At 34.7% G+C, this 144,179-nt stretch overlaps 6 protein-coding genes and 4 pseudogenes across 8 annotated transcripts; 2 read left to right on the top strand and 8 right to left on the bottom strand.

The window, feature by feature from the left end:
• Window positions 1-8,701: 8,701 nt before the first annotated feature.
• LOC143534580 (uncharacterized) lies at window positions 8,702-13,517 on the bottom strand. Its single transcript, XM_077029038.1, has 10 exons — window positions 13,402-13,517; window positions 12,124-12,253; window positions 10,892-11,030; window positions 10,556-10,768; window positions 10,332-10,470; window positions 10,102-10,252; window positions 9,232-9,341; window positions 9,046-9,143; window positions 8,897-8,966; window positions 8,702-8,806 (listed from the first exon to the last, which is right to left on the bottom strand). Exons 1-10 carry the CDS (start codon window positions 13,492-13,494, stop codon window positions 8,717-8,719), a joined length of 1,233 nt encoding a protein of 410 aa, XP_076885153.1. The 5' UTR covers window positions 13,495-13,517; the 3' UTR covers window positions 8,702-8,716.
• Window positions 13,518-18,029: 4,512 nt separating this feature from the next.
• Window positions 18,030-20,711, top strand: LOC143534579 (uncharacterized). Its single transcript, XM_077029037.1, has 6 exons — window positions 18,030-18,542; window positions 18,618-18,699; window positions 19,230-19,296; window positions 19,391-19,573; window positions 20,190-20,250; window positions 20,320-20,711. The coding sequence occupies exons 1-6, from the start codon at window positions 18,101-18,103 to the stop codon at window positions 20,478-20,480; spliced, it is 996 nt and encodes a 331-aa protein (XP_076885152.1). The 5' UTR covers window positions 18,030-18,100; the 3' UTR covers window positions 20,481-20,711.
• A 19,907-nt stretch (window positions 20,712-40,618) lies between these two features.
• On the top strand, window positions 40,619-44,351 carry LOC143534578 (protein LONGIFOLIA 1-like). Its single transcript, XM_077029036.1, has 5 exons — window positions 40,619-40,904; window positions 41,889-41,938; window positions 42,039-43,358; window positions 43,459-43,588; window positions 43,667-44,351. Exons 1-5 carry the CDS (start codon window positions 40,754-40,756, stop codon window positions 44,347-44,349), a joined length of 2,334 nt encoding a protein of 777 aa, XP_076885151.1. The 5' UTR covers window positions 40,619-40,753; the 3' UTR covers window positions 44,350-44,351.
• A 5,910-nt stretch (window positions 44,352-50,261) lies between these two features.
• Window positions 50,262-54,167, bottom strand: LOC143534606 (LRR receptor-like serine/threonine-protein kinase RPK2 pseudogene; annotated as a pseudogene).
• Window positions 54,168-57,888: 3,721 nt separating this feature from the next.
• LOC143534605 (exocyst complex component EXO70E2-like) lies at window positions 57,889-60,032 on the bottom strand. The gene has a single exon (XM_077029057.1). It carries the CDS (start codon window positions 60,008-60,010, stop codon window positions 58,034-58,036), a length of 1,977 nt encoding a protein of 658 aa, XP_076885172.1. The 5' UTR covers window positions 60,011-60,032; the 3' UTR covers window positions 57,889-58,033.
• A 3,826-nt stretch (window positions 60,033-63,858) lies between these two features.
• LOC143534577 (protein RIK-like) lies at window positions 63,859-69,989 on the bottom strand. The gene is made up of 12 exons (XM_077029035.1): window positions 69,917-69,989; window positions 69,547-69,718; window positions 68,812-68,910; window positions 68,690-68,724; window positions 68,543-68,618; window positions 68,058-68,153; window positions 67,874-67,960; window positions 67,584-67,674; window positions 67,365-67,479; window positions 65,869-66,253; window positions 64,885-65,128; window positions 63,859-63,989 (listed from the first exon to the last, which is right to left on the bottom strand). The coding sequence occupies exons 1-12, from the start codon at window positions 69,985-69,987 to the stop codon at window positions 63,859-63,861; spliced, it is 1,602 nt and encodes a 533-aa protein (XP_076885150.1). The 5' UTR covers window positions 69,988-69,989.
• A 1,473-nt stretch (window positions 69,990-71,462) lies between these two features.
• Window positions 71,463-74,679, bottom strand: LOC143534625 (UDP-glycosyltransferase 83A1 pseudogene; annotated as a pseudogene).
• Window positions 74,680-76,278: 1,599 nt separating this feature from the next.
• LOC143534624 (UDP-glycosyltransferase 83A1 pseudogene) lies at window positions 76,279-78,339 on the bottom strand (annotated as a pseudogene). The gene is made up of 2 exons (XR_013135579.1): window positions 77,859-78,339; window positions 76,279-77,165 (listed from the first exon to the last, which is right to left on the bottom strand). The product of XR_013135579.1 is annotated as a UDP-glycosyltransferase 83A1 pseudogene (transcript).
• A 9,241-nt stretch (window positions 78,340-87,580) lies between these two features.
• Window positions 87,581-90,283, bottom strand: LOC143534623 (UDP-glycosyltransferase 83A1 pseudogene; annotated as a pseudogene). Its single transcript, XR_013135578.1, has 3 exons — window positions 89,796-90,283; window positions 88,249-88,689; window positions 87,581-88,038 (listed from the first exon to the last, which is right to left on the bottom strand). The product of XR_013135578.1 is annotated as a UDP-glycosyltransferase 83A1 pseudogene (transcript).
• A 25,064-nt stretch (window positions 90,284-115,347) lies between these two features.
• Window positions 115,348-130,194, bottom strand: LOC143534604 (sister chromatid cohesion protein SCC2-like). The gene is made up of 27 exons (XM_077029056.1): window positions 129,909-130,194; window positions 127,744-127,853; window positions 125,704-125,840; window positions 125,531-125,636; window positions 125,171-125,454; window positions 124,278-124,385; window positions 124,093-124,204; window positions 123,832-123,934; window positions 122,596-122,782; window positions 122,073-122,513; window positions 121,472-121,998; window positions 121,191-121,401; window positions 121,062-121,112; window positions 120,810-120,968; window positions 120,554-120,721; window positions 120,179-120,478; window positions 119,941-120,090; window positions 118,956-119,125; window positions 118,570-118,678; window positions 118,140-118,409; window positions 117,818-118,048; window positions 117,569-117,702; window positions 117,196-117,489; window positions 116,738-117,125; window positions 116,568-116,660; window positions 116,338-116,463; window positions 115,348-115,778 (listed from the first exon to the last, which is right to left on the bottom strand). The coding sequence occupies exons 1-27, from the start codon at window positions 130,157-130,159 to the stop codon at window positions 115,530-115,532; spliced, it is 5,469 nt and encodes a 1,822-aa protein (XP_076885171.1). The 5' UTR covers window positions 130,160-130,194; the 3' UTR covers window positions 115,348-115,529.
• Window positions 130,195-144,179: the final 13,985 nt, after the last annotated feature.

Genomic DNA, 144,179 nt, shown 5'->3' with positions numbered 1-144,179 from the left:
TTAGCCCAATTAAACATAAACAGACTAATTGCTAGACTACTAAAACTTTTTGTAGATTTTATAGGCCTAGTTTGAATTGTTAATGTTTATAAAAATGCTATGTAGATAAAAAAAACTTTTATCTACATGTGTAGTGGTAGGAAACTTGAGTTTCTCAATGAAGACTCAAGTTCAATTCCCACTTACAACACTTTGGAGGGATATTAGTGGCTCAATGAAGGAAGATTGAGATCTTTGTGATTTTCATTTCGATCCTGAAGGCACCCGGGTTTTACCACCAGTGGGCCTTCGGGCTGTGGGTTTTCCCCGGAACTGGAGAAAAGTTGTAGACGCTTAAGGGCTCCATACGGTTGGGTTGGGCCAGCTGGCCGCGGTGACCTTTTGTCAATGGGTCACCCCATACGGAGTACCTAGGCATTCTATGTTTGTTGGCCGTTCAAAAAAAAAGATAAAAAAAACTTTTAAAATTTTTGTCACCCACCTAAATCATGCCCTAAACGCCCGCCAAGACTAGGATGGGGTATGGGTTAGCCTGCATGGATGGTTCCACAAGCATCAAAGTTGCACAAAATGAACCAAGGCTACTTGCGTAATTTGGATAATATGGTATAACCAGGTATCCGAGTTCCATCAATTAAAGCTCTGATTTTATCAATAAAGATTAACCTCTGACTCCGTGTTTTTCATTAATTTCATTTTCAGCGCAACACATGTAAATCACCTATTGGCGAAAAAGTTTATTTCCATAAATAATATCTTACATTTAACATATGCGCATGCCCATCACAACAGCCTAACCTATTAGCTAGTGACAAGCATGAACTACAAGAAATATAATCTAGAACAAGAAATTCACACACTTAATATTATAGGAAACATACACACAACATTCATCAAAAACTTTCATTCCATCATTGCATCCAAACCAAACTAGTGACAATATTCCGTATGGAGGCATGGCCTGTCCTTCCTAACATTATAAGATCCTGTGCAATCCCTACCGGGGGGACAACCTTGACTATTTTTCTTTAGAGCATCCCCGGAAATATAACGTTTCTGGTCCATAATTATCCGCCTGTGTTCTTCAGTGTCCATTAAAATCTCTTCATTGTCTTCCACTAATGACCGACACTCCCCGATAGTGCCATTGCATGGGCTAGCATAATGATTTGATGATGGTAAAGATCCATGACAAGTGTGGATCATCGTCATGATGATTGATAGTGTAAAGATGACACAAGTGAAGTTTGTGTTTCTTGATATATGAGTTGCCATGTCTTGTTGTTTTGTAAGAAATGTGTTGATTTGTTGATGCTTATATAGGAATATTAGAAGATAATGTTTAAAAAATGAATGTGTGGTTTTAGTTTTTTTTTTTAGTAGACCTTCGGTCAGTTATTATCTATATAGAGTAAAAGAGACTTTTGGTGTCACAACATTGAAATAGGCTCCAGAAGTTTCATATATGTTAGATATTTGTGAAAGTAAAACAACTAAGTGTCTCTGGTCTCTTGGCTTTGATTATGATGAGAAATCTGGTTTCCTTGACGACGGCTTGGGTTCGATTCTTCTTTAAAAGGGCAAATATTTTCTTTAGTTTCCTTTTTCATTATTACATATAAATCTGTTTCTTTAAAAATTGCTCTTTTTTCACTTTTTTTTGTCTAATATTGCAATGAATTTTATTTCTCTTTTGTTGCTTTTAATACGTAACTTTTTTTTAGTTATGGTACTGTAACGAATGTAACAAAAACCGATTGAATTCGCGATGCCCAAGTTTTACCTACCGAACAAACGTAGTTTGAAATGTGTTGCAATTGAGACCGATCGAATTGAATTCGTGTTTAGCTACCACCGCGCTACAACGCTCAGGTTTTGCCGACCGAATAAACTTCGTTTTAAACGTGTGATAACCAAGACTAACCGAATTCATGTCGAGTCGTCACCGCAACTTCTGGGTTTTACCGACCGTATAAAGTCATTTTAAACATTATATTTTTTGTATCATAAGCTATACGAGTTTTTTTAGTTCCGGCACTGTGATGAACGTATCTGAAACCAACCGAATTCACAATGGATACATAACCAAATCCTGGTTGGTTATTTTAGAAAGAACTAGTTATGTTTAAAAGTCATGTCGGCTGTTGTTCATAAAGACATACAGTTGTACATTTAAAAGTTATATGCCCTAGTGGATAGGCCTTAAATGTAGTTTCATTATGAATGAAAATATCTAATAATTTATTCTTTAATAGTTTGAGACCCGTATATTACACGATTAACAAAATGATCATTTATTGTTAATACAATATAATTTATATTAAGATTATACAAAATTACATAACTAAGATTATAGAAATATGTTACAAATAAGTAAAAACTTTCTTGTACACTGCATTTGTGATTATATTGGTCGGTATACATTGTTAATCAAAAAACCAAAAACTTTAGTTCATGTCTTCTTGTAACTCTTGATAAAGTAACATACTGGTATGCTTGTAACTCTTAGTATAGCGATGTATAGTGTCTGTGTGACAAATAAGGTTCTTCAAGTATATAGTAACCCTAGATAAATGATAATATATTCATGAAACTAACAAAATAAAAATATTCATACAAATAAAATATCATACATTTTAATCAATTAATATGATGGCATTTAACATCATCCGCTCATGTTTATAAAGAAAAACATGATGTTGACTTTTGTCCATAAAGACACAGTTATACATTTAAAAGTTATATGCCCTGGTGGATTGGCGTTATATGTAGTTTGATTTTGAATGAAAATATCTAATAATTTATTCCTAACTAGGTTTTATCCTTCGTATTAAGGGGATTGTTAATTTTTTTTTTGTTTTTTAATATTTATATTTTCGATTTTAATTTATTTATTGTAAGAATGTTAATAATATGCATAGCATTTGATGTTGAAAGGGTTTCACAAATAAATGAGATGTTATAACCCGTTTAAAAGTTATCTGGGCTCGGTGAGCCATGACCTGCTTATTTTTTTTTACAATAAAATGATTTCCTAATTATAAACAATATCTTTTATTTTTAAATGGGATATTAATTTTTCAGTATATAACTATTTTATAGGATTTTTATATCAAATATTTGGTAAGATTAATTTTTAATTTAGTGAGATGTTATACCCCGTTTAAGAGCTATCTGAGTTTGGTAAGACCCATACCCGTGAATTCGGGTCAAAGGCATAAGAAGCCTTCATTTATAAATAAAACAATCCGGTGGCTTGAGAGAATTTAGGGAGCAACCAGAGAGCTTTTAAAGCTTTTGTTTATATATATTATAGATACTAAGGTGATCACGGGTTGAATTAATTTATATTTATATGTATTAAATGAAGGAACTTAAAAGTTTTAAAATCCCTCCCATTATAGCTTTCTCTTTGTAGGATATAAATGGTGCGATCCGTAGTGATAATCGCTTGTTGGTGTTTATGGAAGGCGCATGATGAACGAATATTTTTAAACTAGACGGTGGGAATCGAGAACATTCTTGAAGATATCAAAGATTCAAAGTGCTTAGTTTTCTCTAGATTAAAAGCATCTCGAGTAGGATAGGTGGAAAATGCTGTCGGTGTAATCTTTGGTTGTTTGTTGCCTCCCTTGCTAGCTTCTTGTTAGTTTAAGGCATTTGGTTTTTGTTGAATGGAAAATTGCAATTCAAAAAAAAGTTTTACTTAATTCTGAATACACTTAATATTATGTAATTTAAACACGACTAACGCTAAAAACAAAAGAGTATCTTCGATGGCAAGATCCGTCAGTGGAAGAGGTTACAACCGAAAATTTGTCGATAAAAGGTTACCGGAAATATTGTTGTGGTAATCTCATTTGCAACGGATAAAACCTGATGTTACTGTCCCATCATGTTTTATATAACCGGTTTTCAGTTCAAGCCCACACCGGCCTTTACTACGACACCCGAAATCAGGTTAAGCCCGCACCGGCCTTCCTACAACACCCGAAAAGTTGTCGATAAAAGGTTGCCGGAAATATTGTTGTGGTAATCTCATTTGCAACGGATAAAACCTTATGTTAATGTCCCATCATGTTTTATATAACCAGTTTTCAGTTCAAGCCCACACCGGCCTTTACTACAAACGGGAAGCAGATTGTGTCATACTCGAAAACTAGAGACCAATATGTTGGATATTAATAATCCTAACTAAATATTATTGTCCGTTAATAATCCCAACTTAATTTATTCTAGTGGTCCCAAATTTAAAAATGTTGGTTCTCAATGGTCCCTTAGTAAGAAAAACCTAACGGCGTTAAGTTTTTCCGGAATTTCGAACTCATTTTTTAGGGCTTTTGATCGGAAGGAGAAGACGAGTCGATTGATGTAAAACTTAGCTCAAAAATGATGCTCCAAATTGCTTAATTTTTGTTAATTTGAAGTTCAAACACCCGATTTGAAGCATTAATCAAGCCATTTGGAGTATCGTTTCGAGCTAAGTTTTACATCAATCAACTTGTTTCCTCCTTTCGATCAAAAGTCCTAAAAAATGAGTTTGAAATAAGGGAAAAACTTAACGCCGTTAGGTTTTTTTAACGGTGGACCGTTGAGAGCCATTTTTTTTATTTGGGACCACCAGTGGAAATAAACTAAGTTGGTATTATTATCGGGCAATAGCATTTAGTTGGGATCATTGAAATCCAATTTGCCTTATAAATTAGATTATTACTGAAATAAGATTTACTATTAACAACCTTACTTAATAGTGTAAAAGTTAACAGCCAATAATCAACCATAGCTTTGTCTAAAGGTTTTATCATCAAATTTATTTATAAATTCCTGTATAGGTAAAAGTTAACATCAACAAAGAATCCAACAATGCATCAGAAAAACCTCGGGTTTTCTAAACTTTCAGACCTCACTCAACAAAAGGAAATACTTGTGTACCTTACCCAACTTTTTTTTGCCCATTGTTTTACCCTTTGTAAAAACAATACAAAGAATAAATAGCACCTTACTTAATAGTATCGGGACGAACTCTCTTCTCGTACACTCCAGGAAACGTCGGTTCTCTCCAAAGAAATGTGGGAAACACATCAGACTTGACTGGAATTAGAAAACAATGCACTTGGCACACCATCTTTTCACCCATTGTGCCTACACCAAATGCAAACAAGTGTCGGTCAGCCATTTTCAGCCCGCCTAGCTACACCATACATGCAACCTCGGCTATCGTTGGTATGTCTCACTGTTCATGCTTCCCACCCTCCTGCACAACAAAATGAATTACAAAACACTCTCACCATCTTCCTCATTCCTAGAGTTTATAAAGTCCTTCAACCGCTCTTGATATTCCCTACAAATAACACAAAATTCTTTTAAGATTCGTGTAAAAATAATATGAAGAATTAATAGCGCCTTACTTGATAGTGTCAAGGTGGTTCCTCTTCCTGTACACTCTGGGGAGTGTCGGTTCCAACCAAACAAACGTGGGAACGATATTAGGCTTCAGATTGGAATAAGAAAACAATGTACTTGGTTTATATTATGAGAGCATCCTTTCATCTTTTCAAATTCACTATTTCTTTCACCAACAACCTTTGATCCCGCATGTTCATTAGAACTAGAAACGGCATGTAAATGGAAAACGTCCCCACTCCGGTTAGCAATTCCTAATGCTAGTTCATGCTTGGGGTCACCTACTCACCCGATATAAAAACCGGGTGATCTACAAACTTATAGAGGTGGTTGGCATTTACCTTCCTGGAAACAGCCTCTAGGATATCAGCATTCTTCTTAGACTTATCGTCATAAGTGGTAGCTTCTAACGAGCTATTGGAAACGGCATTCAGGGCATCAGCATTCTTCGCATGTTTTAGCGAAGTGTTGCATAAATTCCCTAGTTTCTCAGGAAGAACATGCTAGTTTCGCAAGAACTTTAAAATTTAAAAAAAAAATCCCGATTTCATCCCAAAATTCAAACTTTGTATGTCCTAAACTTGTATACAGCACCCAAAAGGGTAGAACTAAGATTTAAACCCATAAAACCATGTAAAGGTTGTGGTTTTAGATGAAAACCCTAACTGTTAAAAAACTCGTAACTTCCAAACCTTATACATAGTGGTTAGAGATCGATTCTAACCATGATCTTACCACAAAATGATCCCGAAACATTCTTCTTTCATTCCTTCACTTGATCTGATCCGAGATTTCAACAACGGAAATGATTCTTGCACTTTCTCTCTCTACGGTTTCTCTCACTAGAGGGAGAAGATGGTGAAACAATATTTAGATATTTCCATGGAGTTATTATATAGGGGGTGTTTGGTATTGCTTGTTTTAGGCTACTTATACATTATTAACTTTTGAAAAGGTTAAAAAGTTGTTTGGTATCGTGACTTATTGTGAGGGATAAGTTAATAAGTTATAATATTATAACTTATTAACTTTTGAGAAATTATAACTCAAAAGTTAATAAGTCAAAAGTTTTCACGTTAGCAATTATAACTCAAAAGTTACATAGAGTTAAAATAAGGAATCCCAAACACCCCATAGTCATTCAACTTTGATTAACATCATAGTTGACTAATTGGTAAATTAGTAGGCTATTATTTAGAATTTTTTTGTCTCAGTTAAACATTAACAGACTAATTGCTAACGTGAAAACTTTGAAACACACTTTATAGCCATTGATTTTGAAATTCAATTGTTAAGATTGGTCTCACCATCTTAGATATATTTTTCAATTAAAAAGTACATAAATGTATAATGGTATTTTAACTTTGAGATGATTTAACATGGTCTCTCTCTTGTATTTGTCTCAAAACAAGACAAAACTGCAGATTTGGTATAAAACAAATGGCATGGGATGCATGTGTCGTTTCTTTCTCCACCTTTATACTAAAAATAAAAGTTAAGTTTTAAATCATGGAAATTAAAATTTTAAAATATATTGTATAGAATTTTAGTTATAACTCAGGGGAAGGGTCTATAGCGGTAGTCCATTCGGATTGTTATTTCGATATTCTTGGGTTCCTATAGACTACCATTTACTCTATTGTACAACTATTGTTGGAGCATTGCATTATTTACTCTATTGTACAACTATTGTTGGAGCATTGCATTATGTGGTAATGATGACAAAATTGCTTATGTTAGTAAGGTTCTTCTGTTTCTTTAGAAACCTGTTGGTAGACTTTACGTTTATGTTGTCTAGATGAATGTTGTTTTAACTATCATTTATTGTGTTATTCTAAACCTCAACCTTAACGGTCAAGGTTTCAAGAAGCAACACAATGTTGTCCAGTCTACTATTGATGTCGAATATATGTTACTCATGCTACTGCTAAGATTCATAATTAACTCACTTATGTATGAGTTTCAGTTATCACCGAGCTGTGCAACGATCTACTCAATGGTGTGACAACTTAGTCTAGCCGGTAATCTCGTCTTTAGAAAAGGTACCAAACATCTCAACATCGATCCACATTTTATTCAGGAAATTATAATATTTCAACTATGAAAGTGATTTTACATAGTCTCTCTCTTGTATTTTCAAAAATTTGCAAATTAAACATAAAACAAATCATTTCAAGACGCATGTTTCTTTTCTCTCTCCACCTTTATACTAAAAGTAAACGTTAAGTTTTTTTTTTCATGGAAATTAAAAATTTTAAAATATATTTGTATAGAATTTTAGTTATAATAAAGGTTGATACAAAATCCTTTAATACAATTTTTATAAGAAAAAATCTAGCTAAGTTGTGGAAGGGTCCAGACTCCAGAGGTGTGGTCCAACCGCATTGTTGTTTCAATATTCTTTGGTTCCTATGGATGATCATTTTCTCTACTTTAGCGTTGTTGGAGAATGGCATTGCGTGGTAATGACGTGACCCAAAATTGCCTATGTTGTTAGTAAGGTTCTTATGTTTCTTTAGAAACCTATTGGCAGACTTTACGTTTATGTTGTCTAGATGAATGTTGTTTAACGATCGTTTATTGTGTTATTCTAAACCTAAACCTTACAAGTCAGTGTTTCAAGAAGCAGCACAATGTTGTCCTGTCTAGTATTGTTGTCATATATTGCTCAAGCTGCTGCTAAGATTCAATGGATTAACTCACTGATATATGAGTTTTGGTTATACCAAGTTGCACATAAGCGCATTGATCTACTCTTTGGTGTTACATATCTAGCGGTTAATCTCGCTACATACATATTTAGTTATGGGTTGGCGTCGTATATTTGTTGTATATAATCTGTGGGCTGATAGTAAACATGTGGTGAAACGGGTTGGAAGCTTGATCTTAAAGAATATACATTTCGTTTTTTTGTTCCTAATTTCAAGCAGGTTATGATCAAAATGTTTATTCAAACAGAATCTACGCAATATGCCGCACACACACGAGCCTTCTGACAACCACAATGATTCTCTAAGAACCAACGCGGGTCCACAAGGCTCACCTTGGCTAACCCAAGTTCGTTGGATGTCTCAGCATGTAAAAATAACAGTTTGCTTGAGAGCTAAATTCCTCATAATGTAGTACAAATTCAAATAGAGAAGTAAAAGCTACAGCCTAATAAAACATCTGCGGGATACAAAACTTTCAAAATGTGTGAATTAACACTTCGAATTAAAGCAATAACAGTAGTACTTGTATGCGTGCACCTCCGTTCCTCGATATCACAATCCCTGATTAACGATCGTAGTTGGTTGCTAACACGAGCCAAAATCTAACGGATCGCCAAACCTTGCAGTGCCTGAGTTCCTTCTTCGGTGACCTTGTTTGCTTGAATGGTGGTTATTACATTTGCTATGTTACCCTAAAAATACAAAAGTTTTAAAATATATTTTATAAAAAAAATGCTTATTATGAGTATCATGTGATGTGACAGAAACTGATATATATTTACCCTCCATGTTGCCAGTTTCTCGCGCAGAGCTTGCCATTCACGAGGACCGAAAACACGCTCAGTGAAGCGACTGCACAAAACACGTAACTTTAAGTTTCCTATATTGTAATGAATAAAAGATATAGAAACTATAAGAGGTTTATACATACCTCACTCTGATGACTTGATTCATTTGGTCCATTCTGCAATCGACCAGTTTAGCAGAAATTGCTTTTACCACCCAGGGTTCCACTTCATCATCATCTATCTGCAAGTTATCCAATCATGATATGTTTTAACAAAAAATGTGTGTGCGTGTGTGTACGTGTGGAAGAGGAAGATCAAACGATGTTTACTTTCAGCGTGTCCTTGATCAGAGAATACGGGATTTGACCAGAATCATTAGAGGCAAGATCAACAATCGACATCAGCCTCATTTTTGCTATGCATTCCTCATGCACGAGACCTGCACCACATATAACCATTAACAGGAAGTTGGTTTAGTTAAATGAACAAACATTAACATGTGTCTCAATCGTTTATTTATGTTTGTTCATTTACATTCATTTATGTTCGTTCGTTCAGTAATATACTCATTCAAAATTCCCATTACAATTTGTAGTCTGGTTTTAATTACTTTTTAAGCCCAACACATTGTTCATACCGGTTTTAGCTCAGTTATGTCTGTTCATCTATGTTCAGTTATGTTCGTTCGTAAACCATTCGTTTATAATGTTAACAAATGTAGACGTACACTAACATGCTCATTATCTTAACGAACACAAACATGCACCCCATTCGTTTAATTGTTCATGTAAGATCGTTTGTTAGGTTAAAGTTAACAAACAAACACGAACATATCCAAAACTCCATAAGCGGCAAGACGTGCAAGTTGGGTTGACATGTCAAAACGGGTTTCAGTTGAAAAGGGTCATTTAACTACAAGTCAAAACAAACCAAGCGGTATGGGTTGACCCGTGAAAAACCTAAATGTCCATTTTGAATACATAAAACATTATTAATTATGATTATCAAGAAACAACTTAAAGTTCAATTCATAAAGAATCTAAACCTTTAAATAAAAACGGTTTAGGATAACCTATGCTTTAAATTTAAAAAATTACTAGTGATGACTTTCAACATGTTTGACTCATATCGACCTATTAATAAGCAAACGAGTCGAAATTGACGCATCTATTAAATTCAAATGTGATGATGGTAATTACCATAGCTTTTCAGTAATGCAGAATTTGTGTTGTAGAAATCCAAGTAGGCATCTAGCCTCTGAGTCTGAAAGATCTTCAGAAGCTGATATACTAAAGCATGCTTGCTGTCATTCTCCAACTGTGCGACAGCCGGCATCTCAAGCAAATCCAGCTGCCATGTTTAAACAAAAATAATCAACTCTAGAAACTGATTTAACTATTAAAGAAAAACAAGTAAACAAACATGATACCTGAAATATATCAGCCGCCTTAACAAACTCAATAATAGTATAAGCAGCTTCTTCCTTAGCCTCCTCCAAAACATGTGAATCCTCACCCGAAAACGCTGCCAAATACTTCGTTAAAAACTTGAGGGTTTCCTTTGGGGAGCTGAAATCACATCAAGACAGCAAATGAATTGGAATGTTAATAAAACAAAAAAACAAAAAAAAAAGTGGAAAAAAACTGATGATACCTTTTGTGTTCCTTCAATATGTTAGAAATGGCCAGAAAAACATCTCTTTGATTCTGCACTCTGAGATCCCATTCTTTTAACAAATTTTCTATCATTTTAAAAGATGGAATAATGTGTTCAATAACTTTTCCATCCTTTGCCAGCTTAAGAGCGTTCATGTAAACAATGAACCGACTGTAAGGATGCTCCAACAGGTTGTACAAATTAAACAGGCTGAAAAGATTAAAATAGACATAATGAATTGTTTTCAGATGTTGTTGATAATAATAATAATAATAATAATAATAATAATACTAATGATAATAATGATGACAATGATCAAAGACCAAAGCATACATCTTTAGGCGCAGTGCAGGCTTATCATTTGGTTGCTGTGCAATTTTTGTAGATAAAAGCTTTGCCATCTCTAACAACTCATCAAGGCTATCAGGTTTCTTCACAAGATTGCAGATAATAGTGAAGATGGCTTCAAGATCTAAAATAAGACATACAAATACCAGATTAATATCTTGTTAGTGAATGTAAAAGTAATGGTCTACATTTTTAACCGAATCTTGTGTTATTAGTTATTACAGTGAAGGGTGAACCCTCAATATATAAAAAACAGACACTAGAGAAGCCTTGCTTGGGCCTGTAGACTAAGCATAATTAAACCCTAATACTGATAATCTAATATACATTTACAGTATATAAGCATGAGAAAAGTGAGAACATGAAAGTAAATCAATCTCTAGCAGAAGTATGTTATTAAACATGAGAAAATCAACAATGTATATCTTTGCAAAAAAATCAGCAATTATGTTATCCTTAATAACTTGCCAACAAGGAGATGCATATAATAGCACAGGGGTGACAATAGCCCCAACTGACATGTCTCACAATGAATGTATTAAGCACTAGGAAGGTGGAAAACATGAGCAACCAACACGCATGCGGCACACCAGAAAATCTAAACCAAAAAGGATACACAATGTGTGATAAAAGAACCACGGAAACCTTAGATATTGTCATATGAGTTACACTTGAATAGCTACTATAGTGTATCTTGAATTACCACAATATTCATGCATTCTCATTTTAAATTAATTATTAAAAAAAAGAAATGCCAGAAAACCTAATTCAGCTGATGTATTATACAATCTGTAAAGCTTCTTAACACAGTCTATTTACTATGTTCTCTTCGTTCGGCTTTCATCTTAAGTGCAAGTGTGCACTGCTAGTCTGGTATGCGATTTGCAGCAGGATACAAATCGAAATAAAACAACTAAAAAGAAATTCAGATTTTATCCAAGCATCATAGGCATAGTAAAACAAATATGTCTGGCCTTTTAGATGCCGTATTTCCCTTTGCAAAAATAAATCTAATTACTTAAATTAAGACCCTAAACATTAAATCAAGGTGTCACACCATCTAGATGATAAAATGATAGCTTGTTGCATAAAAAGTGTCATTGTTTTCTAGCATTCTTTGATGCAAATTCAAAAAAAATCAATAAACTCAAGGATATCAAGTCACAAAGGTTCAACCACATAAAATTAAAAACAAACAAAACATGGTTGAAATTAACCTTTATCCGCTGCTTTCGAAAACACCAAATCAGCAGAAGTAATCATCAGTGAAGCCAAATCCAACCACCTGCCAGCAACCATGCATTCCTGAGCCTCCAAGCATAAACTAGTCACTTGTTGTTCAGCTACCTGAACCAAATTTCACAAATTAATGCCATAACTCCAAAAAATGAACATATCGGCAACAGTAAACAACAAATCAATGTGAATTCAACTAAATTTGATCCACAGTTGCTAAAATTAGGTTATTTTGGCACGTCTTTTAGGTATTAATTCACAAATTAACCTAAAATAGTCACCATAAACTTCAAAAACGAACATATCGGCAACATCAAATAACAAATCAATGTGAATACAACTCAATTTGATTCACAACTGCTAAAACTAGGTTATTATACAAATTCAATACCGATTCAAATTAGCATGTCGGCAACAGTTAATAACAAATCGATGTGAATACTGAATACAACTCAATTTGATTAATAACTGCTAAAATTAGGTTGCTTCGGTACGTGTTTGAGATACTAATTCAAGCATTAACCTAAATTCTCACCATAATTCATAAACTTCAACAGCAAATAACAAATAGATGCGAATAGCCGAATACAACTCAATTTACTTCACAATTGCTAAAATACTGACCATAAACTTCAAAACATGAACATATCGGCAACAGCAAATAAGAAATCAATGTGAATTCAAATCAATTCGATTAACAAATGCTAAAATTAGCTTATTCCAGTACACGTATAAAATACAATACAAATTAACCTAAATTCTCACCATAAACTTCAATAAACGAGCATATAAGCGACAACAAATACAACTCAGTTCAATTCACAAATTAAACCTAAAACACCGTCCATAAACTTCAAAAAACGAACATATCGGCAACAGCAAGTAACAAATCGATGTAAATACAACTCAATATGAGTCACAGTTGCTAAAATTAGATTATTCCGGTACGTGATTCACAAATTAACCTAATATACTGTCCATAAACTTGAAAACATGAACATATCGGCAACAACAAACAACAAATCGATGTGATTATAACTCAATTTGATTCACAGTTGCTAAATTAGATTCAACTAGCATATCGGCAACAGTTAATAAGAAATCAATGTAATTATAACTCAATTTGATTCACAGTTGTTAAATTAGATTCAAATTAACATATCGGCAACAGAGAATAACAAATCGATGTGAATACAACTCAATTTGATTAATAACTGCTAAAATTAGGTTAAACTGGTACGTATAGAAGCTAGGGTTACCTCAGGACCGGCTTCAGCCCAGGACAACTCGGCGGTGAAACTAACGACGTAGAGGACCGGATCCTCCTCCGATGTAGGCACGACGGTCGTCATGGTGGCGGTGGCGACGGCGACGGCGACGGCGGCGGCGGTATGTAACAGAAACTGACTCGTAGCAGAAACCCTAGATGGAACACTAATGGGAAATAATATTAGTATATATTTTTGTAATTTTGGAGGAAGATACAGTTTTAGTCCTTTGAGTTTGTTTCAATTTGTATGAATGGCACTGGAGGTATGAAAGTTGTGGATATTGTACTTTATGTTGTTGTGCGTTTAACGGATGTTGTTAGTTTGTGGTTTAGACGAAAAGTCGATGCATGATGGTGTTGGTGGTGGCATCAGGGTTTTCATCATCGGAGCAGTGGACCAAGAAGAAGGTAGTGAAAGCCAATTGTACAACAATAATAACTGACATTCACTAAAATATATTATTTCTTATGAACAGTGATATTACGTTAGTTAACTAAAATTTGACAATTAATATATATATAATGTAGGATTTTTTATTTTTATTTGTATGATTTTATGAATTATATGAATCATGGAATGATTTATAAAATGTTGAGTTTTATAATAATGAAAAACTTTTAGTTTAGCAGTATCAATATGTGTAAAATAGTGTTTTTATTATGAGGTTGATGGTTTAAGTCATATAGTGAAAAATGGTACGGATTTAGAGTTATGACTAGACGATATAAGTTAGCAATTTTAAAAGACAGAATTACAAATTTTGTCCTTTAAAATAAGACGAATTACGGTTCGTGTCCTTTTCTAAGTTTCCTTGCAGGCGGTGTACTTTAAACTTTTTTTTCCTACAAGTTATGTCCTTTACGCTAACTGGGTTAGAAAAATTCTGTTAAATCCCATCACGTGAGAAGCATGTGAGGGTAGTTTTGTCTTTTTGCCTACCCTTCTTCTTCTTCTTCTTCTTCTTCTTCTTCTTCTTCTATTAACACACACACACATTTCATCACCATACCTCCCACTCTTCTTCTCCATCACCTTAATCGATGCCTCCACCATCGCCGGTTCTACTATCGCATGGTTTTAACATACAAACCCTAATCGATTTCGATTCTACTGATGCCGGGTTACAACTGTATTTGTCCCCCGTACCGTCATCTTGCACCTCTAGCCACCACTGTTATCTTGCCTGGCTATCATCGCCTATTTTCCATCTGATCTACTGTTGCCGGGTATCTTTGGGAAACCCTAGGCGGCGGTGTGACGGTGGCAGTAGTCCGATTGTGGTTCTGATTTCGATTGTTGCGGTTACAAGACGGTTGTCATTGATAATTTTGATACATCTTCTCAAATTGCTATCAATCGAGTTCAGAAACTCGACGACATTCATCAGGCGGTTAACCTAATTTTTCATAAGGTTTGTTTTCTTCTTTGATACTGTTCAATTAATTCCTGTTTTTGAGAAATCAGGGTTAGCTTTTGCGAAATTGGGGGTTTTTGTTAGTTGAAGTTGTTAAATTTTTCTTAAAGCTTCGGCTAATGTCTCAATTATATTTTCAAAAAGTATTTAACCCTAACATTTTTGGATGATAAAGGCTATGATCTGAGCCTATTTGTCATTCTATTTCTTAAAATGCTTTGACAAGTGATTGGTTGCTTATGTTTGAAATTGATACTTAATGCCTGTTTCATCTTTTGTTTTTACAGGCTGAAGTGTTTGGAGACGTCGATTAAGGTGATGGAGCGGTGGCTGGTGGCGGAGCTATGGTGGCTGGTGGTGATGGTTTTTGGGGAGTGGTTATGGTGATGGTGTGGTAGAACATAGAGAGAGAAGTGAGATGAGGCAGCTGGCGGTGATTGGGCGGAGGGTGGTGGTCCAGTGGCGGAAGAGGAGGAAGTGGGCGGAGGAGTAGATGGTTAAGAAGATGGAGAAGAAGAGTGGGAGGTATGGTGATGAAATGTGTGTGTGTGTTAATAGATACAGAAACAGAAGAAGAAGAAGAAGAAGAAGAAGAAGAAGGGTAGGCAAAAAGACAAAACTACCCTCACATGCTTCTCACGTGACGGGATTTAACAGAGTTTTTCTAACCCAGTTAGCGTAAAGGACATAACTTGTAGGAAAAAAAAGTTTAAAGTACACCGCCTGCAAGGAAACTTAGAAAAGGACACGAACCGTAATTCGTCTTATTTTAAAGGACAAAGTTTGTAATTCTGTCATTTTAAAAGGATAAAGAAATCTATTTTATTGTTAGAAAAAAACACTAAAAAGTTACAATTTCTTCTTATTTCAATCATTTTAGACTTCAATTTATTTGACATACAAGTTATTTGAAGAATTCGAATCTATCAAAATAATCGAAATTAAGGAACCAAAGTCACTTATAATATTTCTAACAATTATAATTTCTTCAATCAAATTAATTATGAATTTCTATAGAAATCTATCAAATAAACTAGAACATATAACACGTTTAATATACAAAATAACAATATTTTTGCCTGTAAACTTATTAAAGAAACCAAAAGTTTACGTCCAAGGTGGTAGTGGTGATAGCAACAAGAATTGTGATCTCTCTTAAGTTAAATTTATAAATAAAAAATTGACCAAAATGCTCTCTTGAACTCTGGCCAGTCGGTCAAAGTTACCATTTTGTCTATCAAATTATCCTCTTAAAATGTCGATCATAGATCCTAAGAACTTGACTAGATACCAACAGTGGTGAAACTTGGACGATTTTGTCGGAGAGGCTGGACTCAAAATGTATTAAAAAATTCATAAGCACGGGGGCCACCTCAAATTTTCTGACGAAAACGGGTAAATTTGTGCTACGTAACAAAATTTTCTGACGAAAACAGATAAATTTATATCACTGCGCAAAAAAGCAAGAGGGCCCGGACTAACATTCGCCCCTAGATACCAATATATGACGACCCGACTACATTGCACAACAACTTTGTTATCAAGCTCCTCGCATTCCAAGTAAGCCAAAATAAAACCCTTATAATTTATAACCGGATTTTCTAGAGACACCGGAGGTTTTACTAAAAAAAACCTTATACACTCTATAACCCTATAACTAGGCGTATATAGGGACATTTGACGTCCCTAGATGATAGCTATTTTGGTCAAAACTTTTACCAGTCAAATGGGTATTTCAGTCACTTTTCAAACCAAACCAAACCAAAGTACCAAACCTGTCTTCAGGTTCAAGACATTACGTTTTTACCAAAACAGGCTTCACTTTTAACCCCTTAGTTAAGTTGGTGTCAGTTGGTGGGCCGGGTGTTCGGGTCCTCCCGAACCGACCATTCGAATTTTATATTAAAACTTGTAGCAAGTTAAGTATCATATCACAAATATATAAATATAAATATACTTACACTAGCTTTGCGTGGACTTGAAGGTTGACGAACACGATGAACAAACTCTAATCCTGGTATCAATTACGATTCAATAATATTCTTCCGTTAATAAATAGCTGTTAATTTCACTCCATGCATAACTTTTAATTTTCAGATTTTATTTGATTTGATATGATGATTTGATTTGTTGAATTGTTAATATTATGCGGTTAGGGTTCTTAGTTAGGGATGTAAACTAACTGAAAGTTCGGTGGGAAGTTCGTTTATAGAATTTATTGATTGTAGGAAACCGAAACAAAAATTGACGGTTTGGTTTTATGATTTTGTAAAAAAAAACCAAACTTATGGTTCAGTTTTGGTTATGCGTGTAGTTAAAAAAGAAAAAGGGAACTGAACTGAATTTATTGAATTTTTTAAGTGTTTGTTTTTTATTTTAAGTGATTTATAAGAATTTAATAAATATTCGTTATTTTGGGTCGAATATTTTCTTTCGGCCCAAAAACTTCAAGCTCAAATGGCAAAACCGAAACGAACCGAAACACAAACTGGCGGTTTGGTTTTATGATTTTGTGAAAAACCAAACTTATGGTTCAATTTTGGTTATGCGTGTAATTAAAAACGAAAAAGGGAACTGAACCGAATTTATAGAGTTTTTTTAAGTATTTAGTTTTTCTTTTAAGTGATTTAAAAGAATTTAATAAATATTCGTTATCTTGGGTCAAATATTTTCTTTCGGCCCAAAAATTTCAAGCTCAGATGGCAAAACCGAAACGAACGGTTTTCAAATAATCAAAAATCGAATTGTCATTTTTCGCCTAAAACCAACCTAAACCGAACTGTGCAGTCGTGAACGCCCCTAGTTAATGTTCATTCTTTTGTATAATAAACGAATAAACATGAACAAGGAATTTCGTTTGATTAACTAAATGAACGAGCATGTACAAAAGCCATGTTAAATTGTGTTCGTGAACCATTCACGGGCAAGTTCATATTTTATTGAACGAACACGGTTACACGAACAAGATATTTCGTTCGGTTAGCTGTTTGTGAAGCGTTCGCTTGTTCGATAAAAGCTTAATGAACTAACGAAAAGGCCCTGTTCGTAGTTATTAAACAGATTTATGTGTAGTGTGTGTGCAGGGGCATTTTTGTCTTTTATTGTATATATTGTTATGAGTTTGTTAAGAGTTAGTTTGTATCTATTCTTTGAGGCTGCATTACATATTGTGTTGATTATATGTGTTGTTAAACTACAGCGATTCCAATTAAGCTAAATACAAGTTGAGTAAGAAGTCAAATTTAGTCAACGGGTCAAATATCCAACACGAAAATGGGTAATGTCAAGAGTATATGGTCGAAAAGAGAAGAGTGTCCAAAACCAACCGATGATGAAACAAGTTCAACCGCAAATTCAACTTTTGATACAAAAAGTTTGATGCCAGAAGAACCTGTTAATAACGAGATTACTGATATGAAGACGGTTTCAGAAGAAGTTGAAAATACAGAAAAAGTCAATGGTGAAACATCAAGAAAGAAAAAGAGGAAGAGAAGAAAGAATACGGGAAACGATGGTCAACGGGCCGACGCGAATGCAGTCGGGTCAGTTTCGGAAAAGTTGACTATTAGAGATGTGGAAATTCTCAAAAATAAAGATACCGTCAACAGATCAAAGAAAATGCTTCTAATTCTTGACGTAAATGGCTTGCTTGTGGATGTTGTTCAACCGCCACCAAAAAATTGCAAACCGGATATAAGGATTTTAAAACGTGCAAGTAAGACGTGCTCCAGTCTTGCTATTTGATTATTATGAACATCAAACTTATTTATTATCTTTTTTTTTAATGCAGTATTCAAGAGACCGTTCCTGGATGAGTTTTTAGAATTTTGCTTTGAGAGATTTGATGTCGCCATTTGGTCTTCGAGAACCAGGTAAACCGTTTAGCGGGAAGCTTGTTTTATGTTCGTTTCGTTTAATAAACAAACAAACATGAACGAAAGTTTATGTTCATTTATGTTCGTGAACGTTTATTCATATTCGTGGACATTCGTTTACATTGGTTCTGTTATGTCCATTTATTTGAGTTTAGGTTTATTTAAGAGTGTTCGTTTACCTTCGTCTATATATTCATTTAAAGTATAGTATTATTCGTTACAATTTAGTCTAGTTTTATGAAATTAAAATATCCATTAAAATTTAGTCTAGTTTTATTAATTTTTAGGCCTAACAAATTGATGTTCACGTTTACTTTTAATTGGTATTCACGCAATTATATCTGTTTGCCTTCGTGAACCGTTCGTTTATACTATTAACGAATGACAAACACAAACGTATTCACTTTCTTAATGAACGAACATGAACAAGAAGACTACATTCGTTCATGTATGATTAAAGTTAAACGAATGAACGCGATCATATTATATGTTGCGACCACTACTTGTAACTCGTAAATTATGGACAGGAAAGTTTTAGACCCCGTGGTTGATTATTTATTAGGAGATTTGAAGAAGAAGCTCGTGTTTCTTTGGGTAAGTATCGTTTAGTGTCGTTATTATTTCAAATATAAATCCAGCTACCGCGCCTTTTATTTTATTAATTATTAACCTTTATGGTTGGTTTCAGGACTTATCCCACTGCACAAATTCAAGTGCCAGAAGCCTTGAAAACCATCATAAGTTCATAGTTTTCAAGAACTTGGGAAAATTATGGACCGAAAACAGTTGCATTGCTTCTGAAAACGGATATTATGATGAACTAAACACATTATTATTAGATGATTCTCCGTATAAGGCATTGCTAAATCCCGTAAGACTTATATCATCCTCTTGTTAATAATAGGGGTGGCAAATGTGACCCATTGGGTTGAATGGGCTGTAATAAAATGTATATAATGGGTCAGAATGGGTCAAACTAAAACAAGGAAATGATTGAACGAGTCAAAATGGGTTGACATTTCTCGAGTTTTTTTTTTTTAATGGAACGAGAAAAACGAAGGAATTTTTTTTATTTTTTTACTTTTTTAGTTTTTGGTTTATATTTCGGGTTATGATTTTTTAATTATTTTTTTTTGAATTTTTTAATGAAGGGTTTTTGAAATGAGTCAAAATGAGTTGAGATTTCATAAACCCCTCATTAAAAAATTCAAAAAAAAAAAAAAAAAATCATAACCCGAAATATAAACCAAAAACTAAAAAAGTAAAAAAAACTAAAAAGTTTCCGCCATTTCATTACATAAAAAAAACTCAAGGAATGTCAACTCATTTTGACCCGTTTCAATCATTTTTTTTTTGACCCATTATATACATTTTATTATAACCCATTCAACCCAATGGGTCACATTTGCCACCCCTAGTTAATAACTTTCATATAAACTTATGTCACGTGTCACGTTTTAATTTTGATTACATTCGTTATTTTGTAGAAGCACACTGGAATCTTTCCTTTATCTTACCAACACAATGATATTAATGACAACTCTTTAGGTTAGTTCTTTTATAAAAAACGACCCGTTTTGATCTGTTATCCAACCAACCCGTTATCACTTATTGCAGGTCCTGGTGGTGATCTTCGAGTCTATCTAGAAGGTGTTTCCACCAGTGAAAATGTCAAAACGTATGTAGAGCAACACCCGTTTGGTCAACGGGCCATAGATGAAACGAGCCCGGATTGGGCATTTTACACAAAGGTTCTTAAGAAATGTGTTTTGGTGTAACCCGTTACCTGAAGATGTTTTAGAGTGGTTTCGGAACAAGATTTTGTTCGGCTTTTTATCGTTTTTGTTTTTATTTTTTACGTGTTTTATGCAACAAGTTGGCATACAAAAGGTTATATTACACATGACCCGAAAGGAAGCATGTGAAACGGGTCAAAACGGATTGAAAGTTCCTGTTTTTGTTATCATGATAACATTATTATTCAAAATGAATGTTTAAATTGGACAAGTTGCTGGCTCTGAAAAATATAATAAAAAATAACCTAAATGTTAAATAAGTCTAGAATTAGATGTCCAAAAAGCTATATAACATATTAACATGCACTTATATTGAAAGCTATAAGCTCCAGTTTACACTTTACAGAATACTTGTCTGGCCAGATAAGTGGGTTGGTTTAAGCTTAATGGGCCTAACACAACAATTTGATGGGCCTATATACTAAGCCCATTTCCGGACTTAAGTCATCTGTGGTTGTTTTACATTTTATCTCCATATGACAAGTCAACAAGAGAATCAACTGGGCACTTAAGACATGATAAGATCTGTTAATAAAAAAAAGCCTTGTTTGTGATTTTTTTATTTTTTTTAAATAATTTAAATTAGTGGGTGGGCCTAACACACAATTTGATGGGCCTACATACTAAGCCCATTTCCGGACTTAAGTCATCTGTGGTTATTTTACATTTTACCTCTATATGACAAGTCAACAAGAGACTCTCTTTGGCCGGCAACTAGGTACCTGTTTAAGACATGATAAGACTGCTAATAAAAAGAGTGCGGTTTGTGATTTTTTTATATTTCTTTTAAATAATTTAAATTAGTATACTAGACTCCATTATTTTCTCTTATTGGTGCATGAAACTTAAAACTGTCTTATAGTCATGACATATAAAGTAGTTAAATAAGTCGCATTTATGTTTAACACTTGCGTTAAACGCGTCATTTCTAACCTGTTAAACCTATTAAAACACAATTGCCAGCCCATGAAGAGATGGATGGAGAAGTCTGCGGATATTATTTGTAATGATTGGAACTCATTTCAACTCATTATATGGTCTATTATTACAAGTCATTTTAACTCATTAAATGGCCTATCACTATTAGTCATTTTAACTCATTAAACGGCATATCATTACTACTCTAAATGACAAAGCTAAGTTTAGTATGAACTAGTTTTTACCTGAATCAAAATTATATTTTGACCCGAAAGTAGTGTGATCAAGACTCGTTTTGAGTTTTGACCGATACCAACCATACCCTAGCCGTTTTACCAGGCTTAGGTGAGACTAAACCCACTATAAAACTTTGTGGCTTCAAATATTAGGGTCACAAACAATAATCTTTTAAGTATTGGGGTTAAAGTTGCGTTTGATTCGTTACTTGACCGTGTATTTTTAATGCAGAGTCAAATTGATTTGGAAATTTGAAAATATAAACCATGTTTGATGCATACACCTTGACAATAGCCATTAGCACCATGTTCGATTGAACAATCTCGGGTTTCCAACTCAATAATATACACATCAGTTGTTTTTTTAACTCTTATATATTCGTACATAAATGTCATAAAGTTTGAACTCAAATTACTTTGATAAATATTTAACTCGTTGCTGTTACTTTCGATGCAAAGTCATTGTCAGTGCAACATCTTATCCTCGCATGTCGCGGGATCTTAATCAAACTTGTTAGGACCAAATGAAACCAATACATAAGCTACATGCCAAACTAGACCGATAATATGTACTCGATACTCATGTCCTTTCTTTATCTCATGAAGCCTACTCGTGCGTTCATTCACATCTCATGTACCTTAATAAGACATAACGATGAAAGTGAAATCGATCTATGTTTTAGTTTTTACAAAATGATCACTCAAATTATGAAAGATATCATATTCAACTATACATTCATACTTCTCTCAAAACATATGATGTTTGTCATATGTTTGTTTGCTTATGAATGTTGAGGAATCATGTAGAATCTAACTCTCAAAGGGTATGCTTAAGAAACAAAAAATCCCATTAGCGAGAATTACATGTGACTTTACCTAAACGATCAAGTCAAACTTGATACAGTGAAACATACATGCCATGAGAGCAGTTTAGGGCGTAGACAGCATACACACAATTTGTAGTATTCTTTTATATTCTAACAATAACGATGTTCTTTTGACCCTTTACTATTTACTACTCATATAAGACGTTTTATTACTCATATAATATGTTTCTAAATGTTTTTTTTTTCAAAGTCAAGTTTAACTCCGAGTTTACAAAGAGTTCCACTAGTCTTGTACTGAGCTTTTTTCGCACCACTTGACATTTCATATAAATCAAAATCGCACCAAATATTTGGGTGCCCCGTTGTAGGTGAAACTTGGTACGACACCTAGATGCTCCAAACTGATCCCAACATGTAGGTTTGGCAGGATCCACACCGGTTCCTACCAAACTGGTTCAGCGTTGGGTTATAAACTGGTTTTAATTCCTGAATCGGCTTTTTGTACACCTATAGTTAGGAGTGAGGTGAGTAAATGCTGTGTTTAGTTAGGAGTGAGGTGAGTAAATGCGTGTTTGGTTTCGTTATTGCCTAAACCCAAACATATAACTAATATTTTGTTTTTAGATTGTCACAGCCAGGGCGGAGCAAGCTTGTAAGGTGTGGGTTCACGAGAACCCACTAAGCTTCGGATTTTTAATAGAACGCCTATATAAATTACGAGAGTGAACCCACACATAAAATGTTAAGTGAACCTGTACACAAATTGAACCTTGGTCTAATGGTAAGGAATCCTTCTCCCTACAGTAGCAACCCCGGTTTGAATCCCCTCTTATGCATGAACTTTATATTTTTTTAAAGTTCAAACACACACACAACCATGACTTGGCACGAAATCCGGGATTTCAATTTTTATTTGCTTGAATGTATTCATTCTCTATGCTCCAGCTGCAACTTATTGCTAGAAGCTAATTAAATACAATATATATTCATTGGCATGCTTTTAATTAGACACAAGTATGTTGCTTGAAAATTGCTACAAAGGTTACAGTTACAGATTACCTGGATGGGATGTTGATGTAAGAACCACTAACCCTTAGCTTAATCTTCCTTTAGTGATGTTTCTTTACTTGTTCTTTTCTAGTAAAAGGTTTTTAGAATTCTAGTCTTAATATTATATATGGAACTAAACTGAATGCTCTTCAGTCATAAATTTAAAGTTTTATAAAGACGTAGAATAACGGAAGGTTTAAACTAATGAAGTTTGGATAAAGGCCCCAAATTTTGCTACAAGCCTCCAAAACGATTGAGCCAGCCATGACTAGAATATATGAATGATTATGTTGTAATTTGTTGAATTGAATTAGACAATTAGCTAATGACGACGTTTGTTTTTTTGTTATTATATCATATTTTTATTATGTAATGAACCTTATCTGACCCGAACCGTCGGACCAACCGAAAATTTTTTGTCTCCGAAAGTATAAAATTAGAGCATCTAAAAATAGTAAATCCACTGATAAAAATTCCTGAATCCACCACTGGTCATAGCAAATATAAAATATCGTTTCAAAGACATGCGCCCCGCCCGACAACTATTTTTTATACATATAATGATAACCTAACCATTGATTTTTTTCAATGGTTTCAATTATATTTAAGTTCAATTATTTGATTTTCTTGTATATATCACTGTAACGCGTTTACGTTATCTCCATGCAACATCCCATAATTATTATTATTATGTAGCGGTCCCCATAATTGAGTACTTCACTTTGGTGCAACTAAAGTTACTTTCAAGGCCCAATGATATTGACCTTAAACACGCAATGCATTCACAAGACTACACAATTGGTTTTTACTTTTCACATTTGTCAAATAAACTTAACCATGTGAATGTCTGATACAACATGAACACGTTTAATTAATCAGGTTATTATTGGGTTAACCTGTTAAACCTGTTTAATTTATATGATTTTCTAAAGGGGTGTTTGGGATTGTTTATTTTAAGCAACTTATGACATATTAATTTTTAAAAAAAGTTAAAAGGTGTTTAACATTGTATGTTATTGTGAGGGGATAAATTAATAAGTTACAAAATTGTAACTTATTAACTTGAGAAAAACGTTATAAGGAGGTAAATTAAGAAACTCCAAACACCCCTAAAATGAGTTCTTTGTGATAACAAAAAATTGGTTGGGTATTTTCTATTAAAACTTGAAATATAAAAAAGAAATGCACATCAAATATTGTTGCTAAAACGTAATTTACTTTATACACATTTGCTAATTGGTGTAAGTAGTAATTTTACTGACTGGTTTCACCGTCAACCTTTGAACATGAATCATTTTCTTACGTTTAAACAAGTGAAATGGGTAATCAAATCCAAGACCCAGGGCACGATCGATGCTGCTCAAATGTATGAGCGACTCTTTCTTTAATAAATGAAAATGAAAAGAAGAGATACCATAATAATAAAGCAACAATCCCTTTATATAGACAATACGAATTTAAGAAATATAAGCAACACTAAAAAGAAACTTATTTTAGGATACATAACTTAACCCACAACTCCATCCATCCTTGAGACCGGACCGGACCACACTACCGAGTCAAGTGTTGCTCGTTTAATAATTTTCACCGAATGAATTATTTAAAACCTAAATTACCAATTGAAAAAAAAAAAATACATAACCATTACCACACTATATTGGCCTTTGTATTTGTTCACAATTGCGATACTATAACACAATGTCAAATAACCTAAGAAAAAAACATGAGAGACATCTGACGAAGTAGAGGGAAGAATGATGAAGACGAACCAAAATGATTCAAAGAGGACTACAGCTACAGAAACCCGCGTTTTATGAGATATGGAGGTCAGATTGTGGGCTAAATGGAATGAGGGACAAGAGACACGTAGCGGGAAGCAAACTTGGCAAAAGAAAATGAGAAAACTAACGTACAAACACTACCAGCTTAGGGTATAATAGTTACTTCACAATGTTAGACGTAAATGTAATATTATAAATAAAACAAATCACAAGTAACGAATTAAAAACATAATCTTTAAATATGAACATGTGTAAGTTAACATTAGCCACTTATTTCCACAATTTAGCTTTACATGTTAGAGTTGTACACAACATAATTATTTAATTCGACATGTATGATCTAAATTTATAGTCGTGTCGTTTTATTGTTTGTACCTTGTTACACATAAGTTGTTTTTTGTTGGGCTAATTTGTACCTTTACGCGGGAAGTAAATATTAATTTGTTGGGGACATATGGGATTGAGACTTCACAATTTCGCATGATAAAATTTTATATAATAAATTGTACAACGCATCATGACACATTTTATGATTTGTCCATCATAAATTGTATTTGTTAGTGGTGCATAAATTATGTTTATTTTCTTTAAATGCAATTACTTGAAAAATGTTATTTTTCTTATGATGTTTTTATCATCTATTGATCCATTGCTTTAGATTTTATGTGTTTTTCTTACCATTTCATTTTGTTGCACTTAACATATCATATATTTTACGTGCAGTTGACTTTAATATGAAAAAACAAGTGAATCAAGACGAGTAGCTGGTGTGAGCAAAATGAGTTTGAGTTGTTATGTAAAAGTTGTCATTTTGCTTTTATATCAAAACAAATATATTTGGACTAAAATGGACGTAGGTAAATGAGTCATTTTAGAAGAAAAAAAAATCTCTAAATGAGCTCAACTTATATAATTTTCTATGAGAGCTAGTGGCTACTAGTGAAAGTGGTAACAGAGACGAAAGTGGCAGAGGTTGCGGCAATTGGTGGTGACGACAAAGGGTGGTGTTGGTGGTATAGCCGCGACATGGGAGTGGTGACATGATGGTTGTGGAAGCTACGGCAACGACACTTGCAATTGGGATGCCTAGTTGGTTTAGTTGTGATCATGACAAGTGGTGGACCAATTGGCCAATTGTATAATTTGCGTGGACCCAAGAACCTAAGTACAATTTCTTTTTATCCGAATCAACTTTACTCGTAAAATGATTCAGGATGGACCACTCTAATTTCACATAAAAAAAAACTATAAAACTGTATTTCAAACTAACATCTAATATACTTAACCCTCACAAGTCATTTAAAATGTATTAAAGGAAATTTTAACTTGCATTAACCGCATTAAAAATGCAATTTAAACTGTCTAATATATATCTATAGTCTAGCTTAAAGACAACTAGAGCAAAATATTTTGTGCAACTAGATAATTGGTTCAACTCTTAACGACATTTGATTGAAGTTTAGCACGCACACAATGAGTATATCAATCTATTTCATTTGTTATTTATAAACTCGTTCAAGGTTTATATTCACACCCACTAACGTTAGATAACTTTTACTCAATTTTCAAATCAATTTCATTTTAAATAGTCACTTTGAGTATCAATATCTAATTTTATCATGAGAATATGCCATTTTAAGGTCTCTCATGTCACTAAGTGCTAGCTATGCGATAGACGACTTCACACACCACCATTAAAAGAAAACATATCTAAAAAGGTTATTTTTGTTAAAACTAGGTGAGGATTTTATTTGTAAAGTCTTTTTTTTTATTTCACATTATTATATTAGAATGTTGTATTTAAAGCACGATATTATAAAAGCTTAAATGGAGAGAGAGATGAAAGATATTAGATTCTACTAACTCTATAAAACATGTCTAAAATTTATGAAAAAGAAAATCACAATGATACAAAAGAAAATAAATAATTGCAAGTTGTATTGCAGAAGGATGGTCCAGTTGGTCCTATAGCTCCTTTACCACTATCATTTTCTTCTTCCTTTGGACCATACTACATTCTAGACATACAGAAGCTGTCTACACAATTGCCAATGTACAGACTACAGTCTTGAAACAGACTATAATTCATACACATATATGATATATCTTTCATTTTTTTATACTTTATTAACTTTGCAAATAAAAAACATAAAATATATAAATACAACTAACAAGTTATATATATATATATATATATATATATATATATATATATATTTCGGGGAAAATTAACGTACAGATGAAATTAACATACTAATTGTGAAAACCAAGTATAGTAATTATATATACAGGTAGAGTAATTATGTAATTACATCGTAGAGTTACTCTACGATGTAATCTACGATGTAATTACATAATTACTCTACCTGTATATATAATTACTCTACTTGATTTTCACAATTAATACGCTAATTTCATTTGTATTTGATCTTAACCATATATATTTCTTGAGATAAATATTTTTAAAATTTGTTTTTTACCAATACCAACCTTAAAGCTTAAAAAACATGAAGAAAAATACTTGATTATTTTGTAATAGTTTTCTCCTAATTTTGTGGTTGTCTCATTAACCTTTCCTTGTATATAGTGTTAGGATCAAATACAAATGGTTTTTAACGTGCAACTTTTCGTAATAATGTTTAAGAAATTAAATGAAAAAATGCCAAAACAAAAAAAGAACAAAACAATCTTATACATGTGTATTAGATGGTTTTCGCAATGCTTAACTTATTCTTAGTTTTAAAATATGAAATGTGATTGTAGGTGAGGATGCGAGGTGGAAATAAATAATTTATTAAAAATTTATTTAATAATTAGACAAAAACAAATATAATAATAAAAAACATAAACCTTTGCCTTCGCACCCGTGACTAGTTTCATGCTCAAATGAGCAACGCCATTTCAAGTGTTTGGTGTTATGGTGGTGGCGCCATAACTTGCTTACGTGGATGGTTTGCACGCCCAAATTGGAAAAAATAACGCATAACATTAGAAAGAGAGTAGAACAAGCAATTAGTTAAAGCAAAATGTATAAATGTTAATGCAGTTTTAGTAGTTTTTTACTAAAAATCAATTATTTATTAAAAACGTTCCTCTTATATTAAATCTACACATCTATTGTTCTGGGTTGAGTTGGACAAAAAGGACAATTTGCCTAACAAAACATAAAAACAAAATTTTAAACATAATGTTTTAAATTCTTTAGACATGATATTATCCAGGAAAGGACAATAGGACACCATGCTTAGAAATATATAATCCTATATTCCTTAATTTTAATTTTAGGACATATCTTGAAACATAAACATGCCATAATATTAGTATCTAGAATCACATCAATTGGTGTCCTCTGTTAGAAAAAGATACAAGCCTAATGTTTTTGGAAAATAACTCATTTTACCCTCACATACATATAGACTTAAGAAATAAACAATAAAAACTTAATCCTTTGTTTTTAATTCAATGTGAATTGGGATCTGGGCAGCAAGGCATGTGCAATTAGATGACTTTTGATAACTACTCTATCTGTCTAATTTTGGATTTTGACAAATTGGGATTGACTTTTTTTTTTTAATTTTTATTTTTTTACAATGAAATTTCCAAGGAAGATATGCACAAAGTATGAAAGCCCCAATAGGGATGTTTCTTGGTTGAAGGGTTATTTCATACCATGTTCATGGGACTTGAATCTATAATTAACCCCATATTTCTTTAATTATTGGCTTCTAACTTAATGCCCAAGTCTAGATCTATGCTACTTTTATGCTCATTTCATGTGATGCTAAGGCAGTATGTGGAGGAATCTTGACCTACAAATTACACTAATTTAATAATTGTAGCATGGTTTCCAACCCCTTTTTTTTATTCTTCACACAATCTTATAAAGTGAAAACCCCTTTTTTATAACTCTTAAAGATTGTGCAACAAGTACCATCAAATTCACATTTTTTATTACCTCGTTTTGGAAGATATGTGCTTATTGATTGTTGGTAATCAATATCTTGGATAAAACTTAGATTTTATTTATATACAGTTTTGGAAAGTAATATCTTGACACAGTACTTGTCATGAGTGAATAATCCAATTAAGATACTTTTGTTTTAGGAAAAAATGAAAAGAAATTGTAAGTGAATATGTTATATGTAATTTCTTAGTTCTATTGAATATCTCAAAACTAAACTTGAATTATGTAACTATGTATAACATTCAAGTGTTTTTTCATGATATTGGCACATTTTTTAATTGTTGGCAGAAAAAATAGTTGGGACATAGATACGGGGCCTGACGGCCACACACATCGTGTAAAACGGGTCATGAAAATAATTTAATTGAAAGATTTTGATTATTCAACTTTATACATTTATTCTTTTATCAATTGATGATTTACTTCACTTAGTGCGGTACGCTTAAAATGACTATCATATGTTAAACTATTACAAAAGTTTAGCATTTCACTAAATGTTTATACTGACCAACTCCATAAGTTGGTTCAATGGAAAAGTATAAACCATCCCACACATGCCTAACAACAAAAACTAAGTTAGTAAAACACCCTAGTTAATCAACATAAAGTCAGCTTTTGCAAACTTCATCATGAGTGTTCAGTCAACATCTCCTAAGACATGTTAGAACTTAACCTAAAATATCTTTAGTCTCCTTTGAATCTCAATTAGACATTAAACTTACCAGCACATCTTTTTCCTAACAAAGAAAGGATAAGTATATATCATGGTAAAGTTGATGGCTTATGTGTTTTCTTGATTAACTCATTGAACTTACTAAAGTCTTTGATTTCTATAACTAGACCTAGGATACTTACAATCCTATTAGACTGATTCTGACGAATTTCAGGCCAAACCAGTAACTACAGTTATTGGAGAAACTAAATCAGACTGGTCAGACTGTTGATCGGAAGGACCAACCAAATATGTTTGGTTAGTTTTTATAGCACGAGATTGCACCAATAGTTTTACAAATAGTATGCTTAAAAGGATTGAACGTTTTACCTGTTATATGGTTTACGAAAAAAAGTGAAATAAAAAAAAACTTAAAGAGTAGAATTGGTTTAATTAACAATCTACACATATTATAATAATAAAAATAAATACTTATACATATTATAGTTGCTAGACTTCAATACATGAATTTTTTTTATTCTTTTATTAAATTATATAAATTAAAAATAAGAGTATTTTTTTCAATATCTCGGCCGATTTTGTTTACTCGCTAATTGAGACGGTTCAATCGGTTCCAACGTTCAAGATATACAAAAGACTCAACATGGCATAACCATATTGCTAGAAAAAATTTATCCATCAATTCACATATATTCACACCTAGAATAAAATTCAAATATGTTATACTTATTCATATTCAAATATCAAATATAGATAGGTACCAATCTATTAATTCAAGGGTACTCATCATACGCATAACCTATTGGCAATAGGGCTTAACCCCTCATAAACATTAAACTAGATAAACACATGAATCTACTCAATCTAGTATTAAGAATGTGATGATGCACATGATGATTTAGTAGGGGTTAAGTATCAAGTTGGAGATCATCATGTGCCAACGGCCCTATAATAATTTCTTGGAACATAGTATATGAGTATGCAATGATGCATGATTGATGTTGACGGATACTGATAATTGGTCACTGCTAAATGAAACTAAGTAAAAAAAGGCAGCCCTCATGTGACATATCCCCATAGATCACGTGATCATGCACCCATGACCCAACCATCATAATCAACCAATACCCTACCTTCATAAAAGTCTTCAAGTTTGAAGTTTATTTCTATGACAAACTGAAAATTTTTCTTACTTTTTCAGACACTCATAACGACTTGACTCAAATTTTCGGGACGAAAATTCTTTAACATGTGAATGATGTGACAATCGTCAATTTCAGGTTAACTCCGTTAACTCAACTCCGTCAATTCAAACTTAAGATCACTGAATCTATAACACACACTTCATTACATTTAAACTAGGGTTTAAATGACGCTTAACACTTACTACATGTGTAGTCTTTCGGGATTTGCACCGAAACGCAAACGAGTTGACGCAAACAATTGATGAATAAACGAAAAACGTCAACATAATAATTATGTGTTAACATATGTGTTACTTGATTATATTGTGTGTAATGCTAGACAGGAAACAAGAACTAAGTTAGTTAAGTTAGAAAAAAACAACAATTGAAAGTGGAGGGACTTGAGTGTAACTTGTTGTGTTTATAAATATATCCTTAACAACTAAACCCTAACTCTTATTTCTTTCTCCCTACTTCCGATCGCAAACCCCCTCCCCTTGCTCCTTGGCTGAGGGGTGTGGGGGGCTCTAACGGGGGCGCGAGTGGGGGCTCCAGCCAATAATATTGTGACGTGTGGCAGAGAGAGAAACTGGATAAGATGGGTGATGGAGCCCCCGCTGGAGCCCCTGGCCCTGGTGTGGAAGGGCTCCAGCAGGGGCTCCAGCGGATTTTTTTTTTATTTTTTTATAAATATATTCAAAAAACGTATTATTAAAAAAACTCATAAATTATTAAAAAAAACACACATTAAAAAAAAAACACATTAATATCTAAAAATAAAAAAAAAATTAAAGTACTAAAAAAACATTATTCTTATTCTTCGGCTTGGTCTTCTTCGATCAACCTCTTTCGGATACGTTCCTTTTTCTTTTCCATCAGCATTTGATCGACCGGATTTAGGTTACTGAAGTCTCTTGTAAGGAAGTCCAAATCTCTCATTCGACTTTTTTCCTTTTTGTCATTAGAGACCACCTCCATGGTTTTGTTGAATTTATTGAGGGATTCAACAAGATCGACGATGTTTACGGCTCCCCCCTCAGCCGGTTTTTTCCCCTTGGCGTCCCGTCCCAATGGCCGCCTCCTCGGCGGTGAAGACGTTTCCTCCCCCGCAATGTTTAGGTCGAATCCAACGCGGCAATCCGACCCGGCAGTAGTGCTATACGCTCCAGACGAACTAGTTTTAGACCGTTTCGGCCCTACTTCCGCATCATGGTCCGGCGCCACCAGCTCAACCCACTTGGAACACCTTTTCAACCTCTCCCACAACTTTACATCGTCCCACGTCTTCACCGTCCCATACCTCCGCAAACACTCATGCTTCCACTCTTCGACAGTGAAATTGTAAACCGCCAAATCATCACTGCCACTTGGTCTCATACGACCGGCGTTCCTGTTGAAAAGATTAGTAAACAAGCCGACAAATTTTCTGATTTCGGACCACCGACCCGAAATCATATCGGCGTTTCGCTCTGTACTCCCAACGAGCGTATAGAACGTCTCCCTAACCTTTGTCCAAAAAACCTTGCTTTTTTGGTAGTCGGCTGCAAAATGAATAATTAAATTAGATTTCCAGTTAACTTTTTTAATTAACTTTTTTTTTTAAAATCATTATTAAAAACGTTAAAACAATTACCGCAACGCCGGTAATTGTTTTAGGTGATATTGGGTTTATATATAGGAAGAATAATTTTTTTTTTATTAAATTAAAGAGCCCAACGGCTCATTTGTGTACACTCCAACGGCTATGTCACGCACCCCAATGCTCCTTTACGCCACCTTTCTCCCGCGACCCACCTTGCGCCTGCTTTGAATTCCGCGCTCGCGCCCTTTTCGCGCCCCTCTCGCGCCCCGGTGGTGTGGTGCTCGCGCCTGGGGGCGCGAGCGGAGGGGCTCTCGCGCCCCCGCTGAAGCCCCACACCCCTCAGCCTAAATGAAACTAAGTAAAAAAAGGCAGCCCTCATGTGACATATCCCCATAGATCACGTGATCATGCACCCATGACCCAACCATCATAATCAACCAATACCCTACCTTCATAAAAGTCTTCAAGTTTGAAGTTTATTTCTATGACAAACTGAAAATTTTTCTTACTTTTTCAGACACTCATAACGACTTGACTCAAATTTTCGGGACGAAAATTCTTTAACATGTGAATGATGTGACAATCGTCAATTTCAGGTTAACTCCGTTAACTCAACTCCGTCAATTCAAACTTAAGATCACTGAATCTATAACACACACTTCATTACATTTAAACTAGGGTTTAAATGACGCTTAACACTTACTACATGTGTAGTCTTTCGGGATTTGCACCGAAACGCAAACGAGTTGACGCAAACGATTGATGAATAAACGAAAAACGTCAACATAATAATTATGTGTTAACATATGTGTTACTTGATTATATTGTGTGTAATGCTAGACAGGAAACAAGAACTAAGTTAGTTAAGTTAGAAAAAAACAACAATTGAAAGTGGAGGGACTTGAGTGTAACTTGTTGTGTTTATAAATATATCCTTAACAACTAAACCCTAACTCTTATTTCTTTCTCCCTACTTCCGATCGCAAACCCCCTCCCCTTGCTCCTTGGCTGCCGTCCACTTTCACACACATATACACCATCAATTCAAGCTTTTGATTGAAGAACTAGGTGCTAGGAATGTATAATTGATTATCCTATACATCCTTATTACTTGATTTTGATGTTTGTTGGGTTAATAACAAACCCTAAGCTGCCGATTTCTTGTATGGTGTGTGTTAACATGATTGTTGTTGAATTAATGATGATTGATAACTAGTATTGATGTTGTTACATGTTGATTGTTGTGTCTATGATTTGAGTTCAAACAAAAACCCTAATCATGTATGTAATGGGTAATTGATGTGCATGGATGGTGTTTATGGAGTCTAGAGTGTTATATGAATGCATGATAGTTCATAGGTTGTTAATATATTGAGTTTGGATGCAAACAGTTTCTGGACAGAATGTGTATTTGATGTTTAAGTGACTGTAACGAAGTGTAAATGTGAAAATTGGTTGAGATTATTGGTACTACAGTAAACTAGGTTGAGTCTAGTTTCTAGAGTATAAATTTGTAATTTTTGGACAAGTGGAAGTTAACTTTTATGATTTTACAAAAACGTTGTGCAAAGCTGAGCTGTTAGACCTGCTGTTAGGTTGTTTTGTAAATGTTATATCTCATGAACTACGAGACCAATTGGATTGGTTCCACTTCTGGAAGTTGACTCATTGAGTTAGGAACCTAAACCAAGTGGTCTTGCATTTATTAGATTTTTCGTTTAACGGGAATTGCAAATAACATTCTGTTGCGCATGAATTTGACTATTATGAGTTTGCTGTAATGATTTGATGATTGTGAGAAAACTATGTGGAATAAAAATATAATAAAATATGTTCTGGAAACCTAAGACATATATGCTTCTGTGATGATTTTTGGTAAATTAATTGAGATGCTATGATCGGTGGAATAGTACAATCTTTTAAGTAGAATTTCTGTCTCGGTGAAACTAGCTGCTGAGTTTTGTGAAAATGCATGAAATATGATACTTGCTAATTTATTATCGTGTTTTGACCAAATTGCCCTTGAGGGGAATGATTGCAAGATAATTGTCGTGTTTTGACTAAAATGCCCTTGCGGGGAATAACTGCTAATTGATTGTCATAATTTGACCAAATTGCCCTTATGGGGAATAATGGCTAGTTAATTGTCATGATTTGACCAAAATGCCCTTACGGGGAATAATTGCTAGTAATGTACTTTATGAATACATGACAGGTATATGATTGCTTACACATGTAACGTATCACAAATACATTGTTAAAGTCACACACGATTCACAAACGAAACACGAAACATGTTATGTGCATAGGTATTATGTGCCGGGTCTAGAGACTCGATAATATTCCGACACTTAGAAAAATCTCTTTGTTGTTTTAGAACGCTAGAGAGAGTTTTTCTGTGACGCGCATCTTGGTGATTTAGTTTGGGAATTTCTTCGCAAACAGTGAGTTTCACTTTCCCCTCTTTAAACTGTTTTCAAACGCTTTTCACTTGGGGGAGATAACATACTCCACAACGCATTAAGATTTTGTTATAAATTATATATCACTTGTAAAGGCTAAGTGGCAAACGAAACATTTGAAGTCCTACACATCGAACCGGTTAATATTTAGAATAGCGAGTCACTGTTGAGTAGTACTACTGGGTTTGACAAACCCCACCCAACGCTAAACTCGACTGGAGGTCGAGCGGGTGTAATTTTGGCTAACACGTACCATGGTCTGGATGACCTGGTGACAAGGCACTTAATAAACGAGTCAGCTTCGGTGTCGAACACTTAGTAATACTTGCTTTATAGGCTAGCTACCTATAGATATATAATTGACATAACACTATCTGGTAACGCTGTAACGCAAAACGCTGTAACGCAAAACCCTGAACGCAAACGCTAAATGTTTTATTTTATATACTTGTGAACTCACCAACCTTGTGTTGACACTTTTAGTATGTTATTCTCATGTAGCCGAGGCGGGCGCGCGGTTTAGGAACATGCATTGATTGAAAACGCTTTTGTTATGCAAACTTATTTTTAACGGTTATCATTGGTTTTAAGTCGTCCTGCGTGACGCAACTTTTGATTAAAGGTTTTTACGCTTCCGCATTTATTTACTCGTAAACGTTTTCATGGATTTGAAACTTTATTTTATGGTTTGATTATAACTGATGATTCCGATCCTGTTAGTTCACTGTAACATCCCGAAATTTCCAAAATGATATTAATTATATTACTTAATAATAGAGGGAAAGTTTACTCGGGTTATCGGGAAATAAATAAATAGAGTAGGAGTTGGTATGGGTCGGGCTAGTGTTGGGTAATGGATATGGGTTATGGACTTGGGTTATGAAAGAAGGAAGGAGAGTCCATGGGCTTAAGCCCATGATCCCTAATATAAATACCCTTAACCACCATTTCTCACATATTCCATACACACACCCAAAACACACACGACCCGAACCAAGATCCGAAGGCGAAAACCCGAGCTTGTTGGTGCTGGAACGTCGTGACGGACCAAAACAACATCAAGGCTTAACCGTGTTCGTAGTTCGACTCGTTCAAGGTACGTTTATAGCTAGAAATCGTTCGTATAGGTTCGGTTTGATTTGAGAAATGATAGATCTGAGTTTGTATGGTAAAAACGAATCCAACAAAGCTAAACTTACTGAAAATGGTTATGATTTGATGGGTTAATCGATTGATAAAAAGAACCCGTAACCTATATGCCTAAATCGCACCCTTTAAACATCGATGTTAGGTCGATTTGATGGTTGGGGTTTGTAGGCGCTGGTCAGACGATCCCGTTGGTACCTAAATCGAGTTATTTGGTTAAGAAACGAAGGTGATTAAGGGATTTAAGAACGAACAGTAGCTGCAGACGACAACTTCGCCTGCAAGCTAAGTTCGCCTGATGAACTTCGCCTGCAAGCTAAGTTCGCCTGATGACAACTTCGCCTAAAGCCAAGTTCGCCTGATGGCAACTTCGCTGTAAAGCTAAGTTCGCCTAGCTGGTAACTTCGCCTAAAGCTAAGTCCGTCTAGCTGGTAACTTCGCCTAAAGCTAAGTTCGCCTAAGGTTTAACTTCGCCTAAAGCTAAGTTCGCCTAAGGTTTAACTTCGCCTAAAGTTAAGTTCGCCTAAGGTTTAACTTCGCCTAAAGTCAAGTTCGATTAGAAAATAAGTTAAAAACGATAAGTAAAAGTATGCTAATACTAGGCCACCAGATTAGATCAGGCGAGTATTGATACGTGTAACTTATACAGTCAGCCGAGCTCAGTTAAAGAAGGGATTTACAGCTATCGGAGGAAGAAGCAGAGTTCAGGTGAGTTTCTAGCCCCATTTATGTGTTATGTTTTCGGGGCTGTGTGCATACTCGATGTGTTGTTAATACATTTATCCTAAGTGATAAGTGTATGCCATATGTGATATATGTGATAGGTATGAATGATTGCTTGCCGGTACGCGAACGATCTTCGGATATTGCGCGTACTGTCAGGTTAAAAATAAAGGTACGAATATTATATATCGACGATGTATGAACATTACAAATGAATACTTGTCGGGGCGTGAACGATCTTCGGATATTGCACGTATCGACAAGGGGTATGGTTGTTAAATGAATGATGTAAAGAACGCCTAGAGTGTTCTTATGCTATAATGTAATTATTTGTATATGTGAAGTATGTGTATACAGGTACACGAATGGTATGTGAGTTCTACGTTCGACATTGTAAGTTAGGATGGCAAATCCCTCTAGCTTCTGTCGGACATAGACTCGGCAGGTAATGGCGTAGTTAAGGACTGCGAGCCTTATACGTGATGTAGATGATAGATGTAAACGTAGATAGGGACGGTGGGCCTTATACGTGTTATAGGAGATAGACGCCAACGTAGATAAGGACTGCGGACCTTATACGTAACGTAGATAATGACTGCAGACCTTATACGTAATGTAGATAGGCGTCAGCATAGGAAAGGACTGTGGACCTTATACGTGCTGTGATGTGGTAGCATAGGTGAGGACTGTGGACCTCGTACGTGCTATGAATTAGGTTGCAACATAGGGAAAGACTGTGGACCTTGTACGTGTTGTGGATGTATGATGGTATAGGGAAGGACCGCGGACCTTGTACGTACCATGAATGGTGAACATAGGTAAGGACTGCGGACCTTTTACGTGTTCACGATCGTGAGTACAGGTATAGACGGCGGACTATGAACGTACTCTCAGTAGACTGAGGTTAGTGATTGTAGATATGTATGTATGTATGGTAGCAAGTATGTACGTAGAACAGAAGGGTAACTAGTGATGTATGGATATGTATCTTCGGATATGTATGTATGTGTATGTATTGTATGGCGTACGATTAACTAGAACTCACTCAGCGTAGCTGACTTTTAGTATGCACGCAGGTGAGTAGAATGAGACAGCTAGCTTGAGCGGGCACATGGTGGGCGAATAGGAAACTGGCATCTGAAGACTCAAGACGTTTAAGTTTAATGTTTCGTTAATTTTGAAAGACAAAATGATGTTTTAAGACAAGACGTGTTTTGTTATGAAATGTTTTATGAAAGTTTTTATATTCCGCGAAAGTTTTAATGAACTCTGATTTGTAAGAACTGTGTTTATGAGTAAATCCAACGCGAAAGTAGGGCTACCGGTAACGGGGCCTTACATTCACACCCTCTGACGGTAAAACTCCGTTTGTGGATTTTGAGGGTGTGACAATTTCCCACAAACTTAGAATAAAACACAATTAAAAAACTTACACTTGAGTCATTACAACATCAAATCCAAAGCTTATGCTAAAACATTTAGAGACAACCTTAAATTATTGTCTTGAAGTTGAATATTTGTGGCTTGATTGTAACATTAGCATTTTTATTTGCTAATCTTTTTGTTTAATATTATAAATATGAAAAAGAAAAAATTTTTGTGGACCGTCTCAAGAAAATCCCTATTCCTCGTTTTTTTGGTTGTAAAGGTACTTTATGTTGATTATCGACATAATAGAGTTATTTACGATGCTCTGTCTATAGAATTTAATATTACGTAGTCATATTGACAACTTTTTTCCTATGATACAAACAAACGTATCTAGTAAAATCACATAAAATCATAATTAAGATAATAATGATCTAAGCAGTTAATGCGGAAAAATATCGGTAATTTTAATATCATGCGGAATTTATATATATAGCACTTTAACACTAACAATTCAGTATATTCTCCTACTGTTAATAAATTAACCTTTTGCAACACTAATAATTGTAGCAAGTAGGAACCGATTAAGACTCGAAACACCAACATTAAACACTAAAAGTTGAAAATTAAGACTTAAAACATTGATATCGGGAATATCGATCAAATATCGGTCAATATCGCCGATATTATCGATACTGATATTCTGATCGATATTTTGACCGATATTTCATATGAGCACTACTAATCGAGATACCATCGAGATTGACAACATAGATAATGATAGTAGACCTCCTACACTAAGATAACTAATATTAAGCAATCTTATAAATAAGTAAATAACTTTTCATCAAATTGTGTGCCAATAGAAGACAATTTACATGAAAATGAAAGAAATAGAAGGATAAGCAAAAGGACATAGCAATAAAAGCAAAAGATGACCTAAAAGATAAGCAAGAGACATGTAAAGGGGGTGGGGAACCAGTCATTTGGTGTCATATGATGATATTAACATAACTTAAAAGACACTAATTCCTTTTTCCAGATAAACTGCCAAGAATTCTAGGTGATAATGTTACAAATCTTATCCATCTTCATTAAAAAAGGTATATTTTTATTTAAATTTATCATCAATAAGACAATAATGCTGGTATATTTTTAGTTATATGAAACAATAGTAAATTACTTCATCAAACCCACATGCAGAAGGAAAACCTTTAATAGAATGAAGTAAAAGGGGTAGTTTTGTCAAATCAGGATCTTTAAGAATGACTAGCAAGAAAGCCTACAAGTTAAGACCCTCTTAAATTACCATAAAACTAAGTCTGTAAATAAACTGAACGAATACGAATACGGGTATATTCGTATCCGTTTATTTAACTTTAAACGAATATGAGTAATTGAGCACGAACATGAACACTTAATCAAACACATATTTTGTGTTTGTGTTTGTCTATTTAAAAAATGAACATGCCTGTGTTCATTTATGTTTGTTTGTTTAAAATCTAAACGAAAATTTCACGAACATAAATAATCATAACTGAACAAATGTAGATGAGCACAAACATAAATAAACATATATGAACACACTTAACATAAATAAACACACTTAAATGAACACAAATAAACAAATATAAAACTATTAAGCAGATGACTTTCCCAGATAATATTTAATTATTTTCTATTAAAATGTAAACGAACATAATTGAATGGAAATAAGCGAACGTTCACGAAGATAATAAACGAACGAAATACATGTTCATGCTCGTTCGATTATTAAATAAACTAACTTTTCACCGAACAATTCACAAACAGTTCATTGAACATTTGATTGTTTACATGTTTACACAAAACTAAGTAAAAATCTATTTTTGGGAGAATACAGCTATACCAAAAAGTACACACTTTTGTATTAACTTGCATCACCTGACAATCTCCACATGAAAATACCAGACTCTAGACCCCACTTACATTATTTTGTCCACATGGAAGTGGAAAGCCAGTAGAGATCTAACCCACCCCCTACCCCACCCACCCCCCATACTTATGATATATATACGTAATGCCAATTCTTCTTTCTTGAATCCTAAATTTTGTCACCCATTTAGATCCCACATGAAATCATTTCATCTAATCCCTATATTATTATTTCCAAACCTCTAGCATTCATTTCTTGAAAATAAAAAGAGAGAGAAAAATAAATAATAATAATATTAATAATAATAAATAGTTGATTGGTTCTGCATATTCTCTGTACTCGTAAATTCTTGCTCTTGGAGATTATATAACCAAGAAAAAAGATTCTTACTTTCTGTTTCTTTAGTTTCCAAAAGTGGAAAAACAAATGTCTACTGAGGTTGTGCATACCTTAAAGGAAGATAACCAAGAGTTACATAAGCAACTAGGATGCATGAATGGGTTGTTTCAGCTCTTTGATAGGAAGTATTTGCTCGGTCAAGGCCGCCATGGTCACCGCCACAAGAAGCTGCATCAAGGTGTGTAATTTAACTAGTTTATATTGGTTTTAGATTCATTTGATAAAAAAAAAAAAGTTGACTAGCTACTTATATTATGTAGTAGATAGTAACAAGAAAAAATGTTACTATACTTAAAAGCAGGATATAAGTCGATTATCGGGTCATTTTTTCTTTTTATTGTCATAACTTATGAAACAAAAAGATTGTACATCATTTTTGATTAATTGTATGATGGCTAAATCATGTTTACTTTTTTTTATGTCTAACAGGCCAAACGAGTTAAATAAAAAATAGCTAAAGAGGAAACATGTTTAAGAATGGTCCCGTTATATTTTTAATGCCAATATATTAAAAAATTTGATTATTACTGGAATAATATAAATTTTGTACTTAACATTTTGCTAACTCTGGTTAACGGTTTAACCATAGTTTTAACCATAAACTGCCTTAAGACAACTAGGAATAGAGGTGATTAAATAAAATGGTTAACAGGACCAACCCGAAAATCGAATCGAAACCGGACCGGTTTGAAACCTATTTGGTAGAAATTGATTTGGAATTGGTTGGAACTGTAGGTTCAGAACCGGTTTGTAATTTTTATCACCAAAACCAGTTCCAAACTGGTTAACCGAACTGAAACCAGCCAAAACCAAAAACCGGTTTGTAATTTTTATCACCAAAACCAGTTCCAAACTGGTTAACCGAACTGAAACCGGCCAAAACCAAAAACAGGTCAAAACCGAACCGAAACCGATCATAAACCGGTTTTGACTTTTGTTGACCATACCGAACCGGTTTCAACCCAAACCTCTTTTGAGTTTAAAACCGGTTTGTGCACCTCTAACTAGGAAGAAACCATTCCAAAATTGAACATTTTAGACAAAAAGTGTTCCGGGCGACCCGTGACCCAACCCGCCAGACCCGCCCATTTTGTAGACTAAGTACATAAATAATTTATTTTAAGTTTCATTATCTAACTTATTCATAAATATTTTTGTTTAGGCCAAAGTAACAACATAAAGGAGTCCAACAATGCATCAAAGAAACCAAAGGTAAGACAAATATTTGAATACATGTTACATAGATACATTTTAACAAAAATATTGTAGTTTGTAGATATAATCATATAACTTAAACTTTGATATGTTACAGGAGAAACACCCGAATACCGTTACAAAAGAAAAGCATCGAGTATCGGTTGAGTCATCAAGAAACTCGTTTTCGTCATCTTGTTCCTCGTTAGATTGTAGTAAACGAGTACAAACCGAGTCATCCTCATTTTGTCCAAGTAACTTTTCAGAACCTTCATCTCCAACCTTAAATAGAAAACCCGACTTGTCGGTCCCACTAGCTGATATTAGAGATGTTGTTAAGGACTCGATGACTAGAAAGCCTCGAGTAGTGTCGGTTAAAACAGTTGCAAAAGACGGACGAAAGGGTCCCACAATGACACATGTCGATTCGCCTAGGCCGTTGCTACAACACACGAAAAGCATTCCATATGAAAGAAAAGACCAAAACCTTACTAAGGTTCAAGAAACTTCAACTTTGACTTTGAAAAAAGTCAAAGAGTTAAAAGATACATCAAGATATTCGTATGACGAACGCGAATCAGTTTATAAGTTAAAATCAGTTTCAAATGTTAAGGAGCGCCCGAGGCTTTCTTTAGATAGCAAACAAAGTTCTTTGAGGAATCGAACAAATGCAGTTGACCAAAGTCAAAGTCAAACCAATGAGCCCGGAAGCAACAAACGGCTACCGACAAGTGTTGTGGCAAGGTTAATGGGCTTAGAAGCTTTCAAGAGTGATTCTTTGAAGATTAAACCATGCATTGACCAAAGTCAAACCCACGAATCAATTTCGGTTTCAAGATTATCAAGAAAACCTGCATTGACAAGAATTCCACTAGAACCGGCTCCGTGGAAGCAGGAAGTCAAACAACCGGTCAACAAGAAGGCTCGTGACGGCTGCCAATCGGTTTATGGTCAAATTGAGAAAAAGTTGACTGAAGTCGAGTTCAAAACATCGGGTAAAGATCTCAGAGCTCTTAAACAGATACTCGAAGCAATACAAAGGACAAAGATGCGGTTAGAGAGTACAGAATCCGAAAAAACTGTCGTTAAACCCGGCAATGTAGCTTCAGAATCCATGGTGATCACAAATATGCAAAAAGTCAAGAAAGTCAACCCAGACAGAGGACATGCAAGAAATGTTAAAGTTAAACCCACAGAAGCGAAAGCAGCCGGTTCAAGAAGCCCGAGACTTCAGAAGTCAAAGGTCAAGAAGCAGTCAAACGCAAAACCAACTGTACCAAACTCAAAAACTAGAGACCAACCGCGCAATAACAACTTTAAAGTCAGAAACTTAAATGAACTAGGTGACACTGTTTCGTTCCCATCAGAAAGAGATGCTAGTGTCGGTTCACATAACGAGCCAGAAGTCACGAGCAAGGATTGGACTCAAGAGAACAAGGTTAGTGACAACTTACAATAGTTTCATTACATCTTTACTTGCTTAACGGTTAATTTTTGTGTATAACATAAGTTTTTAATATGCATAGTTTATTTTCCAGAACAAATATGCAGAAAGATTGATGGGATATAAACAAATGGCTGAACAACCGAGTCCTGTGTCGGTTCTTGATGCATTTTTCACGGAAGATACACCGTCTCCAGTTAAAAATAAATTGTACGCTTTTAAAGGTACATTTAGTTATTCACTTGCATAATATTATCACATGAATGATTCTTGCTAACAAGCTTTAACTTTTTTCGTCTTAGATAACGAGGACTTATGCTTCGATGAACAAGAATGGAGTCAAGTGGGACTCTACAACTCGATGAGCGGCTGCAGCACCGAGTTAACTCAGTTGAGTTATGGATTTAGCAACATACAATATGATAACATACAATTTGAAGACAAAAACGAAGACCACGCATACATCAAAGAAATATTATCAGCCTCGGGTTTTTTGAAAAATCTTGACTTTCAAACCACAATAGTTAACCTTCATCCAACGGGCACGTTGATCAACCCTGAGTTGTTCAACATTTTGGAGAAAACGAAAGAATGCGCCTCAAAAACCGAGAAAATCAAACGAAAAATGATATTTGATACCGTTAACAATATTCTTGCCAAGAAGTTTAGCCAAGTCAGCAAAAGGAAAGGCGGGATTCCAAGGGGTGACACGCTTCTACACGAATTATGCGTAGAGATCAATAACCTCCAAACTAATAACATAAGTGATCCATATGAATCATATGATGAAATAATAAGCATCATAACCGAAGATGTGAATAAAAGAACCGAAGAATGGGATCACAAATGTAACGAGGTTCCAGCGTTGGTGTTAGATATTGAACGTCTTATATTCAAGGATTTGATCGGCGAAATTGTGAATGGTGAGGTGCATGGTTCACAGGTAATACACGAGAGGTACCGCAGGCAATTATTCGTCGTGTAGAAGTTGAGTATTGTTCTTCTATGATCAACATTCACAGTCTAGTTTCTTTTTGTTAATTCCTATTATTGATGAGTTCATAAATGAAGTAACTTATTAGTGAAATAATGTATTTGTTTGTAACTTCAACTGCATATATAGATTATATACAGAATCAACTAGCTTTGTGTATGGTTTAGAATCCTTTTTTTGATTATTTTGCTTGTTATGAAGATTAATATAAATGTGTAGTGGGGCCCACAAATTGGTAGGCGGTCAAAATCGTTCATGTCTTATGCAACAAAAGATGATCAAACGAAGATTTGATGTACATATATAAGTTTGAAACTCAACTAGCTTTGTGTATAGATTAGAATCCTTTATTATTATTATTATTATTATTATTATTATTATTATTATTATTATTATTATTATTATTATTATTATTATTATTATTATTATTATTATTATTATTATGTGTAATGGGACCCACAAATCGGTAGGCGGTCAAAACCGGTCCTTTGGTTTTAACCCGAGTTTTTTAAACATCGACCCATTCATGTCTTAAGCAACAAAAGATGATCAAACGAAGGTTCGATATACATATATAAGTTTGAAAACTTACATATAAAATGTGTCATGTGTGTGTGTTCATGTGTGTTAGTGTGTATATACACATACATATATAAGTTTGAAATTTTACATATATGCGTATGTACATATATAAGTTTGAAAAATTACATATAAAATTTGCGAGCGCGTGTGTATATATGCACGTAGATATAAGTTTGAAAATTTAAATATAAAAATTTCGATACGAGTCCTACTAATCGTTAGTGGGTACCACCGCCCGATATATTTACAAGTGCCAACATATTTACAAGTGCCATGGGTATGACCTGGTATTGGGTTTCTCCCCTGACGTGCACCCGGAACCCGACTCGACCTTGACCAGTCGGAACCGGTTCCACCTTTACCCACCCGACCCTACCTAAAACCCGAAAAAAATTCTGTCCAATACCTGACTATACCCGGAACAGGTTTCTATCCGACCCGATTTTGACTTTTGTTGGCCCGGAACTGTTTCATAAAAATACTCGGTTTGTGCATCTCTACCTAAACATTTTGATAGCTTTGGGCTTCGGCCTTTGGGTTTTAACTGCTCGGTGAATGAAGCCAGTCTACTGGGCTTCGACCCAAAATGTAGCGGCCCAGACATTCTTTTTAATTCTTATACTAATCACTTGAATATCATATATTTTTTTTAAATAATAATGTTTATTTTATTTATTATTTTCACAAAACGATCACCAAAATTATGGATGAAAAATTACAAAGTAATATCTATTGGTAGGTCAAAGAAAAGAAAGAATAAATACATCATTAAACTTGGTGCTTTTTAGGTAAATTTTCTAGAGAATGATCAATAGTTAAATCTACCTTCAATATTTTCATCAATTGTTAAACTTTTGTATTTACCAAACTTTATACTTTATTTGATAAATGTGCATAAAAGCCCATAATTTTGAGAAAAATAATAATAAATAAATATAGATTATTTGGATTTTTTTTTAATTTTTGGACCTAGTAGGAACTCATGGGATGATTAAGATGACGAGGCTCTCATTTTATTTTTCTTTAACACATAGGTTTTCATTTCTTCATATTGGGCTTCCATTTCTTCATTTTAAGAGTTTCGATTTTGTTTTCCCTATGTAGGGCTAGCAGCCACCGATAGGCTTTTGTTTTCACTTAACGGGGCTATCATCTACTCGTGGTACGACTAAGAAGCTGATTCTCTCAACCTACCCTCAATATTTTGGTCAATTGTTAAACCTTCGCATTTACCAAAATTTCTACTTTATTTGATATTATGTGCAAAAGAACCCATGATTCTGAGAAATAATAATAATAAATAAATATAGATTATTTGAATTTTTTTTTTTATTTTTGGGCCTAGCAGGGACTCGTGGGTTTATTAAGATGGCGAGTCTCTCATTTTAATTTTCTTTGGCACGTAGGGTTTTCATTTATTCATTTCAGGCATCAATTTCTTCATTTTAAGAGTGTCAATTTTGTATTCCCCATGCAGGGCTGGCATCCACCGGTAGGCTTTTGTTTTCCCTTAACGGTGCTATCTTCGACTCGTGGGACGACTAAGAAGTTGATTCTCTCAACCTACCCTCTTTATTTTGATCAATAGTTAAATCTTCGCATTTACAAAAATTTCTACTTTATTGGATACAATTTGTATAAGAACCCATGAATTGGAGAAAAAATAATAAATAAATATAAATTATTTGGATTTTTTTTTATTTTCAGGCCTAGCAGGGACTCGTGGGATGATTAAGATGGTGAGTCTCTCATTTTATTTTTCTTTGGCACGTAGGGTTTTCATTTCTTAATTTCGGGCTTTCATTTCTTCAATTTAAGAGTGCCGATTTTGTTTTCCCAATGCTGGCTACCAGCCATCGGCTGGCTTTTGTTTTCCCTTAACGGGGCTATTATCGACTTTTGGGACGACTAAGAAGCTGATTCTCTCAACCTACCCTCAATAATTTGGTTAATAGTTAAGCCTTTGCATTTACCAAAATTTCTACTTTATTGTATACAATGTGTATAAGAGCCCATGATTCGCAGGTATGTTTCGGCGCATCTGAGCCTGTTCTGGTCTATGGGGAGATTGTTGGGTCGGAATATTGACAAGGAAGATTGAAATCTTCTCAACCTCCTCAGAAAATGACTAAGTATGGAACTCGAGCAAGATTGAACTTTCGAGCACGACTTTTGCTACCTCGAGCATGATATCTTACTCATATAAGATTATCTTCTGCAATTCTTCTAAGTGTTAAAAGCTTCATGCAAGCTACAATTCGTCTAGCAAGGATGTTCTCCATCAAGCAAAGTTTGCTATCCGAGCGAACACTTGATCTATTCGTGCTTAAATCAAAGTTTGCGAGCATTTGGTGGGTCAAGCATGGATACAATAGAGGATGATCTCAATATGTTTTTCTTTAACACGTAGGGTTTTTATTTCTTTATTTTGAGCTTCAATTTCTTCATTTTAAGAGTATCTATTTTGTTTTTCCTATGTGGGGCTGGCACCCGCCGGTAGGTTTTTGTTTTCCCTTAACATGGATATCATCGACCCGTGAGATGACTAAGGTGCTGATTCTCTCAACCTACCCTCAATATTTTGATACATAAACTCGTGGGCTATCAATGAGGAGTGTGTTCTTAGTATCATACGTTTCATCTGATTGTATAAGTAAAATTCAAAGGTGTTGAATAGTTTCAATTAAACGAAGATTAAACTATAAATTACAATTATATTAGAAAATAAGACCATAACACGACATAAACAATACCAGACAAGAAACAAGCAATCACTCGAGGTTTGGGTGTGTATAATTCACTATGAATGTCATAGCTAATCATCAACATAACATAATGCCAACACACCATGTTAATGGAAGTGATCCAAAGATGTAATCAGAGATTCTTATGGTTATCTAATAACATTTAGATTTTAGACGCTTCACTCTTCTTAATGCATAAATACTTTAACGATTCTTATGGTTATATAAAAAGTAATAACAGTTAGATTTCAAGCGTTTCATTCTTAATGCACAAGATTCTTATGGTTATCCAATATATGATAGCAGTTAGATTTCAGGCGCTTCTGTCTTCTTAATACATAAATAATTCTACGATTCTTATGGCTATCTGATAAGACGCTTCACTCTTCCTAATGCATAAATACTTAAACGATTCTTATGGTTATCTAACAAGTAATAACAGTTAGAGTTCAAGCGTTTCACTCTTCTTAATGCACAAGATTCTTATGGTTATCTAATATATAATAACAGTTAGATTTTAGGCGCTTCACTCTTCTTGATGCTGATGGTCATGGAGAACAAAATATATGTAGTATGTATGTTCTTTTATTCTTATTCCACTACTGTTTTATAACTTTTTTTCTTTTATTTTTAAAATTAAAAAGTTAAAGATAGATATTTAAGTTTTGGTTTATTGATAAAGTTAAAAGCAACAGGACCACCAAGCTTTAATTTCAATGAAAATAAGCTGCATAGTACTGCCTCTTTAAGCTGCTGCTGCTGCTGCTGCTGTGTATTGGATCTGATGCAAAATTGACACTTGCTCTTTATAGTCTTTATGCTTTTTTAACAATTTTTCTCCACCAAACATTATCACAATATTGTAATTTAATCTATCTTTAAATAACCAAATTTTAATTTTAAATTACTGAGTTTAATCTAATCTTAAAAAAAAAAGAATTACAAATTTGAATTCGAGCCTTTTAATTTTCAAATTTGGCTAGCAATTAAATAAATCAAATTTAAATGCATCGAATTCATGCATTAAACGAAATTTGAACTCGAACTTTTTAATTTTTGATTAGATGCATTGAATGCAAATTGAAAGTAATGAATAGTTAAAGCTTCAAATTCTTTTTAACGGTGTTTGAAACTATACTCAAGACCTAATCCTTCTAGACATGGCATGTCAACCGTCCATACTAATTTTAATTTTTCAGGTATGATTCATCCAAAAACAACATTAAGAAGGAAACTCACTTGAGTCATATTTCGAACATTAAGAAGAAAACTCACTTGAGTCATATTTCGAACTAAGACATCTACATTGCTAATATAAGAGAAGATAAAATGTTTGCCAACTTGAATGGTATATTTAATCTTCAAAAAAGATAGCGTGCATCTTGGATATCCATTTGTCTATTCTTTATTGAAATTGGAATTAGTTCTTGTAATGATTGCAACGATAAGTGTTGACATGTGCTTTTCTCAATGAAGCATGTGAAGATGGATTTACGTAATCGCATGTGTGTTGATTATACAAATGATTATTGCATTTGTTATGTTCAGAAATAGTTCTTTGCGAAAGTTGCAATTAGATGAATCGTTTGCAAAACATGAAAATTCATAAATGATTATAAATTATTATTTTTATGTATTTTAAATAACTTAGTATTTTGTTGATGTGTTTTCAATGACAATGTATTGCTTCTTTAATATGTGACTCGATCCAATCCAAACATTTTGACGCTAGATAGTTATAAATCGAAGCATACATACACTACAGGAAAATTTTTTTTTGGCTCCTCCATTGTATATATGTATGTATGAATCAATGAATGTGTGTAGATGGCCATGAGCATGGGCAGACCTTATTAAGGGCGGGGAGGGGTTGTGCCCCCCCCCCTGGGTTTTCGGCTCAAAAGTAGAATATATGACCGTATGGCTAAACATTTTTGAAGGTGTAAAGCTTAATACGTTAACGATTTATAAGTATTGATTAAACTTGACTATTTTTTCAAACAATTGGGATTAAAGGCACATTTTTTTTCATAAGGTCAACTTTTGTAACAAATTGCATCATATTGGTTTCAAATAAAATGAACTTTTTATTTTTTTATTTACTTAAAACACTTTCATATTGAAAAAGTATAAAGAACGGGAGGTCAATATTATTGAAAAAGTTTTTTATCGTACGAGTGTACTCAAATTAGATGACAGGTCAATATATTAAAATAATAAGCAACTTAAAACGGTCAAAAGCCAAACACCCACAACCAACCATTATTTGTTACCACCACTTATCGGTCGTCAACAACACCACCATGATCATCGACACACAATCACCACCATACACCACCACCATCCTTTACGCGGCAACTTCCGTCACCATCACTGCCGCCCGCCGCCACCAGAAAACGAGTGAACCCATTTTTATATATTAAACGACTCATGTCAACCCGATTCCATTTCGCTCTGATCACATATTGACCACAATAAAGTTCTTACTTCTTAATGTCATATCATATACAAAACTACAGAATCTGACTTGTGCTTTATAAAATCAAAAGTTTATACAAAAACAAACAAACAAACAAAGTTACACCAACACCAGCTGCAACAAATCTTCATCTGCACAAATCTGGTCAAAGTCAACAACCATATACACCAATTTACAAATCATAATCAACACTATTATTAATAATAAATTAAAAATTCTAATAACATTAACACGACGGTGGTTGAAGCTGCTTCAACCGCCGTACCACCTGCTTCATCGTCGGCCTCGTCGACAAAGAATCCACCGTACACACCACCGCAAGATGCAACACCTCCACCAAATCATCATGCGGGCCCGCGTCCCACAACCCGCTCGTAAAAAAATCCCGAGCGTGTCCTTCTTTAAGCAACATTAAAGCCCACCCGACAATATTAAACCCGTTTCCGTAACTTGAAAACGACGGGTCTAACGCTTTTTTATCCGATAAAAGCTCGAGAAGCACCACACCATAACTGTACACGTCAGCTTTATCCGATACCCGACAGGTCATCGCGTATTCCGGCGCAACGTAACCGAACGTTCCCGCGACCCCCGTTGTCGCGTGAGTCTCCGACGTACCCAAAAGGCGGGCCAACCCGAAATCGGATAAGTACGCGTTTAAATCATCGTCTAATAATATGTTGCTCGGTTTCACGTCACGATGAAGAACGCGTGGAACGCATTGATCGTGAAGATACGTGAGTGCTCGGGCTACGTCTAATGCGATCTTGTGAAGGGCCCGCCAGTCAACGGCTCTCGTTGATCGTTCTTGAATGAATCGTTCTAAGTTTCCACCGGGTAGGTAGTTGTAGATTAAGAACATTTCGGTTTCACTTGCGTGATATCCGATTAACGTCACGAGGTTCGGGTGGCGGAGCCGCCCTAACGTTTTAATCTCCGCTTCGAATTGTTGTACGCCTTGAAACCGTCCCACGGCCAGTCGCTTTATCGCCACCAAAAACCCGGGTGCGATTTCGGCTTTATATGTCGCACCAAATCCACCGTTCCCGATGCAATTGCTCGCGTTAAAGTTACCGGTTGACTGTATCACGTTATCGTAAGTTATCGGGACACGGGTATCGGTAAACACGGTGACCTCCTTTTGGGTAGGCCCATGGGCCACGGATTTGGGCCGCCACCTGGCACAGAAAAACAGGACAATGAGAGCTAAAAGCACTGCGAATATTGCGGAAGCCGATGTAATCGAAGCGATCTCGATCGAATTGAAGTTCTTGTTGCCGGCTTTCTGTGGAGGGGTTAAAGAATTGGGGTAATTTACGAAATTGCCCCCTGTTGCAATGGGCTGGTTCGGCTGTTGGGCTGACGATGAGGCTGCCATCACGGTGTTTGGCACCGGGCCCGATAACTCGTTGAATGACACGTTGAATTTTTTCATTCGTGTAGTGTTTGTAAACCCCGTCGGAATATGGCCCGAAAGACGGTTGTTGTTGAGTAAAAGAACGGTTAAGTTTCGCAAATTAACGAGATTCTCCGGGATCTCTCCGGATAACGAGTTTGAAAAGAGTTCAAGAACTTCTAAAGATTCCAACTTTCCTAAACTTGAAGGAATCGGGCCCGTTAGATTGTTGCGTGACAACGAAAGATTCTTTAGAATCTTGCTAAAGTTAACGGGTATGACTCCATGTAACATGTTCAGGCTCAAATTAAGAGCAACAAGAGAACCCAATTCGCCAAAACTAATCGGAAGAGATCCCGTTATTTTATTCCCCGAGGCATCCAAAACCCGCAAAGATTTGCAAATTTGATCGATATTTGACGGGATCTCACCAAAAAACCCGTTTGAGCTTATATTAACAACGATTGCTTCAAAATCAGAACATTTATCAAACAAAACGCCTGGAAACCGACCCGTTAACTTGTTTCCACCTGCAAGAAACAAATAAACGGATTTCTCGACTAATCTTGTTCTTCCCGGTGCCACCGGGACCGAACTCAACGTCCCCGTAAAATTGTTCCCGCTGAAATTATGAATTATTGCAAGATTCTTACTTTCGCTATCTTTTGCAGCTTGAAACGCAAAGTATCTTGAATATACTGATGAATGATCAAACGCTTCGCAGGTCGTGTGATGAAAAGACGGAATTGCCCCTGAGAGACGATTGTTACTGACGTCAAATAAAGTCATACACGGGACCGGAAGGTTACCGCTAAGCTCTCCGGTCAACTTGTTTGAGCTCAAGTCAAGAAAAGTCAACTTCTTGCATACACTCAATCCGAAGATTTTACCAGTGAATAAGTTTTGACCCAAATTGACCATTTCCAAGCTTTTACAACCGCCCCAGTTGTCGGGAAAACTACCCTCCAAAGACGTTCTCGGAGCCCATAACAGCTTCAATTTAGGCAAAGCAGTAATTTCCGAAGGTAACTCACCTTGAAAATAATTATACTCCTCTTCAGTTCGAGCCAACTCGGTTTGCATAAAATCACCATCATCACCGACACGCGGGATAGGGTTAAACAAGTTTGAAAACACGAGTACCGACAGCTCGATACAGTTTCCGAGCTGTTTTGGTATCGGCCCGCTAAGACTGTTTCTTGAAACATCCAAAACTTGCAGCATTCCAAGCCGACCGAGCTCACTCGGTATAACATCTTGAAGCATATTTGAATATAACAAAACCGATCGCAGTTTAGTACAGTTCGACAAACTGCTCGGAATACCTCCAAGTAAGAAATTAGCAGCCAGTTCTAAATGTTCAAGATTCTCACAATTATACCCGAGCTCACTCGGGATCTTACCCGAAAGCTGATTAAACGACAAGTACAGCCCTTGCAAACCACTAAACTCGTTAAAGAATCTCGGAATCGACCCGTTTATACGATTTCCAGCCAAATTCAGAATCTGTAGATTCCGCATATTCAATAGTGATTCGGGTATTTCCCCTGATATACGATTAAACCCTAAATTAAAAACCTTGAGACTCTTCAACCCTATAAAACTCGACTTCAAATTCCCGCTAATCATATTCCCTTCGAGATCAATCACTTCCAACTTCTCCATCCCCCAAATTCCATCCGGGATTTCGCCACTAATATCGTTAAACGGAAGCGATAAAACCCTAATTTCCGAAAGTCTCGAAATAGCAGTTGATAGTTTACCAACCAATTTAGCATTACTACCAACACAATTCTTCCTAATCCCAAACCCATATAACTCAAACTCATCATATTCACTACAAGTAAAAGAACCCGAGTTACCTCCACCGGAAATATTAATCCCAACGACCCGAGAATCCGACCCGCAAGAAACTCCGGCCCACAAACAAATATCCGAATTAGCTTCCGTCCAGCTGGACAACACTCCGGCCGGGTCGGATACGGATCTTTTGAGCTCCAGAAGCGCCGATTTGTCGGAATCGTTGCCGGAAACGACGTCGCAAGCGTAAAGAGTGAAGAAGACCAAAATTAGTAAGATGGGTTTCAAGGGGTTTTGAAGATGACCCATTATAGAACTCCGAAAAGGGTATCTGAAAGTGTAAATCTTTAAGGATTTGAGCGAAGGATCTGGGTTTTGGGTTGATCCCCCTAATTTGGTGGTTTGGGGGATAATAAGAAGAAAGAAGGTGTTTTAGCTTTTTTGAAGATGACCCATTATAGAACTCTGAAAAGGGTATCTGAAAATATAAATCTTTAAGGATTTCAGTGAAGGATCTGAGTTTTGGGTTGAAACCCCTAATTTCGTGGTTTGGGGGATAATAAGAAGAAGGTGTTTTTAGCCTATTTGAAGATGACCCATTATAGAACTCTGAAAAGGGTATCTGAAAGTGTAAATCTTTAAGGGTTTGAGTGAGGGATGTGGGATTTGGGTTGAAGAGGGTTTTGGGTTGAGGGAAACTTGAAACCCTAATTTTGTGGTTTGGGGGATGATAAGAAAGAAGGTGTTTTAGCCTTTCGATCCATTTTGGTTTTCTGGGTTTGGGTGATTTTGGAAATGGATTAAAAAAGTCAAATGGTTTAAGAAAGAATGTTGTTTTGGATTTGAGCCTTTATCTTTGGGTTATGTCTGTTTTGCACCCTCAATAAGAGGGTGATTTGATGTGTGAAAACTTGACTACCATGAGTTTGATGTGTCGATAATAATAGTTGGTGCCCTACAAATTCAATTCTTGATTTTGAGTTTGTGATGATCCAAAGTTAAATAAGTATGTTGAGAAGTAAAAAAGAATTTGGTTTAACAAATTTGTTTTTTTATATAACGGGAACATTGGTTGTTCAATAAAAGAAAAACTTAGTATCAAGGGATCCATCGATGGAATCCATCTATGAAATCCAGTGATATAAGTGACCACGCTCATCAATTTCAATACAAAGAAAATGTAGGTGGTGGTGGCGGTAGTTGAAAATGCTTAGTTGCTTGATGTACGTTTTAATGTATTACTGTTAAAAAATTGTATAAGGGCCGTTTGGTTTTCTTTTAATGATTTCATTAATAGGCTGCATCTGAATTAGTCAGAGGGTAGAATGTGTGTGCTTGTTTCATATAAAATACACCTCTTATTGGTTTATGGAGTGTCTTAATAAGGTTTAGAAGCATGTTGGCCCATTTAGAAACTACCTCTTAATCGGCCAAACTTTTTAATGGCCTAGCACAAGATTATCAAACGACGCGTAGTTATTTTTAGCGTCCTTATGTTTTTTTCTTTTCTTTTCTTGACTGTCCTATATTATTTCATAGCACATAACACCATCTCTATTGTGATATTACTAGAAGAAGAATCTTTCTTACAATATAGATGAAAAACTAACAAAAAACTTATTATTAGGTTTGAAAACAGGTAAATAATGCATCTAATAAAAACAAAACCTTAAGTTGTTTATTTGTATAATCTAAGATAAAAGAATTAAAAATAATCATAAACGTGTTCACATATATTATGCTTCTATAAATATCTTACCAAAGTAGCAACATCGTGAACAAAAGTATTAAAAATAGTGCTTCCAATTGATTATACTTCATTTTCTCAAGTAAATGTGATAGTATAATAATCAATGATCATGAACGTGACAATGCTATTATAGCAGGGCCTATCGGGTACACGGATTGACGCAATGTCATTCAAATCCGCGATATTAGACAGCGCCAATGACATGGTCCACCACCGATTTTGTGGAAAACCAATCACTCAAAGGCCCACTGTGGTTAAACCAATAACTCGTGCACGGAATTTTGTTACTAACGAGACTCGAACCGATGACCTTCCTAGAGTAAGTCGTTAGGATACCACTAGAGATAGAATACGTGTTATAAATTTAAACATGATATTTATTGGCCGTTGTAGGAATTTATCAATCATCCCTAGTTTAAGAAAACATGGCAACTACAAGTTTTAAAGGTTGCAATATTAATATTGGTTTTTTAATTTTGCCAATGAATAACAAATATATTTGATACAAGCATTTTTTTAGTAATGTTATAGGTTAATGTGAGTACCATATATGTTATTGGCGTATTAATGTGGAATTTAAAAATAAGCTAGTATTATTACCCGTGTTCGCGACGGGTTTAGTATTATTACCCGTGCTTCACGATGGGTTTAACTCGGGTTTGAGTTTGTAAATTCATAAATGTGGTAGACATAAGCGTATCAAATGAGGACAGGTTCTTTTCAACCCATAATTATGATTATTACAAATTAAACTAAATTCAAATACAGTTAAAATCTCTTCAAATATAATCGATGCATTAATTTGTGATGTTTACCATATTGCACCACCATCAAACAAAACAGGTAAAAAAAATTATACTTTTTAAAACAGCGTATATAAACAAAATAAAAGAGAGAAAAGCGTGGGCACACATGTCATACAACTTGGTAGATATATAAATATTATATTTTTTAAACAATGTATATAAACAAAATAAAGAAAATTATGTGTACTTTCAGTTCTCTGTCATATTAGCTATCATCTTAAAACTTGTAATGTTTTACAATGTGTGACAAGTAGTTTATATTATAATAGTGTGATTTGTGAGATAATTATAAGTTGTTATTTAATATATACATAAAAAATAATAGTATAAAATAATAATGCACTAATTTCCATCCACTTTACTTTTGTAATAAAACCGAAGAGATATGGCCAAATACCAAAAGTATATAAATCTCATTTCTTTAACTAACTTGTGAGTTAATATAATTGGTCAATGATGATTCAAAATATATTGAAAAAAGCAGAAAAGTTTTCAACATAATTGTAACTATGTTCCTAATTCCTATTATATAAGGTTTGAAGTTTTGTTAATATATATTCACTAATTAACCATTTGAAGTTTTAATGATTTAATCCAGATTATCGTACTCGTATTGTATTTGTATTGGCAATTTTGTCGAATATTTGTTCCTAATGACTACTAGAACAAATACTAAATAACTAGTACTTCGTATAAAAACTACTTTATAGAAACGCTTATCAAATATTTTCAGTTTATTGCGAAGATAATAATCATGAGAGCAACACTCTTATTTTTGTTTGGTGTCATGTTAGTTTACATACCACTCTACAAATTTTATATTTTACATACCACAATATGATTAAGCATGATGCTAATAAGCTTTTATATTTCCCAACACGATTGTTTGTTGGTCATGTGCAAAAAACCATACAGAAATGATCGACTCTTTAGAACATGACACCACATATAAAATAATGCAATAGAGAAGATCCTTAGAGAAATATATAAAAGAGCATCTTCAACGCGTGGACCAAACATTCGGACATGGCTATTGTTGCTCTCATTCGCTCATTTTTAATGACTCCTTATCATGTCATAAAGTAACAAAAACAATTTAAAAAACACCAAATACAAGAAAAAAAAATGTTTATCTAAGATCAAGTGATTGAATGTTTAATTGTTACTAAGTCACAAAGTATTACTTTATATTCATAAATAAATATTAAACAGGTCAGCTCAAGCACGAAATAAATAACTATAAAGAAGGCATAATTCATAACTGTGTTCAATGTTTTTAAGATTGGACCAGACCAGCCGGTTGAACCGGTCTGATTGGGATTCAGTCAACCGACCGGTCCGGTTGTATACAGTTCATTCGATTCCCAGAAAACCTTCCGGTCCGACCGGAAAACCGGACCGGTTGAATCGGTTTACTTTGAAAAAAAAAAAAAATTTTGAAAAACCTTTTTTCCAGTACCAACCGCCATTTTTGAGGAAAAATTGTTTGGCCGGTCTGACCGATTCGACTGGTTGAACCGGTGAACCGGTTACCCATCCGGTTCGCTGTCCGATCCGGTTATGAAAGCATTTAATGTGTTTACTGGTTCCTACATGGTCTCACCCTAGACCAAATCTAACCTTTTCTTTAGATTATGTCAAACATTTCAATATTTGACTTTTTAGTAGACTCTTTCATACCACAGATTTCAAGTTTGACCTTTGAATCACAAATTTTACTTCTATGACTATTGACTCCTATAGTCCAAACAAAAGCATTAAATCCTCATCTTTTAGGTTTTAAATTAATGGGCCATTTCTTATTTATGGTGCAAAAAAAACATGACCTTTTATTTATCCAGAAACCAGAAAGCTTTTACATATTTCTCCCCAAATAATAAAAACATCCCACCATTGCTTGACTATTGACTGTTGACTTGTGACAATATGAATGAAACTGAAATTGAGGTCTAAAACTGTTGTAGCACAAGCAAAGCACAAAAGGTTACAAATTCATAAAATGTACAACTTAACAATACATATATGGTAACAACTGTAACTTGAAAAAGTACACACATGACACAAAACAAGAAATCTGAGCATAAAAATAAAAGTATAAAACACATAAAGCTAATTGAATCACTTTTTATGGAAACTGTGTAATGATCTCGGAGAACCCTCCAACAGATCCAAAAGATAATTCTCAAGATCATCCGCAGTATACTTGATATACTTTTCGCTTATATTATTTGCATGTCTCCCTACAAAAGTCCTATAAGCTTGAATCACCTTGAGCGACATTGAGATCCTGAGGTCTTCGCAGAGTTGACTATTTGGTATTGACCATCCGGTTTGACTTTTGTAAATCTCTTCGAAGGCAGTGTAGAACCCTTGCAGCCTATCTTTAAGAAGAGACTTGGATATTGAACCCGAATTGCCCGAATGATAAAGTCCCTCGTCTCTAAGTAAACTCAAGATCGAGCTCCACGTGGATCTTTCGTAACTCATCGCATGTTGTTGAAACTTCCAGTTATGTTTTCGGATCCAGTTGTCACCGAGTACGGTTCTTAGATCTGACCCTTTGACTTTTTCCGCCATGTAATGAATATTATTCATCAAGAAAAGATGTCCCAGTGCTTCTTCTTTGTATAATCTTGATTTTTCTTCAAGATTCGATTCAAGAATCGACATTAGGGATCTGAAATGCAAACCCATTGGAGATAAAGATGAGTTTTCATTAGTATCGTCTTCAAAAGCGGGGCTTGTGTCGGGTGACGATGATGAATCTTGATCTTGATCTTCACCATGATCCTTCAAAAGGGTATTTAGGGAATAACTATATTCAATAAGGGTACGAATGTAATTCATCACGTAACGAGTGAGATGGTGGATCCCGCCTCCTGGGAAAGCCGCGTTTGACACGTTTGACCCCACCGCGCTCTTGAAATCAAGAAACGTTGAAGTGCAACAATCACCAACTCGAGTCAGCACGTCTTGGAACTCGATTCTTAAATATGATCCGTTTTCATCTGGATAAAAAGATTCAATGTCGGGTCTAAGATCTACTAACACTTCATACATGTCAAGGATCCTGAGTAGCTTTTCGGGTTGGTGGGTCCCAACCGCGATCGCTTCCGCAAAGTTAAGAAGCTGCAAGATTGAAGCTTTTGACGACTCAGAGAAACAGAACGAGGCTGTTGACTCACTTTGATCAAAAATCTGCTCACAGAAGAACTTTTCACTAGCAAGGTAATTCCTTACAAAGATTTTCAAAGCTTTTATCCACCGTCGGATCTTGTTATTCAATGTCGCCCATTCCATCTTCAAAACATCTTCAATGCTCGATTTTTCTACTTCAAGAATACATAAACAGTAATCTAAAGCGTCTTTACGGGCACTGATGAACGCTTGACAACATTCTTTATTGTAATTTGAATCAAACATCACCTTAGCAATGTTTTTCAGATCAGGAATAATATTAGGATTGACCAAATCCATGATGAAAACCTCGGATCCTCGGCTTATACTATCTCTTTGAGTCGACTCATCACCCAAATCATCCCCAAAAGAGAATCTTGAACTGTTGTCAAACCCGTCATCTTCAGTTGACCGAAAGGAAAACCGTTCCGGCTCCAAGTGTTGCTTATTCTGAACAAGCATGTGCTTGAATACCTCCTCGAGTCTAGCCATGGATGTTTGAAGAACATCGTTAGCCTTTCGTAAAAGCTCGTGTTCTTCACTGTTTTTAACTGGATTCAAGCCCTCTAACCTCTCGATTAACCTTCTGACATCGTCAACGGCCTTCAAATACTCCTTGGCTTCATCAGGCCCGGATTCCCATATCATAGATTGACCAACTTCCCATGTCATGACCTTATGGTATATCGAATCAATCTGCCCCTTCATATCACTCAACTCTTCATTTCCGTCTTGCTCTTCATCTTTATCTTCGGTGGTCTTCGTTATTGCTGCCAACTGCACGCCTAGATCTTCCAAAACTCTAACCGCTTCGTCAGATAACGTCTTGTTGGAGTCCAATTCCCTAATAATAAACTTAGCAGCAGCTATCAATTTCTCTTCTTCTAGTGCCTCCATCACGGGGTTACAACTTCCCATAAAAATACACAAATAAATCAAGGAACACGACGCAAATAGACACCGTTTTAAGCTCCAAAAATTCCCCAAACTCGAAGGCGCATATCACCGAACACTTCGTGTGCAATAATAAATAGAAAGAAACCAAGAAACAAGACACGAATACACACCCTTTTGAGCCCAGAAACGCTCTGAACTCAAAGGCGCATATCACTGAACAGGCGAACACCTTGTGTGCAATAATAGTTATGAAGAAACCAAGAAAAAGACACTAATTCACACCCTTTTGAGCCCCCGAAATGCTCTGATCAGATGCGTATCACCGAACACCTTGTGTGCAACAAAATAAACAAATAAATCAACAAACATGACACAAATACACAACCTTTCGAGCCCCGAAAATGCGCTGAACTAAAAGATGCGTATCACCGAACACCTTGCGCGCAAAGAATAAATCCAAATAAATCAACAAACAAGACATAAAATCACAAATACACACTCTGAACTCAATACCATATAGAAAGAAATCAAGGAACAGGATACACACACCAGAAAGACTATGAACTCACAGCGGCATATAACCGAACACCCTGTGTGCAATAAAACATACCCTGAGCCCAGAAATGCTCATATCACAAAATATACAAAAGAAATAATCAAAACAAGACACAAATAGACACCCAAAAGAGTATGAACTCACATAGGCATTTCAACAAACACTTGGTGTGCATACAAAAAACATGTAATAAACATCATATTCGTAATAATCCGTTGCCGACCTAGAAGAGAAAAAGTAAAGCAGATCCCAAATTTCAAAAGGTTGCAAATAATAATAACAATAATATAGTAATTAATCAATGGAAATAGAAGCTTCAGCTCCTAGAACGTGATGAATAATTATTATTATTATTATTATTAAGGGTTCCATAAAAGTACAAAACAACTTACATGTGACAGGTAGTAGAAGCAAACAAAACCCAACCAATTTGAAGGGTTTTTAAATCAAGAAAATATTAGGGTTTATGATGAATTGGATCTTTAAGCAGACAATTGACAGGCTGAGAGTTGGTGTTTCGGAGGTTTCAAGGTTTTTGTGAATAAAGAATGAATAGAGGCAGCTGGAAGTGGTGTTAATTGGCGGGTCTCCAGCGGTTAATCCGCCATAGATGAAGGTTTGCTGACGTGGCGGAGGGTTATTGGTGGTTGGCAAAGTCAAACTTGGACCGTGGTCAACTTTGACGAACATGCTTAGTTGCTTACCCGGTTTATATCACTTTATTATTATTATTATTGACAAACGTTGTCGTTTCCAATGTGCTTTAGTCAGTGTTGTAAAAATTGTTAGTCGGATGGTGGGATGTGGATTAGCGACTAATCAGGATTAATCGAGATTAATTGGATCGAACATTAATGCATAATTTAAAATTTCATATATACACGCACACATTTTTGTGTAATTTTCAGTCTTATACATGCACAAACACATTTTGGCTGGAAATTGGCTAGAATCTCTCTAGAAACCGTTGATTTTTGCTGAAATAGTGTCGGAAACCACTGATTTTTGTTGGAATCGCGCTAGAAACCGCTGATTGTGGTCGGATTTGATCATTGACCGATTAGCCAAAAATTAATTAGTGAAGTGAGGACTAACGATTAATCAGGGATTACTCAGCGCCTAGTCGGGATTTTTGCAACACTGGCTATAGTGGTAGGAAATATGGGGTTTTCAATGGAGACTCAAGTTCAATCCCCACTTACAACACTTTGCAGGGGACATGGGTGGCTCAATGAAAGAAGACTGGGATCTTTGTGATCTCAAGTTCGGTTTTGAGGGCGTACGGGTTTTACCACCAATGAGCCTTTGGGCAGGTGGGTTTTCTCCAGAACTAGAGATAATTTAGAGGCTCTTAAGAAGAATGGGTGAGCCAGAGCGTCCGGGTTTTACCACCAGTAAACCTTTAAACTATTGAGTTTTCTTTGAAACTGTAGATAACTTGAGGACTCTAGAGAAAAATGGGTGAGCCATGTGATGCAATTTAATGATCCAAATTACAAGCCTAAAATGGAATCATGTGATACCCACCTTCCAACAACAAGCAATGTTGTCCCTGAGGACCAATTTAATGATCCTCATTCTAGTGTTTGTTTGCATGTTCTTTGGCATATCATCTTAGCGGTTCAAAATAGAAAAAAATGGCTTTTGAAAGGGCCCAATGCAACATATCCTTTCTTTGAATGTGAAAGATAAAAAAAAATATATGATCAAACTCAAATGCAAGTCTTTTTCATATAAATTGAAGTAATAGATAATCACATAAGTTTTTTTTTAACAAAATATCAACAAGTTATAAATAAATAATAAATAAAAATTTAGAATTTAAACTTGTAATGAATACATGTGAATGATGTGACAAAACAATTATAGAAGAAATAAAAGTTAATGCGGCTTCCACCGTCGATGTTGCCACCTATGTCGCTGAGGCGATCGAGACGGCAGTGATAAAGTGGCAGTGAGGGTGGTCAAGGCGAATAGGTAATTGGTGTGGCTTGATGACTATTGGTCGGAGGGGATAGGGAGACCGCGAGCATTCACGAGCTACTCGAAATCAAATCGATAAAAAGCTCGAAGTGAGTCGAGCAGAAAAAAGGCTCACTTAGTTATCGAGCCGAAGCTTGAGCTTTGAATGGGGAGATTGCTTAGGTTCATCAATTCTTGTGTATTTTTAAGTTTTAACTATTCTTGACTCCTATAGTCTTACGCATTATTTTCACATCAGAAACCCAACTCGAGCCAAGTTGTGGCTTGTATAAGGTACTATACATGAGCTTAGGCTCATTTAAGGTTTCTTTTTTATTAGCTTGATCTGAGCAAATCCAAAAACATAGACTTCAATAGTCAATTAGCCAAACTCAAGCTTCGAAAAAACTAATGAGCCAAAACTCATGTAGAGCCAAACCAAATTAGCTGATCTAATCATGGGGCACAGTTCGTCTGCAACCCTAGCGACATCTGCAAATAGTATTGCTGATGCTCGAGATGTAAAATTTATAGTTTTTATTAGCAAAGTCAGATGATTTATAGTTTTTATTACACAAGACATATTAGATCTTAATCTTCTAATCCTATGGTCAAGAAAGAGATCTTATGATCATATGGTCAATAATGTTAGAAAAATCTTAAAAACCAATGTTTTAAAACCAGACCGGTTTGGCCAGTCTGATCAGTCGGACTGGGATTCGGTCACCCGACCGGTCCGGTTCAATATAGTTCGCTCGCTTCTCAAATAACCGAACGGTCCGAACCGGTTGACTGGAGAACCGGATTGGTTGAACCGATCCAACCAGTGAACCGGTTCAGTTGAACCGGTTTATTAAGAAGATTTTATAATTTTTTTCATTTCACACTTTTTCAGATTTTTTGAGTTCGGCCGGCCCGACCGGTTGAACCAGTAACCCGTCCGGTTCAATGTCCGATCCGGTTATGAAAACATTGATAAAAACCATAAGATGTAAAATCAGCATCAGCACGACACTGGTACCGTATTTAACGCTACAATCCTATGAACCACTCGTTTACAGTACTTAAACTTTATTGTTAAATCATATATCACATTATTTTCGGATTTTGTAAACTGCACCAAGCAAATAGAAAATTTGATGCAAAATTACTTAAAAAAAGAAAAAAAAAGAATAATAAAATAAAAAAAAACTAAAGTCATTGGGTGTGAGTTATACATTTGGTGTTCTACCCTTAAAAACAAGTTTCATTTTGCCATTAGGCAAATTTCTTGAAACTCAACTACAAACACATCTATATAAACTTCAAAAAGAAAAACTAGCAGTTAAATTACAAGCGCACGCCTACAGCGTCACACGGCCCAGAAAGGTTTAGAACCCTGCAACAACTTTGAACCTTTCGTTACAGCATCCGCAGGCGTCTCTTCATCCTCATCCTCATCATCATCTTCATCTCCATACGCCATCAAACTAACTAACGTTTCTGAAACAGGTCGAGACAACGAGTCACAAACTCACAAATACATTTAGCAATATTTTTTGTCCAAAATTTTCATGATCAAACGGTTAAGATTGTAAGCTTACTGGCAGGGTCGGCTATGAGGTAAGGCCGGGTGGTTGACCGACCCCGGCCCGACACCCAGATAGACTCAATTTTTTTTTTCAAATTATATTTTTTTTTGAAAAAGAAATGAGTTTGTAATGTTTAAACCCAATTACTAAACTAATTTAAAGCCCAATTTTTTTTTCATGATTGAACGATTAAGATTGTAAGCTTACCGCCAAGGCCAACTATGAGGCAGGGCGGATGGTCGACCGACCCTGGCCCGACACCCTGATAGGCCCGATTTTTTATTTTTTTTAACTTATATATATTTTTTTGAAAAAAAAAATACGTTTTTTAATGTTTAAACCCTATTACTAAACTAATTTAAGGCCCAGATGTTTTTCATGATCGAACTGTTAAATTGTAAGCTTATCGGCAAGGTCGGCTATGAGGCAGGGCCGGGTGGTAAACCGACCCTGGCCCGACACCCGATAGGCCCGAATTTGTTTTTTTGGAAAAACACACGTTTATTAATGTTTAAACCCAATTACTAAACTATTTAAGGCCCAAATCTTTTTCATGATCGAACGGTTAAGATTGTAAGCTTACCGGCAAGGCCGGCTATGAGGCAGGGTGGGTGGTCAACCGACCCCGGCCCGACACCCTGACAGGCCCAAATTTTTATTTTTTTATATTATATATATCTTTTAAAAAAACAAAGTTTTTTTAATGTATAAACCCAATTACAAAACTAATTTAAGGCCCAATTTTTTTTCGCATTCGGCCCAAAAACTTTTCACGATTCTCAGAGACGACCCTCGACCCTGCTTACCGGGCACTGATTTGGTGGTAGCTTTGGTTTCTGGTTTGGAGGTATTATTCACCTCCACCGCCTTTGTGACGGTGGTCAGTGCATCGAACTTTGGCGGTGTGGGGACCACTGTCCTTGAAGGGGGCGGAGGCGGGGGCATGGTTCTCGGAGGAGGTGGCATCATGCCACTGGATGCGGACTGGACCGGCTTCTTTGGCGGTGGAATTGATGGTTTCACTTCACTTTGGTTCAAGATTCCTGGCACCTGTTATAAGTCATAAGCATATAATCCAATAGGATTCTTAATGATCGGTTAATCGACAAGAACATAAGATCAATATTAAACACATGTGTCCAACACATAGGTCCATTATCAGCTGTAAACTTCACACAAGGTCAGAGTAAATACCTGTAATATTAATAACAAAAGTCAGAGCCATATTAATGCCAACAATGTATTTATCGAAGAACTAATGCGATAAAGATTGTATCAAGAACTCAGCTTTTCACATCGCTTTGGATTATTGTTTACTAGCTTGAGACCCGTGTACTACACGGGCAGTTAATCTAAATAAAATATTGAATAAATAATCAAACTACGGTTTAACCATATACTTATCATACACTGTTAATAAGAAGCTATTGTACAGTACAATTTACAACAATTTAAAAATAATCAATTAGTTGATTAACTGACATTGTTTGTTACACGAGTTAACCGTTATAGAACCAAAGTCAGGGATTTTTAAAATTTTAATTTTGTGATATATTTGACTTTTTAAAATTAATTTGAGATTTTTTTCCTTAGAAACATTTTTACTAAATTTATATTATTTAAGAAATGAATAATAAATATTTTTAAAAATTTGTGTGAGTGAATGTCATTGACGACACCTAAGCAAAAACGGTAGTCTTGTATTAAAAGTATAGATTTTTAATTTCTAACAGGTCAAACGGGTCAAAATTATAGATATAATACATATATACAGGTTAGAGCACAGATACCTGATGTGTTTTAACGGGCCCTTCTTGAAACTTGCGTTTGTGAACGGGTTGTTTTTCCTTCTCAGAAACGTTACTTGCAGTCGTGTTTCCAACTTTTTCGGTAACAGAAACTGTGGAAGTGACGGGAGAAGTTACTTGCTTGAGGGCCAAGGCAACTTGTTGCAAAGGCGTTGCTTGCGGATATATCCCACCATAACCGTTATAGCTTGTACCGTGTGAAACCACAGGGTATGTAACCAAAGAAGTTGCAGGTTGACCAAAGCCTGCAGTCAATGATGCTGAGCTGGAAGTTATTTTGGCGGTGGCTTCAACAGTCGGATTCTGGACCCCTAATGACAACATTGGTGGTGGCGCGACCGCACCATAAACCTTAACCGATGATACCCTGGGACAGTGAAATGAAAATCAGAAATAATATATATTTTTTTAATAAATGGCAATGTAAAATATATGTATCCATATACATATCAAAATTTTAAGAACTTCAAGAGCTTGTACAACCAATCATTTTATTTATTTACTTTATATATTTATTATTATTTGAAGGTAGATGTGTCATTTATTAGATGTAACTTTATGATTACATATACGTACTCATATAATAATCTAAATGTATATAATAAATGACAAAATTACCCTCAAACAATATTAAATATACAAAATAAATATATAAATGATCGGTTGTTACAAGATCTTAAAGTTCTTAAATTTTTGAAGTCACAAATATGTGTATATATATATATAGGATTGGGATCGTGTGAGAACCATTTGGAAATTGAGAACCATTTTAGACCACAAAAAAACCCTTCAAGAAAAAATAAAAAAAGATTATAAAACCAAAATAAATGCGAAAATAAAAATAAGTAAAAAAACCAAAACGTTTATGATGCAGTTTACGAAGCAATCAATGGCTCGAGAGACTCATGATTAACAAAAGACGATAAATTGAACCGAAGTTCCAAGAACAATGTTCTTATAATAATAAACTTAAATCAAAAACTAAGGAACTAAACAATCAGGATCCCTACTTATAGTAAACAAGGAAAAGATAAACTAGGAAACGAGATAAACATAAAATAATAAAAGATATTAAAAATCAAAATTTAACTTAGGAGATGCTCCTGCATCAGTTTATCTAGCATCCCGGTTTCATAAAAAAAATCTCGGTTTTGCAAAATTATATATATGTATAATACTTATAAACACGTATATACATGCTATTTTTATACACATATGTACAATTAAGATACATAATGTACATATGTGTATATTTTTGATATTTTTTTTGTTTTGTAATTTTTATTAATATTTTTCTGAAGGAATTTTTTTGTGGTCCAAAATAGTTCTCAAAGTTCTCAATTTCAAAAAGTTCTCTTAGGATCCTCACCACACACACACACAGACGCATACACACACACATATAAATATATATATATATATATATGTGTGTGTGTGTGTGTGTGTGTATAATTCATTTTCATGCACAGCATGACTACCTAGAGGCACCACATTCTGCACATATTGTATCTAGAAGATTCTCAGCAAGAAGCTTTGCATGTTCAAGGCTTTTAGGATTACTACTTGACAAAAACAGATGTAATGGTTGTTGTTCTGCAACGCAAATAAACGGGAATATAATAAGTATATAACAACTTACACGTTTAAAATCAGAAACAACAAGATCTCACAAAAGTAATATAAATATTAAACACTACCTTCAGCATTTGTTGTTAAATTTCCTGAACCGCGCCCTCTAAGTAACACTTTTGATCCTGTTTCATTCATAACGTGATTTACATACTGATCCTGCATGTACAAAAGCCAACCAGAAGCAACAAAAAAGAACTCTCCCGATCATACGGAGATTTCAGGGAAAGCTTCGAAATTAGAATTTTTCAACTTCAACATATTGAGTAATAGAGGATTTATTAAATTTACTAAAAAAAATAATAGAATAGAAAATTTCTATATTGTAAAGCACGGGGCAAACGTTAGAGGAGCTCACATTTGGTCCACGGATACGCACGGTGATGTTCAAGGAGGGGTCCGGTTCAAAGCCCAAGAACACACATGTACTAAATGGTTGAACCACCTAACAAATAAAGACCATATGAAGTGTTTTAAAGTCAATGATTTGGGATTTTGGTCAATGCACCGTTTAAGAATATTATTAAATATTGATATTTCACCTTTAAGCCATTGGTTAGAGGTCCCTGCTTCAGGATATCTTCTACCATGGCAGCTGCTTGATCAACCGCTTTTATCCTGTCTGCTGTTGTTTCCAACTGCAGTGGCAAACCAATATGAAGACCTTGAAAATTCACGTTTTAATCTAAACTTAAATGCCTAAATTTTAATGAACACGCAGAACTTAGAAAACCAGAACCTTTTGAAGTATGTCATCGTTAAGTCCTACATTCCATGATAAAGTTGTCACAATTTTATTCTATATTAACCTACATAACTGCTAGCCATCGGTGATTTTAAGGATCAGTGTGACGAAATATACAGTCATTTTAGATCAGTTGGTAGAATATAATTTAAATTCATACATTTTTAGATTTGTTCTATAATTTAAGACAGTGCATTGGAATTTGGGCCCTGATATCTATTTGTTAGCTATTTTCACCAAAATAATTAATAATCCGGAAAAGGCAAAAAATGGCGAACTCACATGAGTGCCTGCTGAAATATTAAGATATAACGGTTTTTCACCGTCCGATGGTGCGTTCGGTGGACGATATTTACCCCTGGAGAAGCCATTCAATATCAACATAACCAAAAAAAAATTCCCAAATTCACATTAAAGTGAGCTGCTTGCCTAGTTATCACTATGGCACCAGTGCTCATCTGAATCTGCACAAGTTACAGCACACAGTCAGTGTATATCTCACTTATTTTAACCCGTTAATAATTAAAATAAACAACAGAATGTATATTAACCTCCTCTTGCGTTTGCCGTTTCGTGAGCGTGTACCGAACAGACGACTCTGCATCATTTATAACAATTTCTCTCGCAATCAACTCCTCCTGAATCTTCGGCTACAATAAGGACATTCAATTACTGAATTCTCACAATTACAAAACAAAACAATAACCCTAAAAACAATCTTATAACTAACTTATATGTTTGGGATTTTGAAAACAACTTATTGGCTTTTTAAAAAAGCAATAAGTTAAACAAGTGTTTGGCAATCACAAAGATATTATTTATTTAAGCTTTAGAAAGGGTTAAAAAATTGTTTTTTAAAAGCCACAAATCATAGCTCTTCAAAATGGCTTTTTGAAAAAGCCAATAAGTCAATAAGCAGATTTGAAAATTGAAACTCAATCCCAAACATGCTTACATATCTCAAAACACAAGTAGGCCTGTAAATGATAATCTAATTTAAAATTTTGATTGTTTTAAGCCCAATAAAAAAAACTCTTTTTACTAAAGAAATAAAGGCCTAATTTTTTTCTCGCCTTCAGCCCAAAACTTTTAAATTATTCTCAAGGACGGCCCTCGTGAACCATTCGACGGGAAGTTGGGAAGCTTGTTTATGTTCATTCATTTAATAAGCAAACCAACACGAACAGAAAATTTGTGTTCCTTTAATTAAACTAACTAAACGAACAAACATGAACACAAATATTTGTAACTAAAACAACAAATAATTAAAACAAATGGTATCTTACTTGAATCTTTTGAGCTATAAGAACCTGCTGCAAGTTCCCATAACAAGCAGTCGAAACCGGACCGACATCAGGCCCGACAAAAGCACCCATATTTCCCAATGGAAGCATCCCAGGGACTGCTAATCCGGCTGAAACAAAGGATTCAGCAGGCTGATCCCATTTTCTCTTTTTCCTGCAATAATATCAATTTGGTCATAAATTCAACTTCAAAACCATAAAAAGGTAACACCTTTACAACATTAGGTTTGATTGTATTCAATTAGATGGAAAATTTGAGAAAAGGGATATCAAATATTATCATTCTTGCCATGAATTCAACTTCAAAACCATAAAAAGGTAAAATCTTGATAACATTAGAGATGTGGGTTACCTTTGTTTGGTGTTGGATGAATCATGGGTTGGTTCATGGATTGAAACCCTAGATCGATCATCTTCTGTCATGCTGGATTGATTGTGATTGAGGGATAATATTGTTGGTTTATGTTTTGGGATAATATCATATGACCAATTTTGGGTATTTATGATTTACGTGTGTATGTTATATTTATGCCCTTTGATTTTAATAAGTTGTCTAGTTGGGGAAACGAATTCTCCAAATGAGCTACCGACAAAATTCATTATATCAGGATATATTTGTTTTTTAATCGGGAAAAACTTTCACCTTAACACTTGTCTTGCCTGAAGGTATGATATTGCGGTGAAATAAAATCAGTTCAGTTCAAATATCCAACTAATGAAAGCCACCTACTGGCATAGTGTCTCATCATCATCCCGGTGCATTTGAAACTAGATGTTGGGAGCAGAAATCGAACCTGGGTCGCATAAAACACTAAGTCTTTCTCTTACCAATCCACCACCAGCTCATTGGCAAGCAAGTGTGTGTATGGCTCGGTTTATTCTGTTTGTTTTTCGGTTTTTGGTTAATAAATAAAATTAAACTTAGGCTAAAGTTGTACTTGAATAAATGAAATGTAGGTATAAAGGCATAAAATGGTGGTATAAAGCATGAAATGGATGCATAAAAGCTAAAAATATATAAAAATATGAATGGTTCGGTTAATTTCAATTAACCGACGGTACCCAAAAAAAACAATAACCGATTTTTGGTTAATTCAGTTATCGGTTCATTTCTGTCCAGTTCGTTTAATCGTTTGGTTATTTGCTCACCCTAACTAAATCAACAATAAGTATAGAGACCATAACAAGTTTGTAATTACTCAGAAAATATGAGCAAAAGAATAACCACGATTGTTGACTTTTTTACATAGTCTCATTAGTTTTTCTAAATGCATATAATTATATATATATACTTCATTATTATTTTTAGTTGTACTATAAAATCAAACATTTTTTGTTTTTTTTTAATTTGATTATAGTATTGATATACTATAACGATTTCTTTTAAAGTTTGTTGTACTTTGTTTAAAGGTTGTGTGATTATGTGTATAAAGTTGCTTGATAATGTATATAGGTTGCATTTTTATGCGCATAACTCTTGGTGAAATTATAAGTATGCTACGTAATTATTTCACACTTCATATAGTTTCCTCAAAAATTTAAGGATTATTAATTTTTTTAGATATCGAATAAATTCGGTAAAATACATACGCGAGGAATGTAACAAAAAAAAAAAGGTACACTTTGAAAAAGAAAATCAATTTCCCACTGAAACACTAAAAGTTTACAGAGCATATTGTGACACTTGGTTTATTTTAATTTCTAGTCTCAAACCATTAAGCAGAAAAGAACAAAAGATCCACCAAGTAAATAAAATCTAATACAAAAAAATGACCCATAGGCCATAACTCATGCTTAAAGACTAACTCAACTTGCTACTCAAGTTAATTAGAGAAGTAAACTCAAACTCTTAACTCCTTTAAAGTAAGAACTCAAATTACAAATAAACAAACTAATGCTTAATTAGCATCTGCATCATTCTTTTGTATCCATTCAATAAAACTATTTAAATTTCTGTATTTTCACCCCCCCCCCCCCCTTTTTACTTATGCTACTTATAACCTTTTCTTTAATCTCCAATGCCTTTACTTTGCATGTTTCGTCACTGAGCAGCTGCTCCACCTTACTTTGTATCTCGTCTCGAGTGATGACACCCGCTTCATCCTTTTCAAACTCTATGCCAGTCCTCCAGACGTCACAAGCGTGTGTCGCATTGTGAAACTGATCACGAAAGTGTGGCCAACACAAAAAAGGCACCCCGTTTGTCACACCTTCTAAAGTAGAGTTCCAATCACAGTGACTAATGAAACATGCCACGGAAGGGTGAGCCAAGACCTTCTGTTGTGGTGCCTAGCTCACGATTCTTCCACGAGAGCCTACTCTTTTTATATATCCATCTGGATAATTCGTTGTAGTCTTTTTAATCATACCTGGTCGTACCACCCACAAGAACGGTCTGCTGCTAAGTTCAAGGCCAAGTGCCAGTTCTTCAAACTGAGTTTGGTTGAAAGTAGTGGAGCTCCCAAATGCAACATAAATGACTGAACATGGTGGTTGTTGATCAGGCCATGCTAAGCAAGTGGTGTCTTCTTGCCAAAAACGACCTGATCAGCTTCTCGGTTTCTTGCTAGGAGAGGGCCTATCGGCAATAGTTGTGGGTATAGGCTAAATGCCGCAGACTCCAGCTCAGGACACGAATTACATGCACACCGCTTCCACCTTCTATACTATAAATTGAAAAATAGCTTTTGTTGTAGATGAGTCTTCAATGCACACCCATGGGAGGTTTTGAGGTTTTATAGGCGGCATGGTTTCAGACAGGCGAATCATCTCCTCACTTAGAGGCACGCCCGCAATTAAAAGATCAAGAAAAATTAGATAGACACCTCTATATTCAGTTGCTGAACCAGAACATTTTAGTCCGAGGGTCATCACAAAGTTCTCCTTTCTTTCAACTACTGGGGTCAACTTATGTTTTTCTTAAATAAAATTGGCTATAAAAAGAATTGACCAATTCACGTGACCAGAGGTGGTGGGGAAGCTTGGGCTAAATCATAGGGTTGACCAAAAGTATTCAGGGGTGAGTCTGGCAGACTCAATACCTATAAATATTTTCGAACGAAATCGCCAAAATTTACCTTACAAGGTGAAAAAGGGGGTGCCCACGGACATCCCGGGTACCAAGCAAGCTGCGCCCCTATCTGTATTCATTAACAAAATATATTAGAGTTATCAATATTACCATTCTTGTTTATGATCTCATCATCAATAAGTTTCTGATAGGACGATAAATAAACCATTGTAGCAACTGACGCAGCCTGGAAGACAGCTCTTCTAATTCCCATCTTCTTTGCCAACTCTACGGCCCATCTAAGCGAATCATCAACAACGATACACGCAACTTTACTTGGATCTTCTTTATTAATCATCTCTATTAATTGTTCAAGCTTAGGGGAATGGTTTGTAACATTGACAAGCCCAACTTACAAAGGTCACTCCTGTCATCCCATGGCTCTAAACCATACGGAACTGAGACCATATATGCATATTCCCTAAACCATCTTTATCCAAACAATTGCTTGCCACAAGCTTATGAGTAATCTCTGTGTTAATAAAGGTTACTTTGACTCCTCAGTGTTAATAAAGGTTTGTGGTTTACATCTAAATGGTTGTGGGTTCTAATCTCACTTGAAACATAAGGTGAAATAGGTTGAAAAAATTAGTTGTCAAAAAAAAAAAAGAGTAACAGTCCGTGATTACGTACATTACATTATCTCTAGGCCGGTCTTCGAGATTTCGGGTGCCTCAAACGAGTACTAAAAGAATGTCTTATTTAGTGGGCTAATCTCTGTTGTTTATCTTGGCCCTCTTAATTTGTTTTTACTGAGTTTACAATGTATAAAAATATAAAAAGAGTGGGCTTAAAACATTTAAGCGTGTTACTTTATATATATTATTTTTAAAAATTCGGGCTTTGCGAAATTGGTCCCAACCTATCGTCGATGCCCGCTTGGGCTGAGAGTCGGCCCTGGGTAGGTTATAAATAAAGTTGTAGAAGAGTAAACGTTTGTTTTTGACGTGTATATGATAGTTGTGAAGAGTAATTCTTTCTGAAATGTTTTACTAAAATCATTAAAATTAAGTGACATGAATGAAATATATGTATCTATAGTGATTACTTTTTTAAATGACATATTGAATTTCAATAAACCAAATATGATCCATTAACCGATTATATTATTTCATACTAGCAGTATGAATAATAACACTCGTAACTTTCACAACATTAAACGCTAGTTAAAGTTGAATGACTTAAAAATAAAAAAAAGGTTAATTTAAGTGATTTTATGATGATACTTATAAATTTTAGTTAGTATTCAGCCCATAATTTATCTAGTAGTTTCTTGTTTTTAACATGCATCTAGCTAATTATAGGATAGTTCTATTTTCCCTTTCACAAACCTTGTTTAGTTGGGGTGTAAAAGTATAGTAATTTGATGATAGATGCCATGTGTTAATAGTTGAGCGTTTTTAGAAAATAAAAACACGTAGAAGATAAGTGTAATATATATATATTGCAAAATCACATTTAATGAAGTATAGAGTTTAACTTGTACTAAATCATTATTGTAGGGCCCAAAATATAACTTATAATATTAAAATACTATATCTTGAGAGTTTTCGTATTGGGTGAAAACGCGAAGACTTTGGGGTGTGCGAGAACTACCATATGTGAAGGCTTCAAGGCATGCAAGATCTTCACCAAATGCATGAACTTGGGGCTCACAAGTACTTGAGTGCGCTAGGTTTTACTATAAATGAGTGCAGCCATTTGAGGATACGTCATACTAGGTAACATGAGACCTGGTTGTAGGTAAGCTTGAGGCATGGAGCATGCAGCTTCTACCACTGACGAGGTCACCATGTTGCTTGCGAGACATCAGAGCTTATGCCAAGGAGGTGCTCGTTGGGGAGGTACCACATCAAGTGAGCTTTGAAAAAGCTGTTCCATGGTGTACTCTCCTGTGCTCCATTGGGAGTTATGGGTGAAGCTGTGAGGCTTACCCTTTCCCGAGGAGAGCTTATGTTCTCATATTCCCCAATCTGAGAGCTATCGGGTCCTTGAGTGTTTCTTCTTGATGAAGAAGGTGTGCTCGTGTTTGATGGACCAGGCATGGGGGAGAGTGTGACTTCAGGCACCTCAGTATAATCTAGTCTTATTCTCACCCCCTTAGCTCGCTCTTCATGAGCATAGTTGTTTATTAGCTCCCTGAGCTAGATGAAGTTCCATTTAACACCCTCCGGTGTCGTATCTATCCTCTCCACCAGAAGTAAAAAGTCATTCCTTGGAGAGAAGATCCACTTCTAGACGAGGGTGGTGTTTGGAACTCAAAAAATTGTGACGACGTGACCATCGGCACGTTCTTTTCCGCCAAAGTATAGTCGATATTTTTCTCCGGCGAGGAGTTATCAAGTGGCCGATCATCATTCAGAGGAATACTCTTGCTAGGATTACTCTTTTCAGCCATAAAAGAACACAGAACAATCAAACTGAAACTACTGGAAGTTTGTTCTAAGTAGTGCAGCCCCATGGTGGGCGTCACTTGCCGCTACAAAGGGATAGCTAACAATAAGAGTATAGCGGTCCAAGAGTATTTTCCTAACAGGGCTTTCTAACCTGCTAAGATCACAAAAAAAACGACAGCCTAGTCTCATTGTAAGAGGGGGTCTCCTACGATCAACCTCTGGCGTAAGAATCAGTGATATGATACGATAATGAGATTGAGTATGAAGAGAGAGTAGAGAGAAATAGAGTCAATCGGAATGAATATACCTTTGGCTGAAATGCTCCTTTTATAGGCAGTCGGAAGCTTCTCTGGGGAAGTTTAAGCTTCCTAAAGGGAAAATGTCAGCTCTTCTTTCAGCTTATGCAGACTGGGTGCATGTTATTTATGTGCAACCTTTGTTTAGCCTTTGTTTTCCCTATTGTTGCTTTTACTTTATGACAGACACTAACCTTTTGGCAGTCATGACTTTTTCTGTCATTTACTGTAGTAAGAGCTTCCTGGTCAACTTAGGAATCTTGTGGGGGAAGCTTCGAGCTTCCCTGCCTGACAGCTTGTGTTAGCTGCTTCTATATTCCTAAGTTTCCTCAGCTTGTAAGCTTCAGCCTGTGGGTGGGTAAGGATACATGACTATGCTTATGATGCTTAATTGGCATGAAAAAAATCAAAAGGAAATACAACTACCATAAAAAGAAGTGAGAGAGAAACAAACTCTTGTAAAAGTAAAAGAAAAAAGAAAAGTGGTAATGATAACGGAGGTGGTGGTGATGGCGGCGGGAACATAGTGGGAGCGGCGGTAATGGTAGTGGTGGTGAAGGCGACAATGATGGTGGTGGCAGCGGCAAGTGTGGTGATGGTGACGGTGGTGATTTGATTGTTTATTTACGTGGACTCATAGTACCTTTTGGATTTGAATAGATTAAATTTAGTCCGTAGAGCTTATTTAACGTTTTCTGATTGGTTGGTTGTGAATATATCTATTTTTAAATGTCTAAAGTTCAAAGTCTTTTAGTTTAAAAAAAAGTGAGTTATAGTGTCAATTTGACGGTCAAATAGAATTTATTTATTAAAGCAAATAGAAACAACATCAAGAAATTGGAAAACAGTACATCATCAATAATTCGATACCAACATAGCATAATAGTGAGTTTTGTGGTTTGATGCAATTTGGTTCGACAATAACAAGGCACAATGAATATGAGAATTGTCTTCATATATCTTTGATCCATTTAATAAAATTGCTTAGGTTTGTGTGTGAGCAACCCCCTTCTCTGACGCTAGTTGTAACATTTTTTTTAAAATCCAACGCCTTTGCTATGAACGTGTTGTCACTAAGAAGCTCCTCCACCTTACTTGTTATTTCTCCACGAGTAATGATACCAGATTCATTATTTTCTAACCGTAACCCAGTCTTCCAAATGTCACAAATGTAACTCTCGTTGTGATACTGATCAGCAAAGTATGGCCAACATAAAAAAGGGACGCCGTTTCTGATACCTTCTAAAATAGAGTTCCAACCACAGTGACTAATGAAACATGCTACTGAAGGGTGAGCCAAGACCTTCTGTTGTGGTGCCCAACTCACGATTCTTCCACGAGATCCTACTCTTTCCATAAATCCATCCGGGTATTCAGTTGTAGTCTCCTTGGTCATACCTGGTCGAACCACCCATAAGAATGGTCTATTGCTATGTTCAAGACCAAGCGCCAATTCTTCAAACTGAGTTTGGTTGAAAATAGTGAAGCTCCCAAATGCAATATAAATGACCGAACGTGGAGGTTGTTGATCAAGCCATGTTAAGCAGGTTGCGTCTTCTAGCCAGAAGTGACCTGCTTGGTCCGCAAGTCGATTGCTTGCGAGTAGAGGGCCTATCGGCAATAGTTTCGGATACATGCTAAATGCTGCAGCCTCCAGCTCAATAGTTGAGTTGCATATAAACCATTCTGTCATTCTAGAAGCCTCTTCGGCTTCTTGTACAAGTTTGAAGGAGGCTTCTACGATAGCCACGTCCTTAAAGCACACCCACCCAAGGTTCTGAGATTTAATAGGAGGCATGGTTTCTGACAGTTGAATTGTCTCTTCTTTTAGAGGCACGCCTACATAAAATGTTAAAAAAAAATTAATTAACATCTCGAGTCTTATTTGATGTGATATATTGACCAATGACCATGCCAACACACATGTTGAGCAGGCTAGGAAACTACTTCAGGTTGAAAACGGTCATAAACACACAATTTAGGTTTAGTTAAGCCACTAACTCTTTCCATTCTTTTCAATAATAAATATGTTAATTATGTTACAAAAGCAATATTGTTTAAATAACACTTTAAACCTTAGAATAGATGATTTAGGAGTTGGTTAAGTGTCTTTAAAAAAGAATTTAACTATCAACCCATTTCATGTGTTGTCCTTCCAAATAACTTTTTTTATACAACCTAATTTGATAAACACAACTACAGCTAAATTAAATCACTTATAAGTAAATGAGAGGTGATTACAATTACCATGTACACCACCAGTTTTGATATGTAGTGTTTGTATTATGTGTAGTTCATATTGTATAAAATCATTGGGTTAATTTTGGATAAAAAATCGTTCTACGTTTAAAAGCATTGTATGTGAAGATAAGTATAATTTCTCCATGTAACTTTCATTGTATTTGTTGGTTTTAGCGTCTCACTAGTTGTTTGAATGAAGCTTGCCGTTCAAAATAAAAACAAAAAAATCTGGTAATTCATCTGCCAAAGTTAGTTAAAGTTGTCACCTATATATAGATATACATGTCTCACCTTTGTTGTCTATAATCCCATCATCAATCAACTTCTGAAAGGACAACATGGAGGCCAATGTAGCAACTGAGGCAGGCCAGAAGGCTGCTCTTCTAATTCCCATCTTCTTCGCAACTCGTATGGCCCATCCCATACAATCATCAGCAATAACACAAGTAACTTTATTGTTGTCTTCTTTGTTAATCTTCTCTACTAGTTCTTCAAGCCTGTTGGGCATGGTTTGTAATATTGACAAGGTCAACTTACAGAGGTCATTCCTGTCCTCCCATGGTTCTAATCCATCAGGGATCGAGACCATCGATATAAGATCCCCAAAACTATCTTTGTCTAACCAATTGCTCGTCACGAGCTTGTGGTTAACCTCGGTGTTAACAAGTGTAACTTTGATTCCTTGCTCGACTAACCTTTGAGTAAGTTCCATTATGGGAAGTACATGGCCTTGCGCCGGATATGGTATTACTAGAACATGAGGTTTTGCCATGATTTTTTTATAGTTTTCTAGGGAGCTCTTAAAAACTTGTGATGGTTGATGCTTATATATATACTTGAATTTAAAATTTTCTTTTAGTGGCCTTGTTGACATTAACCGGATCTCAACTTATTTTCGTCTCTTCTCAGGGTCACGATACTTTTTATTACCGGACAACATAACATGTAAATATTGTCATTGTATATTTCTATACTCTAGACTACATTTTATGTTTAATGGTTTAATGACCCATTTTAATATACATTGTTCTTACAAACTGTGTGCACCTTAAATACGAAAACAACTTCTCTTGTTTCAATCCATTGCAGTTATCTATACACACACACACAAATGTGATACGATAGAAAATATAAGTTTCAAATTCAGTTAAAATTTTCAGTTTTTCTTTCCAAAAGGTGATTGAATGAAGTCATGATCACCTCAAAACCTCATTGTAGCACTTAGTTTTACCGTTTGCAACGACAAATTATCATTATGCTATGTGACTCTATTCAAACATCAAGATATCAAGTTAAAAGGCATCTCGGCATCAAAATTGATCCCAATAAAGAAAAACCCTAAGTCCACCGCCCACTGTTCCTACTTACAATCGTATATAGAGATGGCAAAACCTGCAAAAGATTTTCATTCTTTGCAGTTTCTTTTACATGAATATATAGTTACAATAATTCAAGTTTAAGAAAAATTTCGAGCTAAAATTGTCAATCTATCTTGTATATTAAAAATATTTGGTCTTTGGTAATCACATATAACGCTTAGGGTTTCAGTTTCATCACATCATATATAGTTTCTACCGAGTTTCATTTTTAACCTATCTAAGCCAACTTATACAAAACACTTTATCGAGGCGATCCTCGGTTACTATGACATATGGACGGTCTTAATTTTAAATTGTAATTATATGTTTGTTCCATATGGTAATGTTGTCTATATATCTTTGGCCAAAGTGTATAATCTTAACATAAAAGTTAGGATGTGGAAGTCAGTGATGAATATTATTTTCAGTATGTTTAGAATGTTGATCCTAAAGCTTGAAAAGAACAAGGCCAGTTTCAAGACTCTATGCTAGTGTCCTGACAATATTGATTGTCAATATTATTTGTTTCTTTCCTTGTTCACTGGTCATTACAGTTAAATCAGATGATATTATATATTATTATGCCGCCTCGGTATTATGCTATATTCCTTCTTTTGAATTTGAATTCTACATCCTACCAAAGATGTGACAATTTCTACCTATTTAACTTGGTTAATTTGTATTAGCTTTTAATCGATCAATTAAGTTTAATCGCTTGGTCAATTAAGTCTACGTGGATTAGTTCCAATTTTATTTTCCTTCAAATGTGGATAAAATTAATAGATTTTTACATTGTTGATAAAATTCCGTTTATTTTGATGGTGTGTGTGTGACATGGCATCTGACGTGTAACATAATGTTTAACCATTTGTAAGTAATTTGGTGGTTGTATTTGCTTTAGTATATATGAATGCTTGTGGTAAGGGATATTCAACAGAAATTTGAAGTTGAGTTCTTATGTCTACATTTTGATAAGTACAAAATTATATGTCTACATTTTGCTTTAGCTTTTTTATGTTTCGATGTTTTGTATTAAATGTTACAACATATATTATATGACAAAGTTACATAGGGTTTTCACGGGTTTTCACAACTCAAATGGGTTTTCATTTTAACCTTACCCTATATATATATATATATATATATATATATATATATATATATATATATATATACACTAGTTTTAGAACCCTTGTCACACACGAGATAATTCAAATTATAAAATTATAAGTGAAAAAATAATTACATAAGCGTATATGAAAAAAAATGTATTACATCTATGCTTGTATCTATACAATGTGTACATAAATTGATTTTATTTATATCATAAAATGATTTTTTAAATGAACTTAATAAAAAAAAATGCACATGCAAAAACGTACCCGAGAATGCTTCTTTCTATTGAAAAATTCATTCTCGGTGTCATATATGTATAATTGAAAGACTTTTGATTATGAACCAATTTCAGAAATAAAGCTTCTCATACGATAGTAGTTTTAACCACTCAGCCTAAATACAAAATGAGCGTGATATATTTATCAATTTAACACCCATCAAATGAAAGTAAAACATTAAATTGTAACAATGAATGTTCTTCAAGAGCTATGTTTTTCTGAGCTAAACCATGTAAAAGATTTTGATAAGTTTCAGAGGGCTTCTCAACTTTGTCATAATGACAACATAAAAAATAACATGTTAACCCATTCAATTTTATGAATATTCATTTGAGCATAGTTTTGTATGACATACTTCCCATACAACGTTCTGATCACCATTGAAGGAAAAATTAATGTTGACATAAATATTTCAAATTTGATAAAAGTTAGAAGTATTGATAGGCATGGGGGTGGCACATCAAAAGTGTTCGCAATCTTTTCTTATATTTTAATAGTTGAGGAAAAATAGTCAGTTTGCCAAATCCCGAACCTTTTGATTATTTCAAAAAATGCCGTTAAAAATAAATTTGAAACTCGAATCATGTTTAAACTTCTAACTTTCATACTTTTGACATTTTAAAGTCCACACTTTGAACCTATAACAAATTTGACGATAAATCTATTTTGAATTCTCAAACTTTTAAAAATACTCAAAATTTTCATTTTTGACCCGCTATAAATTTTAACCTAAATGCAGTTAACTTTTACCAAACAATCTATTTACCAACTTTTGACCCATAAAATCAAATTTAAGTTCCACAAAAAACCTGAAACAATTTTCATTTGAGAAACATGATTTGTTGTTGATTTTTGAAATTCACCAAGTATTTTGAAATATATAGTAAAATAATATGTTAATATTTATATTTATAAAAAATACAAATATTATATAAATATAGTATAAAAGGAAAGTGAATCATTATTGATTTATTACATATATTAGGGTATATTAGTTTTGAAGGGAAAAAATTGTGAGAATTAATCAAAACATGACAAATGTTCACATTTATTTTACTTTATTAGAATATGTATATATATGTATATATATATAATAAAAAATTACGTATATATATATAATCATAAAACTACATATACCCTCAAATAATATTAAACCTATAAAAACAATAAGTAATATGATCATATGGCACTTTGGAGTTCTAAAGTTCTTAAATTATATGAGAGTATGTTCCGAAATTAACATCATCCACTCTCTCTCTATATAATACTAGCTAGGTGTTCGAGCGATGCAGCGAAGTGTACGCGATACTCGGCATTGTTCTAACTTGAAACCTATTATGATATGATCTCTTTTGACTCGAATCCGTATCGACCCGACCCTTCGACTCGTTCCTAATCCAGTCTTACACATGACCAGAGCTTGACTGACCTGACATGTTGCCAGTCCTAACTGGTAATCACGTAATATGTTCATTTTTAAACTTAAAAAAGCATAGCAAAACCATACTCAAATTAAAGAGAATAAAATGCTCATTTTTATGGTGTAACTTTTTTAAAAAAAAATTATTAACGTGTGAAAAAGTTATGACTGTTAAAAAGTCGTGGGGTAGTTGGTTTTGAATATGACGGTAACTGTGTAACTATTTTATAAATGAATAAAAGTTTATTGAAGTTAAATGACCAAACTTGTAAATATTTTTTTAATAAATTATTAAAGCTAACGTATTTGATGTTGCTCAAAAGACAATATTACCCCTAAAATTTCATAATCTTGTGCATTATATTTACATTTTGCATTGAATTTTATATTCCTTAAAATTTGAGATGACTTTCACTCATGTGTTATATATCTATACTATATATAAACGAAACCCCTAAAATCCTACGTGTCGCGATATGGTCGCTCCCCTCTTTTATAGAAGCCACCAGACTGCTTGATGTTTAAATGGAGGCCTCTCATTGATTTAACCCAAATTCATGGTATGGGTCTTACCAAAACCAGATACCTCTTAACGGGTTATAACATCTCATTTAATTAAAAATTAATCTTACCAATTATTTGATATAAAAATCCTATAAAATAGGGATATACTAAAATTTAATATCCAATTTAAAAAGAAAAATATATTATTTATAATTAATAAACAATTTTATAGTAAAAAACATAAGCGGGTCATGGGTTACCAAATCCAGATAGATTTTAAAAGGGTTATAACATTTCATTTATTTATAAAACCCCTTCTTTATCAAACCTTAAGTATATTATTAACTTTCTTACAATAAAGAAAATTAAAATCCAAAAATAAATATTAAAAAACAAAAAATGTAAAACAACCATTTTCTTAAGCCATCAGATTGCTTTATTTGTAAATGAAGGTTTCTCACGCATTTGACCCGAATTCACGGGTAAATGTCTCACCAAACCCAGATAGCTCTTAAACGGGTTATAACATCTCATTATATTAAAAATTAATCACATAAAATATTTGATATGAAAATCCTATAAAATAGAGATATACTAAAAATTAATATCCTATTTTATTTAAAAAAAAGATATTATTTATAATTAAGAAACAATTTTATAATAAAGAAAATAAACGGGTAATGATATCACCAAACCCATATAGCTTTTAAACCGGATTATAACATATCATTTATTTGTGAAACCATTTTATCCTCAAACCTCAAGCATATTAATTATTAACTTTCTTACAATAAATAAAATTTAAAGCCAAATATACATATATAAATATTAAAAACGAATAATGTAAAACAACCTCCGTAATACGGAGAATAAAATCTAGTAGTATATATATAAAATTTAAGAGGTCTCTAAATCATGTATTATATATGGTATATACAGATAAAGATAAAGAAATAGACATATTATGGACCATATGGTTTTAGTTGCTCCATCTAGAATCTAGATGGGGTTTGTTATCTGGAAACATTAAATGACAATTTGAAACTTACAGGCAAAGCAATTACAGCCATCACTTTCTATACAGAATTGAATTGCAATTGCAGGCTTGGCAGCATGTGGTGGGTGTAGCTCATGAAGAGCATATATAATATATGGTCCATGGAGTGATTCAGCTGGTGATCATTGATTGCTTATCCTACCAGTCTCTTGTATTCTACTATTCTAGCATCATATCCTACCAGTCTCTTGTATTCTACTATTCTAGCATCCTGACATCAAGTTATTGGAAAATTAAGGACATAGTTTCTACAATATGGTTTCATTTTTTAGCCTATCTAAAACTAACTATTATAATATCATATATAACAAAAAAAACTTCGGTTTATGTTGAGTTTTCTGGAAAGCTTTTGAGTTTTCCTGTCAAAAACGTTTTTCCGGCGACCTGAAACCAACGACATTAGGATTCTGTCAGTCGCGGACTGTTAGGAACAAATACATTAAAAGTTGGGACCGTCAACAGCCAATTCGTTAGTTGGGACCGATAGTGACCAAAAGACGATAGTTGGGATCAATAAAATCCAATATACCTAAAAAAACAGTCATCCGAATATTACCGGCAGATACCGTCAAAATTCATAACAACTTTTTCTTTTTTAATTTTAATGAGTCGTCGGTGATCCATCAGAAATCTGCAATGATTTGATAGTCCATCGGTAACAAGAGACCTTTTCTAGGTTTGATTCCTGATCAACTGTCCCATAATTGGTTATGACAGATAATTAATCGGAGACTGAACACTTAACAAAAAATATAGTCATCCATAAAAAGTTAACTTGTTCCAAAATTATTCCTATTTTTCGTTGCTAACATTTCAACATAATCCGTCGGAAATTCCATCGGTAATGTCCCCTGCTAATATCAATCTTAGTTTGTTTCTAAATCTGCAAACAAAAACAAGTGTTAATTTTCTATAAATAGCCAACGATGCATACCATAATGGTATTTCCCTTACATATATTATTATTATTATAATTATTATTAGCTTTTATATAGCTGTTAAACTGTGATCTTATTATTAATATTATTATAATTAGTAGTAGTTTTTATATAACTGTTAAACTTTGATTTCCTTTATTTTGCTTCATACACATGTACTTAGAGCCGAGGGTCTCTCTGGAAGCCACCTCTTTATTCCTTTGGATAGAGGTACGGTGTGCCTACATCCCACCCTCCCCAGACCCTACTTATAACTTTGCTGTCGGTGAGATTTTACTGGGTATGATTGATTGATTGATAAATGTCAAATTCTTGGGCATGGAATTTAAATAATCTATTGAGAGAACACTTTAGCGAATCAATACATATAGCAGATCATTGATAGTGAGTTAGTTGGAATTGATGGTCCCGAAATTTTAATACTTTGTCAGTGTGTACCTAATCTCATGATAGTATTTTAGATTGGCGTGACGTGATGATTTCTAAATGCGTGGGCACAAAACGTGGAGAAGACAACAAAGTCTTAGTGGCTTGGCCATGCGCACCCACTGACTGACCCTGTGGGATCGAATAGTTGCGTGCAGGTTGAAATATGACAAGAAGTTTTGGATTACTCGAATCTATACTATATAATAAACCTATACTATATAATAAATAAAGGTTTATCAATGCCATATGGCATCATATAAAATAACTTCCTACAAAAAAATTTTCATCTCTCTCTTATTAAATATAGTTTTCTTTCTTATTAATAGTTTATATTTAACTTTTTATCTTTTTAATCTATTATTTTTTCTTTTTATTAATTATTTTTTGATATAAAAAATTTAATACCAACATAAATATATTATTTAGTTTATATAAATATATTGTATTAGTTATTGATATTAAGCTTTTATAAATAACGATTTTTCACGTTAATTTAGATAAAACAATTAATTTCAAAGAAAGAAATTTTCACTTTATGTTTGTTTTGCAATAAAGATTCATAAAACTAAGGCCAATCACTATAAATGATTGATTTGTTTTTTACACAACCTGTTTTAAAGCATGGTAAGTTATGTGTGTTATTATCTGAAGTTGAAAGCAAAAACAAAACAACTTTTTATACAAAAAAACATTTAGAGATTTATGAATTTTCAACACTTTTTATTTTCATATTGTGTAATGTGTAATTTATTCTACCATAAGTTATATCTTTTTAACATATTTTTTGTATTTCACATTGTGTTATTATTTAAATAAATTTATTTATGATAAGTCGTGTTCTACACGGGTTTTAATGGCATATGTTAAATATATATTCCTTTTCTTATTAATAGTTTCATATTAAATATGAGTAATTTTTACAAAATATTTTCACCTCTCTCTCATATTAATTATATATTCCTTTTTCTTATTAATAGTTTCATATTTTATTCTTTTTTCTAATTGATCTGTTATTTTATCTTTTTAATAATTATTTCCTGGTTTTAAAAATCTAATACCAACACAAATACTATTTAGTTTTATATAAATATACTTTATTAGTTATTAATATTAAGCTTTTATAAGTAACAAATTTTCACGTTGATTTAGATAAAATAATTAATTTCAAAGAAGAAAATTTTCATTTAGTGTTTGTTTTGCAATAAAGATTAATAAAATCTAAGGCCAATTGTTTTAGATGGTTCGTCTGTCTTTTTTTTTAAGACAATCTGTTTTAACACATGGTCAGTTATGTGTTTCATTATGTAAAGTTGAAATAAAAAACAAAGTAAAACTAATAATATCGATAAGAGATTTATAAATTTTCAACTTTTTATTTTCATATTGTGTATTGTGTAATTTATTCTATCATATATTATATTTTTTATATGTTGAAAATATTTTTTATATTTCACATTGTATTATTATTTAAATAAATTTATTTATTCCAACTCGTGTTCTACACGAGTACCTAACATAGTATATAGTAAATAAATAGCGCAAGTATGTTGGTGTTGTATAAAGTTTTAAATATCACAGCTGCAAATATAATGTAATTTATCTACATTTTGAAATTAATGCAATGTAATTTGACATATAAAGTTGTAATAGATGTTCATCTTTATGTCATTAGTCGAATGTGCCGTGACTTGATCTCAAAATTGTTGGCATTGATGGCAGGCTTAACCATGCTCGTCGGTTGTACACCACCCATGGTACGTGGGTGTTGCATTGTCGTCGTGCTAGTCCTCTCCTCGTAGTGGTCTCCTCTAACAATCTCGGGTGCTCTATGGCTTCCATCTCAGCTTCAAATTCTTTCTCGCTCTCATACTTGTAAATAAGTACAGTGATTCGGCTCATGGACTTGTGCTCTTAATCTTTGATGTAGCTCACACTTGGCTTCACTCTTCAAATGGATGAACGAGATCACTAGTAGGGCGGGGGAACACTATTTTTGCGTTTTTTTTCTTGTTGTTTATACTTAAAACCAAGGAATTTGGTGGTTCTTAGCAACGCCTAAAGTATCCTCGCAAAGTTCCAAAAATTTGACGTGTGTTGGATGGTATATAAAATAATAACAAATAATGAACATTCGTTTTAAAATTTATAAAATGATAATGAACCAACTAACAACACGTATAGGAAAGGGTGCTTATCACTGTATCATTAGGACAAGAACCAAGTATCGATCCGTTGATACGGCTTGTCCAGCTACTGATATTAGGCATTTATCAATATTTAATCTAGTAGCCTAGAGAAGATGATTTAATTGAACTAGTAATAGCTTAAACTAACTAAACTAGAAATTTGTGGCTTGCTTGAATTCGAATGAGAAAAGGGCATCACTTAGGATATTGATCGAATTTATTCATCTGAGTTCTGGTTAGGACACTAAGACGAGCTCATACTTAGAACTCCAGGACCCGATGCATGGCTACCCTATATGGAGTGCTAGAAACAAACTAGATCCCTCTCGGGCTTGTAGAACTATATATGATAGACGAGTCATTTAAAGACAAATGCTAGGTCGGTCAAAAATCAGAAATCAATTATTGAAAGTGGTCAGGTATGGCTTAGAATCGTTTGAAAACCCCCGTTAATACCATTTTAACCAATGAAATCAAGTAAATTGCTGCTTGTGCATTAGGCGTATGTAAATTTGTACATAAACTCCAAAGGTAATAAGGACCATATGTAGCATTGTAGCCTAGCATATTTCAAATGTTTTACTAAGCTAACCTGAAAAACATAATATATGGTAAAAGCTTAAAATTAAACGTCATTGTGCCATTATATGTTGCACTTGCACAACCCTGTTGTTATCATGATTATTTCACATTAATTAATATTGATATGCATAAAGCCATGCTGATTCTAGGCATTCGTATCTCTATCTTGTATCCAGTCAATGAAGATGTTGAGATTCTTGTGTGAGCTCCCACCTTCCTCCACATTACTAACAATCCTAACCCTTAAATCCATGGCTTTCGCTTTGAATGTTTTGTCATCGAGCACGTGTTCTAGTTTACTTTTAATCTCGTCCCGTGTGATTAATCCTGCCTCGTCTTTGTCAAACCCGAGCCCATTCTTCCAAATATCACAAATATAAGTTTGGTTACTAAACTGATCAGAAATATACGGCCAACACAAGAACGGGACTCCGTTTTTCACACCTTCTAGAGTAGAGTTCCAACCACAGTGACTCATGAAACATGCTACCGAAGGATGAGCCAAAACCTTCTGTTGTGGTGCCCAACTCACGATTCTTCCACGAGAGCCTACTCTTTCCATATATCCATCCGGATAATTAGTTGTAGTCTCCTTGGTCATACCTGCAAGGCCGAAGTATAGTGAGGACCAGGGGTGACCCCAAGGTCCCCAACCCCCTGTTTTTGTTTTTTTTTTCGCAGCAGTGTAAATTTAGCCGTTTTTTCGCCCAAAAATTTTTATACGTAGTGTAAATTTACCCGTTCCAAACCAAAATTTTGAAACACCCCCCCCCCCCCCCCCCGAGTTCTTGTCCAAGCTTCGCCACCGCATACCTGGTCGCACCACCCACAAGAACGGTTTGCCGCTAAGTTCAAGAGCTAATGCCAACTCCTCAAACTGCCTCTGGTCAAAAATAGTGAAACTCCCAAATGCTATATAGATTACTGAGCATAATGGAAATTGATCAAGCCATTTTAAGCAAGTCAAGTCTTCTTGCCAGAAGTGACCGGCTTGGTCTGCGAGTCGGTTGCTTGCTAATAGTGGCCCTAGTGGCATAATATTTGGGTAGATGCCAAATGCTGCAGGCTCTAACTCATTAGCAGAGTTGCATGTAAACCATTCTGTCATTGTTGCAGCTTCTGCTACATCTACTGATATTTTAAAAACTGCTTTTGTGGTTGCCATGTCACCAGCAAAAGCCCATGGAAGGTTGGCAGGCTTTATAGGTGGCATGTTTGGTGATATCTGAATTGTCTGATCTTTTATAGGAATTCCTGTAATACAATGTTTACAAGGGTAATTTAAGTTGGGTGTTCGTCGGTTTCGCTTTTGGGTTATCCGGTCCTAACTAAAACCAAACCGAATTCAGTGATATCCTAACCAAACTGAAACTGAATATAGAATTCGGTTCGGTTTTAACCGAATTGATTTTTTTAGCTAGAAAGTATTTTTTTTTAATATTTAACTTGTTTAATTTTTATTGCACTCAAAGATAAGTTAAGTTGTTATATTTCTTTCAATAAATAATTAGTTTAGTTAATTTAAAGTATTATACAAAGATTAGTTATATGTATAAAAAATGGAGTTGGGATTTTGAAACATATGTGTGAGAGAAAAAAAAAATTTAGTGAGGTGAGGTACTTGATATATTATATATGGGTGAGGATCATAAGAGAATTTTTTAAAATTAAGAACTATTTTGAGTAAAAAAAAACTTCTTAAAAATTATAGAACGAAAGAAATGAAAATTTTTAAAAGTAAAAAAAAAAAAACACATTTTTTTCATCCCGGTTTTATAAAAAAAAAACAACCCTAATTTTACACATATGTATATTTTTATTTAATCTCGATTTACATAATGTACACATACATTATCATTTATCTTAATTGTATATATATGTATAAAGAATAACATGTATAAAATTAAAAAATACGTATTATACATATATGTATAATTTGCTAAATCGATATTTCTTTTTTAATTTTTTATGAAACTGGGATGAAAGATAAAATTTTTTGGTTTTTTACTTTTTTTATTTTCACGCTTTTTTTTGTTTTATTAATTTTTTTATTTTTCTTAAAAAGAGTTTTTTTTTTGTTCAAAATGATTCTCAAAATTCTCAATTTCAAAATGGTTCTCACATTATCTCAATCCTATTATATATAACATAAATATAAAAAAATATGGATATTCAGCGGTTAATACGGGTGATTCAGTTATAACCGAATTCAGAATTTGTAACTGAAAAACGAACTGATTATTCGGTTTCGGGTTCAAACCAAACTGAATTCAGTTGGGGTTTTTCGGTTTCGGTTCGGTTTGGTTTTCGGTTTAATTAGTTTCAAACCAGATAATGAACACCAGTCCAACTAGTCTTACCTTTGCTGTCTATGATTCCCTCATCAGTCAGCTTTCTAATACTCAACGCGGGGGCCAGCGAAGCAACTGACGCGGGCCAGAATATTGCTCTTTTGGCCCCAATCTTTTTCGCCACTCGAATAGCCCATGCCGCACAACCATCAGCAATAACACATGTGACCTTATGCGCACCTTCGTTAATCGTCTCTATAAGTTCCTCCAGCTTACCAGGCATGATTTTTAATATTGACTCGGTCAACTTACCGAGATCGCTTCTATCTTCCCATGCATCCTGGGATAGAAACCATATGCATTAGTTCTTGAAAACTATCTTTTTCTGTCCATGTGCTTGTTACAAGTTTATGATTAATCTCTGTGTTTACGAATGTGACTCGGACGCCTTGATCGACCAAACGTTGACCGAGTTCCATCATAGGGATTACATGTCCTTGTGCAGGATAAGGTATGACTATAACATGAGCCATTGGGATTACTTTTACCTTAGCAGACTTGTTCTGGTACTTACTAGATTATATTTGTTATAATGTATGTAATATACTAAAATTCGAAACAATAAAATAATAAATGTCGATTGTTAGAAAATTGATAAACCGATGAACCGTTAATAAACGAAAAATCAAAATTTCATATTTTATTGTAACTTAGATCATGTTATTTCATTCGGGTATGCTTACAATTCAGATACTATTTATCTGTTATATAATAAAAGATGTACATGCACACAAATATTAAACAATAATAATTATTTTCACAATTCCTTATTCATTTTGAATTTTATATCACACACAGTTAACTTCCGAAAACAATGACAACAACATTTAGCTAATATAACAAACAAAATTCAGATCTATATATGGCTATTATGGTGAGCCATGGGTCTCTGATTAGTATCTTAAATATAAACATGTTTTAGCTTGAAAAAGGTTTACCTTCATATTGCAACCCGGTGAACTAATTAGTGAAGTTTGTTTTCAAAGTTTGTTGAACATATATGTTAATCTCGTCTCGTTAAACCCCAGATTTTAAACCCGTAATTCAAATCTGAAACGAGCGAGAAAGATAAAAAAAATAGCGGAATCGATCATGTATTAGGCTGTTACCTTCAAGGTGGGGGATTCACGGTGGCGGTACATAGCGGCTTAATGCGGAAACACGGAGAGCGGAGGCGAGCGGTGGTGCGTGACTACCAGCGGTGTCGGCGACTTCTCTGGCGGGTTGCAAGGGCTGCGGTGACTAGTTTCGGCACCAGCGAATCGCGCGGCCTTCCTTCCAACGACCAACAGCGCTGGCTATTGTTTGCGGCGAGTTGCAGGGCGGCGGCGGCAAAGAATATATGTTTAATTTTGAGTCAGATTAATGGTGACAAACAAAGAAGCAGCGAAGTTGCAGTTCTCCCAATCGTACACTAAAAGTTAACTTAAAATTTAAATTTATTTGATGATAACAATTGAGAATTCGAATATCGATCAAGAATTTAAAATATTTGTCACTCTAATATATCCATTTGTTTTATTATCCTTTCCTGTTTTAATTTATTTAAATACATATATTTATATTTTGAAAACCCCTTCAAAAATATATATATCCACCAACAATCTACTTAATATTTATTCAATTAGATTATCATATCAATTTATTATTTATTATTTTATATTAAATATAATTTATATGTAAATCATGATTTTTCGTTTATTAACGGTTCATCGGTTTATCAATTTTCTAACAATCGACATTTATTATTTTATTGTTTCGAATTTTATTATATTACAATGTATGACTTGTTCTAGACACACATGTGTTTTTCATTCCTTGATGATATAAAATGTTTTGGAATTTTTATATGTGACAAAACCAGGCCTGCTTATTATTATCCTTTACTAGAAAACAACAATTTTAATTTTTAAAATAAAGTGTTATTTGGTCATAAATAATATGTATTGTATTCATGCATATAATTATGTGATTTGGTGGACAAAAAAAGATCTGATTTGGGGATGATTTCAATAGTGTAACCTTGGCATCATCCTGAAAAAACAATTAGAATAAATATTGCAATTATGTTTTAAAATGCTTGTTTTTTTTTAATTATGTAGAGACGCTCTACCGTCGTCTGCTTGTTGCACTCCCAAGAAACAAGTTTGTTTCTCAAGAACTGACAACCCGCCGTTGTTGATTTAAAATTTTTTGTATCCCCCGTAATCAGAATTTGTGTAAGCAATCAGTTCAAAGGTTATAATCCGATGTCAGGATTACCCCACATTCTACTTTCAGATGATTGAATATTTGAATCTTAAGTTTTTTATGACCTAAATCATTAATTTTTAAGTCGTTGATTCTGACAGTTTGGCAATCCTCTTGTGATCCTGGACTGAAAAACATAAAATTTATTTCATCATAAAATGGTCATTTGGTTTTAGGTGTTATGCTTTTGTTTTCACTACATGTCTTGATTCAGGCTTGTTTTGATTCTTTAATTTGGGGGAAATTTCCCAAAATGTACGTCCGTTTTTTGGGAGAGTGATTCTTGTCTTGTCCCCTCAAAAATCGAAATCCAGTTTTGTACTCTCCTAACATGTCATCGGCGACGTGTCGTTAAGTCGTCACGACGAGTTTTTCATCCAACAAGAAGATAACACATGTCATAAAAAAGAGGGCTGCACAACCAAATATTTTAAAAATCTATGCATCCCAACAAAAAATTTTGAAAAGGCTATGCGTATCAACCAATAATTTGAAAAATCTAAGCATCCTAACCAAAAGTTTGGAAAGTCTACGTGTCCATACCAAAATTTTGAAAAATCTACATGCCCCAACCAAATAAGGGAATAAAAGTTTATGCGAACCGACCCAATATTTGCTAACATGCCAGGCCGACTTCTTTGGTGACGGATACTGTTTTCTAGCTGGACAAAAATCTGGTCTTCTCGCCTAAACTAAGTGTCGCTGGCCACGAGTTTGCGCCGGGGGGGGGGGGGGGGGGGTGGGGAGGGTAGAATTCCTTCGTTTTAGAGACAATTCTTGAATCTCTCTTCAAAAAAGATATTCTGGGAATTTTCCTGTAATTTAGAATTTCCCCGACTTCTTTGTGACAAATGTTATCTCCTAGTTGCAACAAGTACTTTTATTTATTGTGGCTGCTTAGATCTCATCGCCATTGTCTGATTGTGATTGCCCTCAAATATGGTTAAGTTGTCACTTTTCAGTTGATTAGTAAAGATAATAAATTGTTAATGCTAGCTATTGTTGATATGGATCATGAAGCGTATGTTTAGTGAGTTAGTTGAGATACCTTTGAAAAAGATTAAGCTTTTATTGAAGGGTGTTTAATAGCCAAACTCTTTTTTGTTTTGTTGGTCTTCGTTCCGTTGGGGTGTTAATAAAGTTTACCTTTCGAGAAAAAAAATGTTATAGACAAAGTAAATAATCTAGTTTCCGGTTTCCTTAACCCGATTTGTTAGGATACCCGTTTTTGTGGTAATATCTCTCTCTATTTATTTAAGACCACCGCACTCCTCAAATTTGGAGAGTCTCGTTGTCCCAATCTGACCAGACTATTTTGTCTTAACCGGAAGTGACATTCGTCAATTTTTATTATTTGTATTCGTTAAACTGACCCGTTTTGTTGTTTCGATGTATTCTTATTTATCGTTTATCATTAATATAATATTCACGATGATTTACGATTATCGTTCATTCGTTTTATATTCATTTTTGTTCAACTAACGAAACTATTAGGTTTAAAGTTTTTATTAAATTTTAACAATTTGAAATTATCCAAATATTATAAGTTTTATTACATTTCTAACGCATTTCAAAGTTCAAGGTCTAATTGGTATTTATATTTTAATTAATGTTTTTAAAAAGAACTTGAAACTTCAGGGGTTAACTGTGAAACTTAATTTAATTTATAATATTTTAATATAAAAACTCAGGAGATTACTCTGTAAAATAGTAACCAAGTTTTGAAATTATTCCAATCAGCCCACTAATAAACTATTTTGTTCCAATCAGGTCACTAAAATTTCTTTTTTGTTCTAATACTATATATTTTACTTGAATAACAAGTTTTATAGTTTTATTACAAATCTAGGTTTTTTTTAGGGATAGTAACCAAGTTTTATTACAAATCTAGGTTGGTAACCAAGTTTTTTTAGGGTTTAGGGATAGTAACCAAGTTTTATTACAAATCTAGGTTTTTTTTTATTTTTAAATAGTTTGACATTGTATAAAATTTTTTAAAAAGTTGAAAAAATTATTAAAAATTGAGAAAAATAGTTTTCAAATTATGAAAAAGCGCAAAAAAAAAAACCTAAAAAAAACTAAAAAATTGCAAAAAAAAAACTAAAAAAATTACAATATTATTAATATGTTCCTATTTTTTTTGTATGGAATCAATAAATAGTTCTACTATTAAATATTTTAATATCACCTAACTATCTTTTTGAAATTTTTTCCAAAAAAATGGTGGTTTCTTATAAAAAAAAAACCGTAACTTAAAAAAAAGGGTGATTTCTTACTTTTTTTTTTTTGCAATTTTTCAAGTATCTTTTACAATTTTTGAAATTTAAAAATTAGTTTTTCTCAATTTTTACTAATTTTTTCAATTTAAAACAAATATTACAATGTCAAACTATTAAAAAAAAACCTATATGGGATTGGAACAAAATGGAAACTTTAGTAACATGATTGATTGAAACAAAATATTTTATGAGTAACCTGATTAGAACAATTTCAAAACTTGATTACTATTCTACAAGTAATCCCAAAAACCCAGCCCCCCCCCCCCCCTCCTGTCCGCGAGTTTCCAGTGGCCGGAATCCGGCAAACCCAAGCTCCGGTGACCCCTTGAAAACCCATTAAATCTCGAGTTTTAAATCAATTAAAAGGTTACAAGTACCAAGAGTGTCCGCTGAACTTTGGAGGAGTTTGATGATGAGTGGGCCGGGGGATTATGGAGTGTCTTTTCTGAACTTTGGGTATGGTATGGTATGAATGAATGAATGTTTCTTTTGGGTATGTGGTATGGTACGAACAAATAATGTAATGTTTCTTTGGTATGTTTTATGAATGAATGAATGAATATTTGTTAAATTCTTTTCTCATTTATTTATTATTTATTCATTCTTCTTCAAGTCAAACCCAATCCTACCAATATTTCTTTGCTTACGCCGGCCGAGATGACTAATCATTCGTAGTCGTCGGCTGAACTGAACCTACTCGACTCCATCCATCCATCCATCCATCCTCTTCTTCTTCTTCTAATAATAATAATAATAATTATTATTATTATTATTATTATTATTATTAAAAAAAAACAAAAACAAAAACTATTATCAGCAATACTTGAAAAGGCTAGCCATGAACTGCATCGCCACCTCAGCCTCCGCCAAGACCATTTGCACCGCTGCCATTGCCATTAGCGTTGTCGCCTCCTTTTAACATAAAAATTAAATTAAGTAAAGAACTGCATATTCCAACTATGAAATAAAATGGTTTTAATAAGTTATGTAAAACATCCTTGGGCGTAAAGGACTGAAATTCCCTTCCATTTAACATAAAAATCTAACAAAGTTAGTGCTCGGGTTGAAACTGGTAATACAACAAAAGGTTATGTTTTGGTAATATGACAAAGAAACACAAAGCGAATAACAACCGATTAGCCTAGAAAAAACTTTTAAAATTTCATGCTTCAAAGCAGTAACAAAATGACTGGCAATTTATCCAAATGAAATGACAACAGAATAATTTGGCTTTAAACCAAGTAGTTGCAATAATGAATTTTGAGCTTTTGAGTATTAGTTGAAATAATCAGACTAAGTTACAAAACTTCATAAATGCAATCATGTTCAGAGGTCAAGTTTAAGCATGCAAATCAGTTAATTCGGGTTAAGTAAAAGGTGTTAGAATGGTGGAAAGAGCCTCTAAAATCGTCCAAGTATGTTGTGATATGAAGCATTGGCCGCATAGGGTTGAACCGGGCTTAAATATGGAAGAAAAAACCTAAAAATCGCGTTTTTTCGCCCAGGCGGCCGTAAGCTACGGTCACACCACCATAGACTACGGTGGGGACCGTAGCCTACGGTCTTCACCTTCTGCCTTACGGTGGCAGCCCCACCGTAGGCTATGGTGGGTCACTGTAGGGTAGGCTATGGTGGCCTGTCACACACCATGGGTATTTTTGTAGTAACTTCTTTGTTTGAACTCCGTTTTATGTCCCGTTTTCGGCCACATCTTCGTCTTCAAATTCTCTATCATTTCATGTAATAAAACCTTCATTTCCATTCCATCTCCTATGCTCCAATTTAGCTCCTTTAAGCTCCGCACACCTGTAATCATAAACTCACACAAAGTAATCGTGTTTCCGGCATATAATAACACAAAACATGTGATATGACTCATTTAACGCACGATATTTCACCCACACATCAGCGCATTTACGGGCTATAATTTGGTTATTTAGCTTAAACATAACAACAACAAAGGCTGCACAACATATAGCATATGTGTGTTCGTATACACTTTCACCAAATTCTTGATAACATGGGTGTTTTGAGGTAAACTTGGTCATGTTTTGTCCGTTTTCACCATGGGGTGTGTTGAATCCGTTTTCACCGTTTTTTTTTCGTATATCGGCTCGTTTTATTGCTTAAGGCTATATTTACCTATAGATGGAAATTATAAACATTAGTGGTTATTTATTATAGATTAGAGGTGTACAAACCGGTTTAAAACTCAAAATCGGTTTGGGTTAAAACCAGTTCGGTTAATTTGGTAAACAAAAGTCAAAACCGGTTTACAATCGGTTTCTGTTCGGGTTGAAGCCGGTTTCTTACAATGCTACGATCGATTTCGGTTCGGGTTTTGATCGTTTTTTCCCGGTTCTGGCCGGTTTTGGTTCAGTTAACCGGTTTGAAACCGGTTTTGGTGGAGAAAATTGCAAAATGGTTCCGAACCTAAGGTTTTAATCGGTTCCAAACCGGTTTCTACATAATCGATTTCAAACCGGCCAGTCCGGTTTTGGTTCAGTTTTCGAGTCGGTTCGTTTAACCAGTTTATTTGCCCATCTCTATTTTATTAATTGTTTGAATTTCCTATTTTATCTTATTTGTTTCCTAGTTTATCTTTTCATGTAGTTGGTATAAATAGGATTCATGGTTTTTTAGTTCTCATTAGTTTTTTATTAAGTTTGATGCTATAAAAACATTGTTTTTAGAACCTTTGGTTCAGTAGACACTCATGATAATCAAAGACGCTAATTGAATCGAAGGTTCCAAGAAGAATATTCTTATTAATTAAAATTCAATATCAAAAATTAATTAATAAAGAAACCCTACCACCCTATTTATACTAAAAGAAAAGAATATAAACATGAAAATAAGATAAATAAAAATAATAAAAGATATAATAATAACAAAAATAAAAGGATGACATCATGCTCCTGCATCATACTCCCCATCTTCAAAAAAAACTTGTCCTCGAGATTTGCCTTAAAACCAAAGCCACCTGGATCGAAAGTAACATCAACTCGCTCTTTATTCATTAACACCATGACCCGCCAAAACCGCTCAACTTTACGGGTCATCTCACCCAGCTCTAAATTCGTACCACCTGGGTCTATTGGGTTGTCAGGCCTCTTCACCTCCTTCTCCCCGTCTTCAAAAAAGACTCGTCCTCGAGAACGTCTCCACTACCACTTAATTTATCAACTTTGTAAATATGAGACGGATCATTATCATTTTGAGAAGGCCATTCCCTAAATAGTTCCCTCAAAGTCAAACCATTATCTTCAAATTCCTTAAATAAGTCCCCTCCGTTAGCCATCGTCTTACCACCCATATCACCACCTGCAAAACTTTTTCCGACCACTAAAAACACATTGAAAACACTGGTAGAAACCTTGGCATGTTCATACGTAGACTCGGTTTCTATGGGTAACCTGCTAAGAACATGTTTCACAAATAAACATTCATCTTCATCAAAATCAACCCCGTCTTCATCGAACCTCGGCCCGTCTTCTAATACAGACTCTTGATAGATCGGATCATAGAACTGGTGTAGATGACGGCTAAACGACTGATGCTCTCCATTGCCACCTAACGTTCACATGCACATTTAATTCTCCACCATATATCACACAATCAACAAAATGGCATCTCCGATTATCAGGGACTTACGATTTCTTAAAGATATATATTCGTCATTACGGCTTGCTACACAAAACACATTCAACCATAACTCATGGCGACACCTCCAACCTCTTCCACTCCACGGTGACTGGGAGGTTGACCGGTGGATACGGTGAAAACATGATAGCTAATGGTTATACCTCCAAAGGATCAACAAAAGAGACGGGGGAGATGGTGGGCAAGAACAAGAAGGGTGATAAGTATTAGGAGCGCCGGATGAACTTTGGCGGTGTCTACATAGACATCGCCAGGTACATGCTGATGAAGCACCCCAGCATTCGGGGTGCGGATCTGGAAACAACGTACAACCAAGTTTTTTTTATCCAAATGTGGATGACGTTCTTTGCCTTTACGTCAGGAAGGTTCTCACCGACGACCTGAAACCCGGAAGTAGAATTCATCTGCTCCGTGATGTCAGGTCGGAGCTAGATAGGGGGGGGGGTGACGAACTTAATGGGTTCAATGGCAAAAGAGTTAGGAGAGACATATGAGCATATTACACGGATACCGTGGATAAAGGGGAGACAAGAGCACTTTGTTAATATCCACACGTTTAAGAGTGTGTGGGAGTGGAAGAGAATGAGGGAGTTTGGGGAGGAGATATGAAGGATGATGATGATGATAATGAAGAGTAGATGACAATGAGTGGGTATTGTATGTTATGAATGAATGCTTCTTTTGTATGTTTCTGTTGGGTTGGTTATGGTATGGTCTGAATAAATAATAAATTAATGAGAAAACCATTTAAAACACTTAATATATGCTTTTATTGATTCATTATAAAACATACAAACAAACAACATTTCTTAACTTGTTCATGCCATACCATACCCAACAAAAACTTACAAAAGAAACATTCATTCATAAGTCATAACATACAATACCCACTCATCGTCATCTACTCTGCATCATCATCATCATCCCCAAACTCCCTCATTCTCTTCCATTCCCCCACACTCCTAAAGGTGTGGATGTTAACAAAATGCTCGTCTCCCCTTTATCCACCGTACCCGTGTAATCTGCTCATATGTCTCCCCCAACTCTCTTGCCATTGAACCCATTAAGTTCATCACCCCCTCCCTATCTAGCTTCGACCCGGCATCACAGAGCAGATGAATTCTACTACCGGGTTTCAGGTCGCCGGTGAGAACCTTCCCGACGTAGAGGTAAGAGAGAACATCATCCACATTTGGATAAAAAAATAACTTGGTCGTATGTTGTCTCCAGATCCGAACCCCGAATACTGGGTGCTTCATCAGCATGCACCTGGCGATGTCTATGTAGACACCGCCAAAGTTCATCCGACACTCATGATGCTTATCACATTTCTTGTTCTTGCCCGCCATTTCTCTCGTCTCAATCTCCCTCGTCTCTTTTGTTGATCCTTTGGAGCTAGAACCGCTGACTATCATGTTTTCATCGTATCCATCGGTCAACCTTCCAATCACCATGAAGTGGAAGAGGGTTGGAGGTGTCGCCATGAGTTATGGTCGAATGTGTTTTGTGTAGCAGGTCGTAATGATGGAGATATATTCTTAAGAAATCGTAAGTCCTTAATCATCGGAGATGCCATTTTGTTGATGGTTACCGTGTAATATGTGAAGGAGAATTAAAATGTGAATGCGAACGTACCTTTCATATTCTTGTTGAGATACGCGTGATTTAATTGCACGTGACCGCTTTCAACAACATTCCTCCGAATATGAACCAAATTGATCGCCTTTGCTAAATCCTCCAATACACAATCTTCCTAACCCCTCAATTTCAAACAAAAATCCATTGATTCTCCACTTGAGGCTAACTCCGCATCTGACCCTTCCAACCCTAATAAATAAAGATCAAAACAATCATATATACTTTGGATTTTATGATTTAATTTTGTATAACGAATAGCAAACACCCCGCATGTTATGGCAGACAGTATCGTAACGATTAGACATTATATTTGTACCATGTAACCTTAATGTTTACAATAATCTAGACAAAAAAAGACCTACTGAGTTTGTTTACCAAGACAATAAAGTCGTAAATGCATTATGTAAGTTAAACGAGCCGAGGCGATGTGTGCACCCCTAAACAACCCTATTGATAAGATCTTTTGCATTATTTGACATTTTGACATATCAATAAGCGCATTGCATGCTGGAATAATGGCAGTTGATGCATATTCTTTAGCAGCCATCTGTTGTGGACTCCAATATGCAGCAGCGTCCTATGTTTTGAAGGACAAACGAGTATTAATTTTAGTATTTTTACACATTATTATGTTGCTGCTTATCTAACTAATATATTAAAGCAACACAATTTTGTTCACATGTCGTTCACATTAGGTTGTCCACATAGACTTCCATGTCATCAACCTTCTATAAATCTAATTTCCACATATTCACAATAAAATTTTAATCAATGATATTGAGTTTTATATTTTTGTAACTTATTAATGTAATTATGATATTAATTATTCTAATTATTGTTAGAATTAAAATACTTATGTAACTAATATATTAAAACAACACAATTTTTTCCAAATGTCCTTTACCTAGGTTGTCCATATAGACTTTCATGTCATCAACCTTTCATAAATCTAAGTTTCATATATTCACAATAAAATTTTAATAAACAAAATCTAAAACCACGCGATACCGATAACCCGATACCCAGTTGAAGCCATTTGTTATCATCCTCTCAACCCTAATGTGACATTCGTCAAATTCCGAAACCGAAACCCGGCCCATTTTGGATTTTTATTTCCGAGTTCATATAACTTATTAAAGTTATAAAGGTTTGATATTTTATTATTATATTTTAGTTTTATGAAATTTAAAGTACCAATTTTGTAAATAATAGTTTTAAATGCTAACAAAGTTGAAGGATTTTTGTGCAAAATTTAATAAACTTGGAGTAAACCTCCTGTTACGTTGTCATCTCAACCAAGAAGTCCGGCCACATATCGGCGCTTTTCCGGCAAGTATTTAACACCGAATTAAGACTTAAAACGGCCAATTGATGAGACCATTTGACTCGCAACTTGAAACCGAGCGTTCGCCACCATGATTGAAATTCAATTCAGTGTTTTAAGCCTCCAATTAACGGAGCGAAAATTGTGGGTTGACCAAACTGATTGTAACGTGGCTTTTAGCTCTGTATAAAATCGTAGAACCATCTCGTGATCCTTTCGCACTCGCATATCCTCTCAATTTCTTCTAAGCTTTCGTTCTGCGAACGAACTCAAGCTCTTCTAACTCCGGTACTCCGACCAAACTAATCTCCTTCAATCCAATAAACACATGGGTAATTTAATTGTGATTCATGTTCGGTTTTATCTGCAGGTACAAAGCCGCTGTCAATTTAGATTGGTAGAGGTATTTACTTGATCAAGTTGTGATTTATAGTATTTTCTTTTTATGTTATATACATGGTTTAACATCTTTTGTAATATTTGAAGCTAAAATACTTATGCCAAATGTTTGTGTTAATTGAATATGTTGCTAATATTTTATATTTTTTGTTGGTATGTTTTTCCACCCGTGTGTAACACGGGTTATTATTCTAGTTACAAATATGTCATCTTACCATGTTTGCTTTTAAGTAGAGCACTGTATAATTGTGTGTGTGTGAAATATAATATATTTCAGCAAAACAAGTTCGTCCCACTTAACAAGTACTATAATATAGTAAGGTAACTCAAATATAATCAATGTTTTAAAAACCGGTATTTTACTCACACCGGATTCAGTTCAAAAACGGTACTACCAGTTAAACCGGAATGTATTGCGAGGTTCAATTAGGTTGAATAATTTACCTTTTAGTTCCATATAAATACAATTTCAACTTAAAAAATAACAAAAAAATACATTAATATATATCACATGAAACTAAATATCACACATGAATAATGGTCGAGTTAGATATAAAGTTTGTATTTTGTATATATGAAATTAGTCAACTGCATTACATGTAAACAAACCAACATTGAATTTGCAAGATATAAAATAGGGTGATTAACAAATCATCTTTACCGTGTTTACTCATTACAATTTTATCTGCTATGTTAAAGTCGTTTTTAAAAAATATGGGCCACAAAAATTATCAAAAATCTCTTAGATTTAAAACCGGTTTGCCAATTTAAATCGTATTTTTAAAAAAACCAGTGATACAATGTTCTAGCAAACTGTCCAAAATACCAGGCTTTATATATCGGTTGTCTTACGAAAATCCGGTACAACCGGCCGATATGTACCGGTTTTTAAAACATTGAATATAATAATAGTTACATTTCAGTAAAAACAGTTTATTACTATTTTAAGCATCCTTCTCCCCCGGTCTGAAAAGTAAAAGCTAAAGAAAATGGGGCTGCGAGAACTCACCTTTCGGCCTTCCTTCTTACGTACTCCTACTCGTTAGATCCTTCCTTGGTGAACCCGAAGTGAAGAGGCTAAATTAGCGTTTGTAAAAAGGTTTAGCATGCGAGGTCGGTTTTTAGAGAGAATAAGGCAAGGGATATATGGTGTGATTTGTGTAGATACAAGGTTTGCTTGTTTATATGGAGAGTTGGGGATCCTTGTGCTTACCTTCTGTATTATCCAGTGACCATCTGAGTTGTCACTTCACCTTGGTCTTTGCTAAAAGATGTCAGCCTCTTTCTCTTTTGTGTTGCTGCAGTCGAGGAGACGTGAAAAGTCACATCTGGATAAGGAAGGTTTTTGTGCAGCTCTTTTTCTGGATGCCATCATTATGGGAAAGAGGTAGGACCATTCACGAGCCGAACAGAATCGAGTGAAAATCGAAACGAGCCATAATCGCATTTTTCAATCGAATACCGAGCGATTTTCAAGCGTTATTTATTTCTTTTTCACATTAAAATTTTCAATAAGAAAAAATTTTAAAGGTTGTAAATAATATATTTTGTATACATATTAGTAATTTTTACACAAACATGTAATGGCTTATAAATTTTTATGAGAAATAAATATGAATTGAGATAAAATGAACACGTGAAAGAACTTCATGTATTCTGAAAACTTAAAGCGAATAAATAAAAATATAAAATTCATTGAATTGAGAAAATTTTAAAGGGTTTAAAAAATTGTAGACTTATATTTATGTATGTCGTCTATAGGGATGAGATCAGTACCGTACCGATACCGATCGGTCCCGATCCCGAAAATCGTAAATGTTTGGTACCGGTACCAAAGGTAAAAAATTTGGGAAATACCGGTACCGGTCCCGATACCGAAACTCAAAACTTTGGCACCGATTTGGTAACGACGGTACCAAATCGGTACCGATTTAGTACCGTCGTTACCAAATCGGTACCGAATTTACCCATCCCTAATCGTCTATTTATTTGTATTTTTGTTGATGTATAATTAATATATAAAATAAATAAATAATTGGTTGGCTTAAGTTGAGCTCTGCTGGTCATGACATAAAAGTGTATTATACTGCACATATCATTATTATGATTCACATTATATATACATAGGTCTTAATATTACTCCCCATAAAATGTAGCATCATATGTTAGCGTTATATGTTTATCATGGGCCATATAGGCTTGCATTACTGGTGTTATTAGTAATCTATAATATATATAAACGAAACCCTTAAAATCATACGTGTCGTGATGTGGTCGCTCCCTCCTTTTATGAAAGCCATCAAATTGCTTGACTTTTAAATGGAGACCTCACATTGATTTAACCCAAATTCATGGGTATGGGTCTTACCAAAATCAAATAGCTCTTAAACGGGTTATAACATCCCATTAAATTAAAAATTAATCTTACCAATTATTTGATATGAAAATCTTATAAAATAGGGATATACTAAAATTTAATATCTATTGATAATTAATAAACAATTTTATAGTAAAAAACATAAGCGGGTCATAGGTCACCAAATCCAGATAGTTTTTAAACATGTTATAACATATTATTTATTTATGAAACCATTTCATCATCAAACCCTAAGTGTATTATTAACTTTCTTACAATAAAGAAAATTAAAATCCAAAAACTAAATATTAAAAAACGAAAAATGTAAAACAACCATTCTCTCAAGCCATCAGATTCCTTTATTTGTAAATGAAGGCTTCTCAAGCATTTGACCCGAATTCTCGGGTAAAGGTCTCACCAAACCCAGATAGCTCTTAAACGGGTTATAACATCTCATTATATTAAAAATTAATCTCATCAAATAGTTGTTATGAAAATCCTATAAAATAGGGATATACTAAAAATTAATATCCTATTTTATTTAAAAAAAATATTATTTATAACTAAGAAACAATTTTATAATAAAAAAAATAAACGGGTAATGGATATCACCAAACCCAGATAGCTTTTAAACCGAATTATAACATATCATCTCCTTGCATGATAGCCTCTTGAACAACAAAGGGACCAGTGTCACACCCGTAATGTCCCTAAATCTTCATAACAAGATGAAGTCTTAGACAAGTATTGTGTTTAATTATTGACGCACCTCATCACATACCGTGAAATGGTTATTAAATAAGACTAAATAACCCCTTTAAACAAATAAATTTCATTTCAGTAAGTGTATAGATATCTTATAGTGACCTAGTGTACACAACTAAGCCTAATACTTGAATATAATTAAACACTAACTCGAAATTGAGGAGTGTTACACTCTAAACCCGTAAACAGTACTACTATGGCTCTTAACACCAAGAAAACCAAGGCTGGTCTCATTTCTCTTCCCATCCTGTCCGCACTTAAAAGATCTACTCAATAGCCAACATCAAAATTCAAAACCAAGTTTGCTACACCAACGATCTACCACACAATCAGCATAAAAAATATATTATCAATTTTAATATTCATAAGAAATAATAGCACTAAAAAATATGATATTTGTCACCATTAATCAATCTGAAACTAAAATTATTATTCATCATAACAAACATTCCTTGATGAACCAAAACCTTCGGCCTCCAAACAAATATAAACCATCAAATCATCCAATCTTTTTAGCATATATCAATTCCATATTACAACTTTTTATAAAAATACCTTGCAATTAGGCCAGACATACTCTAGTAGGTAGAGATAGAAAATCAAAAATTAATATAAAAAATTTTTACAAAAATAAATACTAATATTCTTCCATCATAACATCATAGAAACGCATATCACATCAAAAATGTGACAATCCTCGATTTCGGGTTAAATTGTATTTATTTTGTATTTGTTTTTATGTTGTAAACCGACCTGATTTATATCCCGAACATTTCAAATATATAAAATATTGGATTTTATGTTACTAAAACATTCCCGCTTGTCTAATTTGAAAAACCCCTTTTACGGATTCGAAAACGGACTTAAAACGCTCAAGATACATCAAAAACGAACTTCCGGACGCGAACCGACGTGCTGACCAGCAGCAGATCAGCAGCAGACCAGCAGCCCATTTTTTTATTTTTTATTTTTTTGTTGTTTTGTGACTTGTCTTGACCCCTCTTGCATGCAAACCTTGATATCACACCTCATGCTTGACCCTTTCAACCCACTCTATATATACACCCTTATCCCCTTCATTAATCCTTGCTCATTCATCTCTTTCTCTTCCAATTCTCAAGCATTCAAAGGTGTTCATATTTTTTTTGGCAGTTTGACTTGACCATAGTCTTACATTATAATCAACTTGTTAACACTTATTTATACTTGAAGATTGTTATACAACATATATATAATAGCACCCTTTGTACCTTCGGTGGGCATTTCTCCGGTCTCGGTCGGTTAAGTGTCTGGCCCATAAGACAAAGCTACATGGAGGACTCGTAGTAGTCCTTGATTATATATATTTTCCGCATCTAACTATCAAACTAGTTATACTTGTTTAACTTCTACTCATCTTAGTTTTATTTTACATTTTGAGTTCCATGGTTATGGGTTTGTAGAGACTAGCCTTGGTTATTCCGTAAATAGCTCCAAACCGGAAGCCGAACTCTTGTTTACTAGTTTGTTTAAATAGTTGTATAAACATGTTTTATGTAAGATTTGAGTTTCTAAAATCATTTTAATTAGTTCCATGGTTATGAGTTTGTAGAATCTAACCTCGGTCTTATCCCGAAACAAGATCCGAACCGAAAACCGAACTTTCGTTTAAAGACTTTGTTGTTGACTTTTTGTATGTAAAACTTTGGTATTATTATTTATAAATTATTTTACAAGTTCTATGATGTTTGGACATGTGGTAACCATTCTTGGCCTTATTCCAAGATAAAAAAAAACCGAACCAAACCGAACTAAACCAAGTTTACTCGCTTAAGACACACAAGTGTGTTTTTAACCATTAAAGCTTATATATTTCTTTAAAAATACTTTATAAACTGATTTTAATTATTTTCACAAAGTACTCGGAATGTTGAATCCAACTTGATCTTATAACAAAGTTTGGACCGACTAAACCGAACACTCAATTAACGGACGTTGTTAGTTCTAAAACAATAGAACTACATACTTGGTTAAGTCTCTTTAAGATTTATTGAGTTATCTCATACATTTATTATTTTGGGAAAGTTGACTATGGGTTTGGTCAAGTCACCAAAACCTGAACCGACCACCCGAACACTCGTTAAAACCCGTTTTAGTATCTATATTATAAAGGGACTTGTTTTCTTGCATTTTTACCCACCTTATTACTTAACATAGGTTGAGTAAAATTAAGGGCTAGATACTTTAACCCGGTTTCGAGCAAACTTACATTTTTAAAGGACTATTATTATAATTTCTTAAATATTTACATTTTAAACCTTAAACTTTAAACTGTTTATATTTCTTATCATTTATTTTCATTTAAAGACTTCCAAGACAACTTTTCTAATACAAGACTTCTTCTCCTTTAGGCTTCGTTCGTTAAACTCATCGTTCCGGTTAATCTCCAAATCATCAAATCTTTCAAGTTTATTACTTGAATGTGAGTATTTTCATCCCCCGTTTTCACTCTTTTATATTTTGGGGGTGACATTGCAAACTTATTCAAATCCAAATGATTTATACTTGAGTCTTAAACCACAAAATTTATTGTATACTTCACTTAAATAAATGCTCGATTCGGTGATTATATGCTTATATGCTTAAGTGCTAATGTGTTTACCGCTTTTGGATGGTTGATTCATAAATCCGAGTATATCTGGCATCCCCTTATAGAAATGTGTCGTTAATGTATTTTTATTAACGATTTCATACAAAATCCGAGTATATTTGGCATCCACTTATAGAAAGGTGTCGTTAATGTATTCTTATTAACGATTTCATTTATCTAAATTGTTGCTATTATTTATTGTTTTGTATACAAGTTGTGGAATTTCATATTATATATGTATTGTTCAAAAACTATGAAATTGCTCACCAACCTTTGTGTTGACAAAATCTATTTATGCAATGTTACAGGTTTGACTTTAGGTTGACTCGAGGACTTGAAGAAAAAAAAACGTTATCGAGACTATTAGGATATTAGCAAAACGAACAATATATTATTTACTATGATTTGAATTTGGTTATTGTATGAACAAGTTATGTGACTCTTTGTGTTTTTATGAATTTAAATGAGTTGATTAAATATTGTCACTTAATAGTGTCGTGTGCGATGAACAATCGGTTGCGCCCCGACGTTTCTGTCATGGTCGGGGTGTGACAAAAAAGCAGACTTTTTAAAAGCTTCTCATTACACGAATCTAGAAAAAACTATACTAAAAGCATTGTACAGCATATTTTAACAGCAACCTAATCACACTTTCAACAGTCTAACCTAAAGCTGATTTGAAATAAAAACTAAAGCTGATTTATAGTATGTCATATTGAATACCTAATTTGATAATACTAACAATTGCATTCACCTAAAGACTTAAACCTTATTAAGCCGAATATACCAAGACTTACCAAAATCGACGGTACACCGGGTTTTCTCATAAAGCTAGCTTCCAGGGGAAGTAGATCGAGAGGGAGAGTGAAAGCGTTTGAAATTTGAATGTGTTCAACTTTCTTGGGAAGACTTAGATGAAAGAAAAAAGTGTCCAGAAATGTTCCCTACAAACACGTCATTCACGACCTGTTAATTTCCAACGTGCGGCTTTCATGGTATGTTAGCCTGTAACGCGTCTTTCACCATGTTAGCCTTACTAATTGTTTTTTTAATATTACATTATTATAATTAATTTAATAATATTTGTCATTTCTTTTATAACTTGTAATATATAAAGTTTTATAAAGTTCTAAATATACCGTTGAGACTTACTTATTTTTATCTACGTGTTGGAATAAATTTTACTTAAAATGAGACTGGTCAAATTTTATTGAACATTTTAATATCAATTTGGTACTCGGTTTTTAGTAAAATTTATGACAACATGTAGAAAAATAAACACGTCTCAACACATATTTAAAATTATATAAAAATTTATATATTACAAGTTATAAAAGAAATGGCAAATATGTATTAAATTAATTATAATAAAGTAATATTAAAAGAACAATTAATAGGGCTAACATGTTGTCAAAGACGTACTTGTTGGGGACATTTCTAGAAACTTATTTATAAGGGGACAAAAATGAAATCTCCTATTATAATTAGGCTATTTTGGGAATTTTCCCAACATGATAGGGTGTTGACACGTTGTAGAAACTGTTTTCTTTTATTATATTGGGAGATAATACTCTTTATAATTATACTAGATTCGTTTCTAATAATTATATAATTTTTGGATTTTAATTTTATTTATTTTAAGGAAGTTATTAATATACTTAGGGTGGCTGATGATGAATGAGTTTTATAAATAAATGAGATGTTATAACGCGGTTTAAAAGCTATCTGGGTTTAGTGAGACCCATCACATGCTTATTTTTTTTACTTTAAAATTATTTCTTAATTATAAATAATATCTTTTTAAAAAAATCGGATATTATTTTTTTAGTATATCCCTATTTTAGAGGATTTTCATACCAAATATTTGGTGAGATTAATTTTTAATTTAATAAGATGTTATAACCGGTTTAAGGGCTATCTGGGTTTGGCGAGACTAATACCTGTAAATTCGGGTCAAATGTATGAGAAGCCTCTACTTATAAATAAAACAATCTGGTGGTTTGAGAGAGTGTAGAGAGCAAACAGAGAGCTATTAAAGATTTCGTTTATATATATTTAAGATTAAGATATGTATCTCATTATACAAATAAAAGAAATAAAATATGAAAACAAATGTCTCATGGAATAAATTAAAAGCACAAAGTCTTAATTTTATTACTTCGGATTGTGGCATGTTACAGCACTTTAAACCTAAAAAATATAGATCATAATCCATATTAATGTATTATACTATGCTAGATGGGTGCCCGTGCCATGTAGCGAGAACGTAGACTTTGGTAATCACGTAATAAGTTTATTGGTGTTCATTGTTCGGTTTGAAACTGTAAAATCGTTCAAACCAGTTTTCGGTTTATTTCACAGTTAATTTTTTTTCTTTAACTTTTGGCCGATTGTTTTCAATTTTCAAAGGTTACGTTTTGGTTTTCGACGACAAAAAACCGTTACTACCGGTTTGGCCCACGATCAATTTGAAACCATTAAAACAATACCGCAAACATCCCTACGTACGTAAATTGTTTTTTTTTAACTGAAAAAAAAAACTATAACAATATCATACTCAAATTAAAGATAAAAATATGCTTGTTTTTATGGTGTAATTTAAAAAAAAAAAAAAATATTAAAGTATGAAAAGGTTAATAAAGTTTAAAAATCATGGGGGTAATTTGGTTAAAAGTGAAAATTAAAATAAAATATAGATAAAAGATTGAGGGTCATTGTTGTAAATATTCTTTAAATTTTACAAATGTTAATTATAGTTGAGTGGAGAATATTATAAGGATATTAAATAAAATTGACTAACACGTGATTTTTAATATGACAATGACTCTTTTACCCTCATTTAAGTTTGTAGCATGTGCAATATTGCTTGTAAATCCCATAATATGTATCATCTTAATTTGCCCTCTTCTCATATATTATATATAGTATAAATATAGATATAATAGAAATACTATTAAGTTTTTTAGAGAGGTCAAATCAAAGACTGTCATATGGTATATAGCGTGTATTTCTTTTCTTTTTTTTTTTAATATTTTGAAATTACTTTGTGTATTTATTTAATTGAAACTTAAAAGTAACATAAGTGTAAGGTGATGTGATTGTATTGTTTTGTTGCAAACTTATATTTATAAATCAAACGACTCTTGTATAATACATGGAGTTATATGTAAATATAAAATAAACAATCTTAATCCATAGGTAACGTCATGAGTTGTTAACAACTTGTGATATCATCAACATACATTCATCACTGGCAACTTCATTAACAAAATATCTATTCAAATCTTGAAACTTATAATTATTTCTTGCCATATACCAGTAGAATGACCAACTTTACACTAGTGAGTTTCAATAGCACACATTATCACATTTACAACTTCTTTTTCGATTGACACCACATTACATTCGTGTGTTCATAATAATTTCATGTAACTTATTTTTAGCAAACCGATGTTCAACAATTTGCCACTTCCAAGACCTTCGGCGTCAAATATGGTTATAGCCACTTCAAGATCACATTAGCACCATGTGCTTTGTCAATTCACCTGTGACGTGAAATGATCAACTGTAACATTTGAGCCAAAACAAGGTACACCTCAGTACGTATTTATCGATTAAGCAAATAAACGTTTTTTACGTAACGAACGAACGATTAACCGAACGGGTCAGGTTGTGACCCAGATATCCCGGGGGGGGGGGGCATCTATAAGTAATACACGATTAGTATAAGCTAATATATTAGTAATATGGCCTTAGTTCGATAGCAAACAAGTTAAACGAAAACATGCTCGTTTAACTACCCGCTATAGATTTAAACGCAAGAGATAGTTACAAACCAAGCATTGTATCATCCGTTAAGCCGAAAAAGACTTACCAAACACTTATTTGAAATATTTAAGCGATCCGTGAAAATATTTTCGATTTTTACAAACGTATAGTATGTATTTATAAATTTACACAAAACTAGCCGAAAAACACTCATTTTCGCACTGTTTGACGCACCCGATATATTTTTCGAGTCAAAAATCGAACCCGAAATAAATTTGGAATTGGGCTTTCAGGTTTGGGCCTGTGGATCCAGAGTATTGGGCCAAAATAAGCCCAAAATGGACCCATTTGTCCTCCCGTTCGCAAAAAAAGCCCACCACACTTTTCTTTTTGTATAACTTCATTTGTAAGATACCATAAACGTCATTTTCAACCAATTTCTAACCCCTAAGCAGCTTCAAACTGAGTTCTAGCAGTTTTCCTCCAAAACCCTAAGTACTTGGATCAATTTATCATTTTTAACTTGAATTAATTATGTTTAGTATCATATAAACATGATTTAATTGCCAAAAATCATTCCTAACCATGTAAAAATCTTAAAAATTGTTCATAAACATGTTTTTATCATACACATGGTAAGGAACCTGGTTTGGTAGTTTTTTTGGCCATAAACACGGATTAAAGGGTTGAAACGGCATTTTTACGGTTCAAAAGTTCGTTTTTTGTACACTAGCCGAAACCCTAAGTCAAGGGCTGTTATGTTGATGAAAAATTGCTTGGTTTATGATATAGGACTTTTATCTAGCCTACATAGGAGCACAAGAGTTTGAAAAGTTGATTAGAAAGGCGGAAACGAACCAAAACCGCTAAGGTAATGCCGAAACACTCGTTTACGGGCTGTTTAGGTTAAGGTTGTGATTTGCATATTGTTAGGTCTTGAAATTTTGCAGGGACATCAGGGACCATATCATTAAGTCCCTGTTCAAATTTGGTAATTTTTCGACCATTCGAGAATATTTGACGAATTTATTACCGAATTGGGGCGTTTATTTGGGAAAAATAGTTAAAATACTTCAAAAATTATGAAATTTTTCAGGGAACTCAGATTTGATGTATTTTGATCACATATGAATTTTGGGATCATTTGGAGAAGTTTAAGGGTGTTTTGGTGCATATGTGTTCGTATGAATTTTTATAGCCAAATTTGAGCCGAAAAGAATATTGAACAAGCTTATTGCATTCTGGGATTGATACAGGTTGTTTTGGGACATAATTTGAGTATTCAGAAATTTTTGTGAAGTTTTTGGAAATCATTTGGGATAAACGGACGATTTTCAGGCTAAATATAGCAAGAAAAATGAATTTTTATAAATTAATAAACCAGTAAATAATTCCAGAAATATTTTTATAAAAATATAAATATTTTATTTGATAAGTGACTAAATTTTCATAATTTAATGATTAATGGTTAATTAATTATGCTAATTTGAAGATTAAACAAATTCAATTTTAATAAAAACCGGCAAGTTCACGATTAAGGAACCTGCGCGGGAATATCAAAACACCAAGAGTGATCAAAAATCATATGTGTGGATTAATTAAGTAAAAACAAACCTTTTTATGAGAAACCTGGACAATCTGGATAGATTGTGCACGTTTCTTCTCAAATCAAACTGAACAAACGGAAACGGGCCGCGTAGCTAATCCGGGATCCCAATGTGTGATCTTTCTTTATAACTTAATCATTTTATTAACCAACACATGTACCCAAGCTTATTTCCTCATAACTGTTTTCAGAACGCGTAAACGAACAACTTGACCCAGCTGGAAAAACGGGAAACTGGGCCAAGTTCGGTTTTAAGTATTAGACATTGAACAACATCACAACCTAAGCCTATTGCCACTTTCTGGGCGTTCCAGCTATACCCAGATTAGTTATACAGCCCAGTTTAGTGTTGAGATTATAATAATATTAAAATATTAATATTATTATAATATTGATTATAGGAACTAGTGATAGCAAATCGAACAAACCGCGAGCTGACACAGTGCTGATTATCTACTAAACAGTGAGTTTCATGACCCCACTCTTTAAACAGTTTTACGAACTTTCGGGGTGAAAAGTATGTTTCCTTATATATGTATACTTATCTGAAACGTATGATGATGTGAATTATCTAAGTGCTAACACATGAAAGTCCCCACTAACACGGTGATTAACTTCGAGCCGATGGCTTGTGAATAGTACTATTGGTTTGACAAACCCAGGCAGGGCCAGCACGGTTTGCTGAGACATTATCCCGTTTGTACATGTCCATATTTATACGAACCAGCTATGTAGTGCTAGACATAGCTACTTGGGGCATAATGTGGGCGGAAGGGGAGTCACAATGGTTGATTGAGTGTGCGAAATGGAGGCACGCAGCACGAATAGTCCAGGCTTCACTGTAGCTTAGCATAATTACATCATATATATAAATACATACACATATACTTACATGCGTTTATACAAATTATGTCTTGTGACTACGCATACTTATTTTCTTGAAACTCGTGAAACTCACCAACTCTAGTAGTTGACCCATTTTAAACGTGCTTTTCAGGTGTGATACCGAAGTTGGAAAATCCGTGAATTTGTGCTATCTGTTACCAAACGTGAACGATGCGGTGTGAATAGACGCAGACTTACTAGTACGAATAGAATAACTTACAAGTATATTTTGTTGTAACACCTAGTTTGTAATCAAAGATAGATCAATGTAATATAATGTAAATTAGTTGTAATGTTTCTTTATAAACATTGTTGTTGATACCAGAGGTGTGTGTTACATTCCCGTTTTACGCTTCCGCATTATGCTAGTCGGCGTGTGACATCAACACTTTATCCTGATGTACTCCTTGTGTTACTACAGCATGCTTAAAGACATAACTATCAGTTTCTAAGTAACTAACATACTGAGAATTTCTTTTACACGTTTACCTTCATTGTAGTTTTTCACCTTGCGCCATATACAAATAAACGTATACTACCTCTATTTACTCACAATATCAGTGGTTCTTCCTTTGTGAGGGTTGTGACTTGATGCGTTTGTAGGAACACATGGTTTTGAGTACGAAAATGCCCATATTTGTCTTTGTTTATCTATAATATGTTAGTAATTGTTATGTATGAGAAAACGCATATCCGGAAGAATAACTGAAGGATTTTGAGGGTGAAAACGTGCTGGAAATGATGATTAGATGCACGGCGTGAACACATTCATGGGTGTACGTACCGTGCCCTAATCTGGAGCTTCTTGATGAACAAGTTATGTCATATGGGCCCTTAATGGACATGTACGGTCCGTGCACCTAAAAGCCCGCATGGGTTGCGCAAGCACCGAAAACCTAAATGATCAATATAAAAACCTTGTGATGGCTGTAAACAAGAGAGATCGACTAGAAGACGATCTAAGAGGGTCTGTGATAACCTAACATGAGTCGTTAGGGTTTTCTGGCATCCAAGCATTATTAGGTCATAAACCACAAGCTATCTGGTTGTAAAATCATAAGTCGTCGATCCATAATTGTATGGTTGAGAAATCCCGAGTCGTAAGGAATTGATAAAATATAAATTAGCTTCTTGTGTTTGGTCGACTTGTGTCTATAGCATAGGTTTTCTAAATGCGAAACCTTAACCGGCTCTGGTCTTTTAGCTCTTCATACATGTTTTCAATAAAATACCTTTGAATAATTCCGTAGTGAATTCATCCAAAGCATTTCATAAACTAAGAAGATTCAATAGCTTAACATGTTATTCCTAAATCGTTTCGTGTTATGGTTAATTAAAGTTACGTTTATTTTAAGTCTTTTATGTTTTAAAGTCATTTCTTATAATCAAAACTAAAACTAGTAGATTAGTTGTTAATTAGGATTTAGGTTAGAATATAGATAGCGTCCACATATTGATGTCCGGTAACTTACATGTACTTGCATGTTAACTGATTGGATTTTACAAAAATTTTAGATCGAATTGCTAACCATGGTTTCAAAAATCAAAACCAACGCGTTAGGCCACGTTCGGTGGTCTAGCTAACCGGCCGATTTTACCAGTTTGGGGTTTAATGTTCAGTTTGACGGTTTGATTCTTTTTCTAATGGTACCCCTACATAACTACACATTCCGAACTGAAGCTTCAAACCAGATAGTTCCACCATCAAACCATAAAAACCAAACCGTTTGCGTCTCAAACCTGCGACTTGCTTCGGTTTGGACGGTTCAGTCGATTCCAGCAATTTTCAAACACCCCAGCTAGAGATCAACTATTCAACCAATGATATACAGAAAAGAAAATGCGACCTAAGCAAGAAGAAAAATATAATCCCAGAAAACAATTGATGTACAGACAAGGACTAATAATCGACTCTAAACTAAATCTCAATCTATGATATGATAATATACAAAACATCACCCTTCGGATCATACACCGAGGGAGCATTCAACATACCAACGACAATGGTTACTAACGACCAAAATAAATCTTTTAAAAACTAATGCAATCTGACTATTTTAGGAGAAATGGGGAGTCGGAAAATATATCCTGCATGCTGCATTAAGGCTTGTGTTCTTTTTCTTCTGCTTCTAGACCAGCTGTACAATGTTAGCTTGTTGTACCTGTAATGTGTATTTACAACTATAACCTCTGCTGCTGATGTTGACTTCTGGTATTTCTCCTGCCACCGCTTGCTGCTATGCGGGTCCCACTTCCCCAAGTCTCTTCGTCATCATCATCGTCTTCGTCGTCTCTATTGTTCCTGCCACCATTGACATGGCCTACCGCTGCCTTGGCGATACGCGGCCTCCCTGGAGGACGCTTCCTTTTGATATTTGATGTGTAGACTGAGTAGTCAACTGTGTCTTCCTTCAACGCTTTTTTGAATTCCTGTTTTGTGAGTGTTGGTTCAGAAATGGGTAAACGGAGAAACGAATATGGGACATAAGTTGAATATGACATGAACCTAACACAAAACTTGCGGGTTCAGATGTATGTCAAGCTAGCGGGTTCATGGTTGACCAGTTCAACCCATTTATTCTTTCTCATTTTTGTATAATGTATTTTATGTCGTAAATTATATTTGTTGGGTATATTTTAAGCCAAATTTAAAATTTAAAAGCAAAATTAACATAAGATTTTATTGCTAAAATGTAAATGTGAAATTGTACTTTTTGTTGTAAATTTGTAATTTTAAAGTATTAATATGCGATAAAAATAACAAATAAAAATGGTTTTGAAAGCTCGGGTCGTGTTAGCTCGTGAAAATTCGGGTTGGGTTGGACCCACCAAACCGCAGACACGACACTTACCTCAGACCTGTCTGAGCCATTTTGACACATTTCATTATTAGCTAATCTTTCTGATTACCCGGTAATTAATAATTATACAAAAAGTTTTACTAAATGAGTCCAGATTTACCACCTTTGATTACATTTAAAACTGTTACCTGATATCTCTGGAAAATTTCCTGATAAGTGGTCGGTTGAGTAACATTTGTCTCGCCAACATTGAAAGGAATATTCTGTCGTGAAAGAAACTCCCCCAGTTTGTGCGGTTCAGTTGGAGAAAACGCCTACAAAACATGGCGAATACAAATTGTTTGATGAAAATATAACATCAAAGCTTAACTCTTTCAACGAGATGAATGATAATTATTATTAGTGAATAAAACAATACCTGGCATCGAGCATCATCCAAACCATATACTATCTTTAGGTGTCGTTTAAGCTTCAAAAGAAGTTGCAGGGCACAAGCTGCAAGGCAGTCAGCCTGTATAATAATACCAAAACATTAAGCATGCAAATGAAGAAAGACACCATATTCATCTAAATGCATATAACGTCTACCTGGATATTTGGCAGATCATCCGGTGGGAGGATAATATCATCATTCTCTGGGTTCACAGAAGTTTCATCATGATCACGCTCCACAGGCACAGGTTGAGTAAATGAAATCTCACTGGGGTGTTCTTGTGCAGCGTGTCGATCATCATCAACAAGTTCGTTCTCACTAGAAACATTTTGAGCCATTGGATTATGCTGGACTATCCCATTTGCCAATTCTTTCTGGTTTTGCTCTTGCAGTTTCTGTTCTTGCAGTTTATGCAAAAATGTTTTCATATTGGACTCTATTGCCCCTGCCCTAACTTGTATAACTCTATTTATAGCATAAATCAGATACAGAGGCTCCTCAGGTAATGAAAACGGGAGTAAAGAAAGAATCTCTGTGCAGTATCTGAGAGAAAAAAATAATAAGTTTAATCAAGTCAAAATTGAAGCTATGAATTAAATTAAAGATAACCTACATCAGAAAAGGGACCACTGAGTTATGCCAGGCTGGCATATCAAACTTGCGAACGATTGAGGTCATAAATTTATTTCTTGATGCACGATTTCCACGAATAACCTTGTAAATTCTAGAAACACCCAATCTCGCATAAGAAAACGAGCTACCATCTGATTTTCCTTTTGTGTTAGGAGGTGTCTTGGTTGGGACTTTTGGGTCTGAATCGTCAGAAAAACCTTGACTCATTGACTGCATGAAGATAAACGACATTTGAAGTCCATCACCAAGACGACTCTCAAAAAAGGCAGGATACCTGAAAATATAATTAAATATATTAGGCATGTGAATGTATTAAAGGAGTAACAAACACTAGCAGGAATGTAAGAAAGTACTTTTCATTCATATTCATCAGCAAATGATGAGCTAGCTTAGAGTTTGCCTCTTGTGGATCTGTTTCAAGTGCTATAAGGTATGGTACACAAGTAATTGGATGAACAAGACCTTGGCGCAGCACAATTTCCACAATCTGTTTCACAAAGTAAATAATTAATTAGCTTTTTTCCCCAATCTTGCGTTTTTCAGATTTTAGATGTCATACGTTTAACTAGTTATTATAAGTTCCACGGAAAATTGCTAGTCACCTTAAGAGCGGATTGGCGCACATCTTCTCCCGCATCCAAACATCTCCCTAAAATACTATTCCAATATAACTGAATTATTCCACCACAAATGTTAGTATCACCAGCACCTGCAGCAACTGGCACACTGCCTGCAGCTGTATTATAAGCAACCGTATCATCTCCAGCTTTATCATTCTCCATCTGGTGTTCTGCATCTAGAAGGTACTCAAACAAGTTCTGTAGTGACTGCATCTGAAAACAAAAATTGATGAAACAAAAAAAAATGTTAACATACCGCAAACCCAGAGTCACGTAAAGACTCAAAGCTGTATGATGTATTTACCTTCAGCCGATCATCAGCGCTAGAAGAAAGTGTTGTCTCTAAGATGTCTTTCATGTCTTTCTCCAACATAAATTCAGGCCGAGCAATTAAAACATAACCTAATGCCTGTAATGATCTGATTTTTATAGCAAAATCCTGTGCATGGAAGTACTTTTTAAACAAGCTGAGGCTGTCAGAAACAGGATTCTGTTTGTTGGGCATTGACATAGACAGCAAAGAGCTTCCATAGCGAATAAGCAATCCTAGACAGAAAAGGGATCGAACCACTAGCTGAAAATAATAATGAAAACGTTAGTTTAATTGTTCTTTTCCAAGAAAGTAAACAATAAAAGATAGTTTATCATGGACTATGAGAAATAGAGATTATAATGAGTTGATCGGTAAGAGACTAAGAGTAGACATAAAAGTTAAAAAAATCAAAGAATCCAACCTGTATGTTATTGAAACCCAGAGAATCCAAGCGTTTGAAGAACAACTGCATAAGATGCGTAACTACTGATGCACCATTTCCTGATACTTTGCTGATGGAGCAAAGGCACCTGTAGGTAAACAAATTGTTATCATTAATACATACAATAAAGCTAGATGAGAAAGTTAACGGTAACAGAAAAGTAAAAACTGATATTTTAATATGGATACAATTTTATAAAGAGGATATTTTGTTAATTCATAGAAACTAAATTCAATCATGAAATGATGAAATGTTTGAACATAACACACTCTAATTGTTCTAGTTAATGCAAAGAAACAGAAATTTTAAGCAGACAGTAGCAATATAATAAATGAAGGCATAAAAGTGGGGAAAATGAACTGTACTTGATGCAAGCATGAACAACTGTTAAAAAAGAATGCCGGACAATCATCTGCTTCAAATCTTGTTCAAGATCTTCAACTACACTTTGAGGAAGCTTTCGTACCAAGGGCAGGACTGAGTCAATAACAAACACTATACTCTCCACTAGCTGTGCAACTGCTCGACTGTCGGCCTGATACAAGCATAACCAAGCTATCATTGGCATGGCTAACACTTATTGTCATAACTAATGCTATCTCAGCTTTTCCATGATATATGATAAACATAGTTATTAAAAGCCATCGCTTATTGTGCCTAGGTCCATTTTTCAGGCGAGACTCAATAAATGCGTTTCTAGTTCCTAGGCGAGCGCTTCGGCATTGTCTATGCCAAGAACATGAACACAGAAAAGCCGAACAAAAGAAACGCAAGGGTTGCTATAGAATCTTAGATCTAGGAGAAGTCAAAGGCATTATATTGCTACATTTTGTTATTCAAGTTTTGGAATCACATTTAAATCTTGACTATTTTAGAACTTTTGGTGCTAATTAAATGATATTAAATGTTATATAATAGCTTTTGTTTATTTTATTTGAAGAACGGTATTATTTTTCATAAGCATAATATATTTTAAATGTTTTATTTAAGTGCGCTTTCGCTTTTTTTTGCACCTTGTGCCTAGGCCCTAGGCGAGGCCTATGTGCCTCGAGTGCACCTAACGCATTTGATAACTATGATGATAAAAAAAGAAATGATTTATGCTTAGCTAAAAGAAACACAGATCATATCATGTTAAACAGAGAAAGTTGTCTTTATATGTATTAACAATGATTCATGTATGATATGCTAAAGTGGCTTATTTGTGTTGATAACTAAAGCTGCCCTATATAATACCAAGGGTTATAAGTCATGTGTATGCTCTGTACAATTAGTGCTAATTGCATATATAATGCTAATTGCATAAATAAATACAGAGGGCTTTCTAATACTAAAAGCAACTGTTTGAACCTGTCTCTTTAAATAAGGCTGCAAAGTGACCACAAACTGAGAAGGATTAGAAGCGGGTGCACAAAGTGCAGGATCCACTACACAGAAAGCATGCAGGAGCAACACGTAATGCAGTGTACCCACATCGGCTTCATTAGTATCATCCTCTACCTACAATTCATAGTTTACAAAAAGAAAAGACTAAGCATTCTGATTGTATTGTTAAAAATGTGAATTAAAGCAACACACAAAAGAATACCCGTAATATCTTCTCCAACAAGCACTTGCACATAAGCTCGCATCGCTTGCGTACTGATGCAACAAGCACAGGACTGATTCCTGCAGCCTTAGTTGACTGTGGAAAAAAGTCAAGTGCTAAATTCCGCTTGATGATAATGACAAGCAACTGGTTGCTGGGCATCTTCTTCAACACTTCAACCATTTGCTCAGTCTTATTTGCTATTTCTACTGTTACAGAACTACCCTCTGCAAAAATTTGGTCTTGTCTACCTGAAGGTTCCTCAAACCAGAACTCATAGAATGTCCGGCACACAATGTCCTGTAAGCAAGAGACAACAATTATATCAGTGAACATATAATTAATAATATTAGAAGAAGAAAAAGGTAACACTACCTGAATGCTGGATTCTTCATCACTAATACGAGAAATAATTTCAATGCAGGCATTGGTAAACTCTAGGAAATTAGCATTTGAAGTACACATATCTCTTATGATCTTTATGGCCCGTTTCCGAACACTAACTCCAGTATCTTTCACTCTCTCAGCTACCTTCCCATAGTACTGATATGAAACAAGCAAATATAAGGATGTAAACTGATAGTATAAGATCAAAGACTGTTTAAGGATTAGAAATTTGAAAGATAATTACCCTCAAAGCAACATTGGGATGTGAAGCAATATATCGACCAACAAGTTCTAATGCTGCCTCTCGTACAGATATAGCAGAGTCACAGAACCTTCCCTCAACTGCTGTTTGAACATATTTATCACCCAAAACCTCTGGATCAGCCTCTACAATTATACTAACCTGCTCACAACATATCAATGCACAGACAAAACAGTGAGTTAACTTACTAAAACCAAATAAGAGCCTTAGAACTTGTTATAAAACTTCACTTACAGCCTTCATTGCTTTGGCACGAATAATGGGAGAGCCCTCCCTCAAACTTGCCTGTAGTTATTAATAAACTTAATAAGAAGCATAAATAGTCAAACATGAAACAAAAGCAACAGAAGATAGCTAGCAGACCAAAAGCAAGTGAAGAATTCTATCAAATCCTCTTGAGAAAGAGATATGTTGTCCCAGTGCCATTGTTATCTTCTTGACAGAACTCCTTGTCAATAAGGATGAATTCATCCCAGAACTACGTAAGATTTCTTTTGATTTTAACCTAGCAAGGTAGTAGAGAAACTTCTCTTGACTACTGGGATCTTCTTTGTACCACTGGCATATATAGAACCTGCAAAACATCATATTGCCTTAATTAATGGTCTGTTTGACTAATGGTGAATAGCGCAAAGAATACAGACCATCTAGTGAATATATGCACATCTTCAGCAGACCCAGAATCCTGAAGGTAATTCAATAGCATCTGTTGAACAATCTCCAATTTTGTAACATCAGGGGTGTCACTCGATTTTGACTTCTTACGAGTGTGATTACTTTCATCCCTACCCTGGGCCTTGCAGTAAGAGTGTAATGAAAGAAGTTGTTTCCTGCAGAGACAAAGCTGACACAGCCAGTTGCTGCTAGAAACTTCATGTTCTCTTACTCCCAAACACTCCACATGAAATAATCTCTCACAACCTTCACACTGGACCAATGGATTTTCAGACTTTGAATCCAAACAAACAGAGCATGCATCATCTGGATGGTTATTATCAATAGCATCCCCACCTAGTAACTCCTGTACAATCCAAAACTTTTCCTTCTTACAAAGGACAGCTTCCCGCTTTAGCCTTGCAGCTACTGTGCCAAGAATATCAATAGCATGGGACCGAGCAACAATATCTTTAGATTTCAGCCCAGCGTTCTGAAGTAGTAAGACACAAAGAACCTGAAAGCAACTTTCATTAAAAACAAAACACACACAAATCAAGCCTGCAAGTTGTAGAAATAAATAGATGATACCTCCAGAATATGAGTCGAAGCAGGATATTCAGGCAAATTCAAGGTTGTTAAAAGATCTGTCACAAGATTTTCCAGCATGATCTTAAAGTCAGAAGCTTCTTGATTTTGACTCTTTGAATTTGCAAACCGCTGGAGCACTCGGCTCCAGAAAAGACAACATGCTTCAGTTACCGACTCTTGGGATTTGTGAGGATAACTAGAATCAATCCCAATATTATTAATCAACGGATTGTTGTCAGAAGTTTCCCTCAAAGAATCAGGAAGGTTCACACTGCAATGAACCAACTGAATAAACAAAGCAGATATCATTTGGATTTGTCTCTGTTCTTCATCAGCAAGGTGACATGTTCTCGGAATTCGTTTTGAGAACGGTAACTTTAAGAGAAGTTGAAGTAATTCATCCATCACGTACACTCGATGCTGAGGGTAAGAAAAAAATATCTGAACAAGAAAGAACAAAAGATTAGAATCATCAAGAAAACCAAAGGATGTATACAAGGCAAACAGAGATAAAGTTACATACCCCGCCAATCAGACTGATTGCCTTCAACTGCAAAAGTTGAATGTTATCCACCAACAAAGTTGAAAAGCATGTCTTCACTAGCTGCAAAATGCAGCTGTCTGATAGGCGCTCTATCATCAGCAAATCCTTCAGAAAAGCAATGATAGTGCACAGTTTCTGAAGTATGTTATGTGCCGCAGCAGAAGCTCTGACAACAAAGAAGCCATAAACTATAAGCATAAAGATCGTTCGCATTTTTTGGGTGATACCGACTTTCCATGGTTAATGCGCTTTTTTAGGAGCCAAATCCGGAATTTTGATATTTTTTTTTACTTATATTGATTTCTTTTGAGTTATTACTAAACTGACTGATAAGAACTTCCTTACTTAATTAACTCCAATCTTTCTGTTGACAATTCTTTGGTTTCTATAAATCACACAAGACTGAAGAACATGGTTAGTAGTACATTTTTTAATCATCTTTCTTCTATTTCTTGATTAATCCGCATATTGCTTCTGCTCAGAGCATTCCCAGCCCATTCCCTACCCTATATCCATATATATCATATAATTACACTAAAAAACACTGTATTTTCTCTCTCTTGTTTCAATTAAACAATAATTTTAAAACCTTTATCATCACAACTATGTTTCTCTCTCTTTCACTCACAACTAAAAAACACTGTGTTTTCTCTCTCTTTCACTCACAACTATTTTATGAAAATATTAAAAAATTATACAGTATTTACAGTGAAACCTCAAATTTAACTTTCCCATATAAATTTTCTCTCCCCTCTACTCACAACCACTCATAACCATACCATATAATTTACAAATCTCCCTCACATAATTTAGGGAACAGATTGAGAATGCTCTCATGTTTCTTATAGTTTAATTTGATTTACAGTAACCCCTTTTATGATTTGAACTTTAAAAATAAATTCTAGAGGTAGAGTTACAAGAAAAATGATTAAAAAAAAATCAGGACTGTTTTAAAACTTTTGGTAATAACTAGATGATATTAGATGTTATATAATAGCTTTTGTTTATTTTATTTGAAGAATAGTAGCGTTTTTCTTATACATAATATATTTTTATTTTTTTATTAAAGCGCACTTTATTTTCTCAGGCCCTTGCTTTTTTCGTGTCTTACACCTAGGCCCCAAGCGAGGTCTAAGAGTCTTTAGTGCACTCTGCCTAGCCCATTTGATAACTATGATTTCAACAATTAAGTTTTGATAACTTATCTACACTTACTTGTTTGATCCTGATTTTTTCACTTTCACACTTCTAGCAGTACGCCTTCTCTTGCTGGCACTCCCAAGCTCCTCGTCATAATAATCCTCATCATCATCTTCGTCTGTCAAAGACAACATGGGGCATAGATGAAAAAAACTTGTTAGAAATCAGCAAGAAAAATAACTAAAACATGAGATTCTAAATGCTATAACATGAAAAAATAACTGTTTAAATCAACATCTGTGAGGGTCCTTTATAGTTTACAGAATGTGCAACTACCTTGCAAATTTCCATTGTCAATTGGTTTGTTAGTTGAACGATAATTTGGATCACAAGCTGACATGACGTCTGCTATTTGTCGCCTAGAGAACTCCACGATTCTTTCAATGATCTAGCATACAAATATAGAGAAACACAGCATTAAATACCGTTAAAACACACACATATATATAGTTGGCATATACCTCTTCCTTGTAGATTTGCTTTGGCATTCCACTATAAGCCATAATCCCAATAGCTGCGTGGATAGACTCAAGTGCCACCGTAATTGCAGAAACTACAACCGAAAGGGACTGGAAAAAATGATTGTTGTTAGTTATACATTTTGGCTTGCCAAACAAAGGCCAGGTTGCAGAATAACGATGGCGCCTTATTTGTGGAACACAGGAAAGATCGTGTATTCACATAAAAAAATAATTAAAAATAACACATGAATTAGTTGCAAGCATCACCCAAAATTTTAACAAGAGATGGGTAGCATGAAAGGAAATCAGGAGAGACATGTTAATATCAACCAGGTATGTCAAAATATGATCTAGCCAGCAATATAAAAACAAACATCCTATACAGAAAACTGTTATAAACTTCAAGTTAAATAGGGTGTATCTGCAGACGAGATGAATATATCAGAATTCTGAAGAGCATTTAACATCAGAAATTATGGCTAAGATTAAACTAGAGAGCATATGACAATGGTAATATGCATGTGTTTTGTCTATAAAATATAACCAACTTAGAAGCAAGCATACTTGCAGGAAGATGGAATCACTTAACACTAATGATACTATCAACTGTATTTAAATTATGCTACCTCAAATAAATATATGTGAAGATAATTTTGTGATTAAAAGAATTCTATAATGTGAACATGAGTAATCTCCTAAATTTGGTAACTAGAATACAAGGTATATGAAAAATGATTTAAATAAATACACAAAATACTTTCTATATGCATAATATCTCAGTCAGAAATGATCAAGGAAGCAACTGCAAATATTGTTATTGTTAAATAGCACATCAAGCATCATCAATATGAAAAAGAAAAAGCAGGATTATAGTACCGAAGTCAGAAACATACATTGTCAGATTGAGTAATGGACAGGCCTTCGGCGCTGTGGATTTGATGATCAAGAATTTTTAACAGTCTCTCTAGATGAACAACAGGAACCAAATGTAGGAATTTGTTTGCTCGGATTGACATAACTTCTTTCACGAGAGTTCTAACGTTGCCAACCTGCAAAACTACCCATTCTGATTCACCTTCTTCACGATCATCCACTGATACTTCGGCTTTACCACACATATCCTCAAGTACTTCGCAGAATCTTTCAACAGCTGCATCGGAACAATTGAAGTTTGAATCTTAAATATCTTAATAAGGCATTCTTAAATATCTTATAAGACAACATTTTATAGAAAACCAAAAAAGAAAAGGAACCTTGACGCTCAGCTTCGTCCGGTTCAATTGGTAAGACTGTATCATCACCCTTCTTCTTGAGTTTGGGTTTTTTATATGCAGAATTAATAACATCCTGCAAAATTATCTTCATAATTACAACTATAACAAGTGAATAAATGGAAAAAAAATAACAAATGTGTGGTGCCAACTACATGCTCGCGTGGGCGCGGTGTTTCCCCTTTGTCTTCAAAGGCTTCATTATTTGTTGATAAATTCTGCATGAGCAGCTTTCTTTCAGACACCTTGTTATTAGTTACCGTATTGTTATACGTTTGCTCCATGGCAGTCCCTGAGAAACTTAAATATTTTAATAAAGATAAACAAGACAAATTTAAGATAAAGGAATAACTATTGCCTCTACATATTTTAGATATATAAGAAGGTTAAAACCGAGTGAATATCTTCTAACGAGAAAATTGGAAACAATATTCATGTAATTTTACAAGCCAGGATACCCTAACGATTTACCAAAACAAAGATATATGATTTAACTTTGCATATGGAGGTCAATCAAAGCTATAAATGCCATTAACCCAGAATCTAAACTTATCAAATAGAAGAATACCAGTACAAAAAATTACGTGCACAGCAATTTCAATAAAAAATATCAAAGGAACATGTATACAAAAAAAGTTTACCCTCTAAATTGTAACAAGTCCAAATTTAAAGCCGTACATCTAGCCTCCAAAAATTATGGTCCACGGATATGGCTTTGCAAATTCATACGAGATAGAAGAATCATATATAAACAGATTAATGTCTTAGAACTTTAAAAAATAGCTTCGTAAAAAGAAAAATGAAAAGATAAATGGTCTTTCAACAAATATTTTCCACTTTCGTGTATACACTTTATGAATTTGTGGTTCTTATCTTCATTGGCCCTCACATCAAGGATATGGGAGACATCTTACTATAATATACATGTCTTCTTACCATAATACCTTTTTTCCTAACTGGCACCTTTATGAGTCGAAACTTATCTATGAATCATATTATAATCATCTATAACAATTGTTGGTCAAGTTTTCTAGGGTTCTATCCATCTTACCATTACACTCTTTTTTGGAATATACTAATTGTTAGCGACTTAGCCCAACATTAAGTACAGAATCTAGGGTTACCAAAACTAGATATCTCGTTTACTCCTTCCCCTTATTTTCCTTTAACTTTCCTTTTTAAAATAAAACGACAAGGAAAACCGTGATTATGCTGTACTAATCAAAGCAAATTAGTTGTGTTGTCTATAAATGAGTGCAAGCTGACAAGGCCTAGAAGCAGAAATTTATTCAGATGGGGAGATCAACCTGAACCCTAAACCTTTTACTTTAGTGGGTCCACAAAGATCCATTTCCTTTACCTTATGGAGTCCACAAATATCATCTGACAAAAGAAGTTGATACAATACTTCCTTAGTTCCAAATACAGAGATGCTTTTTCAGAAAGAATTCAGGATCCAACATCTTATTGTTTAGACCCGCAGTCAAAGACATGCAATGGCCTTTAAAAGGGTGGCCAATTTTATTGATACCTTTAAAACAATGGTGATATGTCGAAGGGTAGTCAATTTAATTTAATCAACATGTGTTGAAATACAGAACTTATACATGAATGGTGAAGAACCAATCCGTAAGATGGAAAACCTTTGATGGCGTAAAACTTCCTAGAGTCTAGACTTTGGAATGTGTTTCTAAGCCTAACCATAAGAAAAAATACAACTTATAGAGCTACTGACAGCCAAAAGAACCTCTTTGATTGGAAATGCTATTAATCACAATTAACAACTGAACTAATTGGCATTACGAAGAATGATGATGTCTAATTATAACATTAAAGGGGTAGTCTATCAATGTATAGGTTTTCAATATAAACTTAGATAGTGCTACCACCTCCACGGCTCCACATCACCATAGATATCACATTACTTAATAAATAGATAGTGAATAGATAAAAGTATGTAATAACTCCCTGCTTCCAAGTTTAGTTCTTGATTAGAATGACAACAACTATAACTCCAGGTTAGCTTACAAAGATAAAGATAGAGAGAAAACTTTCATGCTGCTTCGGTCTAATGCATGATTGCTGAATAAATTCCTTGGTGCATTATGATAAGTGTAAATTCTTTTCCTCAAAACTAAGTCACTAAACATCTTGAAAAATAAAAACTGTTAAAAGAACATCAACATCAGCTTTACCTGGAGCATTGTGCTCAAATGCTTCAGAATTGCATCTAAGAACCTCATCGTAAAGGGCTAGATGTTCTTCATGACCAAAAGGTGCTAGCCTCGCCTCCGTTTTAAGATTCCTGCACATAGAATTTGATGTTTTAAACAACACGACCCGATCTGATTAGATGTATGTGTTTGGAAAAAGAAAGCGACTTGAGATAAATTGAAAAAATAGAGAAATTCATATTATCATTAACAAATCCTTTGGTAAATTGCCAATAGAAAGATAGAATGAAGATTGACAATTATATCCCATAAAATGATGAAAAGTTGTTTGAAGAGGGAAAGAAACTATTTTCATTATAATAGCCAACAAATTTTCACGTGTCTCATATTTAGAAACTGTCCATCTCTTAAGCTTTTAGATGCGAATCCTAGTAAGATTTATACAATCAACTAGCACGAGTCAATTATGCCGCTGCAGCTAACACATAAATGTGTAACATCAACGCATTTGCATACCACTTGCACTAAATGATCAAAGCACTCTGCGATGCTTACTTTCAAACATATTCACGTCACATACCAAAGCATTTAGTATAAGCTACAACTTTCGGTAACATTAACTCATTTTTCTTAATGTGTAACTCCAATTTTCTTGATATATTCAACACATATGGACTTTAGATCCCTATGGATTGTACTTCACCACATGCCACGACCGCTGGTAATTACTTACAGATAAGATCAAACCTCCTGCTAGACCAAAATATATCAACTATAATGTGACATCATTCTTTAATTTCGACGATTTGATCTCTATTACTCATATAAGTAGTTATCTCATGTGCATTCCTTATTCTATTCTAAGTCCTACAGCCATCCTTGATCATGCTTTGTTTCCTATCCCAGCATAAATGCACTATTGACTTTTTTTCTAGAAACTGTTCCTTATAAAATTTCTATAACCTAGTCTAGACCTAATTCCTAATTCAAAATTAGAATCTTCTCATTTCTCAATTATTCGAAATATTCCGTTTACGAACGATCAGCATTGCTACAAATTCAAATTCAAACACCTATCTGCACGCTAAACTCACCTTCTAATCAGCAAACAGTACACATTTCAATTCTAAATGTAACCCTAGAAACAATCCGACACGTCAAAATCACACTTCAAACAGTTCGAAAACTCACAGAATACGACACATCAGTATCCTGTAGCAGTTTAGCTATTCTAATCATGCTTTGTTTCTTATCTCAGCATAAATGCACTATAAGCTAGTCTAGACCTAATTTTTCCTACTTCAAAATCAGAATCCTCTCAATTATTCAAAATTATTCATTTACGAACGATCAGCATTGCTACATATTCAAATAATCAACAAACAGTACACATTTCAATTCTACAAAATGTAATCAAACTCGTAACCCTAGAAACAACTCGTAACCCTAGAAACAATCCGGCACGTCAAAATCACAATTCAAACACTTCGAAAACTCACAAGTGCTGCTATGTTTCTTATCTCAGCATAAATGCACTATAAGCTAGTCTACACCTAATTCCTAATATAAATTCAGAATCCTCTCAATTATTCAAAATTTTTTGGTTACTAAACAGCAGCATTCCAATTCTACAAAATGTAATCAAAACCGTAACCCTAGAAACAATCTGACACATAAAAATCACAATTCAACCAGTTCGAACACTTACAAATACGGCACATCAGCATCCTATAGCAGTTTATCTATGTACACATTTCAATTCTAAAAAATGTAACCCTAGAACCAATCCAACACGTCAAAATCACAATTCAACATTTCAAGCAGTTCGAACACTCACAAATACGACACATAAACATCCTATAGCGGTTTATCTATGTACACATTACAATTCAACCAGTTCAAAAACTCACAAATAAGGCACATCAGCATCCTATAGCAGTTTATCTATGTGCACATTACAATTCAACCAGTTCGAAAACTCACAAATACGACACATCGGCATCCTATAGCAGTTTCTCTATGTACACATTACAATTCAACCAGTTCGAAAACTCACAAATACTATACATCAGTATCCTGTAGCAGTTATAGCAGTTTATCTATGTACACATTACAATTCTACAAAATGTAACCCTAGAACCAATCCGACACGTCAAAATCACAATTCAACCAGTTAAAACACTCACAAATACGACACGTCAGCATCCTGCAGCAGTTTAGCAATCCTGCCAGCGCGATCAGCCACATCAGTCCGCTTCGTCTGACTAACCGCACCTACCGGCTGTTCGTCAAGCAACCGCAAGTCCTGGTCACGCGCGCCGCAGAACACCGGCAGCGACGGCAACGGCAAGCACGGAGCAACTTCGGAATGAACAGTGTTAGCAACGCTGATACCTTTCGGCAACCGTCCGCCGTCACCGGAACGAGAATTCGACATCGAATCAGTGGTTAATTGATATCATGAAGAGGTTAATTGATGAAATTAGGGTTTTGATGGTGCAATTGGGGAAATGAGGAGTTTAGTTTACTGAATCTGAGGCTGTGAGGAATTGGGGGTAAAATAGGAAGGACAGTTGGCAAAGAATACGGTAACAAAATATTATTGTTGTTATTATTATTATTATTATTTTTTTTTTTCAGTTCCATTCACGGTCTCATTATATTAAAGAAAAGTTTATATTACATCGAAACAGAAGGCAAGCAGATAACAAGCAGCGCTGCTACCTTTTTTGAATCGCAAAACCCAATCTAAAATAAAATTAATGAATGTTATTATTGTTATCTTTTTCATTAAATGCTTATAAAGTTATTATTATTATTATTAACTAAAATAAAATTAATTATTATCTTTTTCATTAAATGCTTGGGTTGGGTTAATTAACTTAATCAAAAAGTTAATAAATGCGGAGGTTTTGATCCGGTGGTATTTGGTAGAGGTGAACAAATCGATTTAAAATTCAAAACCGGTTTGGATTGAAGCCGGTTTGATTTAGTCAACAAAAGTCAAAGCCGGTTTATGATCGGTTTCGGTTCGGGTTGAAACCGGTTTCTTACCATGTTACGATCGGTTTCGGTTCGGGTTTTGACCAGTTTTGGCCGGTTTCGGTTTGAAACCGGTTTTGGTGGAGAAAAATTACAAACCGGTTCCAAGCCTACATTTTCAATCGGTTTCAAACCGGTTTCTACATAATCGGTTTCAAACTGGTTCGGTTTTAATTCGATTTCGGATCGGTTCGGTTAACCAGTTTATTTGCCCATCTCTAGTTGTTAGTATTATTATTTATAAAGTTATTATGGTGAACAGCTTAGCTTACTAAAAAGCATCAGTTAACTGGATTAGCTGGCATAATGAAACGACCAAATAACAGAAAGCCTAAGATCTGCCTGTGCGTGGAGAGGAAGAATAAACTTTGGGAATCTCTAGAAGATTCCATGACCTGCCGTTGCTTCAGTAAAATAGGTTGGTTCTCCTGGTCAATAGGGCTATTCAAACCAATCCCCCCTAAGCTGTTACTGCAAGAGCTGCAGATCTTATCCTAGAATAGAAGCTCAACCAGACCTGTTGGTTGACTTCTCAATTGAGAAATGGAATGAAACTGGCAATGCTCTCTTCGGTCCTAAACTAAAATAAAATTGATTGATGTTATTACTGGTATCTTTTTCATTAAATGCTTGGGTTGGGTTAATTAACTTAATCAACGAGTTAATAAATGCGAAGTTTTGCTCTGGTAGTATTAGAGCAGTCACATTCAAACCATCAAATTCTGTGAGTCGGGTTTTTATAATACAGAGAGTGGTTTAGGGTGTTGTGAGTAGCTGAGAGAGAAAATGCGGTGATTTTTCTGTATATTTGAAAAGTTATTGTTCATGTCCTGTATTTTTTTAATATTTTTTAAAAGTGGTTGTGAGTAGAGGAAAGAGAAAAATGTAATGATGAAGGCATAAAAATTATTATTTAATTGAAATTGAGACAGAGAATATAGTGATTTTAGTGTAATTTTGGATTTGAATATAGAGGATGGGTCGTGAATGTTCTTAATTGTTTATTTGTTAATAGGATATAGCCCGTGTAATACATTGGTGGTTAAAAAAATAAAACAAAAATATTGAATTTGATAATACAAAAAATAACATAACTTATGGATTCAAAAGATATATATAATGATGAATAAAATTTTATAATGCATAAATATCTAAAACTTTCATTTAATACAACATTCAAAGTTATATTTGTAACTTTGTTAGTAATTCTATAAATGGTGATAGTATTACTTAGCATCCTAGTTGGCTACTATAGTTGAAGTGCATGTGGAAGAATGGTTTTGTTTTAATAGTATAGCTAGATGAGTTGGCGATGCAGTGATAATGTGACTCATATTCGATTCATGTCCCCACCATTTAGTTTCGACGACATGTGGTGATAATGGGAGGCTAGGCGAGTGTGTGGTGTTTACAAGTTGGATTATTGAACTGAACGGGTTATCTCACCACATTGTTGTGTCTTTGGGCGAGTGTTCACATACGTGCCCCCATGTGAGGGTTTTTTCCCGTTTGGAGACAAGTGAATTTTGTCAGTAACCCATTTGGAAGATTCGTTAGTCGTCAAAAAAAACTAAAATAAAACTGATTGTTATTATTATCTTTTTCAATAAATGCTTGGGTTGGGTTAATTAACTTAATAAAAGCGCTAATGAGATGGTGGTGGATTCGTAATTGAGAGACTTGGTGTTCAATGTGACCTATGTTCGATTCATGTCCCTACCATTTAGTTTCGGCGACACCGATGATGATGGGAGACTAGCAGAGCAGGTGACGATCACTAGTTCGATTCTTGAACCGGATGGATTTTATCTCACCACACTATTGTGCCTTCGAGAGAGTGTTTACGAGCATTCGCCCCATGTGAGGGTTTTTTTTAGTTCGGCGATGAGTGTATTCCGATATGATGAATTTCGCTAGTAGGCCATTTAAAGGATTCGTTAACCATTCAAGAAAAAAACTAAACAAATTGAAAAAAAAAACTAAAATAAAATTAATTATTATTATCCTTTCCAATAAATGCTTGGGTTGAAAAAAAAAAAAAGCTAAAATAAAAAAAGTATTATTATTTACAATAAATGTTTGGGTTAAAAAAATAAAATAAAATTGATTATTATTATCTTTTTCAATAAATGCTTGGGTTGGAAGAAATATAAAAGCTAAAATAAAAAAAATTGATTATTATTTACAATAAATGCTTGGGTTGAAAAAAAAACTAAAATAAAACTGATTATTATTATCTTTTTTAACAAATGATTGGGTTAGATTAATTAACTAAATCAACAACTTATTAAATGTGAAGCTTTTGATACGGTTGTATTAGGTGTTTATTTGTCAAAAAGCTAGTGGTGGGGTTATAAATAAGAGACTTTTTATTCTATGTGACTCAGGTTCAATTTATGTCCCCACCATTTAGTTTCAGCAGCACCTTGTGATGATGGAAACTAGTCCAACAGGTAGCGCTCACTAGTTGTATCCTTGAACTGAACGAGTTTTATCTCACAACATCGTCGTGCCTTCGAGCAAATGTTCACGGGCGTTGTCCCCGGGTGAGGGTTTTCCCGGTTCGGAGACGATTGTATTCCGATGTGGTGAATTTCGCTAGTTGCACTAGCCTATTTGAAGGATTCTTTAACCATTTAAAAAAATAAAAATAATATTGATTATTATTATCTTTTTCAATCAATGTTTGGGTTGGGTTAATTAACTTAATCAACAACTTAGTAAATGGGGAGTTTTTGATCTAGATATCAAATGTATATATTTTTCTAAACCACGGATCATCCGTATAGTTTATTCATTAGGAAAATTGGATTATAATAATCCCAACTTTCTGTTATTGGCCGATAATAATTCAAACTTAGTTTATTCCCATCAGTGGTCTCAAATTTAAAAAAATTGGCTCTCAATGGTCCCTCGTTAAAAAAAAACCTAACGGCATTAAGTTTTTTCCGAATTTTAAACTGATATTTTAGGGCTTTTGATCGGAAGAAGAATGCGAGTTGATTGATGTAAAACTTAGATCGAAAGGATACTCCAAACAGCTTAATTTTTGGTAATTTAAAGTCCAAACACCCGATTTGAAGCACTAATCAAACCATTTGAAGCATCATTTCGAGCTAAGTTTTACGTTAATCGACTCGTATCCTCCTTCCGATCAAAAGAGCTAAAAAATAAGTTTGAAATTACAAAAAAACTTAACGTCGTTAGTTTTTTTTTAACTGGGGACCATTGAGAGACAACTGTTTTTAAATTTGGGACCACTGTGGGAATAAACTAAGTTGAGATTATTATCGGACAATAACAGAAAGTTGGGATTATTAAAATCCAATTTTCCTATTCATTATTATCGTATTTGTAATACATGTACATTTATAAATTAAATAATCATAAGATATGTATATGAATAGATGATGCTAGACTGTCGCTATCTAGTCAAAAACTATTAATTTAGTGTTCCTAATCACCTAAGCAAGCTATGATAAGTAGGGTGTCGAACCACGAGGAGTATGCGGTCAGTGTGCAGTGAAACTGATTCCTAACATTATGAAGTAGTTCAAGTAAAGTGCTGATCACACTAGCAAACAGTTTGGTTTTATAGTAAACGAACAAGTAATCAAGTATTCAATCAATCAGACAAAGCAAATCACACCCAGGAATCCAAGTACGTAACCTAACAGCAAACTCATGCAACTTAACAGATAAACTATCCTGTGTCAACTACAGACTGACTAACCGGTTAAAACTTAGGCATCCACGCTCGCTTACACACAGCACTGGTTATCAAACGATCCCTGTCAGTGTGACTCAACTAAGGGCAAACGTATGCTTTCTTGCAATTAATAGGTCAAAACAATCCTACAGGCAATTATCATAGCAACTGGCACACCAATCGTTCTGATCGAAATAAGCCTTAATTGACGTTGTGCACAATCATACTAGACATCAATACTCATAGATTAACATCAACGATAGTTACAATCAATTCGTTCTTAATACATGAGAAAAACTGAAAGATACAATACTCTACATCCCGAGTATGACTCGAAGGAACTAGCCGTGCATCGGCATCTCTCGGGCTTCGGTTATGATGTAATAGGATATGGATGATGCCTAGAGATAATTGGAAGTGATGATGGCTCTCCTTGCTGCTCTAAAAATCGCCTGGAAGGTGAAGAATGACGTCAAGGGTCGTCCAAATGTGTTATATAATAAAACCCTAACTTTCACGATTCTGGGGACCATCGCGTAGCGCGATGGTCTCCTCTCATAGTCAATCGCGCTACGCGATGGACCATAGTCAACGCAATCATTTACAGGGCATCGGTAGCGCGATGCCCCACCTTTAACACCCATCGCGCTACGCGATGGGTCTCTTTTCTCAGCAAATCCAAATAAATGCCTCGGTTCACGTGCTGGACATCCCGGGTCTTCATTCCATGCTCGAACAGGCCCAAATTAAGCGCGTTAAGTACCTGTGACCTGAAATACAATAAACATGTATGAAGTACCATAGTTCCTAAACTAAACGAGTAAAACAACTAAGTTAACATACTAAAATATGTACAAATAAACCGAACATCACATCCCCATACTTATCTTTTGCTTGCCCTCAAGCAAAACTCTAAAGTAAACATTAACCGCCATCATAGGTCAACCAATTATCACCATTAATACTAGCAAGGTTTAAGGTCATACCCAGTTTCCCAGACTGACACTTTCTAGATTGACAACCCACAAATAAAGTTAATGCTACAATAAAACTATAGAATCGCCCAGACAAGTGTACTTTGTTTCCGGTTAGAGCATACATGTTCACACCCCTCACACTATCAACACTCCTCTCGGTTTAATATCTGGACTAGCAAAAGATGTGCTAGTATATGTCTCTGCCCTCAAAATACCTAATATGAGTTACAACTTAATATGCTTGCAGGTCAGTCTTATCTCCACCCATTAACCACCGGTTGCATAAAGACTCGGACTAAGGTTTTGCTGAGGCTTAGGTTCGGGTGCGGATTAGGCATATTTAGTGACTCAGGTGGATGAAACCCAGTTAAACAAACCAGTATACAGACTCACGAATACAAACGAACTAAATATAAAATCAACTGCTATTTCTATATGCAACTGCTAATAATAATTGGAATACTGAACTGATAACTTCCTTTTGTCTTTTTGCTGATTTTTTTCTTTTTTTTTTTGCATCAATAACTGATATTTACAACTCTGAACTTTACAATTCATCTGACTAAGTACAACTTGAAATATATACAACTCGATAACAAACTGGATTTCATCACACGGGTAAAAATAAAATAAAGGCCAAGGCTGAAATGGTGTGTATGTTCAGTTTAACAAACGAAAAAGGAATATGGTCCAAACGGGCTCCTAGGGGATAATGTCAGGTAAGGAATTTATTTAGTGAGGAAAATATGTACGGAATGGGTTTTCTAAAGTCCTAATCTCCATACAGGTGGTGGTATTAAGATCTCGAAAAGCATGTGCCAAGCAAGTTCTGATTCTGTAAAACATACCGGTTTCCCTTAATAAATGACATGACATGTTTTATATCTATTATATAATATGTGTATTAAGTATAGGGGCCAATCTCACAATATATCTGGAAATATGGGCTGCCGATATGAAACATGTAGACCCGTCCCCTTGACTCGTTATCCCGGCCTAAACGATTCCATTTTCAACTTCTCATTTTAAAAACATTTGTCGGGAAAACTATCGAGAAGCTGAAAAACCAACCATGACCAAAAACCTCTAACTTGGCATTAATAGCAATAAGTGACAGTTAACAACTTAAGTTTCTGAATACTGTTCGAGGTACTATCGGGCTAAAAATTTTCGATTTTCCCCCATCCCCACACTTGAGGTTGACATTGTCCTCAATGTTAAAATAATAAAACAATTAATAATCATTTGGGGGACGGGGTTGAACTGACAGTTTGACCACTTAAAAACTCGGGGAACAAATGTGATGAACTAAAGCAAAATATACAATTACATTTCTACCAACTAAACTAAAAAATAAAAAATACAACTATAAAATAGTTTATGAAACCGAAATCACCTGATAATAATGACAATGCAATGCTAACTCGGCCCACAACTCTCAACACACTCGTGACACACATCTCCACCACTGACCAATACTGTCTAACCAAATCTGCACAAATCTCGAGACATGTATAAGCAACCACTCACAAGTATAAGAGTCAGGTCTTTTGAGAGTTAAAATTATTATTATTATATTATAAAAATCATTACCGAGCCGAGTTAATCAATTTCATAAAAAAATTTGTTAATTAATTAAAAATAATAAAAGACCTAACTCACTTTCGTAGGAATCACGGTTGCATTTAGCGTATGCAACAAGCCCTTTAAACCCCCCGGTAGCCCGGGTGGACGAGTGAGGTCTCGTGAGGGTTTATAGTGAACACACCCATAAAGTTCCAAAAGCAACACAAACAAATATACAAATATACAAATATATAAATATTATTATTAATTATATTATTATTATTATTTATTTTATTTATGTATTTTTTTTTTAATTTTCGGAAGTCCGAGGACGCCAAGGTCGCACTACGCGACCCAATTGATATGGAATTAGGGTTCAGACACCATCGCATAGCGCGATGGTGTCTGGTCTGGTGTCATCACGCTACGCCATCGACGTTAGGCGTCTGGGATGTCTCAGCCACCATCGCGTAGTGCGATGGTGAACTGTCTAGGGCCATCGCGTAGCGCGATGGTCCTAGTGAACAGAAAGTTTTTGCCGAATTGGGGTCGGGCATTTTCGGACCTGGTCACTTTTCGACATCCCGACTTACCATGAACACGTTTCCGACGTCGGAATTTGCAATGCGTACCTGGATTGACGTGAAATTAACCAAATGCTTACCGAACCTCATGATACACACCTCACCAACAGCATCCCCACACTTGAGAATTGCGGCACATAACTCGAGACAAAAATTAAACAATGACTCAACACAAAAGAAAATAAAATGGAACATACTTACAAACCCCGGGTTGCCTCTTGGTCAGCACTGAATTGCATGTCTACAGCTCGACAATGCCTCGAATGTTTCAAGTATTTTCAGAAACCGGTGAGGTCACCGTAGAACTCACCGATTTCTTTCCTCTCCTTCCTTTCCTTGCTGTCGGTTTCTCTCCATCTTTCATCTTAACGCCTCTCTTATTCCAACCTTTCTTCTCACTGCTACCTTTCAACTCATTCCTGTCAGTTACAAAACATCCCTCTTTTGTATGATTTGTGCACGATGGTACACACTTGTCAACAAGAGGGTTAGTAGCATTTTCAAACAATAATAACCGCTTAACACGGTTCCCACACTTAATGCCCAAAAATCTCTCAGCACAATCATTTACCGCATGTACTGTTGCAAGGAATGGCCTACCCAGTATGACTTCAGATTGTTTAATATTACCATTAGCATAATCAAGTACAAGGAAGTCAACTGGGTAGCAAAATTCATCCACTTGAACCATTACATTAGTGACCATGCCCTGGGCTTATGTATGAGTTTGATTCGCCAACACCACGGTGGTGTTTACACTTTCTAACGTGCCAAACTCATACTGATCATATAAACTGCCGGGCATGACACTAACACAAGCTCCAAGATCTACAAATTCCCGATCAGTTTTAAAATCACCAATTTGAATTGATAAAAATGGCACTCCCGGGTCTTGGAGTTTACTTGAAGTGGTATTATCCTCCACCTCCTCATCTCCAGTGTTGGTCAATTTGGCATTTAAACATTTTTCACAAGTGCAATTTTCACAAAAAGTTGATTCATCTGTTTTTAATTTCACTTCATCTTGGAAAACTATTTCATTTTGACCAACACATTCATTCTCATCACTAACATCATTTACCACCCCCTAAACAAACTACGGTGGTGACTCAACTTCAACACAGGTAATTTCAAAATGAGGTACAAGACTTACCGCGTTGATGTGCACACTGTTACTCTTCTTCGAGCTTGAGCTGGCATGTTGCGGGTTTACTGTGGTATCGCTTGGTAGCTGACCCGCGTTCTTCTGAAATCTCGCCACGTCTGCTGCGAGCTGACCAATCTGCTTTGACATCGCTTCTGCTGACTTGTCTCTCAACTCGAACTGTCTCTGCGTTTCTTTCTGATTATCAGTCACGAGCTTCAATAATGCATCGAGTTTCGAATGAATTGACTCGTCTGAATTTCCTGAACAACCCTTCTGCTGGTCCTGATTATGATTACCCGACGAACTGTTACCCCGGTAACCATCTCTGTTATACCCCCGACTATTATACTGACTGTTCGAACCACCCTGAAGATAGCTGTTCTGCTGTCGGTTCTGACTGGACCCCTGAAAGTTCGGGTTTGACTGATTCGATGCGTTCCTGTATTTGAAATTCGGGTGATTCCTTAGGCCCGGGTGATAAGTATTCGAATTAAAATCTTGGTCCTTGGACTCCCTGTACGCATAACTGACTTCTTCCTCATCGGTATACTCGTCATCATCAAACCCGGGGCAATCTTCAACCTTATGCCCCAACTCGCCACAATCTGAACAAACCGGGAATTTAACCCCAACTTTACCAACCTCTTTATTCTTCTCTTTCCGATAACTCGCGAGTTCGCGTTCCAATTCTGCAATTCTGACTGACTCGCTAGAAGTTGATTTAACTATTCGGGTAACCCCGACTTTTCGTCTTCGTTCAGCTGCTGCTTCTGACTTGGAATCCTCACACATAAACTCAAGGAAATCCCAATCATCCTCTTCTGTTTGGTTCAACAACATCCCATTATATGACAATTTCAAATACTTTCTGTCCTCGTAAGTCAACCCGTCAACAAAACACTTCACTAACTCCCACAACTCAATCTGGTGGTGCGGGCATTTCCTGATCATCTCCTTATAACGAATAAATGCCTCATGAAATAACTCACCCGGTGACTATGCAAAATGTCGAATCTCCATCCGGGCTTCGTTAGTCTTCGACTGCGAATAATACTCGTTAAGGAAAACCTGCTGCATCTCGGCCCAGCTCTCAATACTGTGCATCGGTAGCGAGTTGAACCAGTGTTTTGCTTTGTCTTTTAATGAAAACTGGACCAACCGCAACCGGACCTCATCATGATCATAAGTACCATCACCAATAGACCCGCAAATAGCTGAAAAATCTGACAAGTGTGAATACGGGTCTTCTGATCCCAGTCCGTGAAAATGGGGAACTATGTTGATGTAGGATGGACGGGATTTAAATGTCGGCTGTCCCTGAACACGCACCTGTGGGACAATCGGTGATGCACCATCTAAAATAGCCGGTCTGAACCGACTGTTAACACCCTGAACCGGAGGCCTGTAATTCCTTTGTCTAGCCCTCGGTTCCTCAAAACCTCCCCGATTAACCTGAATCGGCTGTCTCTGTTTCTACCGATACCTGCCTATACCACCTCGATCAAGATTTCTGTTCCTTCATCTGTTACCTCTCACCCTAACAGGTTCCTCAACCTCATCAACCTCTTCAACACGCAAACCCGCATTTTCATTTCTTGGGCCAAATTCCTCCTCATCTCCCTCTTCTTCATCTTCAGTGTGAATACTGACATGGTCAAACTCTTGAATAATTGGCTGTCGATGACGAGGGGTATTGTTCGGGGCTGATGGCCCGGGTCTGTCAATGTTTCGGTTTCGATTTCTGGAGTTTCGGGCTGAATTTTGGGGTTGTTGATTGGTATTTATTGGTGGTGGTAGGTCATTATTTGGTGGGTTTTGATTATTCGGTGGGTTTGGTTCAGGTTGGAAAACATTAATTTCGGGTGGTGGTTCTTGGTTTTGGTTTTGGTTCTGGTTTTGACCTTCCATATCTGGCTGTCTAATCTGAGCTCAGTTCTGCCGAGCTAACCGTTCAATTTCTGGCTCGTAAATCAGTGAAGAGTTTCTTCCTGAATGGCGGGTGTGCATAAACCTGTTACCTGCACAAATAGCACACACCGCGTAAAATGGGAAAATAAAACTAAACTACAAATAAAAATAAAAATAACAACTAAATTAAACTAACTTAACTAAGAAATCAATTAATCACAAAAACACTAAGCGCACTAACTCCCCCGCAACGGCGCCATTTTGATGCTAGACTGTCACTATCTAGTCAAAAACTATTAATTTAGTGTTCCTAATCACCTAAGCAAGCTAGGATAAGTAGGGTGTCAAACCACGAGGAGTATGCGGTCAGTGTGCAGTGAAACTGATTCCTAACATTATGAAGTAGTTCAAGTAAAGTGCTGATCACACTAGCAAACAGTTTGGTTTTATAGTAAACGAACAAGTAATCAAGTATTCAATCAATCAGACAAAGCAAATCACACCCGGGAATCCAAGTACGTAATCTAACAGCAAACTCATGCAACTTAACAGATAAACTATCATGTGTCAACTACAGACTGACTAACCGATTAAACCTTAGGCATCCACGCTCGCTAACACACAACACTGGTTATCAAACGGTCCCTGCCAGTGTGACTCAACTAAGGGCAAACGTATGCTTTCTTACAATTAATAGGTCAAAACAATCCTACAAGCAATTATCATAGCAACTGGCACACTAATCGTTCTGATCGAAATAAGCCTTAACTGACGTTGTGCACAATCATACTAGACATCAATACTCATAGATTAACATCAATGATAGTTACAATCAATTCGTTCTTAATACATGAGAAAAACTGAAAGATACAATACTCTACATCTCGGGTATGACTCGAAGGAACTATCCGCGCATCAGCATCTCTCGGGCTTCGATTATGATGTAATAGGACATGGATGATGCCTAGAGATGATTGGAAGTGATGATGGCTCTCCTTGATGCTCTAAAAATCGCTTGGAAGGTGAAGAATGACGTCTAGGGTCGTCCAAATGTGTTATATAATAAAACCCTAACTTTCACGATTTTGGGGACCATCGCGTAGCGCGATGGTCTCCTCTCCTAGTCCATCGCGCTACGCGATGGACCATAGTCAACGCATTCATTTACAGGGCATCGCGTAGCGTGATGCCCCACCTTCAACACCCATCGCGCTACGCGATGGGTCTCTTTTCTCAGCAAATCCAAATAAATGCCTCGGTTCACGTGCTGGACATCCTGGGTCTTCATTCCATGCTCGTACAGGCCCAAATTAAGCGCGTTAAGTACCTGTAGCCTGAAATACAATAAACATGTATGAAGTATCATAGTTCCTAAATAAACGAGTAAAACAACTAAGTTAACATACTAAAATATGTACATATAAACCGAACATCAATAGACTAAAAAATTACATGGTATGGATGTGTAGAGGTTCAAGAATTATAACATATATGGGTGCAAAAAAATTATAGGATATACATATATGCACGTTAACAGTTGACGTTCACTTATAAATTATCAATTACTTAGTTTATGAATTTTGATAAAAAAAAGGAGTTTTTGATCTTGATATCAAATGCATATATTTTTCTAAACCATGGATCATCCGTATAGTTTATTCAAAATTATCATTATCGTATTTGTAATACATGTACATTTATAAATTAAATAATTATAAGATATGTATATTAATAGATTAAAAAAGTACATGGTACGGATGTGTAGAGGTTAAATAATTATAACGTACATGGGTGCAAAAAAAATTATAGGATATACATATATACATGTTAACAATTGACGTTCACTTATAAATTATCGATTACCTAGTTTATGAAATTTGATAAAAATGCGGAGTTTTTGATCTAGATATCAAATGTATATATTTTTCTAAACCACGGATCATCCGTATAGTTTATTCAAAATTATTATTATCGTATTTGCAATACATGCACATTTATAAATTAAATAATTACAGGATATGTATATGAATGTATATGAACAGATTAAAAAAATATATGGTATGGATGTGTAGAGGTTAAATAATTATAACGTAAATGGGTGCAAAAAAATTATAGGATATACGTATATACACGTTAACAGTTGACATTTACTTATAAATTATCGATTACTTATTTTATGAAATTTAATAAAAAGGAAAGAAAAGAAAGAAAATAATACATACTTGAGACTATAAATGGATGAACATAATGGTTAGGAACTTGGGATATCTGCGTGTCTTTAAGGAAAATATTAAGGAATATTTCAAATATAGGGGTAGATACTAAACAAATAAAAATTATAAAATTAATCTATTATAAATATGTAAATAACTAGTGTAATTATTGTTTTGAACTAGAGTATGTATGCTATAAAAATAAAATAGTGTAATAATAATTATTATAGTTAAAAAGATATAGGGTAATAATAATTACTCTAATTATTTATACGTTTCTCACGTTAAAAGTCATTTGTATTTATCAATACACACGATATTAAGTGTGGCACTGCAAAATTATTAAATTAACAATAGGTGGTCTATATTCCTGCACAAACTTAAAGTTTAGCGTAAGTTTAGCGTGGACACAATGAGAAAACATACAACCAATTAATATTACCAATGGTGTTACAATGATAACGTAGGTCTAAAATAATAATTCGAGTATATACAACATATGATTCCAATGGATTGAGATTGATTTAATATGAACTATGTTAATGATAAAAAAATTGTATTTTGGGACTGTAGTGGTAATACCCTGATAAACAATCCGACAAGAAAGGGAGCGGCATCAAACACGAAAAAGACACAATGGACCCCAACATAACAACAAAGATTAGAGGGGACCCACATGGTTGTACCAGAGTATCTCGAGATAGCGGTAGTCCAAAGGAATCACATGGCAGTACCAAAGTATCCTAAGACAGCGATAGGAAATGGTCCCTCGGGAACCACGACTAGGATAGTATGATGTAGATGCGATAGGATTAAGTATTATGAATGAAGCATTTACAGTAAGAATGAAATGAAGTGATTGTCGTTTGATTATGAAATGAATCAAATATGCAACGTAATTAACGACAATTTAATGGCAATAGAGGAGAGAAATAAGAAAAAGGGCGAGTTAATCTCGGTAGCAGTAATTAAATACAAAAACTTAAATTGCTTATTAGGTTGAAGGGCAAATTGAACTAAATTCCTTCAATAAAGTCAGGATAGCAGTAATTAAGTTTAATATTGTTTCAATAAAGTCACCTGTACTTTTAACAATAATAACCACTTGAGTTATAATATTGTTCCGCATATTATCAGACAATTTTCTCAATTCAATGACCTAAATGAAGCAATTATTGAGTTTGATGGCCAATGAGTTGGTAGTGGAGTGGTAAGGAAAAGAATTGGTGTTCTATGTGACACAGGTTCAATTCCTGCCCCCCATCATTTCGTCGTCACTGGGTGATGACGCAATACCCAGGTTTATTCATC

Source organism: Bidens hawaiensis, unplaced genomic scaffold, assembly GCF_021521415.1.
Source record: "Bidens hawaiensis isolate Kalapana, Puna unplaced genomic scaffold, B.hawaiensis_p1.1 tig00010251_1, whole genome shotgun sequence".
NCBI lineage: Eukaryota > Viridiplantae > Streptophyta > Magnoliopsida > Asterales > Asteraceae > Bidens > Bidens hawaiensis.
This window is presented reverse-complemented; position numbering and strand designations above follow the sequence as displayed.

Bases quoted from the DNA above. Each gene is read 5' to 3' on its own strand.
- LOC143534577 (XM_077029035.1), bottom strand. From the start codon at position 69,987: ATGACAGAAGATGATCGATCTAGGGTTTCAATCCATGAACCAACCCAT. The intron at 68,725-68,811 runs GTTAATATACAT...TAACTTGTGCAG, and splicing joins AACGGCAAACGCAAGAGGAG to ATTCAGATGAGCACTGGTGC. The intron at 66,254-67,364 runs GTAGTCATGCTG...TCACTGTCCCAG, and splicing joins GCAGAATGTGGTGCCTCTAG to GGTATCATCGGTTAAGGTTT.
- LOC143534605 (XM_077029057.1), bottom strand. From the start codon at position 60,010: ATGGGAAGTTGTAACCCCGTGATGGAGGCACTAGAAGAAGAGAAATTG.
- LOC143534578 (XM_077029036.1), top strand. From the start codon at position 40,754: ATGTCTACTGAGGTTGTGCATACCTTAAAGGAAGATAACCAAGAGTTA. The intron at 41,939-42,038 runs GTAAGACAAATA...GATATGTTACAG, and splicing joins ATGCATCAAAGAAACCAAAG to GAGAAACACCCGAATACCGT. The intron at 43,589-43,666 runs GTACATTTAGTT...TTTTCGTCTTAG, and splicing joins TAAATTGTACGCTTTTAAAG to ATAACGAGGACTTATGCTTC.
- LOC143534604 (XM_077029056.1), bottom strand. From the start codon at position 130,159: ATGTCGAATTCTCGTTCCGGTGACGGCGGACGGTTGCCGAAAGGTATC. The intron at 127,854-129,908 runs GTGAGTGTTTTA...TTCTATGTGCAG, and splicing joins GATGCTGACGTGTCGTATTT to GAATCTTAAAACGGAGGCGA. The intron at 118,679-118,955 runs GTACAGTTCATT...GTTTACCTACAG, and splicing joins GTTGTTCATGCTTGCATCAA to GTGCCTTTGCTCCATCAGCA.
- LOC143534580 (XM_077029038.1), bottom strand. From the start codon at position 13,494: ATGACGACCGTCGTGCCTACATCGGAGGAGGATCCGGTCCTCTACGTC. The intron at 12,254-13,401 runs GTAACCCTAGCT...AATTTGGTTCAG, and splicing joins GGGCTGAAGCCGGTCCTGAG to GTAGCTGAACAACAAGTGAC. The intron at 10,253-10,331 runs GTATCATGTTTG...TAAACATGGCAG, and splicing joins AGGCGGCTGATATATTTCAG to CTGGATTTGCTTGAGATGCC.
- LOC143534579 (XM_077029037.1), top strand. From the start codon at position 18,101: ATGGGTAATGTCAAGAGTATATGGTCGAAAAGAGAAGAGTGTCCAAAA. The intron at 18,543-18,617 runs GTAAGACGTGCT...TTTTTAATGCAG, and splicing joins AAGGATTTTAAAACGTGCAA to TATTCAAGAGACCGTTCCTG. The intron at 19,297-19,390 runs GTAAGTATCGTT...GGTTGGTTTCAG, and splicing joins AGAAGCTCGTGTTTCTTTGG to GACTTATCCCACTGCACAAA.